Source organism: Peromyscus eremicus, chromosome 7 (genome assembly GCF_949786415.1).
Source record: "Peromyscus eremicus chromosome 7, PerEre_H2_v1, whole genome shotgun sequence".
Lineage (NCBI taxonomy): Eukaryota > Metazoa > Chordata > Mammalia > Rodentia > Cricetidae > Peromyscus > Peromyscus eremicus.
In genome coordinates this window covers 113,672,911-113,813,432 of record NC_081422.1, presented here as the reverse complement: position 1 = coordinate 113,813,432, position 140,522 = coordinate 113,672,911, and the positions used below count along the sequence as shown (strand labels likewise).

At 49.5% G+C, this 140,522-nt stretch overlaps 4 protein-coding genes across 13 annotated transcripts; 2 read left to right on the top strand and 2 right to left on the bottom strand.

Moving 5' to 3' along the window:
• The first annotated feature begins 20,182 nt into the window (after positions 1-20,182).
• Csrnp1 (cysteine and serine rich nuclear protein 1) lies at positions 20,183-31,362 on the top strand. Of its 3 annotated transcripts, XM_059268903.1 has the most exons (6): positions 20,183-20,498; positions 20,768-20,909; positions 26,030-26,283; positions 28,707-28,966; positions 29,459-29,773; positions 30,224-31,362. In XM_059268903.1, exons 3-6 carry the CDS (start codon positions 26,070-26,072, stop codon positions 31,199-31,201), a joined length of 1,767 nt encoding a protein of 588 aa, XP_059124886.1. In that variant the 5' UTR covers positions 20,183-20,498; positions 20,768-20,909; positions 26,030-26,069; the 3' UTR covers positions 31,202-31,362. The 3 variants fall into 3 exon arrangements, with proteins under 3 accessions (XP_059124886.1, XP_059124887.1, XP_059124885.1); XM_059268904.1 differs by lacking the exon at positions 20,768-20,909 and having other exon boundaries at positions 26,045-26,283; XM_059268902.1 differs by lacking the exon at positions 20,768-20,909.
• A 4,327-nt stretch (positions 31,363-35,689) lies between these two features.
• On the bottom strand, positions 35,690-70,535 carry Ttc21a (tetratricopeptide repeat domain 21A). The gene is made up of 29 exons (XM_059268900.1): positions 70,401-70,535; positions 68,682-68,811; positions 67,439-67,549; positions 66,714-66,880; positions 64,417-64,539; positions 63,234-63,391; positions 60,245-60,329; positions 58,616-58,714; positions 57,215-57,407; positions 52,485-52,582; positions 52,029-52,229; positions 51,179-51,308; positions 49,196-49,353; positions 48,797-49,012; positions 45,705-45,943; positions 44,667-44,739; positions 44,458-44,568; positions 43,992-44,130; positions 43,758-43,864; positions 40,847-41,035; positions 39,730-39,840; positions 39,130-39,211; positions 37,884-38,034; positions 37,261-37,422; positions 36,972-37,164; positions 36,656-36,880; positions 36,147-36,267; positions 35,956-36,023; positions 35,690-35,881 (listed from the first exon to the last, which is right to left on the bottom strand). Exons 1-29 carry the CDS (start codon positions 70,425-70,427, stop codon positions 35,804-35,806), a joined length of 3,945 nt encoding a protein of 1,314 aa, XP_059124883.1. The 5' UTR covers positions 70,428-70,535; the 3' UTR covers positions 35,690-35,803.
• Positions 70,536-70,554: 19 nt separating this feature from the next.
• Positions 70,555-82,886, top strand: Gorasp1 (golgi reassembly stacking protein 1). The gene is made up of 9 exons (XM_059268901.1): positions 70,555-70,680; positions 76,155-76,235; positions 76,658-76,861; positions 79,876-79,962; positions 80,092-80,222; positions 80,420-80,630; positions 81,183-81,333; positions 81,723-81,875; positions 82,014-82,886. Exons 1-9 carry the CDS (start codon positions 70,621-70,623, stop codon positions 82,253-82,255), a joined length of 1,320 nt encoding a protein of 439 aa, XP_059124884.1. The 5' UTR covers positions 70,555-70,620; the 3' UTR covers positions 82,256-82,886.
• Positions 82,887-84,823: 1,937 nt separating this feature from the next.
• On the bottom strand, positions 84,824-125,369 carry Wdr48 (WD repeat domain 48). 8 transcript variants are annotated; one of them, XM_059268895.1, is made up of 20 exons: positions 125,296-125,369; positions 123,602-123,647; positions 112,814-112,954; positions 110,828-110,906; positions 109,920-110,002; positions 109,689-109,818; positions 107,978-108,066; positions 107,367-107,468; positions 104,213-104,437; positions 102,669-102,743; positions 99,004-99,106; positions 97,642-97,739; positions 93,649-93,756; positions 93,272-93,368; positions 92,159-92,254; positions 90,539-90,644; positions 89,688-89,775; positions 87,563-87,639; positions 85,984-86,173; positions 84,824-85,447 (listed from the first exon to the last, which is right to left on the bottom strand). In XM_059268895.1, the coding sequence occupies exons 4-20, from the start codon at positions 110,883-110,885 to the stop codon at positions 85,352-85,354; spliced, it is 1,821 nt and encodes a 606-aa protein (XP_059124878.1). In that variant the 5' UTR covers positions 110,886-110,906; positions 112,814-112,954; positions 123,602-123,647; positions 125,296-125,369; the 3' UTR covers positions 84,824-85,351. The 8 variants fall into 8 exon arrangements, with proteins under 8 accessions (XP_059124878.1, XP_059124880.1, XP_059124876.1 ...); XM_059268897.1 differs by having other exon boundaries at positions 123,605-123,647; positions 125,296-125,358; XM_059268893.1 differs by lacking the exon at positions 125,296-125,369 and adding an exon at positions 124,937-125,051 and having other exon boundaries at positions 123,530-123,647.
• Between the last annotated feature and the right edge of the window lie 15,153 nt (positions 125,370-140,522).

The window sequence follows — 140,522 nt, the reverse complement described above, 5'->3', positions numbered from 1 at the left end:
CGTTCAGACTCTTCCGGGCAGCTGCTGTTTATCACCCAAGTCACCATCCTTCTAGGGCCTTTGTTATTCTGACCAGGCTGTGTCACACTCTTCTGGTTTGGGCCAGGGCCAACTTACCCTTTCAACCTCATCCTGTTTAAGGTCTGAAAGACTTTTAGAGATCTTTGAAAATATAGATTCTTTAAAAATCTGGAGATCAAGGTGTGCATGTGAACTTTTAGACAAAAGAAAATTTTTCTTATTTTTGTCCTTTATTTTGTTTTGTTTAGACATGGGACAAGGTCTTGTTACGTAGATCTGGCTAAAATAAGACTCATTTTATAGACCAAACTGGCTTTGAACGTGCAGTGGTCCTCCTGCCTCAGCCTCCTCAGGGCCGGAATTTAAGGTGTGAGCCACCATGCCCAGTAGAGAAAATGTTCATTTTTGAGACAGTCTCGTGTAACCCAGGCAGGCCTCAAACTTGCTATGTTGCTGAGGATGACTTTGATCTTCTGACCCTCCAGCCTCCAGATCCTGAGCATGGGGGTTACAGGCATGTGCCACCACACTGGTTTACAAGGTGCTGGGATCAAACCCAGGGCTTTGTGGACGCGAGGCAAAGCACGCTACCAACAGAGCACCATCCCTAATCGCTAAAGAAAATGTTTTAATCTATAGCACTAACATACTCATCTTTAATTTCCCAGTCATAAAGTACACAGAGAAAAAGAGACCCCCATGAAGACAGGCGTGCCTGGGGTCCTGGTTTTCCTTGGGTGGGACCCCACATCCCCTGTTTTCTAGCCACCTTTTTTGGAAAGCTTAGTCTGAAGACTCAGGTCTGAGGTCCCCTCTGAAGACTTCAAAGCCATCAGCAATGTCCATCTTTGGCCCCAGCCCCAAGCCCCTGAGGTCCTGCCCACTGTGCTGTGGATCCTTCCAGATCCACCTTGCTCTTTTTTTCCCTCTCAGTACCCTCTCCCACCGACGACCAAAGAGCAGGATGAGACACCCAGCTAAACTCAAAAGGTTTAGGCTTAGCTCGGGCTCGCAGGCAGCTAGGATCCGCTGCAGGGGCGGGCCCCCAGGCGCGCGCCGCGGGAGGGGCGGGTCCAGGGGCGGGCTGCCGAGGCCCCAAAGCTCCGCCTGGCCCAACCTCCTCCCCTGCAAGGTTTCTTACGAAAAAGCGCGGCCGAGAATTCCCAGAAGGTTCCGGATGTGAAGTCACGGGCGTGAGGTCACCGAGAGCGGTTCCAGGAATCTGAAACTTGTGGGCGAGAAAGGAAAGCTCAGAAGGAAAGAGGGAGTATTGGAGGGTGAGGGGGTGGTAGCCAGCTGTCTGAGCACAGGCTTGTCCCCTGCCGGATCTCGGCGCTTCTGACCCCAGAAAAGATGACTCCTCACTTTGCCATAATTTGGGAAAGGCGAGTTGAACGAAACAAAGTGATACTCATCCCTTTGAGCCAAGAACCAAAAACCTGAGATGACTCATGTTGGGGCAGATGAGGCAAAGGAGAGGTCTGCCCGCGGGTTCGAAGAACAAATTGAGAATATGACCAGATTTTAAATGAACGTGTCCGTTGACCTAACAACTGCACATGCAAGGGTTTGTCCTAAGGACACGACAGAAGGATAATTGCTAAGGTGGTTTGGGAGCAGCGATTATTTAAAATATCCAAGACCAATATCCAAGATTATTTAAGATAATCCATCTGTAATGAGCATGGTAAATTGGCACTCCACATGCTGTGTTAGGAAGACAACTGGCTGGCTGACTTGTTTGTTTTTAAGACAGGGGCTCATAGCCATGCCGACCTGGAACACTGTGTGTATATATATATATACACAGTGTTCCATATATATATATGTATATATCTCCCAGGCTGACTCTGAACTCTCCATCCTCCTGCCACTGCTTCCTGAGTGGATTACAGGCCAAATATCCAAGATGCCTTATAATAAAGCCCAAGAATGCCTGCCGACATGTTTGCCTACTGTTCTGGTCTAATTTTTTCCTTCAGTGTAAAGGATGGAGCCCAGGACCTTGTGCGTCTAGAGAACCACTGGTCTTCCAGGTTACAGCCCCACTGTGGGTTTTTTGGAGATAGGGTGACTATGAGCTCAGTCTTCCTGCTTCGGCCTTTAGTTCTGGCATCCAGGAGACAGAGGCAGTCGCCAGCCTGATCTGCATATCAAGCTTCAGGCCAGCCAAGACTATATCGTGAGACCCTGTCTCAAACAAGACAAAACAGACACACTGAGAACGTACAAGATTCAGGGCAGGACACACTGGTAGAGCTGTGACCAGAGCAAAGGTCTGAGTCCCAAAGCCTGTGGAGAAGGGTGATCACAATGCATTGGTGGTAACAAGGTGTGGAAAGAAGGGAACAGCCTTGTGCACAAATTGACTTTTGTGTGGAGACCAGAATGAAGTGTGAACATCTTGTGTCTGTCAAGATTGAAGAGGTGTGAAGAGTGCTGGGTAGGACCCAATGGGTTGGCTTTTATGTCAGAAGAGAAGCCCTTAGAGGGTATTTGTTTTGTTTTCTGAATCAGGGTCTTATGCAGTGTAGCCCAGGCTGGCCTTGAACTCTCTATGTAGCCAGCCAGGGGTGGCCTTGAATTTATAATCCTCCTGCCTCTACCTCTTGAGTCTGGGATTGCGTATTTGCACTACCACACATAGCTTTATTCTGAACTGAAGGGGCATGCTAGGCAAGCATGCTACCAACTGAACTTCATGCCCGGCCCCTTGGTGGGTCTTGAACAATGAAATGACAGGATGTGAGTGGAGCTCTACCCCAGAGGAGATGCAGTCTCAGTGAGAGACAGCAGAGAGGGAGGAGACAGGCATCCGAGGTAGGCTTCTGGGTGTGTTTTAACAACAGGGTTGATAGAATTTGCTGACCAGTAGCCCAGATGTAGGTGTGAGGGGAAGAAGCCCCAGGCCACTGTAACCAGAAGCACGAGCCTGTCCTTTATAGGATAGAGGTTGAGCGAAGACTAGGGAGTGAGAGCTGCTTCCAAGGGCCGGAGTTTCAGGACTGGTAGAGACAGGAGAGTGTTTGGAATTTGAACAGGAGCATGCCCCAGAGAGAAACAGCTAGCATGCTTGAATGAGAAATTTGAGGAGGGCTTCATTAAAAAAAGTCAGCGCCGGGCGGCGCACGCCTTTAATCCCAGCACTCGGGAGGCAGAGCCAGGCGGATCTCTGTGAGTTCGAGGCCAGCCTGGACTACCAAGTGAGTTCCAGTAAAGGCGCAAAGCTACACAGAGAAACCCTGTCTCGAAAAACCAAAAAAAAAAAAAAAAAAAAAAAAAAAGTCAGCTTTTGCAAGGAAAGAGAGTATACAAGGGCGGTGTTGGACCAGGCTCCTGAGAGGGGATTTAAGCACCCACAGATCCAAGGGGGAGGGACAGGAGACTGAGCTGGGCGTGGTGGTGCAGAGCTGTAACCTGAGCATTTGGAAGGTGGTGCAACCGAGGCTGGGAAAGTGAACGTTGGAGGCTAGCGACATAGCAAGACCTTGTCTCAAAAGAGGAGAGAGAGGAAGCTCAGTGGAGGGAATAGAAGAGAGACATCCAACTTTTGTAACTTCATCCAAGAAAGGGGATTAACTTTTTGCTATACAAGTGTGGATTCGGCCAACTGGCAGAAGCTGAGTTTTGTTGGAGCCTGTCCATGGCAACCCTACAAGGGGAACACACCTCTGACCTCACTCCACGCCTCTTCTCCAAAGCCCCTGGGAAGCCTGACTCCAAGGAGTCTCAGGGACAGCCTGCAGAGTCAGTCCCCAGTGCAGAGCAAAGACAGAGGTGATGGACGGTGCTGCAGGGAAGAGGGCCTGTGTACAAAGCCGTGATCTCAGAGACTGAACTCAGGTAGAAAAAGAGAGGAGGTCATCGCCCTCCAGCAACCAGAGATTAGAGAAATCAGAACTGGGATAGGGTCCTCCAGCAAGAATGCAGAACGGAGCCTGAGCCGTGTCTGTTGCCAAGGGAAGCAAGAGTATTGTCAGCACAGTGTTGCCAGAGGACGAGGAGGGAAGAAGGAATGGGAAGAGGGAGAGAAGCCTGGGATAAACACTCTAAACAGGCCAAGGAGGGAGGGAGAGAAAGGGAGGGAGGGAGAGAGAGGGAGGAAAGCAGACAGAAGGACAGACGAGACATACACACACACACACACACACACACACACACACACACACACACACAGATGGACAGACAGACAGACACACACACAGAGTAATGTCCACGCAGAAGTCAGGCCTTGGCAGCCTGTGTGTGTAACCCCAGTGCTGGGGAAGGACAAGGAAGGCAACAAGTCTAGCAGAGAGAAAGCTCTAGGTTCAGTGGGATACTCCATTTCAAAAACTGAGATGGAGGGACTGGACACAGGCTGGGGAGAGTGCACCCTTAATACATGCATACACCACACCCACCCACATAACAAATAATAAATAAAGTAAATAAACTTCTCAATTAAAGAAGAGGAAGAAGGCCAGGCCGTGGTGGCACATGCCTTTAATCCCAGCACTCGAGAGGCAGAGGCAGGAGGATCTCTGTGAGTTTGAGGCCAGCCCGCTCTACAGAGCGAGATCCAGGTCAGGCACCAAAGCTACACACAGAAACTCTGTCTCGAAAAAACCAAAAAAAAAATTAAAAAAAAAAAAAGCTATTTTCAGGCCAGTGTGGTGGTACATGCCTTTAATCCCAGCACTCAGGAGGCAGAGGCAGGTGGATCTCTGAGTTCCTGGTCAAAATTTGAGTTCCAGGACAGCCAGGCTACACAGAGAAATCCTGTCTCAAAAAGATAAAAAAGAGCCGGGCAGCAGTGGCACACGCCTTTAATCCTAGCCCTCGGGAGGCCGGTGGATCTCTGTGAGTTCCAGGCCAGCCTGGACTACAGAGCGAGATCCAGGAGAGGCACCAAAACTACACAGAGAAACCTTGTCTTGAAAAACCAAAATAAATAGATAGATAGATAGATAGATAGATAGATAGATAGATAGATAGACAGATAGATAGATAAATAAAAAATAATAATAATGAAGAAAGAAAAGAAAAGCTATCTTCATACTTTAGTATCTTATTTTTTACAAGTATCTGTTCTGTGTGCATGTGTGTGTGTGTGTGTGTGTGTGTGTGTGTGTGTGTGTGTGAATGTGGAAGTCAAAGGACAGTTCTGAGAGCTGGTTCTGTCCTCTACCCTGTGGATTACAGGGCTGGAACTCAGGTCTGCAGGCTAGACCCCAAGGCCCTTTTCCTGTTCATCCATCTCACTAGCCTGATATCTCATCATCTCCTAAGTATTTTATATGTCAGACTTTTAGTTATTTATATTTTAGTTTTTGTTTTGATGAGATCTCATATATATCAGGCTAGTCTCTAACTCACTATATAGTCTGTATAGCAGAGGCTAGCCTTTAGCAGAGGCTAGTCTTAGACTTCTGAACCAGTTATTTCTGTCCCCAAGTGCCAGGGTTACAGGTTTGTGGCTCCATGCTTAGTGTGCTTTAGTATTTTTTAAGTAATTGAACATTTTTAAGGATTTATTTTATGTATATGAGTATTTTTTCCTGCATGTATGTATGTACGTATGTGCACTGTGTGTGTAATGCCTGAGGAAGCCAGAAGAGGGTTTTGGACTACTTGGAACTAGAGTTATAGTTACTTGTGAGCTATCACGTGGGTGCTGGGAATTGAACTCAGGTCCTCTGCAAGAGGAACAAGTGCACTTAACTGCTGAGCCATCTCTCCATCCCTGCCTTTAGTATTTTTAATTCCATATCAAAAATATATCTCAAAGGCAGAATGGGTGGCATGTACCTGTAGTCCGAGCATTTGGGAGATGGAAGCAGAGGGATCAAGAGTGTGAGGTCATCCTCAGCTGCACAGTGAGTTTGAGGCTGGCCTAGGGTACTTGAGGTTCAGTCAAACATAAATATCTTACTTCGTAGCTGAGGCTGCCCTTGAAATCCTGATCCTCCTGCCTCCACCACCAATGCAGGGATTACGTGAATTGGCTCCATCATCTTTCTGATGAAGGTACACTGGGACAGGTATTTCTTCCTGAAGTGCACAAAAGTCTTTATTGTTTTTCATTTACTTATCAGTCTGTAATCCCAGTATTCAGGAGGCTGAAGCAAGAAGGTGATCAGTTCAAGGCAAGCCTGAGCAACTTAGTGAGATCCTGTCTCAAAATAAAAACAGGTAGGGCTGGAGGGATAGTTCAGTGGTCTGGAGCACCGTGTGCTGCTCTTGCAGAGGACTGGCTGGAGCTTGCTACTTCTCAGCATCACATTGGGTGACTCATAACCCCCTGCTTCAGCCCCAGCTCCAGGTGGAGTCAACTCCGCTAGCCTGCTTGGACACCCTTGTGTTCACACACACATATATACACTTAAAACAAATAAATATATCTTTAAAAACAGAAATAGAAAGAGACCAGATTATAAATTAGTGGTAGAGTACTTGGCTAGCACACACAGGCCCTAAGATCAATCTCAGCACTGGAGAATGCACCCTAATTTTTGTTTCTGTTGTGGATCCTGAGGATGAATACTCCAGGGAGTTCTCCACTGCAACCAGCCTGTCAGGAGCCACAGGCAGATGGGGGGTGGCGAGAAGGGGGGGTGTGGCGGCTAGGGGAAAGTAGCCCTCTCCCTAGGCTACCTCCTTGGGTTGGGAGGGGGATTTCCAATCTAACAGACTCTATGCTTTCCCTACAAAGGGGTTTCCCAAGAGAGAAGGGTCAGAAGAGGAAAGGGAGCCATTGGCCCACCTTCCTTCTTGGACTTGACATGCTAAGGTCAGTGTGGGCCCGACTTCCCTCTCCATCAATCACCCTGAGAATTCAAATGTCTCCACATGCCCTGTACCCAGAGTCTTCCTACTAAAGGAATACTTCAAGCCAGGCAATGGTGCACACCTTTAATCCCAGCACTGCACTTGGGAGGCAGAGTCAGGCAGATCTCTGTGAGTTCGAGGCCAGCCTGGTCTATACAGTGAGTTCCAGGATAGCCAGGGCTATACAGAGAAACCCTGTCTTGAAAAAATAACAACAGCCGGGCAGTGGTGGTGCACGCCTTTAATCCCAGCACTTGGGAGGCAGAGCCCGGCGGATCTCTGTGAGTTCGAGGCCAGCCTGGGCTACCAAGTGAGTTCCAGGAAAAGGCGCAAAGCTACACGGAGAAACCCTGTCTCGAAAAACAAAAAACAAAAAACAAAAAAGAAAAAATAACAACAACAACAACAAAAAAGAATACTTCAGGAGAGCAGGCAGCCTGGTAGTTAGGGACCACTGATGTATCAAATGAGTGTTAGCCTGGCCTAGTTCAGTAACAAGGATGGATGGATGACGTCCTGTGGAGGGAAGCATGTGTGCCTGGCAGGCTCTCTGCCTCTGAGCTACACCCTCATCCCTCTTCTTTTTTAATTAATTAATCAGTTTATTACTGCATTTTATTGAGTCAGGCAGGGTCTCATACCCTAGGATGTCCTTAAACTCACTAGTTAGTGACCATGACCTTGAACTCCTCATCTCCATCTCCCAAAAGCTAGGATTACAGGCGTCTGCCACCACACATCAAACTTACTGTTTTTTTTGTTTGTTTGTTGGTTGGTTGGTTTTTCAAGACAGGGTTTCTCTGTGTAGTTTTGGTACCTGTCCTGGATCTTACTCTGTAGACCAGGCTGGCCTGGAACTCACAGAGATCCACCTGGCTCTGCCTCCGAGTGCAGGGATTAAAGGCGTCTGCCACCACCGCCTGGTTTAAACTTACTGTTTATTTTGAGCCAAGGTCTCACTGAATTGACCAGGCAAGCCTTGAACTTTAATCCTCCAGTCTCAGCTAGGATTACAGTCCTGTGCAACAGTTTCCAACCATATTTCTTTTCTTTTTCAAGGATTTATTTTAAGTATCTGTGTGCTGTGAGTGTGTGTGTGTGTGTGTGTGTGTGTGTGTGTGTGTGTGTGTGTGTGTTTTCAGGTGCCCATGGGTATAAGAAGAAGGAGGGGGGAACAAAACCAATGAAGATGGTGGGTGCATATGACCGGAGAGGGTAACTGCAGCTTATGTCACTGAGATAGTATTTGGAACATTCCTCAGAGGGTTCCACCCTAGCCCACTGCAGGTTAAGGCCTACTACATTCAAGGCCACTTCCATCCTGCCCTCTGGGTAAATTGAACTGGGTTTGGACAGACAGAAAGCTTGCCCCAGGCCACGAGTCAGCTGTTCCCAGTAATAAACTAGGCACGTGTGAGGCCGGGATTGCAGTGGGGCTGGAGCAAGGACCACTCTGCAGGCAGGTGTTCAGTACGTCTCAGGAGTGTGGGATCAACGCTAATGTCCTTAGAAATCACCGTTTCTGGAGTAACTGTCCTGTTCTGCTGAGCCATCAGACTGGAGTTGGCCAGTTCAATCTAGCTCATACTCAGTAAAAGCAAGACTGCAACCCAGCTGGTTAAAATATGCCCGGGCCATTTGCACATTCCTGGTTAGTACTGTTATGTTTATTTCCATCTTATTGTTGTTGTAATGTGGCAGCCAGGCTTCAAACCTTAAAGATGTATCAAGGAAAAAAGATAATCCTTGCCTGGAATAGTGGTGCGCGTCTTCAATATCAGCACTCAGGAGATAAAGGCGGGCAGACCCCTGCGAGGTTGAAGTCATCCTGATCTACATAGTGAGACCCCGTGTCAGGAAGAGGAGGAGGAAGGAAGCGAGCACAGACTTGAGTATGTGAAAATGGTGTGTGTTGTTGTTGAGAGTCTCATGTAGCCTGGGTTGATCTTGAACTCACTTTATAGCTAAGGATGACCTTGAATTCCTGATCCTCCTGCCTTTACCTCCTCAGTGCTGGAATTAAAGGTATGTATCCCCAAGCATAGTTTTATGTGGTGCTTGAGGGTGGGACACAGGGATCTGTACATGTTGAGCAAGCACTGTACCAACTGAACTATATCCCCACCCCGGTATTATGAAATCTTGTGAAATGGTGGTATGAATCCCACAGGGGCCCTAGTAGCAGTTAGACAACCAAGTTTGTTTCCAGAATATGGGTAAAATCAAGTCTAGTGTGATGTTCACGAGTTTCCCTCAAAGGGAGAAAAATACAAAATGAAAATCCTTGAAGCATCGTTGAAATTGTCCAACCTGTACTGAAAACTGACACAATTCATTCTTCGGCTTATCAACTGAGCCACAGGCTACTGAGAGATACTATGATCAGGGAGAAGGCAGAGCGAGCTCTTGGTAAAATGAGTTGATCAAACAACCCACTTGGATGACACACAAAATCAATGTCACACACTGTGAAGGAGTGCCGCACCCCCAGCCAGTACCAGCAGACAAGAGCCCCATTGTCCAGTGAAAGCCCTGGAAGCCAGCCTCACACATATCAATGGTGAATTCAGCCCTTCCCCTCTTTCTTGATAACAGAACCTTAGTTTGGATCCATGGACACATTCTCCAGGCTCAGGCAAACAAAGTGGTCTCAATCAGTCGTGACCATCCCACTCTGCACTCTGCTAATCTCCCTTGCTGCTGTAGGAGAGGAATTCTGGCCAATGAAATAGAATGAGATGTCTCCTGGGGGGCCCTCCTGCAACAATTTTTATATAATTTTTCAACAGTGTCTCATGTAACCCAGGCTGGTCTTGAACTAACTGTGTATGTAAGGGTGACCTTGAAGTACTTACCCTTTTCCTCTGAAGGGGCGTGCTGGGATTACAGGCTTGTGCTAAGGATAAAACCTAGGCAAGCACTCTACCATATAGGTATGTAACCCCAACCTGAACCTTCATTTCTTCATAAGTTAGGTGTATAGATTCCTGCAAGTTGTCCTCCAACCTACACACACACACACACACACACACACACACACACATACACAGGAAGGAAATGTACTTTATGACATTTTGTTCTGTTTATTGCTGGATTCCCTTGCAGGGTTAGAGATCGGGAGATGGTACAGTGGGTTAGCGCTTGCCACTCAAGCAATGAGGATCAGATCTCAACACTCAAGGAAAACTGGACTTGGAGGGGTGTATCTGTAATTTCAGTCCTAGGTCAGTGTGTGGGTGGAGATGGATCTCCAGCCAGCAAGTCTAGGCAAAACTTTGAACTCCAGGTTCAGAGATCCCGTCTCAAAAAATAAGCTGACTAGCAATAGAGGAAGGTACCTGATGTGGGTCTGACACGCTTTGTGTACACAAGAGTGAGTGCACTTATACACACCCCACACACAGAGATTAGAGAGTCAAGCTGGGAGTCTTGGCACCTAGGAGGCAGAGTCAGGCCGACATTGAGTTCAAGGCTAGCCTGGTCGACATAGTGAGTTCCAGGGCTGCCAGGACTACGTTATGAAATCTTATCTAAACAGAACAAACCAAACAGAAAAGTATTAGAGTCACACTCTGTTTTCCAGGGGCTCCACCATGAGTACCCCAGCAGGGATAGGGATGGGGGCAGGGGAGAGATAGGGGAACCCTTTCTTGTAAGTCACTACAGCTCATGCAGCAACTCCTGCTATGGATTCTCTCCTTTCTGTAGATGCCCCCAGTCCCTCCTCCGCTTTCTTCCTGTCTTATCGGTGACAGCAGCTCTGTGGGGACTTGTCTTTTGGGGGTCACCCAAGCCCACTTTTGTAAATAAGCTTTCTTTATAACCATCCTATTTGAAGTGTTTCCTTATTTTTTGGTATGCTAACTGGTCCAACATTGATTCACATATTTGGAGCAAAACAAATCCTGCACCTGAATGTCAAGGCACATTACTCTCCTCACAAAGACCGCAGTCAGGTGACAATCTGGCTCCTCATCTCACAATGCACAGCCATAAAAGTCAGTGGTCTCCATTCATGGCCTCGGGGTGTTTTCAGAGCTCTGTGTGCGAAGTGGCTGCTGACAAAGAGACTCCTATGAAGGTATTGTCACCTGCTTTTGGTCATCCTGAGACCCTCATAGAACATAGGCAAGTGTTCTGTTCTTTTTTGTTTGTTTGTTTGTTTGTTTTTGTTTTTTGTTTGTTGTTTTTTTTTTTCAAGACAGGGTTTCTCTGTGTAGCTTTGGAACCTGTCCTGGATCTCGCTCTGTAGACCAGGCTGGCCTGGAACTCACAGAGATCCGCCTGGCTCTGCCTCTCAAGTGCTAGGATTAAAGGCGTGCACCACCACCGCCCGGCCAAGTGTTCTATTCTTGTGTTACACACCCCATCTTTTTTGTACTTTCTAACATTTTTTCACAGTATCCTGGTAGAAGCTCCATGTAGCCCTGACTGGCCTGGAAGACAGAATGCGGCTGCTTCTGCCTCCCCAATGCTGGGATTAAAGGTGTGCACCATCATGCCCAGCCTAGACTTTTGCACTTTTTCTCTCTTCAAGACAGGGTTTCTCTGTGTAGCCCTGCCTGCCCTGGAACTCACTCTATAGACCAGGCTGGCCTCAAACTCACGGAGATCCTCCTGCCTCTGCCTTCTGAGTGCTGGGATTAAAGGCGTGCACCACCACACCCAGCTCAGTTTACATTTTTTAACCAGAGTTAGTTTGGTAATGATGCAACCCTGGAATGCAGTATGGAGTAGGGCATTGCTTTTTTTCTCATCCAGTGTAAGAATCTTTTTGGTGTTGTTGTGGAGGGTGAGTTTAATCCATATTTACACTTGCTGGTGTAACTCACGTATTAACCTTAAGTGTTTATATTATCTTCTGTTCCACTTTTTATCTCAATGCTTCCATTTTTCTGTTTTTCCATGTCCAGTTTTTGTTTACTGTGATAGGCATGTATGTGCACGTTTATTTTTTTTTTTTCCGGAGCTGAGGACCGAACCCAGGGCCTTGTGCTTGCTGAGCAGAGCAAGCGCTCTACCTCTGAGCTAAATCCCCAACCCCACGTTTGTATTTTTGTTCAATGATTTGGAGGCTTAGATTCTGCCCTACCCCTAACCAGTGGTTGCTTTTATGTAGATATCTCTGCCAAGAGAAGTAAAATGAAAGACAGACCTCTCACTCTCCAAGGCTAAAGTTTGGCATCTTAGTTCTGTCTTCAAAAGCTCCCTGTCTTTTCCTCAACAGAAAAATGGTGATAATCTCTCCCTGAGGCCAAAGATCCAGAGTGACCCAGATACTGAATCTGAGGGATGAAAAGAGCCTCAGCAGTTACCAGCACTTGCTGCTCAACTATGAGTTTGGATCTCAGCACCCATGGAACAAGCCAGGCATCTCACATACCCCAGGAACTCGCCCCAAGGCGGGCAGTGGTGCCTACTGGCTTCCAGCCCAGCCTAGAAAGGGTAAGTTCTAGGAGACCCTGCCTCAGAGAAACAGATGGAGACCTGACAGAGGAGGCACCCGACACCTTGTCTTGGTGTGAACAGGTACATTCCCTCACATACATGTTTGCATGTACTCATGTAGACACATGCCTGCATATAAATAACAGATGAACACAGAAACAGACTCCAGTACACATAAGAATTCAGTTTGTTTAAAGTACATCACTAAGAAACAAATACCCTAAATGGGTCCACTATATCAATTCTCCTCCCTGATTGCCCCCAGATCTCAGGGAACATTGCAGAAGAGGGGGTGGAAAGGACAGAGAAGCCAGGGGATAAAGAAGACGATAAAGAAGACGGTTGTGAAATGCTATCTTTTGGACATGACAGAACCGTTGAACTCATAAACTCAAGTAGCTGTAGTTACTCGCACAAGATCAAGCCAGTTAAAAGTCCCGCATGGATGTGGGCGGGGCTTAGCAAGCTCCACCCCTATCTGAGGAGCCATTGGCTGCTAGGAGAGGAAGGTGTGGCCAGTGCTCAGGTGAGGGCTCATATTTATTATTTGCATACTGACAACACTAATTGGACTCAGTGGTCAGTGGGTTATTTATTTGTTTGTTTGTTTGTTTATTATTTATTTATTTATTGGTTTTTCGAGACAGGGTTTCTCTGTGTAGCTTTGCACCTTTCCTGGATCTCGAGTGCTGGGATTGAAGGTGTGCGCCACCACTGCCCGGCTTATTTATTTTTTAAAAACGGACCTCCTGAGGTTGGGAGGGGGAATTTGGGTATTCAGGAATGGGACTAGGGAGAATCGGAATGGGGAGTAGTGGATGGGTATAGTAGAAATAAATTGAATACGTGTATGAAATCTTCAAATAATAAATAAGAACTTATATATAACACATAAAAACAAAGGATGGTGACTACGTACTAAGAGATAGGCGAGAACTGACTTCCAAAAGTTGTCCTCTGACCTCCATGGTGTCCCGTCCCACATACACACAGATAATGAAAATAAATGAAAACAAAAATAAAGCTGCAGGGTGGTTGGCACACGCCTTTAATCCCAGTACCTGGGCAGCAGAGGCAGGCAGGTCTCTGAATTCCAGGCCAGAACTGGAATTCCCCAATTCTGAGGAGAGGCCCTGCTGGACCAGAGGTGACACCAGCCGCCAGAAATACAGACCACAAAGACCAGAAGACCACAGAGGAAACAGAAACCAAGGAACAAAACACCCATCAAACAAAAACAAACTCAGAAAAAAAAATTAACAGTCATGCGGTGGTGGGGTGGTGGCACATGCCTTTAATTAATCTTAGCACTTGGGAGGCAGAAGCAGGCGGATCAAGGCCAGCCTGGTCTACAGAACCAGTTCCAGGACAACTAGGACTTTGCCCGCCCTGCTCCCCCCGAAAAAAAATTACAAATAGGGAGAAAGAAAATAACATGGGAGCCGGCTGTGGTGGTACACGCCCAAGCCGGGCGTGGTGGCACACGCCTTTAATCCCAACACTCAGAGGGCAGAGTCAGGCGGATCTCTGTGAGTTCAAGGCCAGCCTGGTCTACAGAGTGAGATCCAGGACAGGCTCCAAAGCTACACAGAGAAACGCTGTCTTGAAAAACTAAAAAAAAAAAAAAGGAAGAAAATTGACAAAGTTGTTTTTCCAACCAGATTAGCAGGAATCAGGAAATATGATGACACCCAGATCTAGGGAGGATGTTGGGAAATTACCACCCCAAAGGTATTTGCTTGTGAGTGAAACTGGTGAAATTTTGGGGAAGGCAACTGGTAGTATCTGTCAAAAATCTTTGACACAGAAACCAACAGGCAGGGTTGTTGTTTTTGTTTTTTAATTTTTCTTTTTTCTTTTTTTTTTTTTTTTTTGGTTTTTCGAGACAGGGTTTCTCTGTGTAGCTTTGCGCCTTACCTGGAACTCACTTGGTAGCCCAGGCTGGCCTCGAACTCACATAGATCCTCCTGGCTCTGCCTCCCGAGTGCTGGGATTAAAGGCGTGCGCCACCACCGCCTGGCTTGTTTTTTAATTTTTCAAGACAAGGTTTCTCTGTGTAGCCCTGGCTGTCCTGGAACTCACTCTGTAGACCAGGCTGGCCTCAAATTCACAGAGTTCTATTTGCCTCTGCCTCCCAAGTGTTGGGATTAGAGGCATGTACCACCATGCCCAGCAAGTTTTTTTTTTTAACATAAAAAACAGGTTATAATTCAAAAGTCCAGTGTTATTTTAAACAGTAAAATATTCTCTCTGTAGAAAATAGTAAAAATGGCCAGGTGGTGGTGGTGCACGCCTTTAATCCCAGCACTCGGAAGGCAGAGCCAGGTGGATCTCTGAGTTTGAGGCCAGCCTGGTCTCCAAAGTGAGTTCCAGGAAAGGCACAAAGTTACACAGAGAAACCCTGTCTTGAAAATCCAAAAAAAAAAAAAAGAAAAAAAGAAAAAAAAAAAAAAAGAGAAAAAGAAAAAAAATAGTAAAAATGATAACATTTTCCTATAAGCCCTTTTAAGCCAAATGATAGCTGAATTATACATGTAAATATTGATTAGATTCTGGGTTACAGAAGAAACCTGTCTTCATCTGTTCAGAGAGTTATGTTTTACTTAAGCTGTGTAAGTGAGATTCCTACTCATCTTCCCCTTCACTGTTTGATTTACGGCAGACATTTTTCTATAGGCTAATCCATAATCTAAAAAGATTTTAGCCTCCTCTCCTGAAAGTAAGGCCAGCATTTTCTTTTATCAGCTTGATACAATACAAATTCTTATCCTAATAGTGAAATGTAGATAGTATAAGCTTGCCCAGTGATTGGGCAAAACCAAAACTTATTATAAGCCACAGTCATCCTAGGGTCCCCCTACTAGGTAGCCTCCCTGGATCTGTGGGTTGCAGTCTGATTGTCCTTTGCTTTATATCTAGTATCCACTTATGAGTACATACCATGTTTGTCCTTCTGAGTGCCCAGCAAGTTTTTAATTCACAAGATCTACACACAAAGTCTTCCCATTTAAAGCTGGGCTATAGCCAGGAAGGTGAGGCATGAGTACGCAGCATAGTGAGACCCTATCTTAAAATAAAAACCCTTTTTCTTTCTTTTCTGATCTCAAACTTGCTTTGTAGCTGAGGATGGCCCTAAACTCCTGACCCTCCTGATTCCACTTCCTGAGTGCAGGATCCCGGCCTGTGGTTGTGATAAGCCTTCTGCTTACACTGAAAGGCTACCTCTTAATCATTTCTCTTTCTCTGCCTTAGCTCAGGGGGTCTTGAGTCACTGGAACAGGGTCTCTGGTGCACTTGCTGTCACAAGCCGCTGGGGCCTGCCCAGGATTACTGACTCAACCCTTCTAGGAGAGTCTAGGAATGAGCATTAACCAAGTTTGTAGACAGTGTTTTGAAGCTGATTGTTCAGGCCCTGAATCTAGGCTGCTCTGCCTTAGGCTCCTGAGAGTCCTAGGAGGGATGGGGGTGGGGTGGGTCTAGCGGATTCCTTTAAGGAAAAGGAGACCCAGAGCCCTATGGAGAGGGTCAGAACTTGCTCCATCGACCCTGGCTTGAAGATCTCCAGAAGAGAATGTTTGAGGATCCTAAGGAGGTAGGACCGTGATCTGTGTTCCTAAGGCTAATTAAGAATCCCCGAGCTGGGCAGTGGTGGCACACGCCTTCAATCCCAGCACTTGGGAGGCAGAGGCGGGTGGATCTTTGTGAGTTCGAGGCCACCCTGGTCTACAAAGCGAGATCCAGGACAGGCTCCAAAGCTACACAGAGAAACCCTGTCTTGAAAAACCAAAAAAAAAAATAAAAAAATAAATAAATAAAAGACTCCCCCGAGTTCCTTCTACAACCGACTATGGCTCAGAGGCATAAGGTCCACAGACTTACAAGAGGGCGTCTTTGCCATGAAGAGAGCTGGGCAGTGACAGATCACAGATCCTGCCCCTGCAGAGACCATCAGCCATGTCCTACATCTCAGACTCTCACTCAGCCCTTGGACTCAGAGACCCCTTCCGTTTAACTCAGATTTCTCACTTGTGAAGTTAAGACAGTGACGATTGCAGTTGGATCTCCTGTCCCAGCCTCCCCAGCTTCCAGTGGCTGCTGTTCCTAAGGGCTCTTTTACCTTAAATCCTTCTTGGCGCAATCAAGAGAATATTACTTGCCGGGCGGTGGTGGCGCACGCCTTTAATCCCAGCACTCAGGAGGCAGAGCCAGGCGGATCTCTGTGAGTTCGAGGCCAGCCTGGGCTACCAAGTGAGTTCCAGGAAAGGCGCAAAGCTACACAGAGAAACCTTGTCTCGAAAAACCAAAAAAAAAAAAAAAAAAAAAAAAAAAGAATATTACTTAAAGTCAGGCAGTGGTGGCACATATCTTTAACTCCAGCACTCAGAGGTAGAAGCAGGCAGAAGTTTGAGTTCGAGGCCAGCCTGGTCTACAGAGTGAGATCCAGGACAGGCACCAAAACTACACAGAGAAAACCTGTCTCGAAAAATTGCAATAATTTTAATTTACTTAAACAAGTGCATGGGTGGGTGGTCCTTAGATGCTGAAGACAGTACTTGCAGGTCTCTTCCAAGTATTCAGAAACTCCCTGAGGATGTGTGGGTGTTTTTGCGCACGCGCGTGTACACACACACACACACACACACACACACACATTATACAGTATATGTGTGTGTATGCCATAGTTACAGACGAGTGCTCCACACCCCACTCTGCCTGCCTTGGAACAGACCCCTCATTCCCCACGAACAGGAAGAGTTCAGATGAGATCCCTGAGGGAGATGCTTCCCATCACCAGCAACATCTGGGCAACATCTGGTGAGCTATCCCAGGACAGGGAGATGCTTTTCTACAGAAAATACATCACTTATTTGATTATATATTTTTTTCCCTTTAATCTCTCTCTCCCCCTGCTCGCCAGACTCCCTCACCATCAGGTTCCCTGCTCTAAGCCCCCTCCCTCCGCAGCCCTTGCCAACTCCCTGCCCTGCTTTCAGCCTTGTCTGGTTTCCTGGATACAGAGCCCAGCAGGATGCAAACCTGGGTAGCTCCAGAGAACCTCATTAACTCTAGAGTCCAGCCTTGCCCAGCTCCCTCATCAGCATCTTAGGCAAGGAATGTGCAGCTGGCTCGGCTCTCTGGTCCAGTGCTCTCATTTTATGCATTGGAAATAGGAGCTGGCAATGTAGAACAGGACTTCTAGGCACCATCAAAGCCCTCTTTCTGGGCCGGGGAGGTAGCTCAGTTGGTAGAGTGCCTGCCTGGAATGCACAGAGCCTTGGGTTCTATCCCCAGCACTATATAAAATCTTAAATGGTAGTACCTGACTGTCATTCCAGCACTCAGGAGGTGGGCAAAGAATCAGAAAATTCAAAGTCATCCTCAACTGCACATCAAGCTTAGGCCAGCCTCGGGTACATGAGATGGGTCTCCAAGACTAAAAAACCCTTCTGCTGGTGACAGAGAAGGGATTTTAGTGAAGGCTGGTGGTGCAAAGGATCGCTTGGGCCATCAAGGGCTACAAATGTGCAGGACAGGGAGAGGTCAGCTGACTATCTGAGGGTGGGGATTTGCGTGGCCTGGAGGGATAGCTCTGTGACCGCTCAGTCACCTCTAGAGACTGGCATCAGTTCTGTAGTATTTTGTTTGTTTTTGTTTTGAGACAGGGTTTCCGCTATGTATGTAGCTCTGGCTGTCTTAGAACTCACTATGTAGACCAGGCTGGTCTCCAACTCACAGAGATCTGCCTGCCTCTGCCTCCTGAGCGCTGGGATTATAGACAGAAAGTACCACACCCTGGTTTATGTGTTTGCTTTTGAAACAAGGTTTCATATACCCTGGCTGGTCGCAAACTGGCTTTCAACATGGCAGGCAATTGCCCTCCATCCTCAGCTAGCTCTGTAGCCTATTTCCGGAGCAGCCTCAGTCAGCACAGCTTCACTGTACCAAAGCTGTGTGTCAGAGACCTCATCTGCCCCCCAGACCCCAGATTACCACAGACGAAGGGCAGACGTCACCCCGCCTGCTGTCTGTACATGTACACCCAGGACTGAAGAAGGGACCCTGCCATGATCTCCACCCTAGATGCCATTTAGGCAGGACACAAGGTCACCTCCCTGCTGCATCCGGGGGAGGGGAGAATGGAATCCTGAGGGTTGGACTAGCCACTGACAACATTCATCTAGGACAGACAGAAGAACCCAGAATGCAGTGGGAGCCGGGCTGAGGGGGAGGGTCCAGAGCTTCCAGAGAAGGCTTCCCGGAGGAGGCAGTCCACGCTGAGCCCTCCTAGGCGTAGTCGGATTCCCTCAGGTGAGAGCAGAGAAAGGGCGAAACATTCCAGGCGGTGCAGCCAGATGGAAGAATGCAAACGCTCTCGGTACTGGGTTGAGCTGGACGTGCCGTGGGCCGAGGAGGACTGGGGTGGGCTCCTGAGATAGAAGTTGACGGCTAGAGCATACTTTCTTCTGCCCAGTAGGACAGGCAGTTGGCTGCGAGCCTAGGGACGGTCTTGGCGGGAGCCGCTCTAAGTGGCTAGGGTCCGGCCGAGGAGAAACCAGATTCTTTTTTTGTTGTTGTTGTTGTTTTAAAGGAGGGATGGGGGTGGGGAAGCTGTTTCCAGCAATCTCTGCTTTAGGTATTGTTCAGGAGTGAGGGCTCTGGCCTGAGGGCAGAGGTGAAGGCCAGGCCCTGGGATGACCTTTTCCGCCTTCTCTTCTCATCCCTGGCTGGTCTCCAGTCTCGGTTAACTTTCTGCGGAATCTGGGCATGAGGAGTAGGATGAGGAGTAGGGGCCCGAGAAGGGTCGTCAGATTGGATCGATAATAAGCTGCCTAGGGCGGGCGGAGGCAGGGGGAGGAGCTCCCAGCGCTCGCAGCCTCAGTCTACCCAGTCTGCAGCTCGGGACTGCTCGGCGTAGAAAGGCGGGCATCTCTAGGACCCGGCTCTGCCCGGAGCTCGGCGATCGCTGGAGCCGAGCGCGGAGCAGCGGCGCCGGGGCCGGCGGGGTCAGAGTCCGCGGGGAGGCTCGAGGCGGGGGAGGGGGCGGCACCTCCGGGGCGGGGCCGCGGGCTGCGGGCTGCGGGGCGGCCTGGCGGGAGGCCCGGCGTGCGTCAGCGCCGTGAATCCCGGAGTTTTCCACTGACGAGGAGGGCGGAGCTGCGGGCGGGGCCGGGGCTCAGCCAGTCTCTCCCGCCGCCGCCGCCGCCGGACGCGCAGACCTGGGTCGGCTGCACCGACGGCCGCCCGGCCGAGCGCACTGCGGGTCGCTGCGCGCGCTGCGACCCTGGGGCCGGGACAAGGGTAGCCGCGGCGTCCTTGGCGGGCGAGCGTCGCCAGCGCAGGTGAGTGCCGGGGACCCCGAGCGCGGCCGGAAGGGAATCGGGGCAGGGGGCGTCCCGCCTGAGCGGCGCTGTCACTCCAGTCCCTTGGCTTATCTCTCTTGGGTCCTCCCGCGGGCCCGCCGGGATCCGGCTGCCTAGCCTGCCTGGAGATCGCGCGCCCCGGGTGGGAGCCCACGGCTGCTAGGTGGGGGAGACCAGGCTTCCCCTCCCCCGCCCCGCAGCTGCTACCCCGAGATGCCCAGGCGCCCCAAAGCCGGGTGCAGGTGGCAGAGTGGCGGGGTGCGCGTGCCGGCGGGTGAGTTTCCTTTTGACCTAGTTGCCTGAGAACTTTTCAGAAGTTACTCGCGTGGCCGGGGCAGGTGACATTGGTCGTCTTCCTCCTCCGGCTCCCTAGGGGGAGAGTGCCGGAGCTGCGGCGTGTGCCGGGCGCCCCCGGCAGGCGGGGGTCAGGGAGGGTGTGGAGGGATGAGTGAGGCTTGGTGAGTCACGGACCCCGGGAGGGAGGAAGGGAGGGAGGGGGGCGGAGGATTGTGTCGTATGTTCACCTGTCACCGTCACACGCAGAGGCCACTGCCGTGAGTCACGGGGCGCAGCTACACCGGCCACCCGCGGGCACACGTAGGCTCTCTCCCACGCACTTGTACTCCCTCTTCTGCAAGCACTTCATCTCCTTCCTCAGTTTCCCCTCCCCGGGGCCCTTTCGCCCTCACGCACTGTAGAAATGCCCACACCACAGCAACAGCCACACACTTAGTCACTCGGTTGCCGGTACAGTCACTCCCAGACGTAGCCCACATTCCTGACACCAGAGAATCCATCCCTGCGCTCTGGCTGCCCACCCAACACCTCCGGCCCGGAGTCTCAGCCCCTTTGCCGAGCGTAAGTCAACACTACCCCCAAATCTTTGACAGCCCCGCCCCCATCTCTCCGGCTGTCACTGAATCCGCCCCCTTTCTCCTCTGCCCTCTCCTGTCAGTTCACCTGGCCCTGCCCTGAGTGTCCTACGGGTCACACCCTCTCCCGCCGAGGTGCTGAGACATCTTTTAACCATGCAAATCTAGAATTGTCAGTCCCTGCTTACACCCTTGCGTGGCTTCCTGTGCCCTCGGGCTAACTAACACAGGCCCTCGTAACTGCACCTCCACCAGAAGGCGCGCTTGCTGCCCTTGCTGCAGCACCTGGACCATGCCGTGTCCCCTGTCCGGAACTCTGCCAACATCCCTTCTTCAGAGGGACCCCAGCTACCCTTCCTGCCCACCTCCTGTAACTCCAACTTGAGAGATGTTGGATGTAGGTCTTTCTTTTCCCTTGTGCCGGAAGTGTCCGCCCATAGTGCTTGGCATCTTTCGAAAGCTTAGCAAGAATTTGGTTGATGAATGAATGAATGAATGAATGTGAAGAACTGGCTTAGGGCAGAGGCAACAGTAACTGTCAGGTGCTGTATTCCTGAGTAGAACCAAGTATTTCATATAGCCAGCAAACATTTGGCACTTACCCAGTGCAGGGCCCTAGAGGCTGAATCGAAAGAACTGTCCCCTCCCCCCTGATCACTTTCTGAGGCACCGATGGGGGAGGGGCATGTCAGTGCTTCCTGTCTGCTGTGTCTTGAGCTGCCCTGCACTGTTTCCGTGAGGTCCAGAACGGCTTGGAGGTGATTTTCCCATATCCCAGGAAGTCCTTCACGAGGGTCTGGAGTCCTATGACCCAAGGTGTTGGGGGTGGGGGCATGACTGATGAAGACCTGGGGTTCTGAGGTCAAAGGACACATTCTTCAGATTCCTGGAAGGGGGATTGAGGCAGCTAGAGGTGCCCCCTCCCTAGTACCAGCCCTGGCTGGGGGCTGGGGCACACTGGTGGGCTGAGACTTCCCACAGCTGCCCCTCAGTTGCCCGGGTGGAATAGCCTTCCCGGATTCAGTACTAGATAGCTGTGGTCACTAGACGGGGGTGACATTCCGTTCTCTGGCCTGTCAGTGCCTGTGTGTGGTGGCAGGAAGGGGGAGGCCCCAGATTCTTAGGCTGCTACCGTCCCGGAAGGAGCCTGGTTCTCTTTGATTCCGGAGCCTGTCGGTGGTGCTTTCAGGGAGTGTGGTGTCTCTGTCTGAGCCAGCTCCTGGGAATGGCCTTTCGTTCCTCCAGGACCCTAGGACAGGACTCTGCGCCCCCTGGGAACAGGATCTTGATTCCCGAGGCTCTGCTGCGGCCCCTCCCCCACCCTGACTCACTGTCTGGCCCTTTTCTTGGACTCTTTATAGCTATCTTTCATTCCCTTTTCTGACTTGGTCTCTTCTCGTCTGCAGGGCAGTCTTCCTGTCCCTGACTTCTCTCAGCCTCTCGATCCCAGGTGGCACCCTTCCCTCCTCCTCAGACCCAGCCAGAGGTCCACACTCTGGAGCACAGCCTTTCCGGGATGTTAACAGCTTTGGATGTGGACACTCCTCCTCCTTAGTTCTTATCTGGATATACTTGACTATGGATCCCTGTCCAGTCCGCACCTCCCTCCCTGGCGTCTGTTTACTCTTGGGGAACAGGAGCCTCTGAGATACTCTCTCACACTTGCCAACAGCCTGAGTGAACTTCCCTCCCCTGTCTTTAAAGCCACCTTTGAACACTGAGCTCTGACCCTGGCTGGGGGATGGGCATGTGTCCCCTCCTTAAATTAGCTTTCAGGAGCAGGAGAAAGCCACACTGAGACCCCTGGGCCAAGGACTGTCTCTCTGTGGGGCTATCCTGAGCGCTTGTTTGGGTCAGGCTTACTATGACTAGGCAAAGGTAGCCTAGCCTGGTGTGAGAGGCCGTTAAACTGTGGTTAGATAAGGGGGTGCTGAGGGAAATCCAGGGTCTCCGAGAGCCATTACAGCCAGTCTGGGCCGCTTAAACAAAATACACTTTTCTGTTTCTGGAGGTTGGGGCAACCAAAATCAAGGCCCCAACCTGGTGACGGCCCTTTCCTGGTTTGTCGTGGACACTGTCCTGCTTTTTCCTTATGATAGAGAGACTGTCTATCAAAAGTGATTTATTTTTAATTTATGTGTATGCATGTTTTGCCTGCGTGTAGGTCTGTGTGTCATGTATATGCCTAGTGCCTTTGAAAGCCAGAAGGGGTGTCGGATCCCCTGAAACTGGAGTTACAGATGGTTGTGAGCCACCATGTGGGTCCTGGGCGTTGAACTCAGGACCTCTGGAAGAGCAGTCAGTGCTCTTAACTGCTCTCTAGCCACACATACCTCTCTAAGGACTTGAACCCAGGGTTTTGTGCATGCCAGACAACTGAGCCATGTCCGTGGCCCTCAGAGGCACAGATACATGGCAGCATGTGTTTGTCATCCCAGCACTTGGGAGGTAGACAGACATAGGGGGGTCAGGAATTGAGGCCATCTTGGGCTACAGGAGACCCTTTCTCATTCCAGCTGCCATTATTTCCTGAAGCTCCCGCTTCCAAGGTCATCACACCGTAGATTAATCTTCAATTTTGGAGTATTTTTGTTGGAAAGTGTTCTATCCATAGCAGTACCTCAAAAAGGCAGAAGTGGGGAGCTTTTGGGATCTGTTTGGAGATGGCTTTTCGGGTGGGAGCGGGTCTTACTTTGTAAATCAGTTTGGCCTGAAACTCCAGGCAATTCTCCTGCCTCAAACGGGACTTTATAGATTTTAGCTATGACTTCTGGAAGGATGTAAGACTGGGCTGTTCCCAGTTTGTGCAGAAGCCAGGGAGGGTGGCAGGGACATGGCTCTGTGGGGAACTACAAAGAGTATTGCTCAGCATGGGGTCTGCAAGGTGGCATTTCTGTTCTGTCATTCTGGCTGTGGTATAGGGCTGCACAGGAGAGAAATGGGTGGGAGCGGGTGGGAGCGGGTGGGGGTAGAGACATGGAACAGGTGATAAACTCCGCGTGTGTGCCGAGAAACCAGCTCAGGACATTTCACACTCCACCACGGAGCTATATCATCAGCCCAAATTTTGATTGATAGTGACCTACATAGAATCTATATATACAGTACAGGAATGTCACAAATACAGTAGAGGAATTTTTAAACATTTAATGCCCATGCAAACTACCCAAGCTAACTTGGAACCATCATCCTGTACATCCCCCAGGACTCCTCACAACTGTCCCCAGCACACACCCCTCCTCCCACTGGCTTCTCTAGCCTGACTGTGGAGAGGGCAGAGACAATTGGTGTCCCCACCGATTGGTCCTACCTTCTGTTAATCTTGGTCTGTATTTCCTGATGCTCTCACTGCTCTGCGTCTAGTCTCGTGAGTCCTAGAGCTTGTCACTCAGTGAGCGTGAATCACTGACGTGCAGTGACGTGCATTGATTCCTGTCAACCTCCTAGCCCTGGAGGTTCTCATTTCTCCCATAGCTGAGGCTGATCTTGAGCTCTTGATTCTCCTGCCTCTACCTCCCAAGTGCTGGGATGTCAGGTGTGCACCACCCTGCCTGGCCTCTGGGGGCTGAAGGCAATTGGAGACAGTGATGTTAAGGAATTTTGCCAGGATCACCCAGCCAGTATCCAAGCCAGGGTCCAAATGCAGTCAGGGAATTCTGGCCCTGGTTAGCCACTAGGATACCTCCAGAATCTGTGCCTAGCCTATCCGGTGAGCTTCCAGGACTGAGTGCTGCCTGGATGTGGGTGCAAGAAGGGGAGGGGAGGGAGGAGTTGGGGGGGTGACTGCAGGTTTCTGGCTTGAGCAACGGGGTGGGTGGCAGTGCTGTTACTAAGACAGGGAACACAGGAAGAGGAACAGATGGCATGGGGGGTGGGGAACAGACAGGGTTCAATTTGGGGCCTGTGGAATTATGTATTTCCAGGGGAAGTGGGCCCTTGGTCGTGGGGTCTCAGAGATGTGCCTTTTGTCTTATAGGCAGCAACTGGAATTAGAGAAAAGGATAGTGTGCCCGCCCCCCATGCCTTAGACTGGTGGTGGCCGTGACAGGATGTTTAGAGGCTGCCTGTCAACTCGTGTGTATGAGTGCGTCTGTGGTCAGGGTGCCTGGCTCATGACCAAACATCTCCTGGGAGAACCCACAGGTCAACTGGGCTGTTTGTGTTTGTGGTTTGCCTCTGGGAAAGGGGGGTAACCGAGCCTGAGAAACTGCCCCGGAAACACCTGTCATCCTCTTTCCCCCAGCCCCAGGGTGGGGGCTTGGCCTGGTTCTCCCATGTCTGCCTGGAGGAGAAGGAAGGCTTCCATGAGTACTTTTATCCAGTGAGTGGGCTGACAGCTGGTGCCTTCAGAGTCAGGGACTTGCCGGAAGGCTTGGGGTAGGAGGAGGACACCTCAGTGGAGAAGACCCAGAGAGCTTTCACTTCCTGTGATGGTGCTGGGGGGGGGGGTCCCCAGCTGTGGGCATTCAGCCCTGAAGGAGTGAGTTCCACAAGACAAACCCGTCAGTCAGACAGCAGGTAGCTGCATTCAGCTAACATCCTGAGTCCTCTGGTCCCCAAGTCCTGGAGGGACTGTTACTGGTCCATGCACTGGGGGTCAGGGAAGGAGTTTCACCCCTCCGGCCTGACTGGTGAGTGATTGCACCCTACCAGGGGTCCAGAGAAGCCACAAGCAGGGAGGGAGGCTTACACAGCAGCTCTCCAGGTCAGTTTCACTCACTGTTAGAGGTCTGGTTTTAAGGAAAATTAACCATGTTGGAGTAGAAGGCAAAGCACGGGTGAATTTTAAGATCAGAGTAAAGTGTCCTGCCTGCAGTCCAGCCTAGAGCAAGGGACTTTTCTCCTGTGGCATGGGGGTTTCTGAGGGAAACTCTGAGAAGCTCCATCCCAGGGAGGGGAAGGGCTTGGGGAAGTCCTGTCCGAAGTGGAGCCAATGTCAAAACCAGCGCCTGCTCCCAGAGCGCCCGGTCAGCCTGGCCCAGGAGTAGGACCCACGGCTGTCAGTGGGCAAGGTGGTGGACCTGTGTGTGGTGCAGGGGTGCTGCCCTTAGAGGCAGGCTCTGCAGACTGCAGCTGCAGAAGACCCTGCACGTGCAAGCACACAAAGCTCACAGACTCAAGTGTCTGTGAGTCAGCCACCAGGATTCCTGAAGGATGAGCCAGGACAGGCTGGGTTCTGTCGGTCCATCTGTTGGTCTGTCTGCCTTCTGGCGCTGCTGGTGTGTTGGTGTGTGGGTGTGTGTGGGGGTGTGTGTGTGTATATGTGTGATCAGGGGCGAGGTCTTGGGAGGTCAAAGGCCCTGGGATTTGGATATTAAGAGTCATTTGATGGAGGGGTACACTATGCTGTCTGGTTCTGAGGACTCTCGTAGAGATCCTACCATGAACCTGCAGCTTCTGGCAGGGCTGGAGGGCCCAGATGGAGTTTGGGGGATACCATGGAAGGTGAGCCAGGGATGGGGAAAACATGGTTAGGCTGGGAGTTTGCCACTTAGAGTTCTCTTATTCTAATTCCAGGCCATCTGTCCTCAGCTCCTAGAGTCCCCTGCAGACCACTATGGCTGGGCTACTGAAGAGGAAGTTTGACCAGCTGGAAGAGGACTTCTTCAGCTCCTCCTCTTCCTCCTCCTCCTCCTCCTCCTCAGGCAGTCTCTCTCTCTCCTCTTCCCCCGGTTCTTCTGTCTTCCCTGCCTGGAACTCAGATGAGGAGGGACCAAGTGGTCGGACACCTCAGCCTGATCAGGACTCCTGTGGCCTCCAGAGTTTCACTCGTAAGTCTTCTGTCCTGGTGATGCCCCCCCCCCGCCCCCCGCCCCCGCCCCCCCCCCTCCCCCCCCCAACACCCCTTCACTTCCTAAAGGTGAAATTAGCCTTTTCAGCCTTGGGAGTGGCCTTGGCGATGTGGCTTTCTGTGAAGCCTTACACTGCCCACTATCTGGAGACACCTGGGCCTGCCTTGACTTTCCTTTGACCTTGGGAGTCACGCTGTCAGGAATGTTGCTCCCTTAGGGCTCTGGGGCCTTTCTAAGGGGCTGCTCTTGCGGTTTTATTTCCGCAGCACGCCCTGGGCTCCCAGCAGGAGTTGGCCCCCACTACTCCCCATGCACATGGCCTGCCCAGCCGCTCCGCTCCTGTTTCACTGCTTTTTAGCTTTTTCTGAATGTTCCCAAAAGATTTTTTCCTGATTGTTTTCTTTTCTTCCTTTTTTTTAACCTTGAGGACAGAATCTCATACCCAGGTTGTCCTCCAACTCAGTGGCATCTGCCTCCCTAGTACAGGGATTATGGATGTGCTCCACCATGGCTGAGTTCTTGGTTATCTTTCAAACTTGAATAATTTTGATTGCAAACCGAAAAGATGGTCCTTTTTATTAATTTATTTTTTAATTTTATATATGTGTATTTATATTTGTTTTTTGAGACAGGGTTTCTCTGTAGCTTTGGAGCCTGTCCTGGAACTTGCTCTGTAGACCTTTGATACTCTAAGAACCTTTTTAGACATTTTTCCCTACAAAGAGATTGGTTGTTTTTTGTTTGTTTTTCAAGACAGTGTTTCTCTGTGTAGCCCTGGCTGTTCAGGAACTCTGTAGACCAGGCTGGCCTCGAACTCACAGAGATCCACCTGCCTGTCGAGTACTGGGATGAAAGATGTGTGCCACCACTGCCTGTCGAAAGGGAATGTTTTTACACAAGTTCGGTCTCCCTATGAAGTTTTGACATCATAGCTATTCTGTTTACTTTCATGTACATACCTGTGTGTTTCGCACGCACGCACGCACGCACGCACGCACACGCACAGAGAATATGATTTTTAATGCCTAGAATGTAACATTACAAACAGAAAGCCAGCCAGGCGGTGGTGGTGCACGCCTTTAACTCCAGCACTCGGGAGGCAGAGGCAGGCAGATCTCTGTGAGTTCGAGGCCAGCCTGGTCTACAGAGCGAGTTCCAGGAAAGGCGCAAAGCTACACAGAGAAACCCTGTCTCGAAAAACCAAAACAAACAAACAAACAAACAGAAAGCCTTTTAGAATTTAGAGTCTTCCTCAGGTAGTTGAATGCAAAATTAATATATTAACTTAAAGTCATTGAGCATAGTGGCAAACACTTGTAATCCCAGGACTGGGGAAGTAGAGGTAGGAAGTTTAGGAATTCAACATCTCCTGATATAGAAGCAGTCACAGGGCAGCTTGGGATACATGAGACCCCGTTTTCTTTTTAAGTCAGACATGATGGTGTATTCCAGTGCTCAGAGGCAGAGCCTCGTGGATCTCTGTGAGTCTAAGGCCACCCTGGTCAATGTATCAGGTACTAGGCCAATCAGTGCTACATAGTGAAACCCTGTCTCAAGAAAACATAAACAAGGGCTGGAAAGATGGCATACTAGTTAAGAGCATTGGTTGCTCTTCCAGAGGACCCACATCAGATGGCTCACAGCCACCTGTAACTTGCACTAGGGATCTGACACCTTCTGAACTTCAAGGGCACATGCTCGACAGGCCTATACTCACACACGCACTTGTTAAAAGTAAATAAGTTTAAAAAAAACATTAGTACCAGTGAGGTGGCTCAGCAGGTAAAGGGCTTGTCATCAAGCCTGTTGACTTGAGTTCAATCCCTGGACCACACATGGTGGGAAAACCAACTTCTACAACTTGTTCTCAATATGTAATCAATACCTTATAAAGACTTTCTAAGTCTGTTGCAGAACACTTAAACTGCAAAGGAGAACATCAATAAGTCGTTTTTAGAACGTATGTGTGTATTTTGCCTGTGTGTACCATGTGCATGCTATGCCTGAGGAGGCCAGAAGAGGGCGTTGGATCCCCTGGAACTAGTTATGTGGGTTGTGGGTGCCAGTGCTTTTAAGTGTTGAGCCATTTTCTCCAGTTGCTTGATATATTTAAACATAGAATTATTGTCTTTATTACATGTAAAGAATACTTAGCAAAAGAGCAAAAATTACAGACAACTGTTACTCCTTGGTAATAATGGCAAGGTGCTTCATCTACAAATGCAGCCCTTTGGACTGATAAATGACAATCGGCCAATGTTGACTTGGGTGTGGCGTTCAGTTTCACCAGCTCCAGATCCAGCCAGGCTGGTGGGTGGATAGAATGGATGGGTAGGCGTCTTCCTAGAAATCACACCGCACTTCAGAGACCTCATTCTCTGCCCCTTTCTTGTCCCTTTCAGCCCCGTCGATCCTGAAGCGGGCTCCGAGGGAACGTCCAGGTCGTGTAACCTTTGATGGCATCACTGTCTACTATTTCCCACGGTGCCAGGGGTTCACCAGTGTGCCCAGCCGAGGTGGCTGCACCTTGGGTATGGCTTCTCGCCACAGCACCTGCCGCCTTTTCTCCTTAGCTGAGTTTACAGAGGAGCGGGTCAAGGCACGGCGTGAGAAGCTCCGTCAGCGCTTGAAGGAGGAGAAACTGGAGATGCTGAGGTGGAAGGTACGGAGACCCATGCAGCTCCTGGAGTCAGCTTGCACATTACTTGTGCAGAGAAACAGGCCTGTGGTTGGTGTTGGGACGGGGGACAGGGGGCATACAGAGAGGGTTCAAGGGCTGGGGCTATATATAGCTCAGGCAGATAGAATGCTTGCCTAGTGTATAGGAGGTCCTGGCATCCATTACCAGCACCACATAAACCAGGCATCTTGGTGCACACCTGTCATCCCAGAACTTGGGAAGTGAGAGCAGAGGAATCAGAAGCTCGAGGTCGTCCTCGGCTACACAGGCCAAGGCTCTGTCTCAAGAGAACCGTAGGCAGTTTCAGACAAGGGTCAGGCCTGGGCCATAAGGCTTGACTCTTTCCAGACTTAGGAGGGTTGGAGACTGATCTGATATTGCCGGTATATGTATCTAGTTAGAGAAAGGTTTTGTGTCTAACGTAGGGTGACGCATAGGAGATCTGTTCAATATCTCACTCTCATCCCCATGTAGCTTTCAGTGGCTGGAGTTCCGGAGACAGGGGCAGGCCTACCCCTCACAGTAGACGCCATCGATGACGCCTCTGTAGAGAATGACTTGGCAGTGGCTGTCGCTGGTGGCCGCTTGGAGGAAGTGAATTTCCTACAGCCCCATCCACCTCGGCAGCGACGGGCCCTACTTCGTGCTTCGGGTGTTCGAAGGATCGACCGGGAGGAGAAGCGGGAGCTGCAGGCGCTGCGCCGATCACGGGAGGACTGTGGCTGTCACTGTGACGGCGTCTGTGACCCTGAGACCTGCAGTTGCAGCCTAGCCGGCATCAAGTGCCAGGTGTGTGGCTGGAGCGGGTGGCGTAAGAGGGTGTGGCTGTTAGGTTCAGGGTCTCTGTGTTAAATCCCTAGCCCACCACCAGAGCGAAACCATCACGCACCAAAAAAAAAAAATCCTCCAGATGTGGTGGCACACACGCTTTTAATCCCAGCACTCTGGGAGGCGGAGGCAGGCAGGTATCTATAAAGTCAAGGCCAGTCAAGGAAAGTAAACCAAGCCGGGCATTGATGGCACATGGGGAGGCAGAGGCAGGCATATCTCTGTGAGTTCAAGGCCAGCCTGGTCTACAGGGTGAGTTCCAGGACAGGCACCAAAACTACACAGAGAAACCCTTGTCTTGAAAACAAACAAAACAAAAAGCAAAACCTACCAGATTTGGTGGGGTGCGGAGCCGGGCCTGCAGGCTTCTTACACCCACAAAGTCCTTACTTGTGCACTGTTTCTCTTCAGATGGATCACACATCATTCCCCTGCGGCTGCTGCAGTGAGGGCTGTGAGAACCCCAATGGCCGTGTGGAATTCAATCAGGCAAGAGTTCAGACACACTTCATCCATACGCTCACCCGCCTGCAGATGGAGCAGGGTGCTGAGAGCCTGGGGGATCTGGAGTCTCCCGTCCAGGACAGTCCCAGTGAACAATCCCTGGTTTCCCCTTTTCCGCTGGCCACGCCCCCTGTGAGCCATGAGCTGGGAGACAACAGCTGCAGCAGCGACATGACCGATTCCTCCACATCCTCGTCCTCCGGCAATAGCGAGGCTCCGGACCACCTTGCCCAACCCAGCCTGCCAGGTCCCAGCTTCCAGTCTGGCATGGATGAAGATAGCCTGGTGCAGATTCTGAACTTCAGTGACTCTGACCTTGGTGTGGAGGAGGAAGAGGAGGAGGAGGAAAGGGGTGTGGGCAACTTGGATAACCTCAGCTGCTTCCATCTGGCTGACATCTTTGGTACCGGTGACCCCAGCAGCCTGGCCAGCTGCACTCACAGCCAGTCTGGCTCTAGCCTTGCATCAGGCATCCTAGATGAGAATGCCAACCTGGATGCCAGCTGCTTCCTAGACAGCAGACTTGAAGGGTCGAGAGAAGGCAGTCTCCCTGGCGGCAGTTCTGGATCCCCTGGGGTGGAGGCCATGCAGAGTGGCTCTGTGGACCTCAGCTTATCCTCCTGCGACTCCTTTGAGCTGCTCCAGGCTCTGCCAGATTATAGTCTGGGTCCTCACTACACTTCCCGCAGGGTGTCTGGCAGCCTGGACAGCCTTGAGGCCCTCCACCCTTTGCCCAGCTTCTCTCCACCAAGGGAGGCCGGCACTTGCTTCCTGGAGTCTCTCCTGGGCCTGTCAGAGCCGGTTACCGATGTCCTGACACCCCTTCTGGAGAGCCAGTTTGAGGACACTGCCTTGGTACCTCTGCTGGAGCCCCTGCCAGTGTGAGGACTGAGGTGCCGTCCCTGCCCCCCAGCCCCGTTGCTGCTTTTTGTGTGATTTTGGGGTTCCCCAAGGTCTGTGTATGTAACGGTCTCCCATGAGCTGGTCCTGGCCACGGGTGCTAAATGCACCCTCTTATTTTTACATTAACACTCTGAATTTATTTATTTTTTTATTTTTTTATTCTGTACTAAAGAGAAGGTGGGGAGGGGACCCCTCTCCCAGTGCCTGGTCTCTCAATATCCACGCAGAGGTCTTCCACCCCCAGTGTGTGCCAGGAGGAGGAAGAGCAGCAGGGCCCTCCTGCTGTCTCACGGATGCTCTTCTGCACTGGAATAGGTATGCTCCTTGGTCCAAAGGCAGTGACAAGGCTGAAGGCGGGGCTTGTGGCTTCCTGTGAACCATGGGAGCTAGATCTTCGGGACTGTGAAGATGTAATTTATTTCTGTAATTTATTGGGACTGTGGCATCAGTGGCCGAGCCTCTCTGGCAGGTGGGCAGTGTTGGGGCAGACTCCCTTCTGTGTACCCTGCCTGTCTGGGCCTTGGTGTGGACTGTGTGGGTTTGCGCCTGTGATCTACGTCAGCTGCCTGGCTCCTGAGCAAAACCCCTTTTGCCCCTGCCCGGCCACTCTGCGTGCCCTTTGCCCGGTTCCCTTTTCCTGAGGCCATGGGTATAGCACCCCTCCTGTAGGATGGGAAGCCAGAGGCCCCAAGAGGGGCAACAGGCCTGCCTCAGGACCTGAAGCACACCCCATAGTGCACCCCAGATCACTGTCTCAGGGCTTTCTGGGCACTGAACTCCATCCTGGCCCACCATATGCCCCTAGGCCAGTTGGCAAGGGGTGGCTCTTGAGGGCTTTTATGCCCTTCATTAGCTGATGTTGGATTTTGTATGCATTTTTATATTGTCTCTAAGTGTCAGAACTATAATTTATTCATTTCTTTGTGTGTGTGCGTGCCAAGAAACACAGGCTCTGGGCCTGCCTCCTTGCCCAGGAGGCCTTGCCAGCCTGTGTGCTTGTGGGAACACATTGTACCTGAGCTGTCCGGTACCAATAAAGACGCTCTATTTTTAAGTGTGGTCTCCTTGGTGGGGTGGGGAGCATGGTGCACCCCCAGGAAGCAGTGGGGTGGGGCCCTGCAGGGTAGCGTGGACAGCCGGTGGCTGTGCTGAGAGGCAGGAGGGACAGCCCGGTGGCCTTCCTTGCAGGCAGGCAGCCAGCCAGCTGAGAGGTTGACTGGGAAATGGAACAGTTCTCCCCCTGGATTAACCCATTCCTCGACAATGCCATCTGGGGTACAGTGGGGAGTGACAAGGAGGCCAGGCTGTCAGCTTGGGCTGGGCCAGGGCACCCTCCTTGGCATACATACACACTGGTCTGGGCCCTGGCCCAGAAGCTATAGTCACTTCTGGGTCCAGAAAGAGCAGGGCAATAAGATGTGGCTAGTGGAGGCCTGGCCTGGTGACAGGCCCCCACAGCTGTAGTCCCTGGGGACCTGAGCTCCGGAAGTGTCTACTAGCCAGACCTGTCAGACCTGTCCCCAGGCAGCCAGACTAGGCCTTAGGCCAGCAGTGCAGACCAGGCAACAGCCTGCTCTGGGGAACCCCAGCCTGAACGATAGGAAATGAGCACAGGCACCTCTACCCAGAAGGATGAATTCAATCTGAGCTCTCACTACCTAGTGAGGGGACTGCGGATTACTGGCCTAGAGCCAAGGGATTCTCCAACGGCCTGCATGATTCATACGTGTGCAGCACCTTGAATGCCTGGGTCATGTGTGTATAAGCATGTGAACACACTTGGATACCCATTCTGTTTCCATGTTTGTCTCTGACCTTTGCCTTTTAACAGCCATGCCACTGTTTAGGTAGCTTTCTTTTATTCATGGACATGACATGGCTACATCAATGACCACCAGAGGACTGAGGCTTGGATCACTGCCTGTAGGGGCCACATGTCCCGGTGACCGGCTTAGCTTACTTGACTTCTCAGAGTAGAATGCCCTGGTACATCCTATTGTTCTATCTCCTCGCCCCTTTCACCAGGGCCTGGAGACCCTTGTGCAGAGATCGCTCCAGCATGCAACATCCGTGTCTCTTTGAGGGTTCTGAGAGCCTTCTCTTGACAATCCAGGGTGCCTGGTGACAGCCCAGTGCCCCTACAGCCTCCTCCAAAGACTCAGTCCTTGTTCAGACTGAGGCCCTTCTAACTCCCATCTAGAGGCACAGGGTCACTTCAGCGGAGTTTTGTTGAGATAAATGGAGACAGATAAAGCATGATTACATCTGTCTCTTTACAGCACCACTTCCAAAACACAGACCTATTTCCTAATAAACCTGTCCCAACGAAACTGTTGTAAAACATCATAGAAAAGGGAACTTAAGCGTCCCTATAGGAGAGAGGGGGAACATTCTAGATCCATGCATGTGATCAGCAGTGTGTTATGGAAAGGACAGGGCTGGGGATGGATTATTAGCCGGGCATCCTCAAGGCCCTGGGTTCTAGCCCCAGCACCAGAAGATGGAAAACAAGACTTAGCAGTCATCTAGGCAACTAAAGTTCTTTCTAAAACTCTCTTGAGTAGCTGAGGGTAACCTTGAACTCCTGATCCTCCTTCCTCTATCTCCCAAATGCTGGGATTATAGAAGTCATCCCAACACACAGGTACGTACACGCACACGCACGCACGCACGCACGCACACACACACACACACGCACACACACACACACCCTCCTGCTTTGAGACAAGGTGTCATGTAGCCCAAGCTGTACCTCTTGGTTAAGCCCCACTTCCCAAGTGCTAGGATGGTAAGCCATCCATCGCCACCACACAGCTACATTCTTCCCACACTAAGGCCTTTATTTTGAGACTACTTTATTCATTATATTTTATTAGTCATATTTTTATTTTGTGTATAAACATGAGTTTACACACACTACAATTCTTGTGTGGAGGTCAGAGGACAACTTCTGGGAGTTGATTCTCTCCTTCCACAGGGTGGGACCCAGGGATTCAACTCAGATCATCAGAGTTGGGGACCTTTACCTGCTGAGCTATCTCAGCAGCCCCAGACTTTTGTCTTGAGACTGCAACTGGCTGTGTAGCCCAGGCTGTCCTAGAACTCTCTCTGTAGACCAGGCTTGGCCTGGAATTCAGAGCGCCACCTGCCTCTGCCTCCCAAGTGCTGGGATTAAAGGCGTGCACCACCTGCTGAGATCTATCCTTTTCAACAGCTCCCAAGAATTCCTAAATGTGTTGTGTTAGCTATTACGTAAACATGGATAAGCACATTGTCATTCAGTTTAAAGTAAAAGGTGTAGTTCAGGAGTACTGTGTACCTAGGGAACACGAGACCCTCACTTCCATCCCATTACCATAAATACTTTCTAGCTATTACTGCAAAGCATGACTCAAGATTTGGGAAATAGAATCTTTTTCTCTTTTGAGACAGGGGTCTTACATAGTTCAAGATAACCTCAGATGATGTTCGGATGACCCTGACCTTCTGATTTTCCTGCCAACACCTCCAAAGTGCTAGGGTTCCAGGTGTGAACACCATGCTGGTTTATGTGGTGCTGGGGGGGGGGGGTCAAACTCAGGACTTCATGCAGGCTGAGCAAGAGCTCCACCAACTAAGTCACACCCCTACCCAGATCTAAGAGTGGAGCACTGACACCCAGAGAGAGTGAGCACTTGGGAGGGGCAACACGTTGCGACCTTAGGCCTCCAGGTACCCAGTTCAGAGTTCCTTCCCCTGAGGCTGGACTGGCCCTTAATTTCATCCTGAGAAACAGGGAGAGTTGTACTGGGAGCCCAGCAATGGTGAGTTCTCTCACCAGGTACAATGACCGTTAGCTACCTGAACAGGCGTCCCTGCACCTGCCCCTTTAGGCATTAAATGGGATCCTGGAAGGTGAGGCGGCTGGCCAATATCTTTTACAAAATCCCAAGCATGGTGATTGTAGGGACAGGATGGGGCTCAGTGGTACTGTGCTTGTCTCAACCTGGTGAGGTCCAGCTTGGGGGAGGTGGGTGGGGACACAATGTCCTCAGAGAGGACAATGGGCCTTGAAAATCTGTTGACCCTCTTACACAGGGCCTTAACTTGGGGTCCTTCTGCAGGTGATCCCCCTGGTCTGAGCCTACTACCAGGGAAGACTCAGTGGACATCATGGGGTGTGGGGAGGGGCAATTGCTTCTCTAGTTCCAAGATACTGGGGACAAGATTGGGGCAGGGGACACTTGAAATGGCTCTAGGGTGCTTTTTCCTAGCCATCATTCCACTGGGAGATCTCTTTGTTCTGTTTCTTCAGGAGTCTGGAACAAAAGTGGGGTCCATGAGGAAGGTCCCAGCAAGCCCTGGCACAAGCTAAACTGCTGTCTTCCTTCCCCAGGAAAAACTGCTTCTTAGGCCTTAAAAACATAAAGCTTCCAGACACCCTCAGGTCGGATGAAGCATGAATCCAAATAAGCCACAGACAACACAGAATGGCGAGAATATGTCATTTTCCCAATTCTTTCTCCACTGATCCACTTCCTACTCTCCCCATGGAGCGTCTGCAGATGGATGGCTTCCACCGGTTCAAGCCCTTTCCAGCCACGGCTAGAGCCTCAGGGACCCTTGGGCTTTCTCCAGAATTTCCTCTCTGATCTTGGGGTAGTTGGGGTGCTCCGTCAGGACCTGGTACAGAGACAGATGAGATGTGCAGAACCAGGCAGGGGCCCTGCACCATCCCACTCCTGACAGTGACTTACACTGTGACAGACTTCGATGGCATCTACAAATTTCTTGTCTTTCAGGTAGTTGAAAGCCAGTTTGAAACCTGTCCAGAGGTAGGGGGACACCCTGGTAACTGGGGAGCCCTCTGGCCCCTCAGCTGCCAGGACACAGGATTGGGCACTAGGATGAGGGCACTAGCCTCTGGGTACCTTGGCCGGCTGCTTACCGATGGCAGGGCTGGTCTGATGACTGTACTTCCAGGCCAGCTCATAGTTGGTGGCCGCGTCCTTGTAGGACTGCTCCTTCTCCATGATGAAGCCCATGTACTCATAGGCCTTGCAGCAAGACTGCAGGGGAAGCCGGTCAGCACAGCTGCCCCAAAGCAGCCACCGTGGTCCTCAGGGTGGGACCAGGAGGGGCAACTGGATGGCAGTATTAACCCCAAAGAACACAGGGACCCCCAAGAGCACCCTCAACATTTTGACAGGTTAACTGTGTACCCACTCCATACAAAAGCTGGCACAACCCCCTCTACCGACATCCCATCTGTCGGAAGCTAATCCTTGTACGTCCCTCAAGCCCACCGACGCCTCTCAAGCCTCTCAGGCATTCTGTTCCCTTCTCTTCCTGGCTACGCCTCACCCCTATAAGCTTGCCTTCTTCCTTGGCCTGTGACTCCGCCTCCTCCCACCGTGCTCACACCTCCTTTATTCTTCCTAGCCCAACGATCCTTGCCTTGTTGTACTGGAGGCAGCGGCGGAGCAGCTCCAAGGCCAGGTCAAACTTGCCGCCTTGGCAGTAGATGTCTGCTAGCAGAAGCCAACTCTTTTCCAGGTCTTCGGCCTCATCCAGTGTCCATGGGACCTTGGCCAGACGCTTCAGCTGTGTACGGGCCTTGGGGACTTGCTTCAGTAGCATGTAGGCCTGTGCCATGGCCAGCAACGCAGGGATACTGTCCTTCTGCACACCCATGGAAGCAGGCATTGGGGCACTCTGGCTGTCACCCCTATCTTAACCCCTGCCCGCCAAAACCCATCCCTAGCTCTCGCACCTCAGCCTGGGCCATCTCGATAAAGGCACCCAGAGCCACCTCCACATTCGCCTTCTCCCTGGTGGCCAGCAGGCAGAGGCCCTGCAGCAGCCGCAGCCGGGTCTGCCCGGAGTCAGAGTGTGGGTAAAATTCCCGCAGGAGCTTCTCTGCAGTGCGCACCCCGTGCTGCTGGGACTCTTTCCGACTGGCAGAGCTGTGGGCGTGGGACTTACGCTGACAGCCTGCTTGTGTGGCCCTCACCTGGCCTCCACCCGGAAGCTGAAGTCTCTTCCCACCCCAGCCCTCTTACTTGCTGTCAGCCACCAGGCTCTCAAAAACCTCTCCACCGACAACCTCGTTATCAGGGTTCAGACAGATCTGTACCATGTAGCAGGTGGCAATCTGGCCCCACGTGCTGTCCTTTCGGGCTTTGTTCAGAAACCTCAGAGCTTCATTGGGCTGTCCAATGTGCCTTCAAAGAATGAAGGAAATGCCAGGAGCTGGTAAGAGGAACTGTATAAGGCCAGGGCATATGGACACCAGGGTATGTGGACACCAGGGCGCATGGACACCAGGGTAAATGGACACCAGGGCACACGGACACCAGGGCACACGGACACCAGGGCACACGGACACCAGGGCACACGGACACCAGGGCACACGGACACCAGGGCACACGGACACCAGGGCACACGGACACCAGGGCACACGGACACCAGGGCACACGGACACCAGGGCACACGGACACTAGGGCACATGGACACCAGCGCATAGGGAGCACTTGCTCAAAGCTGCTCTGCTGGATATCTGGTCTGAAGGTTTCCTGGAGGCTGCTTGCTCTCTGCTTTCCCTCCACAGAGCAAGACCCTAGCTATCTGCTAGGAAGGCCTCTTATCTCACCACTGACCCTTAGTATACGCAAGCCTAACTCACCAGTAGTAAATGCCTTGGCAGTAGTTAAACCCTGGCTCCAAAGGCACCCGACTAGACACCTTCTTGGCCAGTTCTAAGAAAGCAGGAGCCTCTTCAAGCTTGCCACTCCGTCGTAGCAGATCGATCAATTTATTCAATACCAAAAAATTGTCTGAAAAAAGAGAGCAGAAGTCTGCAGCATGCAGTGGACAGTTACTGCACCAGGCTGGTGTTCTAAGGTCTGATGGGGGAGGAGGGAGTGCTGGACCTTGAAGAGGTCCCAGGAGACACTACTTGTTTAGGCTGAGCAGAGTCATTCTATACTAAAGAGTGAGTAAATTATACGGTGCTTAAAATACTGATGGCAGGGGCAGGACATGCTTTGGTCAGTGGAGCACCTGGTGTACCAACACAAGGACTTGGGTTCAAATCCCCAGCACCATCTAAAAGGCAAGGTGTGGCCACACGTCTCTGTAACCTCAGACTTTGGGGGATTTCTGGGGTTTGCTGTTTATCAGACAAGTTCAAGATCAGTGAGAGAGAGATCTTGTCTCAAGGGAACAAGACGAGGGTGACAGAGCAGAGCAGGGCACCCATGTTGCCCCCTGACCGCTAGGCACCCTCCCCATCCCACCCCCACAGTGACAGCAGCAGTTAACTATCTAGCGCTCACCCTGTACCCGGCTCTGTGTGGTAACCTGTGATCTAACTACCGGACTGAGTACTCTTTCTGTCCCCATTTGACAGATGAGGACACTGACCATGGAGGAGTGCTGACCGCTATTGAGTGATACCAGGACTCCGACCCAGGCAGTCTGACTCTGAGACTGCTCCTATCCACAACTGCTGGGCCTGTGGTGACCACAGTGGGCTTGCTGGGCCTCTGGCTTGAGCTCCAGGTCTGACCCTTGAAGCAGCTGTTTCATTCAGTAGCAACTAGGGGTGTGGTTACCAATCTAGAGAGAACACCTAGCGACTTCCAAGTGGGCGTGGCCATAGAGGGGACAGTGTTGAGTCCCAGTAGCTGCAATATGGGGACAGACAGGCTGTCCTGGTCCCAGTGCCAAGCGACCGGGTCCAGGAACTGGCCCCTTGGACTCAGGAAGGGCTGCCACGTTCTGGGTCTTTATCAGTTTCCTGCCTCTCTGGGAACAATTGGGAAGGAAGGGGCTTCCTCTGCCCAGTCAGGAAGGAGGGGAGAAGGCCCACCCTTCTCTGGGATAGCCGCCCTGGCTGGGTGGGGAAGCAGCCTTCTGGTCCCAGTTACCTGGAGCTTTCTCCAGCACTTGGCGGTAGAGATTGATGGCCTTTTCGTAGTTCTGTTTTCTGAACATCAGGTCAGCCAGCATCTATCAGAAGACACACGAGCTGTGTACTCCTGACAGCGGCTTCGCGGGGTCTGGCATGGAAAGAAAGCACAAGACTCCCCAGGCAGCCTCCCTGGTCGGGAGAGCCTGTGAGCTCCAGAGACCCTACCAGAAGGTGAAGACTGCGGGTAACTCTCCGACCCTGCAAGGTGTGGGTCTGGGGTGACCCTAGAGACGTGTGGGCGACAGACAAGCCTGAAGGCTGACCAGGGAGGGTTATTTCACTGGCCTCCAGTCACCTGACCTTCACCTTCACCTAACAGTGGGTGTGTTTTCCCCTGAAGTTGGTCCAACCATACCCCGCCCCAGCCTGGCCTAGAGGTTGCTGCTGCCCCCTGCTGGTCTTCCCATCCATCCCCAAGAAGGGCAGAGCAAGTGGCTGGGACAGGGCTTAGGGTGGGCCAGTGAGGCATGGCCTCTGAGGTTAAATAATTAGGAAGCAGCCCAAATCTGTCACAGGACCCCGGGGTGGGTGGGTGTGGGAACATGGCACCTCCTACCATGGCCGCTCTCTCATGGGTCTGCTCTATCTGTAAGAGGGGGCCACAGCGCTGTTCACATAAGTCCAGCTGCCCCTGAAGTAGGTGGAGTTGTGCCAGCTCCAGCGCCACCTGTGACAGACAGACAGACAGACAGACAGATGATAGCTCCTGCCCGCTCTCACCCAGGTTCCCTGCCACTCCGCTGGTTTCACCCACTGGCTGACCCACTAATCTCATCCTTTGGCCTCTGCTCCTTCCTCTGGGGACTTCTCTGCGTCCTGGATTCCGGGACAGATGGCAACGTGTTAGAATCTCCCACAGGCTGCTCTTTTCCTCTTCCCTGAGGGCAATCTTAAGCAAGGGTCATGCCCTGACCCACTGTCTCCAAGGCCTGTCACTAGGTGAACAGTTACCAAGATAATTTTTGTATTACTTTTTTCATACAACATATTTAACTATATTTTTGAGACATGTCTCATGTATCGTAGGCTAGCCTCCAACTCATCACATGTAGTCAAGGATGACCTCCTGCCTCCACCCCGAAGTGCTGAGAGGACAGATTTTATGTGGTGCGGGGACTGAGCAATCACTCTTCCAACTGCTGGACTCTTTATTGAGTGTGAATTTAGTGTGAACTGTTTCCTCATCTGGCACCACACCCCTCCCACAACTCTCAACTGGCTTGGAACAGCCTGGGCCCCATCCCCACGCAGCCGGGCATCCACGAATCACCCCACCCCCACCACGGGACCCTGCGAAGGCCAGGCCAGCGTGACTCTCACAGCTATCTTTCCCATTCCAACCTTCGTAAGTGGTCCAAAGCTGGCCCTCTCGGCCTTGCTTTAAGAATGACAGCAGGCGAGGGCCCAGGGTCAGCTAGAGCCGCTTGTTGCCCCAGAGGCCTCAGCGAGCTAGCCTTTTTGCCTTTCCTCCTGCTTCACACCTGCAGCTTCTCAGAGAAGAAAGGCCTCTGCAGCAGCAAGGACACCTCCAAACTCCTGATCCTTCCAAGGGCTGAGATTACAGTTGTGTACAACCTTACTTGGTTTGCAGCTGTTTGTGAATGCTAGGCAAGTACTGTACCCCCTGAGCCACGCCCCTCCAGCCCCAGGGTGCTATTTCGAGGGCCACACACCTTATTGTCCGTAGGTGAGTAGGAGAGGGCATCCTTATAGGACTTCACAGCGCTGTCGAAGTCCTTCTCTGCCAGATAGTGCTCCCCAATCTGGATGCAGATGGAGGCCGCCAGCTGCTTCTGGAAGGGGATCAGTTCTGGCTGTTCCAGAGGGGCTCTCTTCAGTATCCGGGACTGGACGTCCAAGGCCTTGGGGGAACCAGCAAGGCCAGGGTCATGCGCCAGGCCACAGGACTTCCCAGTGTGTGCCATAGCTGGGAAAGGGTGCCTGGAGGAAATCTGGGCCACTCCCTCAGCACACAGGAGGTCGGCCTGCACGCCCCCAGGGAGGAGCAGGAGGGAAGGATTGCAAACTCCTGTGTTCACTTGCTGCCTCCATCGCACCGTGAGGTTGTGCGTCTGATGTGCTTTAGCTGTCTTGAAGGCTACAGCAACACACAGTATTTGCCCAGAGCAGGCTGGGGAGTTGTTACTAGTCGTGTTTTGAGACAGGGCCTCACTATGTAGCCCTGGCTGATAGATGGAACTTGCTGTGTAGACCTGTCCTGCTTCTGGGTTTTTGTTGTTGCTGTTTGAGACAGGGTCTTACATACTCCGGGCTGGCCTGGAACTCATTATATAACCAAGGATGACTTTGAACCTCTGATCCTGTGCTACCATGCCTGGTTTGCGTAGTGTTGAAGATAGAACCAAGACCTCTGTGTATGTTAGCAACTAAACTACGTCCCAGGACTGTGCTTGGATGGGTACACTTACTTTGCATCTATCTCCCTTCTGGAATTTGAGGGAGTTCTCAGATATCCAAGATGTGAACAGAGGAGGTGTGGAACAGGAAAGACAGCCAAGTTGCAGGAAGTGGGTACAAACTAGTGCTGGGCTCCTCCAGAACAAAGAGAAAAGTGTGGATTGGGTGGTAATTAAGAGAAGTCACTTTAGCTGGGCATGGTGGCGCACACCTTTAATCCCAGCACTCAGGAGGCAGAGGCAGGCGGATCTCTGTGAGTTCAAAGCCGGTCTGGTCTACAGAGCGAGATCCAGGACAGCCAGGGCTGTTACGCAGAGAAACACTGTCTCCAAAAACAACAACAACAATAACAACAAAAAAGAGAAGGCACCTCAGCGGTCCGTGTGAGGGGCTCTTCCGCTACAACTACACAGCTATCCTGGGAACAAGTGGGAGGCTGCACTTGTGGGTGGAGAGTGAGAAGGCGGGACAGGGATGGCCAGGGCCCTCGGACGGGGCAGCCCAGTATGGAAAGGTACAGGCCAGACTCAATCTTAGCTACATCTCCTTTCCTTATAATAGACCCATTAGAAGGCGAACACATTGCAAGTAAAAATGCACTCCTTTAATCCTAGGACTTGGGAGGCGGAGACGGGGATCTTTGAGCTCAAGGCTGGCTTATTCTACATCAGTGGTTCTCAATCTTCCTAATGCTGCGACCCTTTAATTCAGTTCCTCATGTTGTGGTGACCTCCAACCATAAAATTATTTTTGTTCCTAATTCATAACTGTAATTCGGCTACTGTTATGAATTGCAATGTAAGTATCTGTGTTTTCTGATAGGCGGCATCTGTGAAAGTAGCTCGTCCCCCCCCCCCCCCCCCCCGGGGTTGCGACCCACAGCTTGAGAACATTGGTCTTCATAGCCGTACTAGGCCAGCTAGGACTATAGAGTGAGACACCGTTTCAAAAAAAAAAAATAATAATAATAATAAAAATTCAAAATTCTTGGGCTGGAGAGACTGCTCAGCAGTTTAGAGCACATACTGCTCTTGTACAGGATCCGAGTTTAGTTCTCAGCACCCACATCAGGCAGCTCACAACCACCTAGACCTCCGGTTCTACGGAATCTAATGCCCTGCTCCGGTGTCCACAGGCACAAGGCATGCATGTGTTGCACATGCATATGTGTAGGTAAACACTCATATGGATAAAATACAAATAAATCTTTTAAAAATTGTGTTGACTAGAGGTGGGCAGTGGTGGCACACTCCTTTAACTCCAGCACTTGGGAAGCAGGCAGGGGAATCTCAGAGTTCAAGGCCAGCCTGGTCTACAAAGAGAGTTCCAGGACAGCCAGGACTACACTGAGAAACCCTGTCTTGAAAAAAAAAAATTGCATTGACTGTACCTAACTTACTGAGCATCAAAGCTGAGCAACAAGAACACTGTGGAGCGCTGGGTGAGCCTGAGAGAGAGAGTGGCCAATTGGAAGCTGTCGCTCGCTGCCACTGCTAGCATCTCCAAGGAGGAACAGCATCACGTATCTCCAGCCCAGGAAAAGTGAAAATCCAGGACTTGAAGTTCAGTTCCTAGTGAATGCATACCGCTTTCACACACTGAAAAAAGTTCTGGAACAAATCACCTTAAGTTGTAAACATCTCTACTTAGCTTTGGGTTTACGTCTTCATGTCTTTGGGCTTTATCTATTAGATAGAAATGTCACAATGTTTAGCTCAAAGCACCACCGTGAAAACTTAAAAGGAGAGCAGAGAAGCCAGACAGTAACACTTACCTGGATACTAGCACCCAGCAGGCTGAGGCAGGAGGACTACCATAAGGCCAGCCTGGGCTACATAGTGAGTTCTAGGCTAGCCTGGTTAAACATAGTAAGACCCTGATTCAAAAAGAAGGGAGGGAGGGCAGGAGGAAGGAACAGGGGGGGGGGGGGCAAGCAAGCCTGGCCCAGAGCTCTCAGTGCAGGGAACTGCTGCCGTTGTCAGCTGCCACCACACCGTCTTTAAGGACAGTCACTCTCTCCGGCCCTTCCCAGCCTAGCCCAGCCTTGTCAGGTGTGCTGTCACTGAGGAGCAGCGATGTGGAGTGAGTGAGCAGGGCAGACCCGTGGGCCGAGCCTTCCTTCCTCCCGACATCAGGAGCTACAGACAAAGAACTTGGGTCAATTACCTGGTTCAGCGTTTCAACCACATCCTCTTTTTTATGGCTCTTGTAAACCTTTGCCAGCAAAAGCAAGCACTTAACTTCATTCATCATGGATGGAATATCCTTGACCCCTAGAGAGAAATTCCAGTCAGAGTAGTCTGGCCCTTGGGTTGATGGGGAGGGCTGGGTCCACGTCCCCAGCTAATGTGGGAAGGCCAAGGAGGACAGAGGCAGGAGTGAGTTCGAACACCACCTCACCCGAATCTCGTTCCAAGGCCTGCTTCAGCACCTTCTCTGCCTTGTGGTATTTCTTCAGCTTCAGGAGCAGTTCGGCCAGTTCGCAGCACAGGAAGTCCTGCCCGCTGATCTTCTGGGCAGCCTCATAGTAATTAATGGCCTTAGTGCAAACAGGAAATATTGGCTTCAGTTTGGCTCTGCATGGGAGTGGCTGACACCATGTCCCTTCAGCAGCCACTACATCAGATTGCAGATTGCCCCTCAGCATACAGAAGGCCAAGATGAATGCCCCAGCCCCACCTCCCAACAGGGTTCAGGCCTCAGGCGAAGCAGGCAGGGCCACAGTGCAGACTGCAGAGCTCACCACTGGTCACACTCTCAGTGGGAAGCTGTAGTGAAATACTGGGTCCCTTCCCATCTAAACCCTCAGCTCCTGGGCTTTCTCCTTCTGTCCCTGCATGGCTGGCCATCCCCAGGGCAGCCTCACCTTGGTGTACTGGTGGGTCTTCATGTAGGCTTGTCCAATCCTACTGACCAAGGAGGCATCATGTGGGTTCTTTCTATAGGCTTCATCATACACCTCCAGGGCCTTCTCAGGCTGGTGGGGCAAAGTATGGAAGGGGGTGTCTTTCTCTTCTCTCACTGGAGAAGTGATCGGGGAGCTAGTTAGCAAGGCCCAGAAGCTCCCTCACTTACCTCCTGAATGTTCATGAAAGCATCACCCAGTAGCAGGCTGCTATGGGGACCGGGCAGATGTTCACAGAGCTCCCTACAGGAGAAATCAACTGCTAGTGTCCATCCATTTATCATTCTTGAGTCCCGAGATCCTGGGGAGCACTGACAGCCATCTGAGCCATCTGAGCCATCCGGGCCACCCCAACCCTCCGATCTTCCCCATGAGCAGTCATAGTATTGGACATTTTTCTTAGTTTGGGTTTGGTTGTTTTTGAGCCAGGGTCCACGTCCTCAAGCTGATTATCAACTCCTGATCCTCTAGTTTCTACCTCCCAAGTACTGGGATTCCAGTTGTGGCGACCCAGCTGGTTTTATGTCACACTGAAGACTGAACATGGGGCTAATGGAATGCTAAGCAAGCAGTCTATAACCGGGCTACATCTCCAGCTATACCTCCTTTTCCTGAGATGCTGGGTTGGCACATGGCCACTGAGCCCCACCCCAGCCCTACACTGCCCCCCTGAAACTCCAATCTGGACATGCTACCCTGTTGATCAGTTTCTACCCTGCCAGCTCCCCAACCCCAACACTGCCTGTCTTTTCACAGAGAAAGGGGCTGGGAAGGGCCTCTTGAGTTTCCAGCACCAAATCCTAGGAGACAGAGGGATGGGGCTTCCGACTTCCACTCTCTTTCCTCACCCACCCCACACGGATCAACCCTGAGGCCCTGCACCGTGGTTCTTCAAGGAAAGTGAAAAAGGAGGGCCAGGGTGTGAATGTGTTCTCATGATTCCTTTGACATCAGTGCAGGGATCCAGGCCTCTGTGCTCCCACCATAATGTAAAACATGCAGGGCAGAGGTCAGGGGAAGGGCAGGCAGCAGGGCTGAGGGTCCTCAGAACTCACCCACGGGCAGGGAGACCTACGAGGTGTTCATACCATGGTATAATGCACCCTGGGCATACACTCTGGAGATCAAACTGAAGACATACAACACAAGGAAACCCTCCCCGCAGCCAGCGGCAAAGGCGTTGTCTGCTGCAGCCGTGGGGCCCTTACATGTAGCATCCGATGTAGAGGCGCACGTCCTTGCGAGTGTTCAGGTAGATGCTGGCCATCTTCTCCTTGGCTTCTGTGTAGCAGGGCTGCTTGGGTGTGATGCCTCTCAGCATGCTCAGTGCCAAGTCCACGTTGCCTTTGCTCAGAGCCAAGTCCACATTGGCAACTGTGATCCGCATCTCCTCTGGTGTGCCGCTGAACTCGTTGATGGCATCCTGCATGATCTTGGTGGCCTCATGCTATAACGTGGAGATGAAACAGACCCTCTCTTTGGAATTATCTACTACAGGTGACCCAAGGACATTTATACCACCTTTTCCACCCCAGCCCAGGGGTGCTCCTGTGCCAAGAAGGTACTCAGCTGCCTGTAGAGCAGCTGTGGAGGCAAGGGCCAGCCATTAGAACACACAGTGCTGCTGTCACCATTGTGCCTCTCCTAATGGGGACAGCTCATCCAACCACACCCTTCCCACTGGGAGAGCAGCGAGAGCAGTTATGATGATGGGCACCGGCAATCCATCACTTGGGAGGCGGAGGTAGGAGGATCATGAGTTTCATGCCAATCTGGACTACATAGACAATTTAAAAAAAAACAAAACTAATGAAGGGGTGAGGAGGTGCCTCAGCAGGTAAAGGTGCTTGCTGCTAAGTTCAATCCCCAGGATGCATATGGTGGAAGGAGGGAGCCAACTCCCATAGTTTGCCCTCTAACCTCCAGCATGCAGTGCCTACACACCTCCATACATGGTCATGTACGCACACACACAAAAATAAGTAAGCATCATTTTAAAAGTTAAAACAAGCAAAAGCAAACACACAAATCAAACAACCAAATACCTGAGATTCCCAAACCCAAACCCTCAAAGTGCTAGGTTGGAGTGAGCATACTCTCCGGAGTGTAACCTGTCCTGGGCTGCCGGCAGCTCCTCGTCTGGGAGAGCCTTAGCAGGAAGTTGGCTGGAGCCCTGGCTCACAGCGCTCGGCCCCCATCTTTGTCTGGCTGTAGAAACGACTTTCAATTTATCCCCTGTTTATTCTCCTGAGCCCGGGATGGGCAGAAGCAGAGAGGCGCTGCATTGAGAACCTCCATCAGCAGTCCTGGCCTTCTATGGTTTAGAGCTGGCCACCCTAGGGATGTCCCTGTGCTCCTGGGGGTGGGAGGCTGTCTCACTCCATTCACAGCCCCATCCTCTATCCTCTGTCCCCAGTGGGAACATCTGGGCTTGTCCTTCACCCAGTTCCCTTCCTGGTGCCTGACACACCAACCCTTAGCTTTGGCAATGACTGCGCTATCAGCTGACTTTGGATGGGGCGGTTCCTGGTTCTGCACAGATAGACGGAGCATCCATCTCTATCTGTTGCTTCCACGTTCACATATTTACCCAGAGAACCCCCCTTTCTCTCTCTCTCTCTCTCTCTCTCTCTCTCTCTCTCTCTCTCTCTCTCTCTCTGTCTCTGTCTCTCTCTCTCTCTCTCTCTCTCTCTCTCTCTCTTTCTGTGTGTGTGTATGTGTGCGCACGTGCGTGCATGTGCGCGCTGCAGCTGCATGCTAGAGCATGAGCAGGTGGTATACCAGCACATGTGTGCACATGCCAGAGGTCAGTCTCTGGTGTCATTCCCTAGGAACCATTCATCTTACTTTTGAAATGGAGTCTCTCAGTGCCCTGGAACTCGTTCATTTGAGTGGGCTGACTGGCTATCGAGCCCCAGAGAGCCTCCTGGCTCCACCTCCCCTGCTCTGGAATTACAGTCATGTGTCCCCAAACATGGCTTTTTTTGTTTTTGTTTTTGTTTTTGTTTTTGAACACAAAGTTTCTCTGTGTAACAGCTCTGGTTGTCCCGGAACTTGCTTCGTAACCAGTCTAGCTTTGAACTCAGAGAGATCTGCCTGCCTCAGCCTCTCCAGTATTGGTGTCTTAGGGTTTCTGTTGCTGTGAAGAGACCCCATGACCACAGTAACTCTTACAAAGAAAAACATTTAATTTTGAAGGCTTGCTTACATTCAGTCCATTATCGTCATGGAGGGAAGCAAGGCATCCTGCAGGCAGACATGGTGCTAGAGAGGTAGCCAAGAGTTCTTACATCTGATACAAAGGCCACAGGAAGTGAACTGTCTCACTGGATGTGGCTTGAGCATATATGAGACCTCAAAGCCCTCCTCCACAGTGACACACTTCCTCCAACAAGACCACGCCCACTCCAAGAAGGCCACACCTCCCATTAGTGCCACTCCCTCTGGAGTCCATTTTCTTTAGCTGGGATTAAAGGCATATGCCACCATGCTGCCTCCCCTTTCCTCAAGGACTGAACTTGAGTTCAGGTCCTCACACTCGCATGGCAAGCACTTTACCAACTGAGCCATCTTCATGATCCCTGTATCTTGAAAGAGAAAAAACCTTTCAGGCTAGTTTCCTGTCTCTATCAGGCTCATCACAGGGGAAGGCTATGGACCTTGCTCACAGAGATGGTCCAGGACAGACTGCATCCTGTAAGCTGGCAAGACTAGTGAGACCTAGGTATCATACAGACATCAGCTGCTTCAGGTCTTGCTCTTGTCTCTTGCAGAGAGAGGCAGGGAGATCTCTGTGAGTTCAAGGCTAGCCTGGTCTATATAGTGAGTTCTAGGACAGCCAGAGCTACATAAGAGACCCTGTCTCAACCAAGCTAAACTAACAAACAAATAGGGCTCAAATCATAGCCCAAGTGAACATCAGGCAAAATCAGAGCTTGGCTCCCGGGCTGATCTCCTGGGGCCTCCAAATGTGCCCCAGCCTAGGGGATGGGAGCAGAGCATTTCTTTCTTTGTTGTGTGTCTATATGTTTGGTATGCATCCATGTGTGTACACATGTTCCCATTGTGGGGGTGGAGGCATGTGTGTGCAGGTGCACACTCATGTGTTTGTACGAGGGAAGAGGCTGACATCAGGTGTCTTCCTCAGTTGCTCTCCACTTTGGGCAAGCCTCTCTCACTGAACCTAAAACTCTCAGACATATTGTGGGTCCTGGCAACTAGAACTCTGGTCCTAAAGCTTTCAACACAAGCTCTTTAGTCACTGAGCCTAATCCTCAGCCCCAAACAAGGCATTTCTCACCAGCTCCCCGTTCAGTCGGAGGGCCTCTACCAGCTCCAGCAGGATGGATGCCCGCTCGCTGGGCTCAACGGAGGGGCCTCGGAGCTTCTTGTTCTCTTCCGCCTTTGTGGTGGGCAACTTGATGATCATTTTCAAGGTCTTTATGGCCTCAGCATAGTCACCAGTCTTGTTGAGGGCCCTGGCTTTGATGAAGTGGTAGAGGGGGTGGTCTCGGACCTAGAGAGGAAGAGCGGAAATGGGTCTAGCTCACCTCTGCTCTCAGGTGGCAGCCTGAGGAACTTCTCCAGGGGAGCCAATGAGGCTGCCGTGCCTGTGGGTGAGCAGAGGGTCTGGGGGGTTTATGTCTTTACACGCTCCCCCTGCCCCAGCAATGGGCCACAGAGTGTAGAGAGCTCCCACCTGGAAGTTGTGGCTGACACCCAGCTCTAAACAATGGGAACACATGGCAAAGTTGCCCTGAGCCAGGTAGATCTGGGACATGAGGAGGTGGGCATCCACTAAGGTGGGATCCAGCTCCAGGCAGCGCTGCAGGGTGCTCTGGGCATTCTCCAGCTCTCCTAGGAACACAAAACCAAAGTCTGCATCCAGGGATCTTCAGGAGCCCCTGAGACCCAACAAGCAGAGGGAGAATGGATTTCACACATGCAGTCATTCAGAAATCTGGCATTCAGCTGGGCAGTGGTGGTGCACGCTTTTAATCCTGGCACTCAGGAGGCAGAGGCAGGTTGATTTCTGTGAGTTCAAGGCCAGCCTGGTCTACAGAAATCTGGCATTTACAGAAATCTCTATAAAATGTTGGTATTTTACCCACTTTTAAAGTGTGTGTGTGCATGCGTGCGTGCGTGCGTGCGTGTGTGTGTGTGTGTGCGCGCGCACGACAAAGGACGACCTCCAGTGTCATTCCTTAGGAGCCATTCACCTTGTGTTGAGACAGGGTTGGTCTCCGGCCTGGAGCTCACCACGTAGGCTAGGCTGGCCAGCCAGCCCTGGGGTTCCACCTGCTCATCTCTGCCTCTCTGGCACTAGTATTCCAAGCATGGGGTCAAACTCAGGTCCTTGTGCTTGCAAGGAAGTCGCTTTAATGACTGAGCTCTTTGCTCTGACCTGAAAGGCCTGTTAGAAAGTCTCAGTAAACTTAGTATCTGCATGACTCTGTAAGGCTGGTTTTCTTTGGTTTGTTTGTTTTGTTTGTTTGTTTGTTTGTTTTTGAGACAGGGTTTCTCTGTGTAGCTTTGCGCCTTTCCTGGAGCTCACTCAGTAGCCCAGGCTGGCCTCGAACTCACGGAGATCCACCTGGCTCTGCCTCCCGAGTGCTGGGATTAAAGGCGTGTGCCACCAACGCCTGGCTGTAAGGCTTCTTTCTAATCCTTGTATTTTTGGTGGTGCTGGGAATTGAACCATGGACCTCAGGCATGTTAAGCAGGCACTATATCGGCTTGGGCCTTGACATACTATCTTTTGGATGTGGGACACAGGATGCAGTCCTGTAAGCCATTCAGCCCAAGGGACAAAGTCTTCATTTAAACTCAAGCCCATGGGAGTCTGAACTCCTGACACTAGGAGACTCAGGGGCCTCTCTGAAGCCAGGCAGGCAGTCCTGGTTTGAGAGTGCCCCCTTAATGCTAGGGTGCAGAGGGCCAAGAGGGGTACTTCCTCCTTCCATAGCCAGACCTCTCCACAGCTTCCGCCTGTAGTCCATCATCTGAAGGGGTGGGGGAAACACCTCTTTTGGGTCCCAAACTCCCTCATCTTTCCCTGTGTGCTGTGGAAAGGAAGAAGTCACCATGGCAACCTAATCACCTGGAGACCTAGCTTTGGTCCCAAACCTTCTGGTAGCTGCCAATGCCTCTGGGACAGTCTTTTTTCCCTGGCCTTGAACCCAAGAGACCTTAAAGCTATGAGTGAACCTGGCACAGAAAGCCTTGGGGATGAAGACTTAGGAGCCCTCAGATGAGTGAAACCCCTCAGTGTAGAGCCCACTGGAGAATGGAAATCATCTGTTTGCAGGTAAGAAGATGGGTGGGGCCATGCGTGCTTCAGGGGAGGACCGTGTGTCAGAGAGAACAACTGGGCATCCATGAGATGTTCTTCCCTTTCCTCTCTCTGGTGCCTCAACTCCCGCAACCCAGGAGAAGCTGGCAGACATGGCTGTAGCCTCAGGGAAAGCCTTACAATCCAGGGCCTTGTGGGAATACTCTTCCTATCCCACACGTCCTTCCTAGTTCCGCCACAGCAGCGTTCTGTGTATGCGTGTATGTACATATGTATGCGGGTGTGTATGTGTGTCACACACAGAGACAGGAAAAGAATCCCAGGCAAGGAGCCTGTGGATACACCTAGGGCAGAAGCTCCACCAGGTGTCTGCGAGGACTCGCTGCTCACCTGAGAGAAACTTGACCTGAGCCATCACATACAATGGCTCCATCATGGCCGGGGCTACCTTCACCACAGGACTCAAGATCATAGCGACTTGTTTAAGAAGTGGAGACACGAGCTGGCCAGGTGACCGAGGCTGTGGGAACAGCAGGGGCTAAATGTGTGGTTTGTCTTATTTCTTCTCCTACCACCTTCTCTTTCCAAACCCCCTGCCCCCCAGGGTCTCATGTAGCCCATGACAGCCTCGAATTCCCTATGCGCCAAGGATGATCTTGAACTTCTAACCCTCCTTCTTCTACCTCCTGAGTGCTGGGATTATAGCTCATGTCAGGATATGGACAGGTGCATGGCCAGTGTGCTGCCCCACCCAAATACGGTGCCTGTACCACGGCTTCAGAAAGGCCTGGGAGCTTGTGAGAGATGTGACGCTTTGGGCCTCACCTGGGACATCCAACTCTGCACCAGAACAGCCTCTGAGGTGATCTGGCTTCAGCGTGTTCCAGTTTGAAAAGACCTGGGGCTGGGGCTGTCACTCAGGGGATGGAGCACTTGCTCTGCTGCAGTATGAGTGCCATCCACAGCACCCCATAAACTGGGTGTGGTGGCACACACCTGCAATCCCAGCTCTCAGGATGTGAAGGCCGGAGGATCAGGAATTCAAAGATCATCTTTGGCTGCATAGCAAGTTAGAGGCTAACCTGGGCTACAGGAGACCCTGTCTCAAAACAAGTCAAGACAACAACAGCTCCGTCTGGCTTGGTGGCTGGCCAGGTAAAGCCCTGGCTTCTGTCCTTGTGTGGCCACCAACCACACCTGTACTTTAGGCCCCTGCCATGAAGATGGGTCTTCCCCTAACCTGCTTGGGGCAGAAATGCAGATACTCCTTGGCAATGCAGACCAGAAAGAGGGGGTCCAGCTTTTCAAAGTACTCGGGGCTCAGGGCCAGGCCCTGCATGCTGGAGAAATGCAGCTCCACTGCCTCCTTCAGCAGCGCTGTGGCCTCTTGCTCCAGCTTTTGCTTCTTCGACGCCACAAGGGCTTGCAGGAAAACCAGCACCTGTGCAAGAGAGGCTGGGCTCAGGCTGGGGCTCAGGCTGGGGCTCAGCTTGGGGCTCAGGCTGGGGCTCAGCTTGGGGCTCAGCCTGGGGTTCAGCTTGGGGCTCAGCTTGGGGCTCAGCCTGGGGCTCAGCCTGGGGCTCCCAGGCTGGCTGGGGAGACCGGCCGAGTGAGCGCACGAGCCGTAAGGTGGGCCATTTTGATGGCCCTCTGCTGGAGACTCCACCCAGGAGCCATCTTGCCCATTAGCTCTGACCTCAGACTTCCCAAGGGACTGCTGCACCTCCTTGAGGAACTCCAGCTGGTTCGCGGCCTCCTCCAGCTGGCCCTGTAAGATCTGGCACCAGATGCTCCCTGTGGATGGGACAAGAATGAAGCTGAGCAGGCAGCAGAGCCAGCAGCCTGGCAGCTCCGGGGTGGACTGAGACTGGGAGAGGAGGGGCACAGGCAGGCTGTCTGCTCACATCTGCACAAACAAGGAGTGAGGCTTGCGTGTGTGGCAGAGAGCTGAAGCGGAAAGGCAACAAAGACCATTATCCCTATGTGTTGACTTTAACAATGGCTCCATTGATAACCACCGTTAACAACTTGGGGTTTAACCCTTCAGACATTTTTTAAAGTATTTGTTATTAATGTACACACAGCAATACGCAACTCAAAGATCTACTTTTAGGGGTTCAGGGTATAGCATGCATGAAGCCCTGGGTTCAACTCCTAGCATGGTGACAAATAAAATTGTGTATATGTGTGCACATGCATGAACGTGTGTGCCACGTTGCACATGTGGAGGACAGAAGACAAGTGTCAAGTGACAAGTCAGCGCTCTCCTTTGTGGGGCCATCAGGCTTGCAGGAGGCCACTTTACATACTCAGCCATCCCTGTTTCAGTCTTTACCAATCTAAAATGTAAGGAGGGCTGGAGAGAGGCTGCGCTGGTGGAGCACTGCTCCTCAGAGGACCCAGTTAGGTTCCCAGCCCTCACAACGGGGGCTCACAACAGGGGCTCACAACAGGGGCTCACAACAGGGGCTCACAACAGGGGCTCACAACAGAGGGCTCACAACAGGGGCTCACAACAGGGGCTCACAACAGAGGGCTCACAACAGGGGCTCACAACAGGGGCTCACAACGGGGGGCTCACAACGGGGGGGGGGCTCACAACAGGGGCTCACAACAGAGGGCTCACAACAGGGGCTCACAACAGGGGCCTCACAACTGCCTGCAACTCCAGCTCCAGGGCATCCAACACCCTCTTCTGACCTCTGTGGACACACACACACACACACACACACACATACACACACACGCACACACGCACACACACACACACACGCACGTACGCACGCACACATATGCACATGCACGCACCCCACACCTGTATACACACAATGTCAAAGGAACAAAGGAATGAGTTTTAATTCATATGCTCTTGATTATTAGGGGAAATTCGAGACACGGTTTCTCTGTGTAGTTTTGGTGCCTGTCCTGGAACTCGCTCTGTAGCCCAGGCTGGCCTCAAACTCACAGAGATCTGCCTGGTTCTGCCTCCTGAGTGCTGGGATTAAAGGTGTGTGCCACCATCACCCAGTGTTTTTTTTTTTTTTTTCTTTTATGGTGGTAGTGGTAGTAGGGATTGAAAGCCTTAAATATGCCAGGCTATGGCATGACTAAACTATGTCTGCCTATTTCTTTTTATATACTATGGTTATTAACTTGTTTTTATTTTATTTATTTATTTATTTATTTTTTGGTTTTTCGAGACAGGGTTTCTCCGTGTAGCTTGTGCCTTTCCTGGAACTCACTTGGTAGCCCAGGCCGGCCTCGAACTCACAGAGATCCGCCTGGCTCTGCCTCCCGAGTGCTGGGATTAAAGGCGTGTGCCACCACCGCCCGGCCTATTAACTTGTTTTTAATCATTAGTATTTTTGATACAGTGTCTCATGTAGCCTAGGCTGGCCTCCAATATCTATGTAGCTGGGGATGACCTTGAACTCTTGCTCCTCCGGCTTCTGCCTCCCACTGCTGGGATGACAGGTACACATCTACATCCCAGCTGATGGTGCCCTTTATTCATGGGACATAGCAGATTATTCAAACACAGAAGAAGTCCCAGGCTCTCTGGGACCTTACGTTTGTTCCTCAGAGGTCCGCTGATTTGCATGACCCACTGGACGCCCTCCCCACACACGCTGCTTGCAGGCCTAGAAGCCCAGACTGACTGTAACTGTGGCAGGTCTTCTAAGCCAAGGCCAGCACGTGCCCCTGCCTCCCGCTTCAGCTAAGATGGGGAATCCAGCTCGATTGAAGGGCTGGGCTTGGTGAGCGGTAAGGTCTGTGTGAGACAGACTTGTGACTAGTTTGCATCCCGCTGGCTGCCTGCTGGGGCTTTCCCTAAATGAGGAAGTTAGGAAGGAAAGGCTCAACATGGTGAGGGAGTCTTCTTTCTGTGTTCTACAGCCCTAGTGGTGGTGCTGGGTCCCCTGGGGCAACACTCTCCTCTCTCCATTTTGGCTTCTGGACAAGAAATGTTCTAGCACTCCACTTCCTGGATGACTGCCCCACTGTGAGCTTTTGCTCTCTCCTTCTCGACCTTGGGCTTGTGTTTCTAGGGTCCCTGGAGCTCTTGGGAGAAAGCTGGTCTACTCATTTCGTCTCTGAGACAGGGCCTCTGTGTGGGGAGGATAGCCATGGAATCCTTCTGCCTCAGTCTTCTGAGAGCTGGGGTAATGGGCATGGGCTGCCACGTCCAGCTTTGGTCTTTAGTTGGCTCCTTTCTGCCTATGTTGGCTCACACGTTTCTAGACCTGCTTGGAATTTCCATGCATTCGTAGTGTTCGCCTCTGAGGTTCTTGACACTTCTGGTCTGCTAAAGGCACCTTTCCGAACTTTTCCCACGGCTGCAGTGGAGACATCTCTTCTTTCTATCTATCGTAGCCAGAGCTCTCCATGTAGACCAGGCTGGCCTTAAACTCACATAGATCCACCTGTCTCTGCCTCCTGAGTGCTGGGATTAAAGTCATGGGCCACCACACATGGGCTTGGACTCATCTTTTAAGAATGTCTTCAGGGCTGGCAAGATTGCTCAGCAGGTAAAAATGCTTGCTGCGTAAGCCTGGTGATCTGAGTTTGATTCCCTGGGCCTTACATAAAGGTGGAAGAGGAGACCCCAAGCTGTCCTCGGATCTCCATAAGTGTGCCGTGATTTGCACACAGGCACACCACACCCTAACAAATAAAATAAAAGCCTTCATGGTATATGCCTATAATCCCAACACTTGGAGGCAGAGGCAGGAGAGTCAGTTCAAAGCCGTTTTTGGATGGATCAAGTTCGAGGCCAGCCTGTACTACATAAGATCTTCTTTCCTTAAAAAAAGAAATTAATTTTCATGGGATTTGAGCTGGAGGAGAGGTAGATGGTGTGAGGGCCGGCCAAATGTGCTGAACAGGAAGTTACAATTACTCTGATAATTACACTGTCTCCAAGAGGCCAGAGCTTAGAACAAGGGACCACAAACACTCATTCCCCCAGAGCTAGCCAAGAACAGTTGTCCTAAGCACTGCGCCAGCTTCCTCAACCCAAGCAGACTCCGTACTTCAGAACGCATGCAGATTACAGTGTTGGGTTGTTTAAAAAATGTATAAAGTAGGCAGGGATGCCGGTTGGGAATAAAGAGAAAAGGGGCTGGGGGTGCTGCTTAGTCTATAGAGTGCTTGTTTACTACGTATAAAACCCTGGGTTCAAAATCTAGCGCTGGTCAGCCATGTGGTGCACGCCTTTAATCCCAGCATTGGAGAGGCAGAGGCAGGCAGATCACTGGGTTCTGAGCTAGTCTGGTCTACAGAGTGAGTTCCAGGACAGTCAGGGCTACACAGAGAGACCCTGTCTCAAAAACCAAACCAAACCAAACAAACAAAAGACATAATACCACAGCACCGTGTACACAGGGCATGGTGGCCACATTTGTACCCCAGCACTTGGGAAGTAGAGAGAGGCAGGGGGGTCAGAGGCTCATCCTTGACTGCACAGTGAACTCGAGAACAGCCTGGGCTACAGGAGACCCTGTCTTAAAAACCAAAATAAACAATTAAATGCAAGAACCTGGGGCACATTGGTACATGCCTGTAATCCCAGCAATTAGAAGGCTGAAGGACTGCAAGTTCAAAACTAGCCTGGGTAACATAGTGAGACCTTGTCTCAAAAACAAACAAACAAAGCTGGGTGGTGGTGGCACACGCCTTTAATCCCAGCACTCGGAGGCAGAGCCAGGCGGATCTCTGTGAGTTCGAGGCCAGCCTGGTCTACAGAGCGAGATCCAGGAAAGGCGCAAAGCTACACAGAGAAACCCTGTCTCGAAAAACCAAAAAAAACAAAAAACAAAAAACAAACAAAAAAAAAACAAACAAACAAATGAAAGAAAAACAAAAACCATCAACTAAAAAAAAATGGGGCCTCTGCTGTGAAGGGTCATAGTAAGACTCCCTGTTAGGAATGGTTAATATGAGCTAAGGTAGAAAGAAAAAGCAGGGCTTCTGGAAAGGTCATTCGACACTTACACATAGGAAGATATCAGGACAGACAGGAAAGTAACACCTCAGAGAGCCCTCCCTGGTGGCTTGTCAGCTCCAGATCTGCACAGGGAGTCAGGATGTGCATCCAGAGGCTGTGTGTGTGTGTGTGTGTGTGTGTGTGTGTGTGTGTGTGTGTGTGTCTCGGGGTGGTCGTGGTAAGGACATCTCTACTTCCGGCCTGTGGGGGCTGAGAAGGGGCGGGGTCACCAGAATATGCACTGACCTACCCGTTTTCGTTGATGTAGGACGTGGGTGCTGCAGCCACGACATGGATCAGTCCTGGGCCTTCCATCTAAATTGGTGGCTTCACTGGAAGACCCCAATAGTACAGTACCCCCTAAACTCACACAAGTCTGGAGAGAATGTTCCCAGGCCCAGGGAGGATACACCACCCTGCCCTGCCCGGCCTGCAGAGACCTGCCAAGGCATCCAGCCTGTTCTCCTCCAGCTTCATGGCCTCCTTGTACCACAGACATGCTTCCTTCACTTGCTGCTGTAGGATGAAGAGGTAGCCCAGCTCTGTGGCCACAAGGGCACAGGAGGGTGTGGCCATGAAGATTCGCTCCAGGAAGCCGCTCACAAGCCGCTGGACCTCCTGGTGCTTCCCACACTGCCAAGAGTGGACATGTGGAAACAGAGTCTAGTCAGCCCAAGCTGGCTGGGTGCAGATACACGAGAAGTGGGGCATTTCAGCAGAGCTGGGGAGGCCCCAAGAGCCCAAGAGGTACCTGGGAGCTCCATCTAGGAAGAAGCTGGGTGTATGTAGCTAGCTATCCATCTCCTGAGGAACCTGCCTCCAGCCACAGGGTCCTCCAGACACATCCTTGGCTGGCCACAGTAACTGATTTTTTTTTTTTTTTCTTCAAGACAGGGTTTCTCTGTATCCTGGCTGTTCTAGAACTCTCTCTGTTGACAAGACTGGCCTTGAACTCACAAAGACCAACTTGCCTCTGCTTCCCGAGTGCCGGGATTAAAGGTGTGCACCACCACTGCTCAGCAGTAACTGATCTTCGTAGTTACCAACAGGTTGTTTTGTTTTTGTGACAAAGTCTCATGTAGCCCAGGTGGCCTTGAACTCCTGATCCTCTTGCCTCTACCCTGAGTGCTGGGATCACAGGTGTGCATCACCACTCCCAACTTCTTACCAGAAGGTGGGATTTGGTTCTGTGTTTGTTTGTTTGATTGCTTGTTTGTTTTTATCTAAAGCTTGTTGAAAAGCTATTTGAGTTTGGTGACGGGAGGTGGCTGTGATGAGCCATGTCCCATGCCATATGAGGACAAAGCTGAGAAATGCAGACATACACATGAAGAGGGACAGTCACCCAGTCTGTCACCAGCACTTAGCAACTGCTTCTGGTCTCTGCAGCCCAGGGTTGGTCTCATTCTTAGTTTTTCCTGTAAACTTTTCTTGGAGAGAAAAATTATTTGGCAACTTGGTCTGTTTGGACATTCGATGCCAGAGGCCCAGCTGGACTGTCTGTCAGGTCACTATACGAGGAGAATATGGGTGCTGGATCAGGGCTGGTGTGGTTCTGCATAGCGAGGCAGTGGTACCTCCTCTCCCTGGTAGGGCCACTCTCAAAGCCCTTCAGACCCCATCTCCCTGGTCACTGTAGCACCTCCATGGGGCACCTTGGAGGAGGACATGTGGCCACATCCATGTCACTGTTATCAGCCAGAGAAGGGCAGAAGCCACAGGGATGGGCTACCCAGGCAGAAGGTCCAGGTCTAGGAGAGGGGTTGGGTGCTCAGAGCATAGAGAGAAGCCAAGGTCTTCTCATGGGGGGTGTGGTCAGAAACTGGGTGCCGCCTACTTACCAGTCTGCTGACCACAAGAATCTTCTTAAGGTGGAGGCTGGGATTCTGGGGTTCTCGAGTCTCTAGCGCCTTGATTAGACTTCTAACACGATCTGTAGCCTGCAGGGGCAAAAGAGACAATGTGGGAGTTTGCGGACATAGCTTGGGTGGTTGAGTGCTTGCCTAGCATGCATGAAGCCCTGAGGCCCACAGCAGAAAGCCAAGCATGGTGGCATGCCTGTAACCCCAGCACTCAGGAGGTAGAGGCAGGGGGTCAACACAGGAAGGATGTTCCAGACCCTGTCTATAAATGGAACAAAGCAAAACCGAACCCCAAAACACAAAACCAGAGTTGGTGGGACTTTTCAGTCCCGCTGCACATTAGTTGGGAGATTTTGGGCACTCCATGCTCAGCTTTGAGGCCACCCTCTGAGATTCGGCTTTGCTTGTCCCAGATGACCTAGCCATCAAAACTGTTTCAAAATCCCACAAATGGAGCCTGAAGGAACATTATTCCCTCCAGGGATGACCCTGGCCCCTCTCTGAGTGTGTGAGGAAGCTGCCCTGCTGGGCTTACCAAGGCAGAGGCCATTGCTATAAGTAGCCTCATGTGACCACACCATTACCCTAAGTCCCTGCCTGTGGCTTGCAGCAGCCAAGTCCTCAGCTCTATTCTGACACATGTGTCACATGGGCACCTCTGTCCCCAGTGGACCTCCTACAATGCTCTAAGTGAATGTTGCCGTCCAGACTCCCCAGCACAGCAGAGGGAGGGTTAAAAGGTCTGGGGTCACCTAGGCACCCAGGCAACTGATTCCCTTATGTGCTTGACTCTCCTGCCCACACCCCAGCTAGGGGCAGGGAAGCTGGGGTTCTCAGCTGCAAAGCTTTGTCAAAAGAGAAGCCTAGGGGCCAGAGAGAAGGCTCAACAGGGAAGCCTGACATCCTGAGTTCTATCCCTGGGACCCACATGGTGGAGGAGAAGGTTGAACATCCTGCAGGCTGTCCTCTGACCCCTATACATTTGATCCGCCATCCCCAACATGGATCCAGAGAGGGAGGAAATGGAGTGGGAGAATCCCAGCTGGGTCTGCTCTCATTGGGAGGCCCCAGAGCTTGAGGTGGGGGTGAAGACAGGGCACGAGATGCTGACCCTGCCTGTATGGTGGCCCTGCTGATGTCAGGCCTGACGAAGGCCTGTTCTGGAGTAGTAGCAAATCTGTGTTCCTTCCCCCAGAGACAGTGCCAGCGCCCTTTTCAAGGGCTTTCCCCTGGTACGGACTGTTCCTCTATGTTACCCCAACCCAGAAACCCACCATCTCGGGAGCTCTGCTGATGGGAGGAACCAGAACTTCCTTCCTCCTGCTGTGACCCCCTTAGATTCTGCTTTGCTGGGCTCATCAAAGGATGGTAAAGCCAGGGCTGAGGCTGGGGCTTGGCCTACGGTGGGTCCCTCTTCATACCTATCTGTTCAATGCCCAACTTCTAAGTCAGTGTGCCCCTCCCTCTGGCTCTGGCTCTCCTCCCCCCACTCTCTGTCTTTTGTGGGGACGGGGTCTTGACCTGAACTCGTATCTGATCAATCCTGCCTCAGCCTCCTAGTGCTGAGATGTGTCCCTGGCTCAGCTTCTGAGTCTTGAGGTGACTTACCGTGGCCGTGCTTCCTTCCCTCACAAGCTCATGCAGAGTTAGAATTTGCCAGGCATCAATATTGCTTTCATCTTTTTCAAGGATTCTGGAATAGGAGGAGGAGTGACGTGAACGGACAGTGTTCGCAGCTCAGCTAGGATGGGCTATCAGGAACATCTGACTACCTTCTAACAGCCATTCCTCTTTAATTATTTTGTAATTTTATGAATTTGTGCGCGCCTGTTTGGTCCTCTGAAGGTGGACTTGCAGTTGTGAACCACCAGGTGTAGGTGCTGGGAACTGAACTTGGGTCCTCTGGGAGAGCAGCAAGAGATTTTAACTGCTGAGCCATCTCTCCAGGTTCTCTGTCGCATGAGTTCTTGCTGCTGCCTCCTCCTCCTCTCCCCCTCCCCCTCCTCCTCCTCCTGCCCCCTCCTCCTGCCCCCTCCCCCTCCTCCTCCTCCCCCTCCTCCTCCTCTCCCCCTCCTCCTCCTCCTCCCCTCCCCCTCCTCCTGCCCCCTCCCCCTCCTCCTCCCCCCTCCTCCTCCTCCTCTCCCCCCTCCTCCTCCTCCTCCCCTCCCCCTCCTCCTGCCCCCTCCCCCTCCTCCTCCTCCCCCTCCTCCTCCTCCTCTCCCCCCTCCTCCTCCTCCTCTCCCCCCTCCTCCTCCTCCTCTCCCCCCTCCTCCTCCTCCTCCTCTCCCCCTCCTCCTCCTCCTCCTTCTTTTTTTGAGACCAGGTTTCATGTTCTCCAGGCTGGCCTTGAACTTGTTATGTAACTCAGGCTGGCTTCAAAATCCTTCTGCTTCTACCCTCAGAGAGCTGGCATTACAGGTATGTGCCACCACACTTAGTTCAGGGTTACTCAAATTAACAAACAGGATTGCAGTGTGAATGGGGGCAGCCAATACTGAAAGAGGTCTAGCCAGGGCTAATGATTCAGAAAGCACTGGGGACCCCAAGGCAGGAGCTCTTGCTGTTTTTCTATTTGGAAGACGAAACCACAAAGCAAAACAAAACAACTTTTAGATGGCTCAGGGGGTAAAGGCAGTTGCCACACAAGAGGGTTATCCTTCGTTCCCAGGACCCACGTAGAGGGTGGGAGGAGAGAACCAGCTTCATATTACTGTCCTCTGACCTCCACACCTGCCATGGAGCATGTGAGTACACACACACACACACACACACACACACACACACACACACACACACACGAGAGAGAGAGAGAGAGAGAGAGAGAGAGAGAGAGAGAGAGAGAGAGAGAGAGACTGAGATTACTTCAAGAGCAACAGTGTTCTTAAACTCCAAGTCATTTCTCCAGCCCCTCATCTCATAGTTTTTAAAAAATGAATGAAATTGAAGGGCTGGAGAGATGGCTGGGTGGTTTGGGGCAGTGACTGCTTTTGCAGAGGATCTAAATTTGATTCCCAGCACCCACATGGTGGCTCACAACCATCTGTAACTCTAGTTCCAGGGGATCTGATGCGTGCCTTTGACCTCATGCACCAGGCATGAGGGAGTACACAGACAAAACACCTGGACACATAAAATAAAATGATCAGGACACAAGAACAGCCACCCTGGTGGCACCCCCCTGCTGCTCCTCACAGCAGCTGCTCCTCACGCTGTCCCTTGTCTCATTTTGATGGCTCTGTCTGCATATGGCCTACAGCTCCATCCCTTCCTCACTCCTGTACCAGGCTTTCTTTTGGGGCCACCAACCAGCTCCCCAGTCAGACATGCAGACTAATAGTTATGGATGCTCGGCCTTGTCTTAGCTCTTATTTTAACCCGTTTCTCTTTATCTGTGTTTTGCCTGGGGCTTTTCACCTTTCTTTCTTTCTTTCTTTCTTTCTTTCTTTCTTTCTTTCTTTCTTTCTTTCTTTCTTTCTTTCTGTATATCTTACATTTCATGTCTGGCTGGCAGCTGCCTGGCTCAGGTGTGTCCCTCTCTTTTCTCCCTGATCTTTTCTCTCCTTCTTCTCACGTTCCTAAATTTCTCCTCCCACCTCTCCTCTTGTCCCGCCAGCCCTGCCTAGCTATTGGCCATTCAACTTTTTATTAGAGCAATCAGGTGCCTTAGGTAGCAACACATCTTTTCATAATTAAACAAATTCAACACACACAAATATAACACACCTTTGTACAGTTAAAGTAATATTCTGCAGCATAAACAAATGTAACATTTCTTTGTCTAGTTAAAATATTCCACAGCACACTCTAGAGAGGACCCAGGAAGATGCAATGAGTTGCTGCCCTCATCCCTCTGTCCCCCAAGCCGACCCTGTCACTACACGGCTCCTCTGTCTCTTCCTTGCCCCCTCCAGGGAAATGGGACCTACTTTCGAGGGAGAGGCAGGACGACATTGAGTTCAAGTACAGTCTGAGCTTCATTGTGATACTTGTCTCAAAAACAGAAAACCTGAATTTAGAGAGAAGGCTCAGCAGGTAACGGCCGAGAGCAAGCCTGGGGACTTGAGTTCGATCCCCGGCCCCATATGGTGGGAGGGGAGAACCAGCTCCTGGAAGTTCTCATCTGACCTCTACACACACATTTGTGATGATGATGATAATAAATAAACAAATAAAAATTAAAAGAAAAACCAAGCCAAGTGTGAAGGCTCACCAGTGTAATTCCAGCACTTGGGAGGCTGAGGCAGGAGGATTGCCATAGGTTTGAGGCCAGCCTGTGCTACATGGTGAGTTTCAGAACAACCTAGACCACAGAGTGAGATTCTTTCTCAGACCCAAACCAAACCAAACCTCCCTGAAAAACAGGTCAGTCACGGTGGCTTAAGCTTATAATTATAGCTTGGGAGGCTGAGGCAGGAGGATCACAGATCACAGGAGAATCAGCCTAGGCTTCAGAATGAGATCAAATAAGATTTTGCAAGAGCTGAGGCTGTAGTTCTGTGGTGGAGTGTTTTTGTAGCTTCAGCGAGGCCCTGGTTCCATTCCCAGCACCCCAGAATACCCGAAAGGGAGGCAGCCTGGCAGGCGGCCCTTCCCTCACCTGAGTGCGGTCTCTATTGTCTGGTCCCAATCTTGCCGGGCCAGGAACAGTCTCATCTTCAGGACTAAGGCGGGAAGGAAGTTCCCTGAGGCCGTAGTGACCTGGTTCGCCACCTCCAGGGCCCTGGAGAAGTTCTGCTGGGTCATGAAGTATGTTGCCTGTGGGGAGCCAGAGAGAAGAGCCCCTACCAGTGACGAAGGGGCAGGTTCAACATCAGGGGCTAGGGGTCAGGATGGGCAGCCTAGATCCTTCTGGCCGGGCCTATAGGCCAAAGGCCCAGAGTTTAACTGTGGGGTCTACCTGCCAGGTAGCCAGCTGGGGAGCTGTTTACTCTATGTGACTGGGGATCATGGTCTCTGCAGCCCTGTGTTGGTCACTGTTCCCCTGGGGTGTCCCGCTAGCAGCTTTGAGGGCCAGAGCAGGACTTCCAAAAAGGCTTGGGGGCTGGGGTGTAGCTCAATTGGTAGAACAATTGCTTAGCATGCATGAGCCCCGGGGTTCTATGCAGGCATGGTGGTGTGTCCCATCATGCCCCCCTTTCCTTCTGTGATTTAAGGATTATGTAGTCATTTTGTAAGGACAGACAGACACACAGAAAGATAGTAAGAGAGCAGTTTTCTTCTCTCAAAGATGGAATCAATGAGGATCACAAAAAAAAAAAAGAAAAAGAAAAAGAATTTCATTCAAATTAAGACCAGGAAATGCAAAACATGCAAAGTGTATGCCTCCCTTTTCCTGTGGCCATTAAGTAACTTTAACAAGTGGGAGGAGATTGGGGCAAATGGGGGGAGTAAAAGTCAGAGGTAGAAGAGGCAAAGAGGGAGGTGACCCAACCCAGCCCCAGCCGACCGAGGAAGTGCTGCCCAGCCACTCCCACGGCTCCTCAGATCAGGAACTCAGGGCTAGCCTCAGCTACGTCGTGAGTCCAAGGCCAGCCTTGGATACACGAGAGCCTATATCAAAACACCAAATAGGGACCAAGGATGCAGCTCAGTGGCAGAGTGCTTGCCTAGCGTGCAAAGCCCTGGGCCCAACTCTCTAGCATTCAAAACAATACAAAACAGAGTGAGAAGGACGTTCACACAAAGCAGGGAGGAGTGGGCTCTGGACTGGTGGACCTGAGTTCCCCGGCAGAACCCTGGCTCCAGGGAAGCAGCCAAACTTGCCCACTTCCCCTGCCCACCTTGCCCATCAGCCCCAGCACATCTTTGGTGTCCTGAGTTCCTTGTTCCAGGTACTTGATGGATTTCTTCACAACATGGGGCTTATTGGAAGTGAGGTCCACCCAGCCTCTGAGCACGTAGCCCTGGGATGAGAACGAGAAGAAAGGTCCTGGGTCAGGCTCATCCCAGGCTAGCTCATGACCTGCTCTCTGCCATCTGCACATCGCAGGTGGCATCACCAGATCCCAGCGGGCTATCTCCTCTACCAGGTGGTCTCTCCTGCCTTCATTGCCTGTGACACCCTGCCACCCCTCACCTTCCAAATCAGGCCTCATACATCTCACAAGGACTTGGTTACAGCTTAGCCTGGCAGCTCCCCCACAGGGGCCTCCCTTTCTTGCTCCCCACATCCCACAGCTCTTCATCACTCCTCTCAGGCCTCTTCCCTGTATCACCAGGGGACTAGTCATTGCAGTCAGGTTAACAGTCCTGGGGCTCGGGCAGGGCTGCTCTCGGCCTCTTCCAGTTACAGTGAGGGCCAGGCCTGGGGAGCAGCTCTGGAGGAGAGGGGTGCTGCCTTGAGCACCCCTTCATAGTCCAGCCCAGTGTTTCTCTTTTCTTCCCTGACCGCTCCCCCAAGGAGACAATGCCTCCCTCTAGATATGTGTACAGTACATATCTGTTTTAGACACGTCAATTTTCACCCCTTCCCATGGACAAATGTTTACACTCTTGAACACTGCCATGAGGCTTTCCGAGAACTCACAGTCCAAATGGGCTTCCAGTCCGAGCATCAGCACCAACATGAGGTACTGACCACTCAGATCCATCAGGACGGTGCAGGAGAGCAGGGCTCAGTGTGACTGACAGCTCACTCGGGTTTTCCAAAGAACCAGGGGACCCGAACTTTCAGGTAGACCCTTCTGACTTCTTTCCTTCTGAGACAGTCTTGCCCTATATCCCAGACTGGCTTCTTGCTCCTGATCCTCCTGCCTCATCCTCCCAGGTGCTAGAATGACAGGCATGTGCTACCATCACACCACGCCTGCTTGCTTAGTTAAATCTTATGATTTCTCTAAAATGCTCTATCACATTTATGTATGTATATCTGTATGTACGTAGTGTGTGTATGTGTGTGCGCATGTGTGCACACATGTGCCACCATATGGGTTCCAGAGGTCATCAGGCTTGACAGTGAATGCCTTTACCTACTGAGCCATCTTGCCTGCCAAATCGTCTGATTTTTTTTACATGTCAGCAACAAATTCAAGATGTTTAGAGAATACCATGGCAGAAGATGCTCAAGAGATGGCTTGGCGGTTAAAAGCATTGCCTGCTCTTCTAGAGGACCCTGGTTTGAGTCCCAGCACCCACACAGCAGCTCACAGCCATCTGTAACTCTAGTTCCAGGTGTCTATCATGCATGTGGTATACAGACATAAATGTGGGCAAAACACACATACACATAAAAAAATAAGTTCAACAAAGAATCTAAAAACAGTTATAATGGGATGGGTATGTACGGTAGAGTGCCTGCCCTGGGTTCCACCTCCAGCATTGAGTAAGTGCTTGCCTGTGATTTTAGCACTCTGGAGGCGGAGGCAGGAGGAACAGAAGAAGTTCAAGGCCATCCTTGGCTACAGGGTGAACTACATGCAACCTTGTGGAGCTGCAGAACCCAGGTTTGAGTACAACAGCTGTTATCACCATCATCAGAAGCAGCTGTGGGCACCCACAAGCCCTCTCAAGAGCAGGCTGCTGTTGTTCCCTTGCAGGAGGAGCTGGCAGGATCACGTTAGCCCAGCCTGCACCTCACTGCTAGGTATATGTAATTTTGCCCTGATGGCAGGTTGCCTCCGAGGTGCTAAGGTACATGTGGGGGAGGGGTGGTCCTTCCGGGAGAGACTCCGTCTGTGTAGCTATGGGGAAGTGGTCATTCAGGCTGAAGTGAGGTTGTTTCGGTTTATGGCTGCTTTGGGGTCAAGCCCAATAGACTCATTGGACTTTAGAGTAATTGTACTTCGGTCTGTCTTTGATGCCCTCTTTGGGGTAAGCATGTGCTTGTTTGTGTCTCTCAGGAAAAGTTTATGCAATAGACCCTGTCCAAAAAAAAAAAAAAAAAAAGAGGTAGGCCATACAAAAGCAGTCTAGAGGACTGTGGACACTCTGCACAAATGTACTGTGGTTTTAGACAAGGTATAAATGAGAGACCCCATGCCTGGATGTGGCCCTAGTCCCAGGGCTCTCTGGGAGTGACCCCACTATGATGCATTTGGTGGCTGCTTTGCTTGGCTGTGGCCCTGAGATGCTCCTGTACCTCTTTGGAGCCACTGCAGACCTTCAGCATGTGGTCAACGTATTCTCTGGCCTTGTCATGGCGGTCTACGAGCCAGAGGAAGAGGCCGGCATAGTACAGGGCAGTATCACTGGCCGTCTTGCGGATCTCCTTCAAGCTGCTCTCCAACTCTTGAACTGCTTCTCCATCTAAATCCACAAGAAGAAGAGGCTGAGTGAGGACCAGGTGGTTCTTGTCTGATGCAGTGTATCATTCTTTGCACCAGCAACGCCTGCCCCTCGGGAGCTGTGTACACATGGGCTCAGTTTACTGTCTGGGAGGCACTCCCCCATCCCATGTTCATCAGTGTGCTCAGCAGATGGACTGAACCTGAATCCCTAACTGAGGCCCACGGCCCATCCTGAGTGAGAGATGGGAGTCTACATTGGCACCTCTCTCTGACTCCCTAGAGACTGATATTAGGAGCACAGTTATTTAGAATGGTTGAGTTTATGCTTTCAAACGCTTGGTCTGGAGGGTGACCCCTTTGGTCATGCTTTTTGCCTGCTTCCTTGCAGGTGGTTTCAGGCATCGGGTCTTCTCTGAGGCCTGTGGGGTGAGGATGAGGGATAGCCTGTCTTGGCTGGCTAACAGCAGACTCAAGTTGCCCGTGCATACCCCTTCTTCAATAGCTCTCGAGGGGCTATATCTCGGCAGTGGCTTTTTGTCCCCTAGGGGCCCAGTCCACTAAGCATAGCTGCACTCACCAATGATGTCACAGCATTTGTGAGCATAAAGCAGAGCGATGACAGAGCATAGGGCCATATCTGGGTGGCTTTGGATGCTCTCCAGCTCACTGATGGCATCATGGATATGGTCTGTAGAAAGAATGTACACAGTTCTGCTCTGGGGTTCCAGACAGACAACATGGGACCCCTGTTAGGCATCACCAGCTTTCACACACAGAATCTAGGGACAAACTGATTAGAAAGGTCCCCAAAAGCCTGTACTTCCTGGAGGGTGAAGTTCTCTGAAGCTGTTGGCTCTGTGTCTAGGCTGGCAAGGGGAGGTCTGTATGTGCGCCTGTGTACGGAGGTCAGAGGATGGCCTTAGGTGGTTTTCTGTTGTTTGTTTGCTTGTTTTGTTTTTCGAGACAAGGTTTCTCTGTGTAGCCCTGGCTGTCCCAGAACTCTCTCTGTAGACCAAGTTGGCCTCCAACTCACAGAGTTCTGCTGCCTCTGCCTCCTGAGTGCTGGGATCAAAGGCGTGCGCCACCACCGCCCGGCCTCGTCAGTGCTCTTAACCGGTGGGCCATCTCTCCAGCCCTCAGTTTTGTATTTTGTTTTGAGAAAGGCTCTCAAGTTTGGGACTTGATAGGTAATGTAGTCTAAAATAACAGACCGTGAACTTCCGACCCTCCTGCTTGCACCTCAGAAGTGCTAGGACAACAAAGGTGCACCACTGCACCCAGCCCACGGGCTAAGAATTTTAGAGGTGTGCCCCAGAATGAGCCTGGGAACTCTGGAGGGGCTGGAGTCAGTTCTGAGGAGGGACAGGGCATTCTCAGCCAGTTGCTCAAGACCCACCAATGACATTTATCCTGAATGTCCCCAACACTGGCCACAGGCTGCTCAGACAGTTCTCAGCACCTGGCTCTCTAAGTCCCACCCTCTTACATCTACGCCCCACTTTCCTGTGCTCATACTTCTCACGTCTCCTTTCCCAAAGATCCAGCTCCCTGCTTCCAAGCCTGAGGAGAGTTCAACAGTCATGTAGCCCTCTCTCTCACAACTCATTTTGCAGACAGGGAAACTGAGGCTCATGGCTGGTATAGTGAGCCAAGATCTCAAAATTCAACCTGATTATAGACTTCACAGGTTTCTGTTTATCAACGGGACTCCGCAGTCAGTATGAGGCCATTTCCATAGGAACGTAGCTAGACGTAGGCATCCGGATGCTGCCAGAGGGTAAGGACTAAGGGTGGTACCTGGCATCAGAATAACGCCTTACCTTCCCCAAGGGCTCCATAAGCTTTGAAGAACTGCAGCACAGGGTCATTGCTGTACCTCTCTAAGCCCACACCCGCAGCCTGCTGCACGTGGTGGAAGTACTTTTCCTGGCTGTAGTAAATGATCGAAGCCTGTGTGAGGAAGACATGGTTGTAATGCCCCCGTCCCTCCGTCTCTGTTCTGACCCAGACAGAGTGAGACGTGCTCCCTGTGGAGGTGCCATGTCCCCTCTCAGTTCTACACTCAGGAAGGGAAAGGCAACATTCAGACCTTGCCTTCTTTTCAGCAGCCTGGGAATAGCTCCAGGCAGTTTTCCTGGGACAGAGTTTTTAGGTGATTGGGGGATGGCAATAGATTCTGGTAAAGATGTGATGTAAACTTCAACTCAGGCTTGTCATGGGAGGAGAAGGAAGAGGAGCAATGTTTGGAACAATTAGAGCAACAGTTGTGTGACAAGCTAGGGATCGTTATCATGGGCTCTACGTCCATCATCAGACACGTGTTCCTCTTTGTGTCTTTCACAGTCAAAGAGGCTGAAGCCCAGGGAGATTTAGCTCCAGAGAGATCACACAATAATTGGGGCTAAGATTTCAAAGCCAAGTCTCACTTCCTCTAAGGTTTGTGGGTGTTGAATTGGGGATAGATGTGGTTGGGTCGTAAAAGCCTCATGGGCCATTTGAAAAAGCCTAGACATCATCTCAGGGTAACAAACAGGAAGCAGTTGGGATGGTTAAAATGTGACTATTTTGACAGAGTCTCATTTTGACAGACTGGCGTCACACTCAGCTACATAGCTATGGATGATCTTGAACTCCTGATTCCCCTTCCTCTCCTCTCAGGTGCTGGGTTTACAAGCAAGTACCATCAGATCTGTTTTATACGGCACTAGGGATCAAATCCAGGCTTGGTGCATACTCTAGGAACTGGACTACATCCCCAGTCACCTCAAATGTATGTGTTCTAAAGAAACGTCGTGTGCGGTTGCAGGTGGTATGTGGTGGTGGCCGTGCTGGTGAAAAGAGCCAACATAGGGAAACCCTGGGGAGGCATGGTGGCTCTGGCTTAGGAAATAAACCAAGTAGGTGAACCTTGGAGACATTTGGAAGCTTGTTGAGTTAGGGCTAGGGTTGGGAGGTGGGCATAGCATCTACTGAGATGGGGACGCAGAAGAGGCTTGGGTGGGAGGCTAAGAGGAAGATAAGGCACAGTGATGGATATGGGTTTAGTCTGAGGGAGCACAGGGGGATAGGGTCAGGTCAGGGAGCTAATCTGAGGTTGGGGTGCAGAGGACACAGGAAGCGATGCATTGGCTGAGGAGTCGGGGAAGATGGAAGGACTTCTTGATGCTGCTGGAGTAGTGGACAGAGGGGTAGAGGTGGTTAGGGGTGAAAGTGTCCCAAGAGTAGAGATGGCCTGAAGGTAGCAGGGTGGGTAGTCAGGCAGAGGTGGCCCCAGAGCAGAAATGGCCAGAGGGTACAGAGGTGGCCCCAGAGCAGAAATGGCCAGAGGGTACAGAGGTGGCCCCAGAGCAGAAATGGCCAGAGGGTACAGAGGTGGCCCCAGAGCAGAAATGGCCAGAGGGTACAGAGGTGGCCCCAGAGCAGAAATGGCCAGAGAGCAGAGAGCCCAGGGCAGAAATGGCCAGAGAGCAGAGAGCCCAGGGCAGAGCTGTCCTGGCAACAGAAGTAGCCCGGGCACAGGCGGCCCCGCGCTCACGCACCATGAGGGAGGAGTCATCGCTGCTCATCGCTGCAGCCCGGCCTAGGTGATGCCCGGCTGGCTCTGGCTGCCCAACTCGCCGCCCGGCTCACTGCCGGAAGTCCGAGGCACTCGCGTCCTTGGCAACCTGGCAGCCGGCCTGTTGCTAAGAGCTGTGACATCCGGGAGGGCGTGGCCTGGCCCCACGTGACCAAGCCACGCAGCGGAGGGAGAGGACGGCCATGGGGCTGGGGGCAAGCACCCAGCAGCCGGCGGGCGGCGAGGGCTTCCACCTGCACGGGGTGAGCCGCTGAACCGGGGCGGCGGGCGGGCATCGGGGAGGGTTGCACGGCTCTGGGGGCCCGCGGTGACCTCCTTGCCAGCTTGAGTAGGCTCAGCGCGCCCAAGACCCGAAGTCCCTTGTGTGAGGCGCAGTGCCAGGGGCTGGAGGAGCTCGAGGGCTTTGGGAAGGCTGCAGCGGGGTGAGGTGGCCGTAATGAGTGGAGCCAGGGTGGGCACTGGGACCCCAGAGGGAAACACCCCGAGACTTGGGTGAGGCCTTACGTGTCACTTGCAGGGAGGTATGAGCGAGCGAACAGGCTTCTGGGAAGTGGAGACAAAGTCGTTCATAGCCTGGTTGATAAAGAGGTGGGGGAATATGGGATTGGGGATAGGAAGGGCTTCGAACACAGCTCCCTGGCTATTCCTCCTTGAAAAGTGGGTAGATGCAGAGCTGTGTGGAGGCAGGCAGGTTTATCGTGTTGGTGCCTGGTGTTTACAGGTCAGCCTGCCTGCCTTCCTGCCGTCAGACAGGATCTTAGCATGTAGTCAAGCTGGTCTCAAACTCTCAGTTGCCCTCCTTTCTCAGCCTCTTTTAAACTTTATTTTTTTTTGAGATGGTCTCACTATGTAGCCCTGACTGGCCTGGAACTTGCTACATAGACCATGCTTCTCTGGTCTATGTCAAAGGAAGGCTGGCATTGGGCTAAGAAATGGTTCCTAGCAGGAAAGCCACGTTGGCTTTGCAGACCAGAGGTGACGAGATTTGAGCCTGGGGGTTGGCAGACATTGGAATGCATCCACCCGAGAGTGTTTTAAAGCGTATTTGCACAAGGGGTGTGGGAGGTGAGGTCGTGGTATGAGTGGAGGCAAGAAGGGCGACAGGTCAGAGGATGAGAGTCCTTCACAGAGATGTAGTTTTACTCTGTGTGTGTGTGTGTGTGTGTGCGCGCGCGCGCGCGCGTGCCTCACCCACAAGTGAGGGTGCCTGCAGAAGTCAAAGGCTTCAGATCCCTTCAAGTTGGAGTTACAGGCATTTGGGAGCTGCCCCATATGCATGCTGGGAACTGAACCCAGGTCCTCTGAAAGAGCAGTATGCTCTTTTAACTCCTGACCTGTCTCTCCAGTCCCTGTTTTGTTTTTTGATACAGGATCTCTTGTAGCCAAGGATGGCCTTACTCCGTACCCTCCTGCCTCCAGCTCCCGAGCACTAGTGTTCCTGGCTGTAGACGTGTTTTTGAACATATACTGTATGGCAGGCGGAGCTTCAGGCACCGAGAAAACATGGGAAACAGTACAGTATGGAGAGAAGGAAGGCCAGAAAGAGCTGTGTGTAATGGGTGTGATGGCTCACGTCTGCTGGTGTGCAGAGGTAAAGGCAGGAAGACTCCAAGTTCGAGGACAGTCTGTGTTATACATCAAGACTCAGAAACAGACCCGGTGGGCTGAAGAGATGACTCAGCGGCTAAGAACACTTGCCTTCCGGACAGCCTAGGTTCAGTTCCTGGCGTTGTGTGTCTGTGTGTGTATGCATAAGCAAAAGTAACTACAGTGAGTTGTTCACATCCGCCTATAACTCCAGCTCTAGGGCATCCAAAGTCTTCTGGCTTCCACAAGCACACACACCTGGCATCTGCATACACTGGTGTACAGGCACGTGCTTGTGCACACACACACACACACACACACACACACACAATTCTTAAACATACAAATAAATATGTGCTACATGGTAATTGCTAGCAAGAAAAGTAACATAGGTTAAGGGGATGAAGAGTGATACCCGGATGGGTCTGGTCAAGAAGGATGTCTGCTCAGTGTCTGAGCAGAAAGATGTCTGCCCAATGTCTGAGCAGAAAGATGTCTGCCCAGTGTCTGAGCAGAAGGATGTCTGCCCAGTGTCTGAGCAGAAGGATGTCTGCTCAGTGTTTGAGCAGACTTCTGGAAGCAGAGTGGAGGGAGGAGCAGCAGGAGGTGGGTGGTGGGTTCTACCATCCTGTCAGAGAAATCGCCACGAAGCCAGGCTGGTGTGCAGGGTGGTGTGGCCGCCATCAGGAGAGTGTGGAGGATGAGGCTGGGCATGCAGGACCTTCCACGTTGTCCCGAAGACTTGGAGAGCTTTTGGTTTTGCGGTGCTGGTGATCCAACCTGGGCCTCCTGGATGCTGGGGATCCAACCTGGGCCTCCTGGATGCTGGGGATCCAACCTGGGCCTCCTGGATGCTGGGGATCCAACCTGGGCCTCCTGGATGCTGGGGATCCAACCTGGGCCTCCTGGATGCTGGGGATCCAACCTGGGCCTCCTGGATGCTGGGGATCCAACCTGGGCCTCCTGGGTGCTGGGGATCAACCTGGGCCTCTTGTATGCAGGGGATCCTTCCCCAGGTCCTGAGACTTGATATTTTATTTGGAGATACTGTCTGTAGCATTTGTTGTTGTTTTGTTTTGTTTTTTTGTTTTTCAAGACAGGGTTTCTCTGTGTAGTTTTGGTGCCTGTCCTGGATCTCGCTCTGTAGACCAGGCTGGCCTTGAACTCACAGAGATCTGCCTGCCTCTGCCTCCTAAGTGCTGGGATTTAAGGCATGTGCCACCACCGCCTGGTCTGTCTGTAGCATTTTTGTTATTGTTTAAGATTTTATTTATTTATTAGATTTATTATTTATGTGTAAGAATGTTTTGTGTACAGGTATGTTTGTGCCTAGTACCCACAGAGGCCTTGGAATTGGAGTCATGGATGGTTGAGAACCACCCTGTGGGTGCTGGGAACTGAACCCAGGTCCTCTACAAGAGCAACAAGTGCTCTTGACCACTGAGCCATCTCTCCAGCCCCTATCAGAAGATTTTAAGTGGAAGGATGACATTATACACACACACACACACACACACACACACACACACACACAATTTTAAAGGGCTTTTTACACTTACATTTGAGTGTGTACATATGCATGTATGAAATGGCATGTATATGTGGAGGTCAGTGGAATTGGTTCTCTCTGTCCACCATTTGGGTTCCAGGTTTGGCATCAAGTGTCTTCACCTGCTGAGCCATCTCACCAGTCCCCTATTGCCGTGTGTGTGTGTGTGTGTGTGTGTGTGTGTGTGTGTGTGTGTGTACATATGTATTTGTTTGTTTGTGTGTTTTGGTTTTTTGAGACAAGGTTTTTCTGTGTATCCCTGACTGTCCTGAAACTTGCTCTGTAGACCAGGTTGTCCTTGAACTCACAGAGATCCACCTGCCTCTGCCTTGTGAGTTTTGGGATTAAGGACGTGTGCCACCGCTGCTTGGCTGCCATTTACTTATATTTTTAAGAGCCAAAGAACAAGGGAGCTAAATCGTCTGAATTTTGTCATTCCCAATCTTCCCAGGCACATTGGTGATGCCCTTGCCCTCGGCACTCAGGGAATGTGCAGTAGTGGAGGAGTTACACACCCAGAACATGCTGTTGTAACCAGGTTGCATTTTCTCAGATCAGATGGCTAAGTTACAGAGCTTCTTTTCTCATGTAGAAATTGGGACAGTGAAACGGCCTACAGATTGCTTAAAGTATAGGAGGCGTTAGCATCTGGGTGCTTGGCACCCAGCCCCTGTCTCGAGTCTGTCCCAGTTTATTCCATAGGGTCCTTGGCTGGAGGGAAGGTGTGGGGTTAGGAAAAGCTGAGCGTGCTCTAGGCTTCGGGGGTGGGGTGCATCGGGAGGTGTCGGGGAGAGCAGGGTGGAAGGGCAGTGGGTTTTGCAGGAACAAGGTACAATGGGCAACAGCCTAGATCATTTCAGCTGTTGGAGCTCTAATGGGCAGTGTAGACAGTGTAGAGGACAGATCCACAGGCCTGAGTGGGTGGAGGTCGTAGATGGCCAGGGGGACCAGAGCTTCCAGACCTCATTAACGATGGTGGGTTGCTGACACCAGGCGAAGGAGGTGACACTTGCCTATTAGGAGCAAAGTGGCCTTGGTAACAAGGGAGTTGGGGTGGTTTGGAAGAGGTCCTGCTTTGGAGGACCCCCCACCCTCTGACATATCCTAGTCCTGTGGTCTTCAAAAGCCTCTAGAGCAGTGGTTCACAACCTGTGGGTCGTGTCCCCTCCAGGGGTGGAATGACCCTTCACAGGGGTCACTAAGACCATCAGAAAACAGGTATTTACATTATGATTCATAACAGTAACAAAGTTACAGTTACGAAATAGCAATGAAAGTAATTTTATGGCTGGGTGTCACCACAACATGAGGAACTGTATTAAAGAGTCACAGTGTTAGGAAGGTTGAGAACCATGGTCTAACAGGGACAGAGGGCAGGTCTCAGAGTCCCTGAAGTAGGGCCCCCAGAGGGATGGAACAGGACTTGAAGTCCCCAGACAGGCCAGGAACAGCTTGCCCTTGGGGATGGGCCAGCAACCAACATGGGCCTACTCCCATTGGTGGCTGTGGCAGCTCCAGGAGGTGGCACTCAGGGACTCAGTTGGTGCTACTGTTAGGAGGGAGTTGTCCTATCAGGGCCAAACTGGCCTTGAACTAAAGACACCTCAGCACTTTGTTCTCATCAGGCTCCTGAAAAGTTCTCCTTCATCTTGGGGAATCCAATGGAGGCACCAAGGATCTGAAGTCACATGAGTCCTGTGTTCTGTAACCTGAATTGTTACCTTGGGGCCTGGCTGATGCCTGGCCCAAGAAGTAATCAAGTGTTCCTAGTAAAAGGCTCGAGCCAAAGGCCTAGGTGCATCTTTAGGGTTCAGGACTTGGGGACAAAGGCTGCATTGTTTGAGCAAGACACTGTAGATGGAGCTTGCCGTGTGTCCTGGGTACAGCGTGTGATGTGTCCCGGGAACAGCTTGTGATGGGGAGCTTGAGATGTGTCCTGGGTACAGCGTGTGATGTGTCCCGGCAACAGCTTGTGATGGGGAGCTTGAGATGTGTCCCGGGTACAGCTTGAGATGGGGAGCTGGCTGTACTTTGGAGACAGCAGTGAGCTGGTAGTTGAGAGGGGCAGGGAGCACCCAAAGGGGAGGGGAGCAGTGGGAGCAGAACTGTGTGGCATGGTGTAGCTGAACTCGTGCAGAGGTCAGTCCTGAGCCTGGGATCTGCTTTCCTTCGCCATCAGGCTATCGTTGCCCGCTCGAGTGGGGCTAGGCCAGCTACTCAGGCTCTAGGCTCTTTAGGATCTGGCCACTCTGCAAGGCCTGGCTGCACTTCTCCTGCATGGCTGGGCTTTCCTGGCCAATCCCTCTGTCCTCCCAGCCAGCTGCAGCCCAGTTTTGGGGTTGGGGACAGTATTCCCTGTCTTTCTCCCAGGACTGTGTGAGTCCTTTTCTGGAAGCATCTGTGTGTCAGGGAAAGTCATTTTCCCCAGAGGAAACTTGTGTCTGAGAAGGGAGTGAGTGGGACATGGGATGACCCTTGGTAGCGGCCAGAGCAGTTGTGCAGGTGGGAGTCCTTCCCAGTGGTGCAGGGCTTCTCGGGACTGTGTGAGTCAGGCCATGACTTGCCTCCGCCCTGTGACAGGTGCAGGAGAACTCGCCGGCCCAGCAGGCAGGCCTGGAACCCTACTTTGACTTCATCATCACCATCGGGCACTCGAGGCTGGTGAGGTTCCCCACTTCCCCCGTCCCCACAGGGTGCCCCGCCTGCTTCTGCCCCCCTTTTCTCCCTGGGTGGACCAGGGCTAGAGGGACTCTTGGAGGTGGCCACCAGGCCTAAGACGGCTGCCTTTCAAGGCATATGAGGCCTTTGGACATGGGCCTAAGAGGCCTCTTTCTGGCTTCTTTATGTTTTCTGGCCAGCTTAGGGACCAAGGCTTGGTAGGACTTGGGGTGCCTGGAGCTGGGTAGTGGCGGTCGGGCTATAGTGGCTGCAGGCCCAAACCTAGCCCATGAAGCTGGGCCCAGTTACTGTCCCAGCTTGTCCTCATACCAGGCCCTTGATGCCTCTCAGGCCCTGACGGGTCCGAGGGTTCTGGCCCAGGGGTGAGAGGCCTCAGTCTGAGCCGGCCTCTCCTGCCCGTGCAGAACAAGGAGAATGACACACTGAAGGCCCTGCTGAAGGCCAACGTGGAGAAGCCGGTGAAGCTGGAAGTATTCAACATGAAGACCATGAAGGTTCGAGAGGTGGAGGTGGTGCCCAGCAACATGTGGGGTGGCCAGGGCCTGCTGGGAGCCAGCGTGCGCTTCTGCAGCTTCCGAAGGGCCAGTGAGCACGTGTGGCATGTACTGGTGAGTACCGGCAGGGTGTGTGGACCGGGCAGGTCCGGGGCACTCGGGAGCAGGATGGCCAGGTGGGTGGGGCTGGGAGCAGAGGGCAGTGCTGTGGGATCTGGCTTTGTCCCAGTGTCTTCAGAGGGCAGCTGATGATGGCTTTTTTTTTTGTTGTTTTGTTTTGTTTTTTTCGAGACAGGGTTTCTCTTGTGTAGCTTTGCGCTTTTCCTGGATCTCGCTCTGTAGACCAGGCTGGCCTCGAACTCACAAAGATCCACCTGCCTCTTCCTCCCAAGTGCTGGGATTAAAGGCGTGCGCCACCACCACCCGGCTGATGATTGCTTTTGCTGGCCGTGTGACTTTGGGCATTCTTGTTCTGTTTTGTTGTTTTAGGACAGGGTCTCACTATCTCACTGGCCTAGGATGTGTAGACCAGGTTGGCCACAAACCTGCAGAGATCCAGCAGCCTCTGTCTCCGGAGTGCTGCGATTAGGTGTACACCACCACACCTCTGTCTCCCGAGTGCTGGGATTAAGTGTACACCACCACATCTGGCCTCTCTAGGCATTCTTAACTGCCCACCTTAGTTTCTTTCTTTCTTTTAAATTTTGTTTTATTGTGGCCGGATGGTGGTGGTGCCCGCCCCCCCAAAAATAAAGAGAGTTGTTGCTTTTAGAGGACCTCGGTTCGATTCGCAGCACCCCCATGGCAGCTCACAACCATCTGTGACTCCTGTTCCAGGGGACCCAACACCCTCTTTAGGCCTCCATGAGTATCACACATGTATATGGTGCACAGACATACATGTAGGCAAAACACCCATACACATAAAATAAAAATAAATAAATCTTAGCCGGGCAGTGGTGGCGCACAGCTTTAATCCCAGCACTCGGGAGGCAGAAGCAGGTGGATCTCTGTGAGTTTGAGGCCAGCCTGGTCTACAGGAGTTCCAGGATAGCCAAGACTACACAAAGAAACTCTGTCTCGAAAAACCCAAAAGAAAAAATTGTTTTATTATTTTGTGTATATAGGCGATTTGTCTGCATGTATTGTATGTACACCGTGTGTGTGTGTGTGTGTGTGTGTGTGTGTGTGTGTGTGTGTGTGTGCCCCTAGAGGTCAGAAGAGGACCTTGGGTCCCCTGGGACTGGACTTACAGAGGGTTGTGAGCTGCCATGTGGGTGCTGGGACTCAAACTTGGGTCCCGTGCCAGAGCAGCCAGTGCTCTTACATTCCGGGCTGTCTGCGCGGCTCCATGTCTTGGTCTCTCTTGAAGGGTGCGCCAGCATGAGCCGCCAGCGGTCCACTTCAGGGGTAGTGTTGCTCCAGGTGGATAGTTTCTGTGACCTGTCGCCGTGCAGCAGCTACATGAGCGAATTTCCTAACAGCTGCCCCAGATGTTAGCGTTAGGTGACAGACACACATGCACACCTGGCACCTGTGAGCATCGGTGGTACCCGAGTTCTCCGATGCTCCTGGTCTGGCGGAGGGAGAGTCCCCTGCTGGAAGGTTTGCTGGTTGGGGTTCTCTGGGGAATCTTTGCGGTGTTCCTCTGCATGAAATGGGCAGATGAGGCAGACTCCAGAGCACTCCTCAGGAGCACTCCTCAGGAGCAGTGGGGATGCCCCAGGGCTGTCATACTTTTGGCTGGATGGCTGCTTGTTTTGGGTCACATGTCCCAGGGGTGCCCAGCTCTTGACCTGTGGGTTTTGAGAGCATGTCTCTTTATTTTGTGTGGTGTTATAGTGAGCATGCTGTTGTCATCTGGGAAGCTCACACTACAGAACCACACAGCTCATAATTAATATAATTAACGCTTTGTTTTTATTTTCAAATGATTACATTTATTTTGTGTGGGTGCATGTGTGCCCTGGCACACGTGGAGGTCAGAAGGTCAGAGTACAACATTCTTTCCACCATGTGGGCTCCTGGGGGCTGAACTCAGGTCCAGCCTGGCATTCTTTGCACTAAAGTGGCTCGATCCTTAAAAAAAAAAAAAAAAAAAAAGGATGTATGTGTATGTGGATACGTGCTCATTTGTGTGTGCATGTGGAAGCAAAAAGACAATCTTGGGCATCATCAAGATTTCCTTGGAAATCTTGTTCATCTACACTCTGGCCAGTGAGTCTCAGGGATGTGCCTGCCTCCACCTCCTTAGCCAGTTAGAGGTGCACACCACCTGGACTGTGGGGCTTGAACTCAGGTAAAGGCGAGCACTTCACTGATTGAGCCAACCCCAGCCCCCTCTCCCCCCATAATGGTTTCCTAGTTTCTGATTTGGGGTGGACCATAGGCCATGGTTGGCCATAGGCCATGGCTGGATACTGTGCTTTCGTAAAACTCTCCCAGGAAAGAAGGAAGGAGGGTCTTCTTAGTTTTCCTCCTCGTTTCCAGCCTCTGTCTGTGACACAGGCAGCCAGCTCAGGTTGCCAGGCTTTGGGGCAAATATCCTTCCCTGCTGTGTGTGTGCAAGTGTGGCAGCATGTGTTGACATGTTAGCATAACCAGGTGTTGACACCACATCCCCTCTCTCTCTACACCTTTGGAGACAGGGTTCCTACCTAACCTGCTGTTGACTGCTGCGGCCCTGGCTGTGCTCATGGCTGCTGGGGATCCAAACCCCGGATCTCATGCTTACACCCCACCCACAAACCATCTCCCCTGCCCCTGGTTTTCTTTAAGTTTTTTGAAACGGGGCCTCACTATGTAGCTGTGGCTGGCCTGGAACTCATCATGTGGGTTACGCTAACCTTGAACTCAGAGAGGAGTGCTGGGAGTGTGGAGCCTAGAGGTTCAGTAAACGAGTTTCCCCAGGCACACTGTCCAGGGTCCGATGCTGGACTGCGTGCAGGTGCTGCCCTCTGCTGGTTAGGCTGTAAACCCTGGGGAGGAGAAAACTGGGCCCTGTGAAGAAGGCACTCTGGCTTGAAGCCTTGCATGGCAACGGAGGACAAGTGTCCTCCCTAGAGAGACAACACCCTGCCTCTTGTCTCGGCTCAGCAGTGAGTCTTAGTTTACCATTCTTACCTCAGGACGTGGAGCCCTCTTCTCCTGCTGCCTTGGCTGGCCTGTGCCCCTACACAGACTATGTAGTTGGCTCTGACCAGATTCTCCAGGAGGTAAGGAACCCATGGTGTCTGTTTCCAGGCCTCCTGAAGGGGTGTGGACAGATGTGTTGTGTATAGGTGTCTCATTGAGGCTTCCAGGCCAACGCTGGGAGCTGCCCTCAGACGCTGTCTCTCCCCTAGTCTGAAGACTTCTTTACACTCATTGAGTCCCATGAGGGGAAGCCTCTGAAGCTGATGGTGTATAATTCTGAGTCCGACTCCTGCCGGGAGGTGACTGTGACTCCCAATGCAGCCTGGGGTGGAGAGGGCAGGTACTTCCTGGGGTCAGAGCTAGATGGGTGGGCTGGCCCGGTGGGCTTGGGTTTCTGGCATCCCTTGGAGGAGACAGAGCTGTCCCCCAGAATCCTGAGGTTCATCCCTGCTCAGTCACGGTTGTGGGTGGGGGTGGTGTAGGTAGGGAGGGCTATGTCGTGGACAACCCTGATTGAACGTTTCTGGCCTTCCACAGTCTGGGGTGTGGTATTGGTTATGGGTATCTACATCGGATCCCAACGCAGCCTTCCAGCCACTACAAGAAGCCAGTTGGGGCCTCACCAGCTGGCACTCCACCAGCTAACACTCCACAACTTAATGCCTTGCCTCTTGGGGCCCCACCACCTTGGCCCATCCTTCAGGACTCTTCTGGCCCAGAGTTGGGTGACAGGCACAGTGTCATGGAGGTATGTGGGGAGGGAGGAGAGGAGTGTCTGGGGCAGTGGGTCTGCCAGCTGGAGGCGGGCCTGAGTTTTTTGTGCCTGTAGAAGGCCCATCGGCTTCTGGTAGTCAGTAGCAGCAGAGCCCCGCTTGGGTACAGTAAAGCACACTTTTGGCTCTGTTGCCCTTGGGAGTGGAGGCAAGGCGCTGGGAGTCATTTGGTGAGTGGAAAACTGAGACCCAGAAATGGGCAGAACATTGAGCTACAGTGAGGTAGGGACAGCTGGCCAGTGTTGGACATGTTAGGATGCATGGTCCCCATATGCCCCTGGGTTCAAGGGAGGCTCAACGACTAGGGGTAGTATTTGTGGATACCTGGAAACGCAGTGTCAACCCCCCCCCCCCCCCCCCCCAGTGTGTCTGTTGCAGGGAGGATCTGGCCTGACCCATCGCTCAGGGAAAGGAAGGGTGACGCAGTGCCAGGGTGGGCTGCAGTTAGGTTGGACTGAACACGTTTCTGTACTGGATCTTTACGGGCACTGTCCTGACCCCCAGTTCTTCTTTCCTGACATCTCTAGGACCTGCCACAGGTCTCTGGTGGCTTCATGGAAGGACAGCTCCTTGGGCCTGGGCGTCCTAGCCATGGAGCTGCCGACTGTGAGGGATGCCCACATTCCATAGAGATCCCTCTTCAGCCTCCACCTCCAGTGCAGCGGGTCATGGATCCAGGTATGGGACAGGCCCCGGAGGAGACAGAGGTACCTAGAGCCCTGGTGCTGAAGTGGGTGCAGGCTCAGGGTTAGACTTGTACAGTAAGTGCCCCAGCATTCCTCCTGCCAGTCTGTCAGTCCAATCAAGAGTGGACAGAGGTGGCCTATTTTATTTAGGTCACTTGACAGAGGCAGAGCAGGGTCAGGGCCTACTGCCATGGTGCTACCCCATGGTGTTCAACTCCGGGACAGGCAGTGGCAGCCTCCATGGGGCTAGGTGGAGGGCACTTGTGGGGCCAAGGGCAAGGTTAGGTGCTCCCGGAACATGGCAGGGGAGCCAGGCTCCCAGATTTCCAGTAGTTGGAGTTTTCTGTGAGCAAAGAACTGGGCTCCTCCTCTCCTCCTCAGGCTTCCTGGATGTGTCAGGTATGTCTCTCCTGGACAGCAGCAACACCAGTGTGTGCCCTAGCCTGTCACCTTCCACAGTGCTCACCTCCACAGCAGTCTCCGCCTCAGGACCAGAGGACGTGGGTTCCAGCAGCAGTTCTCATGAGCGGGGTGGTGAGTGACCTTCAGTGATGCCCCCCAAGAACCCTGGGATCCTAAGGTGGGTTAGGGTTGACCTCTAAGCCTCCACCAGAGCCTGGCTGCGGGGGGTAATCGCTGAGCTTGGGCCTCCTCAGCCTCACTTTGTTTCAGGTGAAGCCACGTGGTCCGGGTCAGAGTTTGAGGTCTCCTTCCCGGACAGCCCGGGTGCCCAGGCCCAGGCGGACCACCTGCCCCAGCTGACTCTCCCTGATGGCCTCACCTCTGCATCCTCACCAGAAGATGGACTGTCTGCAGAGCTGCTGGAAGCACAGACTGAGGATCCAGCAGACACAGAGACTGAGGGGCCAGGAAGCCAAACTCAGGTCACCCCGGAGCCACAGCCTGGGCTGTGAGGAGGCTCCTGGTGACCTTTGGTGTTGCTTAGCTTATGTCTGTGTGGCTCTTTAGGCTGCAGCTCCTAGTGAGGGTTAGGGTCATGGGCTTTGCTAGTCTCCTCCTAGGGGCCAGCCTTCACCCCAGTTCTGGACTGGGGCAGGGAAGCTGGGAACAACAGCCCAGCTTCTGAGTTGAGGCAGAGGATGGACTCTAGGCTGCCTCACTGAGGCACTGAAGCCTCCTGGGTAGGGAGAGGCAGCAGGGCCTGATCACCCTGATCACGATGGAGTGTGAAGATTAGGTGAGGGATAAGAGAGGCTGTCTCTGTCTGGCAGCAGCCCTACCTGTACTGAGGAGGACCCCAAGTCCCAATGCCTCCCCCATTCTAATGCTTATGCTGGAGGAGAGAGGTAGTGTACTTGGCCACTTTGTTCTCAAGTTGGAAAATGCTAGGCCCTTCACAGGGATCTACCTGTGCTAGTCTCACACACACACACACACACACACACACACACCCACACCCGCCCCGGGTGTGGAGGGGGCACACATTCCCGTTGTAGTGTCTGTGACCCCTCCTCCCAGGCCCCACAGACAGACAACAGACTCTGAGTACACAAGGAATTCAGCCAGGTCTGATGGTGAACAGGCACAAACCATCAAAATCCCTCTACCGTACCTCTTCGCTCCAGCTCCACCCTAGGAGACTGGATGGCAGTGGGCCTGTCTGTCCTTAGTATGAGGGAAACTGTCCCTACAACTCTAGGTGCCTTTAGTTTAGAGGCCAAGGCTAGGAGAGGCTGTCTGCTCTGCTGTCTTTCTACAGATGGCACCGGGCATGTCTTCTGCAGCTCCACTCTCCTGTGTCCTCGCTAATCACTGTAAGTTGCCTCTGGTCTTGTTCTCCAGTCTCATATGTCCGCAGACCGCATGTAACTATGTGTACAGGGCACTTAGGCTGTTAAGCCAAGGACCCTGTTCTAGGAAGCACAGGCCATACAACACAGTGGGCCAGGTCTCAGCTGGGCAAACACTAAGCCCCAAGCACTAGGAATACATTTCTGTCCAGGCCTATGAGGCATCCCAGGGCCTCTGGTGAGTGCCAGGAATGTGCGAATACAGTGTCACCACCACAGGGCGGCTCTGGGGCCAGCTCACCTTAGCTCTGTAGCTAGGCACTCTGACCCCTGGTTTCCCTAACTGGAAGGTTCTGCTCCCTGAGACCTAAGTGGGTAAGATGGATGTTGATGACGTTTCAAATATGAAGCCCAGACATTTCTTTCCCTGTAATCTGCTGTGAAGGCAAATGACAAGTGAAAAAATAAATGTGTAAGACACACTGAAATAGTTTAACTAAAGCTTTATTCTATACAACTTGAAATACAGACTCTGACCCTTTTGGCATTGCAGACTGTCCAATTTTCTGGAAACTTATTACTGATTTTGTCTAGAGGGGAAAAAGTACAACCATGCTGGGGGTAAAATCCACCACAGGGACTCAGCGAACTGCCTGCGGCTCAGCACTGGCCATGGCCGTGAAGCCCACTGCGTGCAGAGCCCCTCCTGCAAACACCGCTGAGGGCTGGGCACCCCCGCCCCGCCCCTGCTTTTAGTTCACACGTCACTAAAAATACGCACCAAAAGTGCGCTGTTGTGGCTACAGATAAAAAGGACCTGTGTAAAAAAGCCGCCAGTTGCTCTGAGGAAGGGAGAGCATCTTAACGCCTGGGAAATGTCTTTGCTCACTTGAGGGTGTGGACGCCATGGCATGTCTGTGCTCCACAGTCAGCTGTGAGGGGACCCTGTTCTGCAGTTGTGCGGATCAATGCCTCAATTTGTAAGGGACAGGGACGGACCTGGACCCATCAGCTGCCCCCAGCAGAACCTGTGAAGATGTAGAAAAGAAAAAGCCCTCCGCAGCTCCTGCTCCTGGGGGCAGGCCACACTCAGCAGGGAGGTGACTGGACTGGAACAAACTGCCCCTGAAGGCACTTGTGCTTCTGGCTTTGTTCAAGGCTCCTCTTCTGGAGTGTCGGGGGACCACTCATCTATCTGATTGAGAATGACTTTGGGAAGAGTCCAAAGTGTTTTCTGCCAAAGTTGAAGTGTTTATCCCCAATAAGTTAATATTCTGTACAAGATCCAAGTGAGTCTATGAAAGCTTTTGATTGTTAGAAAGACAAGGAAAGATCTGGACGCAGGTACAACAAAAGCCCGCGTATAAAACTGGAAAAACAAACATGGACCACGATATAAATATCAAATCAACTCACTGTGAGATCTTTTTACTCTAAATAACATACACTGTAGGTAGCATTTGAATGAAATGGAAACTTCAGCATGGTCTTACGTTTTGACAGTATCATGCTGCTCGCCCAGGGCAAGAGCTGTGGTTCCCGCTGGCTCTGCCTGTGAGGAAGACAGGGTGGGCACTCGAGGAAGGACCGTGCACAGCGGCTGGGGCTCCTGTGCAGCCAGGTTACTGAGGGGCAGTACTTGGCACTGCGCCCTGGCCCTGGAGTTGTAGAAGGTCTTCCTACAGAGCATAGCTGAGATTCGGTATTTCAAAAGGAGCCCAAGATGGTCATTTCTTATGAAACGGGCTGGCTCTTGAATTGTGCAACAGTGATGATTCCCATTAAAAAGAACTTTTACATGATGATGAAAACAACCTTTTTTTTTTTTTTTTTTTTTTTTTGTAATTTGGAAAAAGCCTTCACAGGTGCTGCATGAGTGGAATGCACTTAGAAAAGCTGCAGAACTCGTGGGTTTGAAACTCAAACACGGTGACAGACGTGGCCCCACTGATGTTCCCTACCAAGTGCTAAGAGACAGAGGTGGGCCCTTCAAAAGGAGTCAGTGAAGTCTGCACTGGCCTGCTGAGGCTCTCTGTACATCTCCAAGGACAGTGACTGGGGCTCTTCTGTCCCTGCCCTGAATCCCTGGGGACACCTTAATCTATGCACGGAGCCTGGTTCTATATTACATCTCCATTAGTCACTTCACCCAATCGGCCGGTGGAGGTCCTGCTCCCGGTAGGGCTTGGTGGGCTTCCTAGGACTACTCGGGGCCACAGAGGAAGGCTGATGAATAACCCAGGAGCATGGGCCCACCCTTCACGTGGACTTCTGACGGTAATGGAGTGTGAGGTCTCCACCACTCTTCCATATGAAGTGCTTTACTGTTCGAAGGTCCATATTTGGGTCCAAAACCTGAATAGTCAAAGTGCAATGAAAACATCAAGGTCACTAACAGCTAAAGGCATCCTTACCCAGGGCTCCTCCAGGTGGCCCGGCTTGCTCCCCACTGTGCTGAGGAGCCTGGTTTTGCCTCCACACATGGAATCTGGAATGTGTGCCTCTGCTGCTCCACCAGCAGTGCTGGCTCAGCCCTGCCTGAGGACACGCTGTGACCTCAGTCGTAATTCCATCTCTTCTCCACCCACCTCCACTCCAAATTCTTAACATGAAAGAGAACATCCTGCAAATCAAGATGACCTTGCCCCTGTTAAGCAGGCACAGCCCGACTGTGGGCATCTGTAAATCTGTGTCCTCTTCCTGAGCATCTCCCTCAGGTGGAGAGTAACTTCGGGTGTGCTGAAGAACCTTTCCAAAAGACACTGGGCTCTTCAGAGCCTCTGAAAGCTGATGCCCCTGGAGGCCAACAGCTTGAGAATCTGAGCACACATTACGTGACTTTCTGAGTACCTCTGCAGGGAGACAAAGCTATGCTCTTCAGGCCCACTCACCTGGTCCTGGCACAGAAGTTCAATTTTCTCCTCTGCCAACACGGCAATATCCTCCTCCTTTTCCTGCTCTGGCTTTTCATTATTAGAAGAACTAGTGGTTTGAGACTCATTATCCAGGTTGATGATCTTCTCATAGACATGTTCCATCACCTTCCGGACCTGCAGCATGTCACTGGCAGAGAGTCTGTCTCTAGAAAAGACAAAGACATGTTTTTACATCACGAAAAATCTCTTACTATTTTTCACTGTGTCAACATCTAAAGATAAATGTCACAAAGACATTGAAAATCAATACATGTTTTTAGTCACTGCCTTGATCCATTTGAGAGCTGTCAGAGTTCCTAGGGTGCCCTTCTAGCACTCATGGACACGCAATAGCTACCTGCATTTTATTCCTTCAAGTCCTTGCCTGAAGGGAGGGCAGCAGACCCATCAATTAACTACCCAGGGCTCAGTGTTACTTCCCACTGCTGTGCCTTCAACCAGATGCAGACAACGGACACCCCAGGCTAGACATTAATCCACAGCCTGCTCCAGACCACAAACCCAGCAGCTGGCTTGTCCTAAATTACACAACTAAGGTCCCTTTCTTCTAAGTCCTCATCTCTGCTATGAGTCAACCACCATCAAACCTCACAGCTAAGGGTTAACTCTTCACGGACCCTGAGGTTGTCACTGAATCTACTTGAAGTGATGTCTACAGCTTGCTATAAAGTGACCCAGTGTGTGCATGTGGAGGGGAGTGCTGGAGCAGGCGGAGGCACAGATGGAACAGAACACGTAGCCTCACGGTGGTCACTCCTCAAGTGCCTGGCTGGCCACTGGTCCCTCTGTGTGAGCTTGGGATCCCCTGACAGTTTAACAGCCCTGCTGGCTTCACTTGCTAGCTTATACCTACCAGTAACGGTTCAGACTTCCTGCTAGACCTCACCTTCTCTGCCGTAAGCCTCTCTTGGAGCCACGTCTACCTATGTCATGGCATGGCTCTGCGACCTGGCATTCGAATTCAGTCATGAAGCTTCGACCTTGTCTTCTTACTCCACCCTGTGTGTGGGAACATGCACCCCCATGCCCATCTCTGGTATCTTGAGCCTACTCCTGCTTGGGAACTGTGTCTTTGGGCAGTCCACCCGTCCGTCTGTGTTCAGGTGATTCCTTCTAGAAACCTCCTGGAAGCTCTTCTCAGAAGCGGGTTATTTTCCCACTCTCACTGTCCCTAAGTATAAGCATAAAAGCAGCTACTGTACACAGGTGTTGTCCCTAATGGAATTGTGTGGTTTAGAGACAGGTCTCACATGGCCTTGAACTGATTCTCCTCTGTCCACCTCCTAAGAACTGGGACTACAGGTGTGTGCCATCACACACAGCTTACTAGGTCTTGCTATGGAATCTCGGCTAGCCTGGAACTCACTAGGCACTACCTGGAACTACCAAGGCACGAGTCGGCAATTATGGGCTAGGCTAAACTGTGATCAATAAGCAGCCTCTCTGACCTAGCACCCGTCCCCTTATTACAGAGGGGCCAGAAGGACAGAGGTGGCTGCAGTGACTGGAATAAGGAAGCGCAACAGTTACTTACTTTTTTAAAGTTTTTGCTCCTGAAGATGCATGAGGTTGGAGGTAGAAAGGAATTTTGTTGAATTTGGGCATATTTTTCTGAAATATTAAAAGTTTAAGAGGTATAATAGTTTCTATTAGCTGATAAAACTAAAATGCTGTCAATAGAAAACATGATTTGCAAATAACTATTTTTACAATCAAATGACTTTTAATGTAATTTATAGTAAGTTATCAACTGAAGTGTGCCTTGAGAAAATTTATCAGCAAATATGATGTTTAGTTTATAATAAGAATAGATGAAGACAAATTATATGTAATATCAGTGCCAAAAATAGTCTTTGTGGCATGGCTTTTCTGAAATTGTTGTACAAGGCATTACAAGAGAACAAACCTAACATTTGAAAGCTGTATAAACCAGAACACTGGTGCTGATGACTAAGGGCCTAACCAGAAAGAAGCCTGAGTGTCTGGAGAGCCCTGGAGCCTGGGTGGACCATCCCCCAGCGGAGAGGCATTAGGCTCTCCTCCTACCTCCCTCTAGCAGAGGGAGGTCTACCATGAAGAAAATCCCTGTTCTCAAACACAACTGAAATCATCTGGTCAGCTTTCTCAGTAATGCATCTGGGAGAGTTCTACACTCAAAAGGAAGCAGTGGTTTATGGGAAGCTTGGACAAGGAAGGCCACGGAATACCCACCAGGTGTCACATTGGCTCTAAGTTCTTGGGGTGGTGTATCTGGGGTAGGGAACAAATTTTCTAAAGCTTTAAGAGATTAAATCCCTTTTCATATGGCTTTAGGAATACACAAACTAGTCAAGAGGACATAAGAAAGTGTCTACAGGAATTTGGTGCACAGTAAAGACAGCATTTCAGATTAGTAGAGACAGGTCAGACTCCAGAGGCTACACGAGCACACTGCTTAGTTCTCTGGAGAAAGTTAGAGTCTCACCTCACACCAAACACAAGAAGAAATAACAGATTAAAGGGGCAGGCAAGAAAATGACAAAGTAGGAAAAGCTCAGTCAGCCAAGGAGGCTTGGCCCACCCCCATTCTGGGTTAGGAGCCCTAACAAAACATGGACTCAGACCATGAAAGAGCAATTGATTATACCTGGGAAAGAACCTCGAACAAAGTAAACGTTTAATGAAGGCACAGAGGAGGAGTCAGGTTAATAGGAACAGAAGGCCACCTACAAGTCAGTGAGACGAACGAGCCATAGAGGATCGGCAAGCACACCAGCAGGCAGGTGATAGAGACCAAGGCCAGTATGAAAAGACGCTTAACCTCACCATGAGTAAAGAAAATTCCACATCAAAGTCATCAGACAGTGTCTGCCTATCATGCAGCAAAGGCGAAGTGTCCAGTGTGGGTGTGGCTGTGGGAACTGGGCATTCATACACTGTTGGTTCAGAAGTAAATTGCCTTTGTGAAGGGCAATTTGGCATTATCAAAATTTAAAATGTGCATACCCTTTGATCCAGCAATTCCACTTCTAGGAATTTATCCTAAAAAGTACACAAAGATACATGTACAAGGACGTTCACTGCAGCACTGTTTGCAATAGAAAACATTGGAAACAACCCGAGTCCATTAATAAGGGGCTGATCAAATAAAAAATGCTACATAAACACAGCAGAATAGGGTGCAGTCATTTAAAGGAATAGTCCATAAGCACAGGCACGAACACATGTCCAAGACATATTTAAATAAAAAAGTTGCAGAACGCTGTAGAGATCTTGTGCAGAATAAGGTGAGCTATACACTTACACATGCACACAGATAACATACGCTCAAAGTGTAGGTGAACAGAGTAGCAAAGACAGCGTCAACCTAGTGGTGCTCCCTCTGCGAGAAGGGTGGGGTGCAAGGGGGGGAGGGTGGATGGTAAGAGGTGGGCACTCCACTCTAAACACCAATTATCTTATAGAGTAAGCATATATTATCGTTACAACTGAAACCCGACAAATACTGATCTGTAAACTATTATCAAATGCGTCTGCAACTTGGGACCTTCAGGAAAGCAGAGGGGCTTCCACCTGGCAGGCGACTTTTGTTACAGTTTAAGACTGTGCTGTCTAGGGCAGTCCTTAATGTCACGATCTGGGAAAAGTAAAAGGGCAAAGCGGGACTGGAGGACACTTACATCCACAGTGATGTCAATTACCCATTGTGGTACCGTCTCATTGAGAAGCATCGCCTCAGTCTCACCCCCGGAATCCCGGCAGAGCAGCCTAGACACAATCCATCAGGTAGTCAGTGTCATGACAAGTGAGGGGACAGCAGAGGAGGAGCCCTCACAGCGCTCACTGAGGACGGCAGAGGTGACAGCAGGGCAGGGAGACTTGGGCCCTGATGAAGTTGCTTCCGAGTCCTGGGTCACCATAGGGAGCACTCGGCAGAGGGCCTAGCCAGTGCCATGGTTCACGGCAGGACTTTGCCTGCAGTGAGGTTCTAGTTGGGTTCCTACACTCAGGGACCATCACAAAAGAACAAAGTCTATACTCGGGGGCAGGGCAAACCTCCTGCTCACTTCTGACAACTATGTGATCCTGGTAACACTTGCCCAGCTCCACTACAGCTGTGCTGGAAGCTGGGGGTGAGCTACACCAGCTTTTCCTCTCTTGGAGGGTTCAGAGAGGATTTCTCGGCAGCCCAGGTGGAGCCACAACTGTTCCCAGGAACAGCCCAGCCTATCTTGCCTGGTCTGGTCCCCTGTGGGCGGGGACTGCTGTAATGCTATCTGATCTCTGCCCCTGGCAGTACCAGCAGAGATGCTGCCTGGAGGCAGGCATGTGAGGGAAAGGGAGGGACCATGAATCTTGCCTTGGCCCTTCTGGATCTGAGCTCACTGCACCAGGCATTGAACTATCTCAAGGACATTTTTAGAAGGTAGTGACACACTGTTCATGTCTGAGCCAGCACTTCCTAGCAAGAGGGTTGGTCTGTTAGGCAAGGCCTTTCTCAGGCAGGGCCTCTGTTTCTTCTCATTCGTACCTGAACAATGTGCGACCTCCAGCTTCACCAAAGATCACAGGGGTGTGGGGGGGCACTTGGAAATACCCATTTCCCTTCTGGACTCTGCTCTCTTGCTCCCCACTCACTAGGAAAGACAGGCAGGCCATTAGTGCTGAGACCACAGCTTGTAAACACTGATCACAACAGGCTGTAAACATTCCAACCTTCTAAAAATAAAACATCCTGGGGCTGGAGAGAGAGCTCAGTGGTTAAGAACACTGACTACTCTTCCAGAGGACCTGGGTTTAGTCACCAGCAACCACATAGTGGTTCACAACTATCTGTAACTCCAGTTCCAGGGGACCCAACACTCCTCTGGTCTCCATGGGCACTGGGTATACAAGTGTCGCACATACATACAAGCTGGAAAACACAGATACACATCAAATTAAAAATAAATCTAAGAGCCAGGCAGATCTCTGTGAGTTCAAGGCCAGCCTGGTCTACAGAGATCCAGGACAGGCACCAAAACTACACAGAGAAACCTTGTCTTGAAAAAAAAAAATCAAAAGAAAAAAATAAATCTAAAAAAAATTTAAAGTAAAAATGCTGTTACTCAGCCAGAGTTAGAAAAACAGGTGGAAAGACGCTCACAGGTAAGAGCGGGCTGTTCTTCCAGAGGACCCGAGTTCAGTTCCCAGCACACACGCTGCCTGTACAGCTCCAGGGGATCTGATGCCCTTGTCTGGCTTTCACATGCATCCCCGCAGGTGGCATACACATATAATTTTTTTTAAATATTAAAAAAAGTAATAAAAGGTAAAAACCAAATTCCTAAAAATAAGAATTCTTACTTTATATTGGCTGTATTTCAGAGGTTCTTACCAGAAGTCCAGCATGCTACCCACTGTGAAATAGAGCCCCCTTTTAATACAAGATAAATGTAGCTGACCCAGGGCCTGCCCTGCATGCACGTACCCTGCTGGTCTCCAGCGCCCTGTAAACTGGAGCACAGTGGCATCCTCTGTCATCCTAGCACTTGGGACAGAGGAAGGAAGGAGCTATGGCAACTGTGGGCCAGCTTGGACTACAATACACCTGTCTCAAAAAAGACAAAGGGAGAGGAACAGGATTCATAAACAGGTGTCTTGCCAGGCGGCGGTGGTGGCGCACACCTTTAATCCCAGGATTTGGGAGGCAGAAGCAGATGTATCTCTGTGTGTTCGAGGCCAGCCTGGTCTACAGAGTGAGTTCCAGATAGCCAAAGCTACACAGAGAAACCCTGTCTTGAAAAACCAAACCAAACAACAAAAAAACTCCCCAAACAACAGGTATCTTAACCACCCCTGTACAGAGGTAGCTGGTTATGTTTCTGTTTTGTCTTTTCTGGGGGGTTGGGTTTTGGTTAAATTTTGCAGGGATTAAAGGTGTGCACCACCACCACATGGCAAGTTTCTATTTTGACTATCAAACACGGGGTTTCTTTCACCTGTGAGAGCCACACCCCACAGTGGTCTCATCTCCTGCAAGCTGTCTCAATTCACTGGACATTCTCACTTAGGTGCAGAAAGGAGAAAATGAACTGGGCATACCACAGATACATGTCACACTTCAGCACACTGTGTCAACTCTTGCTTTTCTGAACATACACACACTAACCATGGTTCACTTCATTCTCTTCTTCATCCATGGGAGTCACATGTGTTCTCGGCCAGTATTCCAGAAGTGCCTGTAGTAGAAGTCCTCCTAAGTTCACTGCAAGGCAACAGGAGAAACGGGGAGAGTTGGCGATCTAAGACAGAGGAAGATCAATGTTTGGATGTTACATCTGATGCTGGAGAAGCACAACCATAGGGCAGGGGCAGGCTATGAAGACGGCAGCTAGACACCCAAAGGCAGAGGCAGGTTCTTAGGGGAAGGACCTGCATGTGAGTGCTTAGGGCTATACACAAGCCCGGTGGCTTTGAAGTGGCACTGTCTGAGCAGACATTAAATTCTTTTTTCTTTTCTTTGTTGAGTTCAGCCTGGCTTTTGACTCTTCATCTTTCTTCCTACTCCCAAGTACAGGGATGACAGGGCATGTGCCATCATGCTGGGGTGCACATGCTTAAGCTAACCCAGGACCAGAGACAGGCAAGTCTCAGCATCTGATCTCAAATCTGAAATGATGATGCAGAAGAAACTCTACATTGATCTTCAGCAGGCAGTCACTTTTCTCTTTCCTTTTTGTAAAGACAGGGTTTACACTCTAGCTAAACTAAGGCTGCCCTGGAACCCATGCAATTCTCCTGCCTCAGCATCCTGAGTGCTGGGATTACAAGCATGAGCCATTATGCCTAGCTTAGCTATTCTTCAAAAACAAAATAACATGACGCTATGTGCAGAGAAACTCCCCTGAAGCCAGCAATACTTCATTTGTACACATGTGTTGACTTCTACACACCAAATTCTTAGAAGAATGCCGAGTGAAGATACCGTAAGTGTCATGATGAGCCAGGCAGTGGTGGCGCACACTTTTAATCCCAGCACTCGGGAGGCAGAGGCAGGCTAATCTCTGTGAGTTCGAGGCCAGCCTGGTCTACAGAGTGAGTTCTAGGACAGCCAGGATTACACAGTGAAACTCTGTCTCAAAAACAAAACAAAACAAAACAAAACAAAACAAAACACAAACAAACAAAAAAACCCAAACCAAACCACAACAAAAAAAGGGGGACACTTAGCCAGCAATCCCTGCCCAGATCCACCTTCTTCAAGGGAAGACACTGAACTCACATTTTGGGTCTGACCCGTCGGGACTGCTGAAGCCAGCATCCTTCGCAGACACCCAGGCAGCAAAGCAGTCACTTTCATCCAGAGTAATCGTCAGCATCTGTCAGAGGCAGCAATGTCAGTGGTCCTCACTCCTTTCTACAGCAGCTGAACGTGCATGCATCCACACACTAGACTAAGGTGTTAAGCCACGCTTCCTGGGAATCAACGCAGCTATGGCTTACTTTACGCAAGTGCCAAAGGCTTAAATGATAGTTTACTAAGGTGAGGGGAAAAAGCAATTGCACATACTTAAAAACATCAATCTCTGTAAGGACAGTTAGGGCATGCTAGGGATTTTCAATTATCCAAAATCACACAGATATTGATTGATAACTCACCCCTGTTTTTAGATCTACTGAGAACCAATTTGGAACATACACCATTTTAAATCTTTTCTTAATTTCGTCTTCAAAGTCCACTTTGCCCAAATCTTCCACTTTGCACGCCTGCACAAGGAAGCACAATTGTCAGCATGAAGTGACAGACTCAATGACTGACACTTCACTCTTCCACATTTCACACTGGTTTAAATCATTCTCAAGTTTTATCCTAAGGCCTTTAAATAGCTACTTGTTAGTACATTTAAATTAATGAGCTGGAGAGATGGCTCAGTGAAGAGCACTTGTTGCTCTTGAAGAGAACCTGGGTTCAGTTGCCAGCACCCACCTGGCTCACAACCATCCCTGACTCTAGGTCCAGGGATCTAGTGCCTTCTTCTGATCTCCCTGGGCACCAGGCACACAGGTGATACACAGACATACATGCAAGCAAATGCTCACACATAAAAAAAATTCTTAATTTTTTTTTTTTAAATTGAAAACAAACTTTTCTAGGGGGTGGGGCTGTAGTTTAATTCTGCTAATACTAAACTGCCTTCACATTCACCTAGAAGCACTATCAGGTAAAATTCAAAGCAAAGGGAAGAAAAGTCACCAAACAACATGTTAGGAGTGCTTGCTTAGAGTGTGAAGTTGGGGTTGGGGATTTAGCTCAGTGGGAGAGCGCTTGCCTAGCAAGCGCAAGGCCCTGGGTTCGGTCCTCAGCTCTGAAAAAAAAAAAAAAAAAAAAAGTGTGAAGTTTCTTTCAGACAACAGCTGACCCAGGAAGGAACTGAGAGCTTTGCTTCCCTGACCATCTTAAGACTTCTAGGGCTGGAGATATGGCTCAGTGGTTAAGAGCACTTGTTCTTGCAGAAGACCCAAGTTCAATTCCCAGCACACACATGGATGCTCAGAAAGATCCATAACTCCCGGTTCCAGGATATCTGATTACCTCTTCTGACCTCTGTGGGCACCAGGCACACACATGGTACATTCATAAAGGCAAAACACTCATATATATAAAATTTAAAAAATCTTAAAAAAAAGACTTCTGAACACTTCTCATTCTAAAAATTTATGTACTTCCTCAATTATGCCTTGAACATCCTCTGATGTTAGCGTGGCTTCCAGCTGTCGCACCCTTCAGTGCTGAACCCCAATACAAAGTGTCTCTCCTAAATGCTCAGCTCAACATCAACATGGCCATCTCCTCACAGGGAGGCAGACATAGACTCTCCCACATCCCACTGCTCCCAATGTCCCAAGGAGAGCTTACACCACCATAACGTACTCAAGCCACAGGGAACTCCTATTTCCCAGAGGCCTATGCCATTTACTGCACTGCACACACATTCCTCGATGCTGGCCAGCACCCTGCCCCCAGACCATTCTCTTTTGCTCTCTGGAAACCCAAGCCCTGGCTCCATTCCAATACAGTTATCTCAAGTTCTTACCCTCATCTGAGCTACATCAATATCCACATGGAGGACATAAATGACCTGCTGCCCCTCATAAGCAAGCCTGGACAGAAACCCCTTCTGTCTTTCTCCCAGTGCAAGAAAAAGGTGCCTTCTGCTCATGTTCTGATCCTCCCTTCCTGGAAAAGTGTGTAGCTTGTTTGTTGTGACCTGTCGTCCCCCCCCCCCGCTGTGGGATGGTCTGTATGTCAAGTGTGTTGCTGATTGGTCAATAAATAAATCACTGATTGGCCAGTGGCCAGGCAGGAAGTATAGGTGGGACTAACAGAGAGGAGAATTGAGAGAATTCTGGGAAGTGGAAGGCTGAGTCAGAGAGACACTGCCAGCTGCCACGATGAGAAACAGCTTGTGAAGACGCCGGTAAGCCACGAGCCACGTGGCAAGGTATAGATTAATGGAAATGGATTAATTTAAGCTGTAAGAACAGTTAGCAAGAAGCCTGCCACGGCCATACAGTTTGTAACCAATATAAGTCTCTGTGTTTACTTGGTCGGGTCTGAGCGGCTGTGGGACTGGCGGGTCAGAGAGATTTGCTCTCACCATGGGCCAGGCAGGAAAACTCTAGCTACACCCCCTCCCCCCAAACACACACACACACACACACACACACACACACACACACACACACACACACACACACAAGGTTTCTGTGTAGTCCTGGAACTCACTCTGTAGACCAAGCTGGCCTCAAAAACAGATTTGCCTGTCTCTGCCTCCTAAGTGCTAGGATTAAAGGTGTGCGCCACCACTGCCTGGCTGGAAACTTGTGTATCTTTGACCATTTCCTTATGTCCATTGGATTCTCTTCAGGAGTAGTTAAAACAGGCTAAAATTCTCCCACCCTAAACACACCTGAACACAAAAAACACAGCCAAAGTAAAACCAGCCTTCCCTGGGCTGCCTTGCCCCTACGCTTTCTCAACTACCCCTCCTCTCCCTGCCCCACCCCTGCAGTCCAGGGACTTGAAGAAGATGGTCCTTTCTTCACTGCAGGTACATTGAACCCACTGGCTGCTGCCTAAGGGCTGGCCCCAGAGACTACCCTCATGACTCAAGCATCTTGTATGAATTCAGTTCCTTTCTGAAGCCCCCATTTGTCCTTGAGCTGTCACTGGCTCCTGGTTTTCTTACTCATCTCTGTCATACACTGGTGGCTTTCTTCTAAGGTCCCTCCTGATAAGAATGATGGCCCAGTTTATTCTTTTCTTGGAAATCTCGACATATTCCATGGCATCACCTATAATCCCCATGCTGAGGGCTGCTATGCTTTGTTTGTTTGTTTGTTTTTTCCTGTTTTTTTGAGACAGGGTTTCCCTGTGTAACACAGGCTGTCCTGGAACTGGCTCTGTAGACTAGGCTGGCCTAGAACTCAGAGATCCACCTGCCCGCCTCCCAAGTGCTGGGATTAAAGGCGTGCGCCACCACCGCCTGGCTTGCTGTGTTGTTTTATCTAGCCTGGTGCTTCAGCCTACCTAGTGGACTGCACAGCTATCTGCCCACCAAGATAAACTCACATCCACCAATTTATCCCGATGGCTGGGCTGTTATCTTCTACCTCTACCACTTCCATCCACAACAGAAACCCAGGACTCATCCTCCTATTTTCCTTTCCTTCATATTCTCCACTTTCTTTCTTTCCATCCTGTTTCCCACCCATTTTGCTGTAGCAGATCCCTATGTTGCATGGCTCTGAAATATGCCCTTGACATCACCAGGAAATGGGTGAAAGCCATTTCGGGGATGAAGGCACAGGTTCGGATAAGTCTAGCAGGTCACTGGCTACAAACTAGAACACAGCTCTGCTGATTCCTCCATGTCCCCAGGCTTCCTTGACTTCTTTACCCTCTTAGGTTTAGTATACCAGATCATGTGACTTCAAAACTCTCAAGGTTCACTATCTGGATATGGGAAGCTGTTTACAGAGATAACAATCGTGCACACTAGCTCAGAGCTCCACCCAAGCAGAACTATGTCCCATTCAGACAGTAGGGTTCCAAGAGCAGCTAACCAGACCAAGAGTGCATGACAGAACGACACGCAGAAGACTACCAGCTCTGCCTTAGAGATGCTAGTTTGACAGGACTCCTGGGACTGTGGAGAGTCATGCAGGGCAGCACGACCTAGGTCCACACTGGTTGAGAACAGGGTAGCCAGGGAAGAATCGAGCAGTTTTGCTAGTGAGCAATTGAGGTTTCTCTGGATCCGCCCAGTTACCATGGACCCTTTTGTGAAAGAAAGGACAGGATAGAAAGCTCTCTTTGCACTCAATGAATTATCTAGCCTAAAATGCCAGTATCATAAAGGGGTGAGAACTCTGGTGGATCCTTTCCAAGAAAGGCAGCCTTTGATACAACTTATAACAGAGTAATCAGGGAAATGGTTTAGGTGCTTAAAAAGGTAAACTACCACATCATCCTTTAAAGTATCCACCCCCAAATAAAGTATTACTGCAAATAAATCTTGATTATCACGTACAAAGAAGGAAAAGTAAGGGGAATGCGTGATCCCACGACCTTTAATTCCAGACACTTACCTTCAACACGTCCCAATATGCCACATTGTTATTTGTATCTTTGGTTAATATATGTCTCTTATCATTAAGGATGTGGCACTGAATGATACTAGCGCCCCCTGAAGGAGGAAAAAAGAACAATTGGCAAGAGACAAACGGTGCCTTTCTACTAATCATCTGAAGTGGCGTGCGTGCGTGCGTGCGTGCGTGCGTGTAGGCGTAAGCACCTCGCTGCCCAGGTGCTCAGGTGACAACTCGAGTTGGTTCTCCCCTTCCACCTTTACAAGGGCGCTGAGGCTAGAACCCACGCTGTGCCGAGTCAGCCTGCCAGCCCGGCACTCACGCTTGCTTCCACCTCCTCACAAGCACTCCACTCTGAGGGAAGAGCTACAGGAGGCTGACTCCAAGTGCTAACATGAAATACACATTTGTTTTCTCAGCCAGCCAAAGCACAGAATGTGAGGCTCACATCTCACGTCTCTGGTTTGTGCCAAAGAGAAGATTAGAGACATCCTCCACTGGCTATTGTGTTATAGGGTGAAAATGAACTTTAGAATAACGTCAAAATACACACAGTGTGAAGGCAGCTCTTTGGTATATATACTGAAAGCAAAACATGTCAGGCCCTGTTCGCAGCCGACGGACCTGGAAGACCCTGCGGCAAATATAAGGCAGACCGAGAGAAAACAGTTCTCTCTCACACAGATCTAAACGCACAAAGCATCATGAAGTCGGGAAAGGTAGTAGAGGAGGCTGGACCTCCTCAGTGCATATGCATGTACTGAAGCACCACACAAACCCATGAGCTGTAATCGTGATAGACATTACTTTAAAAAAAAAAAAAAAAAGTCAAACCCACATCCCTGTGCATATGGGCAGCACTGATAGGATCATGCATGAAGGTGTGTGTGTGGGGTTGCTGAGGCGGTATCCAGGGAGCAGGAAAGACGAGTAGGAGTGGACAGGATGAAGATGCATGGTACACATGTATAAAACTGTCAAAGAGTAAATAAGAAATACAGCTGGCCGGTGGTGGCGCACACCTTTAATCCCAGCACTCAGGAGGCAGAGGCAGGCGGATCTCTGTGAGTTTGAGGCCAGCCTGGTCTACAGAGTGAGATCCGGGAAAGATGCCACAGCTACACAGAGAAACCCCGTCTCAGAAAACCAAAAACAGAAGGAAAAAAAAAAAAAAAGTCAAAACTGTCCTTAGCCGCCCCAGTTCTTACCCTAGCCTTCTCGTGTTACGACAAGCCCGTGCCTGTGACTGGCCTTCTGTCTGCAGCACCCTGCGTTAAGGACAGCCCGTCACTTTCACCCTCACCCCTCTCCTAACTATAACCTCGTTAGAAGTGTGTGCTTACCTGTGCACAGCCTTCTTACCTTTAATAACCTGGTCGGGCTGTGTGCAGAGGGGTGTTATGGGATTCGTACAGTCATTGTCATAATCACCAGAGGCTCGGAAATTATGAATTCCTTTCAGTGTCTAAAGGAACAAAATCATCACTTTATCATTTTATGCTCTCCAGGCCTGTCAATCTGAATCAAGTGGTGAGAACGATAATTCCAGAACAAGCAAATGCTCAGGTATCACAGCTATATCAAAATACACCCAGTCACAGCAGGGAACCACAGGGTCAAACAGCAAGAAATCCCCAACAAATGCTAACGAGGGAATGCTTTTTTTTAATGGAGAAAAAACAAAACAAAAAACCAAGGCCCCTGTGGTGGTTTGAATGAGAATGGCCCCCACAGGCTCATACATTGGAATGCTTGGTCCCCAGTTAGTGGACCTGTTTAAGGATTAGAAGTGTGGCCTTGTTGGAGTGTCACTCTAGGTGGACCCTGAAGTTTCCAAAGTTCATGTAGGCCACTCTCTCTCTGCCTGCAACTTTTATGCGAGCTCTCAGCTACACGTGCCACACCGGCCTGCCACTACGTTCCCCACCATGATGGGTGTGGTGGTCTGAATGTAACTGGCCCCAAAGACTCACAGGGAACGGCACTATTAGGAGGTGTGGCTCTGTTGGAGTAGGTACGGCCTTGTTGGATGAAGTGTGTCACTGTGGAGGCGGGGCTTGAGGGTTCATATATGTTCAAGCCACATCCAGTGAAACAGTCCATGTCCTGTTGACTTCTGATCAAGATGTAGCCAGCACCATGTCTGCCTGCACACCACCACGCTCCCCTCCATATGATAATGGACTGAACCTCTCAAACTGTTAAGTGAGCCTCCCCAATTAAATATTTTCCTTATAAGAGTTGCCGGTGGTCATGGTGCCTCTTCACAGCAATAGAAACCCTAACTAAGACAGAAGTTGGTACCAGGAACTGGGCTATTACTGTGAAAGGTCAGACCATATTTTTGATTGCAGGAATTTGGACTTTGTTACTTTGGACTGAGAAAGCAGTGGGATGTTTTAAGCACTGCTTAATGGGCTATACTAGTAGCCCATGGAAGACAGTGGTGTTAAGTTATTTGAACTCTTAGGGGCTGGTCAAGAGGTTTCAGTTTCAGAGAAGAATTTTAGTATGCTGCCTAGAAATCGTTCTTGTGATATTTTGGCGAAGAATGTAGTTGTTTTTTGTCCTTGTCCAAAGAGTCTGCCTTAGGCTAACTTTTGGATTAATTCTGTTGGCCGAAGAAATCTCAAAACAGCCCAGTATAGACTCTGCTGTGTGGTAATTAGTGGCAACTCTAATGAAGAGTTATACTGAAAAGGAACAAGATGAACAAAAATACAAAATGTAAGCTTGAGAAAAAGAGCACCAGCAAGTGGAATGGAGCTAAATCCTGTGTTCAAGGAGATAACCGGATCAAGAAACAGAATAAAGGGAGTGGTGACATCAGGGCAAGATCCTACCCAGTTAAGTTTCCAACTTGTGAAAAAGAATAAGAAAAGCTTAGAGCGAGGTGTGATGGTACACACTTTTAATTCCACCATTCCAGAAACAGAGGCTGATGGATCTCTGAGTTTGAGGCCAGCCTGGTCTAGAGATCCAGTTTTAGGACAGCCAAGCTTAGACAGTGAAAGACAGAAAGCTGGTGAACATGTAATTGAACAAGGGGATCATGTTTTAACCCTAGCAAGCAGCAGAACTCAGTAGCTTTGGCCACATGGTTCTGGAGTTAAGGATAGAAGAAAGGGGCTATAGAATTTGCCCCTGAGACTAAGGAAAGCCACTAAGGCCAGGCATGTGTCAGGTGTGTCCCCGAATGGAGGCCTAGAGAGGCCATTGTGTGAAGTTGTGAAGTTGGATGCCTGGATTGCCTTGAAGACTCAAGATGTCAGATACCACAGTTGTAGTACCTGCCGAGTAAAGCTGCTAACAGGAAGCGGAACTAGTCGAAGAGAAAGAAATGTGTTGCAGTCAACAAGGCTGAACAGAGTTGGAGATCTGAAGAGCATTTTGACATCAGACATGGAGATGCAGAGTTTAGAGTTTGCCTAGCTGGTTTTTTGGTCTTACTTTAGTTCAGTATTTCCTTACTATGCTCCTTTCCCTACGTTTTGGAACAGTAATGTATACTCTGTGCCATTATATGTTGGAAGTATGTGATCTGTTTTTTGATTTTTTTTTTTAAAGATTTTTTTTATTTATATATACAGTGTTCTGTCTGCATGTATGGCTGCAGGCCAGAAGAGGGCACCAGATCTCATTATAGATGGTTGTGAGCCATCATGTGGTTGCTGGGAATTGAACTCAGGTCCTCTGGAAGAGCAGCCAGTGCTCTTAACCACTGAGTCATCTCTCTAACCTCTGTTTTTTTTATTTTATAGGGGATTATAATTAAGAGATTGCATGAATCTCGGAAGAGACTTTGAACTTTGGACTTTTAAACATTGTTGAGACTGTGATACTTTTGAAGTTGGACTAAATGCATTTTCTATTATGATATTGTTAAAGCTTATGGGGACCAGGGAGTGGAATGTGGCAGTTTGAATGTAACTGGCCCCCATAAGCTCATAGGGAGTGGTACTCTAGGAGGTGTGGCTTTGTTATGGCCTGGTTGAAGGAAGTGTGTTGCTGTGGAGGTGGGTTTTGAAGGTTCATATATGCTCAAGCCACTCCCAGTCAGACAGTCCACATCCTACAGCCTTCTGATCAAGATACAGCCAGAACCATGTCTGCCTGCATGCCAAAATGCTCCTCGTCATCATGATAATGGACTGAACCTCTGAAACTGTAAGTGAGCCTCCCCAATTAAATATTTCCCTTAGAAGAGCTGTCGTGGTCATGGTGTCTCTTCATAGCAACAGGAACCCTAACTAAGACAATGGTCATGGACTAACCTCTTGAAACCAAGTGAGCCCCCAATTAAATGCTTTCTGTTGTACGTTGCCCTGGTGTTCATCACAGCAATAGCACAATAACTAAGCCCCAAAGCAGGGCACTATTCCAGTGAAGATTATCACTGATGGGCACGAAAGCAGGCACACAAGTCCCGTAGCTGACCTGCACACAAACCCTTTCCCCTAGCTCCCAGAGTCAGTTAAGCAAGAAAGCTCAACTCCTTAAGGAGCTGGTGCTATGGAGGACCTAGCTGCCCGATCTACTGCTACCCTTGCTCTCCATGCCAGAGAGTGAGTCAACTTCCTGCTCTATTACCTTTAGAAAAACAGGTATATGTATGGTCAGTCTACGTCATTCCTTTTGTGTGTTTAACTGCAACGGTGTCTTGCTATGTAGCCCAGGCTGACCTTAAATGTGCATCTGTCAGTCTCCCAAGTGCTGGGTTATAGCTGTGTACACCACACATGCCTATTCTCAGGTGCAGCTTTACAAGGCTAGACGCTAACACTGACAGCTTTAACCAGGCAACAGCGTGTTCTAAGTACATCAAACACATATCTTAGCTACTGAGAGAAGCAGCAGCTTCATTTCACCCACGAATCTCCGAGTTCCTTTCACTCAGGGATCACATCTGGTTTCACAGGGGCATGTGGGCAAGGCCACACTGAGTCTCTGCTGCTGGTAACTGGTGTATCTAGGATAGCAAACCAACCACATGTCTATAGACTTGTCATGAGCGGTCACATACTTACCCACTTATTTACTGTGGACTTTGTTGTTGCAACCCAGATTGCAGGAGGGGGATCTGCTGATCTGTCAAGCTCCATCTGAAAACCAAATACAAAGTCATCTTTGACAAGGGCTGACGCCTCTGAGCTGTTAGCGCAGAGACGAGCTATCAGCCTGGTGATACACCAGGGAGTATCAACTCCTCTGTCAACAACTACACACTGCTTGCAAGTATTGTAGCAGTGAGCTTCAGAGGCACAGGGAGTCTTGTAACATGGTAGGCAAGTGTCCCTCACACCAGTGAGCTACTTTACAGCTGCTCACTTGTGCATGTGTACATGTATGTAGTTATATTTTTAGAATCTCACTAAGTCAGCCAGGCTGGCTTTGAACCCATGATTCTCCTGCAACAGCTAGATTACAGATAGGCACCACTGTAGAAAGGCTCAAGATTTTAATTTAGTTTAACTGTTGGGACTTATATGGACTCAGTCAAAAGAATGAGGCCTTTCTGGATCAAAAGCAACACTGTTTCTTCTATTCCAGTTTTTAAATCCTCTGTGTGTGTATGTGTGCGCGTGCGCTCTTTTCTGGGATAGGTTCTTGCTATGCTCTCAAAGCTAGCCTTTGATGGCCACCATGCTTGGCTTACATTCTTCCTTAAAGGGCAAATAACTTTCTTTTTTTGGGGGGAGAACATTTATAGGGAAAAAAAAAAAAATCCTAACACCATAACAAATGAGAGATTAGCCCTCACCCAGGGACAGGCTCACCAGGATCACATCCCCACATGCCCTCTGGTCCTTTCAGAATGTGGAACACGTAAGATGTGTATTTATCCTCAAGTGGAACCACTTTTTGTCCTCCACCAGGAGACTGCAGCTGCAGTGGTAGGAGACACTTCTTTATTCTTAGCTACCAGGAATTCCCAGGGAGCCTCTCCATGTGTGGGTACCCTGTGCCACTTTCTTCAGCCTGCTGTCCACAGCCAAGAGCTCCTAGCCCCCATAGTGCTCACAGGGCAGTTTCTTCCATGCTTGCCACCCCCACAGCCTTAAGGCTTTGCTTCCCTAGAAGAGGGTTTGCTGGTGCATCCAGGTCAACATCGTGTCTCCTGCTCCAACTGTGGAGCTTCGTCAGCAAGGCTGCTTGGAGGGGGCAGTGTGCGCAGTCTGAAGCAGGGGGCTTTCCTCCTGTAGCGTGCTCTTCCACTCCTCACTGCAGAGGCTGGGGCTTTATCCCCCAGACCTCTTTTCTGTCTGCTCACACCCCTAACTGCTCATGTTATTCCCCTTAAGGACAGGCAGGAGAGCCAGGCAAGCTCAGCAGCAGGCCTGATTCAGTCTCCCTAGGATTTACCAGAGGGAAAGCTATCTATGCTGATGGTCCCCAGAAGTCACAACCTGCCTTCTCCCTGTCCCAAGGGTCTACAGTGAGACTCTTTCTACTCTATCGAGGATGGAGGGTCTTCCCAACACCACATCTGGTTAATGTTTAGGGTAGATTCTGCAGCACATGCCAAACCAAGCTCATAACCTCAGTTGGAAAACTCAAAAACTCAACACACCTTGAGAACTGGTGCTTTTTCTTCACAAATCAGCACCCGAATGTCAGGGTTTCTTAGGTCTGTGCAATAAATCTTCCTGTCTCTTCCTCCAGAATATACATGTGTGAAGGCATCGTTGACTTGTAGGGCCCAAACGCCTTCATCGTGGACTCGGTATGTTGCTATACATCTCTGCTGGCCAAGGGACCACAGGCGAATTGTCCCATCAGAACTCCCAGAGAGGCACTGTGAACAGAGGAGACAAGGGGAGGGTGCGCCCAGGAGCATGCCCATCTGAAATGACCACAGACGGCGTGCATGCTCCAGCAGGGATGCCTGCTCCAGCAGGGACATCCAAGCAAAACTGCCCTGGTCCTCTCTACCCAGCCTCCTGCTGGCTCTATAAACCCTAGCAGTGAGTTGTGTCTGGATGCTCAATTAGTGAGGTAGACGGAGTCTGAAAGCAGCTGAAGATGAGGTGATAGTGATCTCAGTACAACCACCATCCCTGGGAACTTATTAAAAATGTGAACTCTTGGGTCCCATCCAGACCCAAGGAGGCAGGACCACAGCAGATCACCAACAAATTCAGCAGGTTTCCTCATGTTCTACAGCTGAAGGCACTGCTCCAAGACCAGGAGCCTCTGGGATCCTGGTCACAGCTCTGTCTCAGCCTCTTGCTCACGGCTCTGCATTTCTCATAGTTTAGGTCTTTGGTTCTGACAGAAATCAGAAGCAAGGTCTAGCCAAGGACTATACTCACTCACGGTGATCCTGAACAATTCTCACATGAGCTGAGTTAACACTAGCAGTTCTGATCAGTTCTCAAGGTTCAGGACAATCAACTACAAACAAGTTGGAGGCACACAAATTAGGGCTGAGCGCACCCAGTTAGACAGAAACAGACTGAATGAGTCATCCTACATTCATACTAGGCATGGCTCAGTATTCCTGATTAGTTGCTGTGACAACTTGTAGAAAGGATCAAAACGTCATTTCCTTGGGAAAAAGAATGGTCCCAAGGACAAAGCAATTGCTGGTGCTGGAGTATGAGACTGAGCAGCGGCTCAGAGGAAAGCAGCTGTGGGCCCAGACTTGGATGGTTCCTAAATGGGCTGTTAAGACTGTTCACCATTTACTGCTCTGCCTCCTCATTTTCAGGAGCCTGTGAAACTGTGACTGAGTTTAATGTAATGAGCAGAGTAGAAGACTTCCTCACAAACTGCCAGGAGCACCACAGATTTCATCACCTCTTTCAACTAGTTCACAAGGGAATGACTGATCCAACCTGGGTGTGGAGAACTCAGACATTCGTTGGAACAGGGCCAAGGAGGGGCTCCCTATGCCAGAAGATGCTACTCTGAGGTGGCAATTCTCTCAGGAAAGCTCCAATGCCTCAGATCCTAGCATATATGCCCACAGACAGCAAGGTCTGACAAAGACGGTGCTCTGGAAGTCCACACAGCTGAAGATGTGCAACAGTTAAGGGACCAGACGCAGATGCACAGGTGGAGCCGTATCCAGTGAGCCGTATCCAGTGAATATGGAACAGAATAGTCTCAACAGCAGCCAGCATTCTCCAGTTGCAAGGAGAGCAAGCCCCAGAAAGAAGCACCACCACCCAGCCCGAGGCAGTGCTCACAAATGCCCTGTACTGTTTGCATCCTCCCTACTCAAGGTCCCAGGTCACACTCGCTGTCCTATAGAGTCAGGAGAACTAACGGAGCAGTTCCCACCCTCCGGGTTCACTTCTCTCCTTCCATTGGCTAGAAATGTGAGATGCCCCGCAGTTATTTCAGACAAACGTAGTGCTAAATCAGCCTTGCTCAGACAGACCCTGAACCCCAGGCAGACACTCCTGGTCTCCCAGTGACAGCAGTAGGAGGTGCCTGTGTGTAGGGACCTGGCTACCATTGGAAAAGTTGCCTGATGCTGTGATCCCAGACTCCTAAGTTAGGTTTGGGACTTGAATTACCAGAAAAACCCTGTGGGTGACACAACTACACATCCTAAGATCTAACAGGTCGCTTTTAGAACCGAGCCCCACTGATGTTACTGCTTACAGCAAACAGAGCTGACTAAAGGGATCTATCTCCATCCGACAGTTAAATCACCTCGTATAGAAGCACATTATAAATTACAAAGAGGAAACAGGACCCAGACTGCAGTGGCTAGGAAGAGGTTTAGGCCCTGCTAGAGACTTAAACCTATAGATAACACAGCCAACAACACAACTGCCCAAGCCAGACAACTGTGAGAATCTCCACCCCACAGGCAGGCAAGGGTGTGACAGCAAAGCTTCCTTCTGCTTCACAGTCAGCCCTTCAGCTGTGTGGGCCTCTGCAGGGAACTGCACACACCTGCATCAGGACCACACGGGTAGCTTTCTTGTTCTGCCTTCAGTTAAAATAACAAAGTCCTTTATGTGGAGTGCTGTAAGTGCAAATAGTGTTTTTATTTTGGGTTTTTGTTTGTTTGTTTGTTTTGAAATAAGAGTCTTACCTTAGACCCTTATATTCACTATCTAACACAGGCTGGTCTTAAACTCATTGTAATTTTCCTGCCTTAGTTTCCTGAGTAATTGGATTATAGGTGTTAAGATACCACACCCAGCTGGCAATTTAGTTTTTTATTTTTTAATTTATCTATCTATTTGTTTATTTATTTATTTTTGGTTTTTCAAGGCAGGGTTTCCCTGTGTAGCTTTGTGCCTTTCCTGGAACTTACTTGGTAGCCCAGGCTGGCCTCGAACTCACAGAGATCCGCCTGGCTCTGCCTCCTGAGTGCTGGGATTAAAGATGTGCGCCACCACCACCCAGCTAGTTTTTTATTTTTTAAAGATTACTTTATTTTTAGATGTATGTATATCTGTGTGAGTGTCTGTCAACTGTATGTAGTGCCCACAGAGGCCAGAAGAAGGAACCAGATCCCCTTGGAGCTGGAATTACAGAAGGCTGTGACCGGCCGGACCTGTGTGTTAGAAATGGAACTTCAGTTCTCTGCAAGAACGACTAATACTCTAACTACTGAGCTACAACTGAGTAGTCTACAGACTGAAACTCAGAAAGATAGAAATTACACATGGAGCTTATGGTTCAGCCCAACCTCTCCAGTCATGCATAAAGCAGGGAAACTTCTGCTAAGGCCATCAGCTGAGTCTGCAAACAGCTCCTACCTGTGTGCCATCCCTGTTCAGCAGCAGAGCCTTCACGTTGTCCGTGTGCCCTTTCAGCTTCATGAGTTTTGCACAGGTTCTTGGATCCCACACTCTTAGAACCTGCCGATTTTTACAGAATATTATACAGACCAAATACAGACACAACCAGCTTTGAAAGCACCTGACTTTCATATCAAATGCCAGCTATTAAATTCTGAGGAGGAAATGCTTCTACAGCCCATATATGCTGTCCATGGCTGCTAAGCTTAAGAATACCTTTTAAATACACAAATCACACAGTCTCCCCATCACTACCTCCACATCTCCTACATCACTACCTGTAGCTGTATAGTTACACCCTTATGTATACAAATAACACTTCTTTTATCATCCACTAGACAAAATTACTGGTCTTTATTATTTTTATTTAGCTTCTTTTGAGGCAGGAATTTGGCTGTGTTGTCTAGACTGGTCAAGAACCTCTAGACTCAAGCAATCCTCCTGCCTCAGCCTCCCAAGTGCTGGGAATACAGCATGCTACCTCAAGTTCTGTGCATGTATTTAAGGACTAGACAGATGCAATGATCCCAATCTCTTAGGTTCAGAGATACCAGCCAGGTTACCCTTACCTTCTCAGTGGACCCTGATACAATGATTGTTCCCAGTTGGTTCATGGCCAGGCTATAAATAGAATCTTTGTTCCCACTTAAAGAAGAAGCTATTGAGGATAAAGGGAGTTCAATGTTAACAAAATGACCAGGTGTTCAGCAAAAATCACAAGCTTACACATTTGACTTAAAAAACCTTATCTTTACAAATATTTTAAGGATATGAAATCTATCTACAAGAGAAATAATTCCGAATAACAGTACCATCATCAAAATGTATGTTATTTCTGGATTTGAGTATATATAAGGCTTCAACAGTTCCAAAGTCACTATTATTCAAAGAAATAAAAAATGAAAATACCATTTCATACACAAATAAGATTAAAAAAAACAAAACAAACAAAAAACCAACCCATACCCCCAAAATCCAAGGCAACACTTTTAGTCAGAATCATGTCCATGCCCTTTGACCTGGAAGCCAAAGTGAAAGTGTTTCCATGGTGACTGGTTCACAAATACACACCCCAGTGGCCTGAAGAATGAGCACATGTGAGGTGTTTAGAAATGTCTGCTTGTAAGCATTCCACAAATGGTAACTATTATTAGCATGGTTTCTACACTTATGACCCTGGGTGTCAGCCTCCCTTATAATCTAAGCAAGCCCAGCTAGGGCAGGGTCTATGTTCACTAAGGCCAAGTCTCTACTCCTGCGTATCTTAGAGACAGGCCTTACAAAGAGAGGTCTAGGCTATACCAGGCAGGGCCTACCTGCTGGATCCCTGAAAAACAAAACAAACAAAACCAACCAAACAAAAAAACCCAAGGGGAACAAGGGGAAGACCCTCTTTAGATATACACATACTTTTGGGCAAAATAACACTGAACAAGTTATAAAACCAGTCTCCACTTGCCCTTCCTGAAACAAACTAAGTCACATCACAACTATTTTAGCCATGCCAGGGGAGTCCCTGGAGTGACAGCAAAGTGGAGACATATAGTGTAGAAATCTCGCTGTCCGAGCCTATGTCTTGAATACCTCCTCTGGTCTAGGCCAAACTCTGCTCCCACAAGAAATCCTCATTCAGCCTGGAGGCTCCTGGAGGCCGGGCTAATGCAGTATTGAACTTCAAGTCTAGATCTGTCAAGTCTGACCCGGAAGTTTATCAAACAGTCACACTAAACACCTCTACATTCCCTCTAGAAGCACCCTAGACTCCTGGACTTATCCAAAACTGCTGGATTCTCTCAGGCTGTTCTGAAAAGTTCTTCTCATCTGGTCCTGGAAACATTCTTTCCCTGGTATTTCTTATCTCGGCCATTAAGGCAAAAGCTCATAAATACATTAAGACTTTGAGGTCAGAAAAGAGCCTGCATTGCCAACTATCAGCTTCTTCAAGAACACTGGCTATGTGTGTCTGGGGCAGCAATGCTGTGGGAGGTACACAGTATGATAAGATTCTTCTACCTGCAGGGACTCACACCATAGCTAGGTAGCTAAGACATGCACATGCACATGGAATAGCCAGGTTCCATCTGGAGAAGCTACTAAGTCTACAGCACAGTGATGAGTGAGCTCCTAGTTCAGTCACACTCTTGGGGGCTAGAAACTGTATGCAGAAGTACTCTCAAAATATGAGCCACTGTCTCGATGCAAATGTATCAAAGATGTTGTATAAACCATTCTTTATGTCAACTTAGATTGCTTTCAAAAAATTTTTTTCAAACACCTTACTTGTGACAGTGTTATTTGAGGCAGTCAATGCTGTTAGAGTATTCACATCCCAAAGGAATATTTGTCTGTCCAACCCAGCCGATGCTACCAGCTCTTTATCCTTGGCATATGCTAAGGCCTTTACATAATCCTATAACAGAACAGACACACTATGATCTACGCTGTAAGAACATGAGTCACATAAAGAACTGAGCTCCCAACATGATAGGAAGACTGAACTGTGGACATTACCTTATGTGTCCTGAGTGTGGACATGCAGAACCCTTTGTGTGCGTTCCATACTTTGACTGTTGTGTCAGAGGAAGCAGATATTACTAGAAGAGACAGAGTCGACCAAAGCCTTACTAGAGTGACTTGCAACTTCGTTCTCTTACAGCAAAGTGATGAACTACAAACAAGTGCTCACACACGCATGCTTAAAAGCTTTTTCCAGAACTTACCGAACAATGCCTCAAAGACATGTGTAAATGTAAATATACATTATTGGCTTTAATTACACAGGAACAACTGTTCGATTCACCCAGGTGAAAGTCCTTATTTTAATTGAGAATAATTACTCAGATTGCAAAACCAAGAAATGGAACTTACCAAAATGAGAAAAATGTCATGCTAAGGCCAAAAACATTATATGCAGTATAGGGTTCTACTTATCTACAGTTCAAATCTGTGTAACACTAAGTGCAGTGATCACGCTGAATGAGTAAAAGGAGGGTGAAACGGCACAAGGAGGCGTGGGTAACCCCACTGTATTCTCCTTTGGTTTCAGTGTGCGTGCACTTTCTGCATGTCTGCTGTGCTCAGTGAAAAAGTCTCACAGGGCCTGGGGCCTGCCTCACCAAGTAAGTGCCTCCTGTGTAGGCAGCGTTAGGTATCTCCAGCACCCACCTAAAAAGCTGGGTGAGGCACACACCTGGAGCCCTTCTGTAACGTCAGTGCTGGAGAGGGGTAGCAGATCCTGGGGGCTCAGGAGTTAGCCAACAGCAATCAGGGAACTCTCTAGATCAGCTGGAGACTGTCTCAAACACTATGATGAGCATCATGGAAGAAGGGCATTCAGACATGCACACACACAGACTCACATAGAAAGTGAACAATTATCAGACAGACTTGAAAACTGAAGAAGCCTGAGAAGTACTTACACGTTTTCCCATTGCAGCAGAGCACGACATCATTCACCCAGTCTGTGTGGTGCTCCATAGATGCTATGTATGGGTCTTGCTGAAGTGTGAAACCACGGAGTTTACAAGAGAGAGCAAAATCATGATAAAGGACAGTCATGCTCAGATTCTTCAGTTAATATGACACATTACCATAAATTAAACCTAGAGTGGCATTTCCCCAAACAGGTGATGCTTCCAGAGAGCTGATATAAACAAGTTTGTTTCAGGACAGTTACCATAATGAAAGCCTCGGTTTCCAAGGTTAACACCTTGTGGTGGCAAAACTGATAAGCTCTGGGCTAGGCATGGTGTGGGGCAGGACTTAGGGAACCTGAGGTAGGGAGATCTGACACAGCATGCCTGTGGTTCTGGAGTCTGGCCTAAGGGCAAAAGAAGACAAGCACGGGCTGTTAGCTTCCTGTTGCTGTTTGTAATCCCATTCAGTGAGTCCCTACACTGCCTGTCCTTCAGAGAAATAGTCAAGGGGCAGGCAGGGGCACCCCAATCCAGTTGCTAGACTCCTACCCACTGGCTCAACTAACTTCCAGAGCCTTTTTCAGACAGTGTCTAGGTATGTCCCACACCAAGACAGGCAAGTTTACACATTTCATGGGCAAGAGAATAGCTCTTTGCATGTCTAAAAACTGAAGCTATGCAGTCTTGTCATAAAGACCAGGGAAAAGATGCTTGAGGGTGGGACAGACAGACTGCCAGATCTAGGTAAGCTCTTTTGCATTTCCCCTTAATTTGTTCAAAATACTGTGGACCCTTCCAAAGTCAATGCTCTAACTCAGACATGGGTTCCGATGGCAGTGCAAAGGTAAACACAAGCTCACTTTTCTTATTTCCCTGCCTTTGACACTGTCTCCATCTGCTTAGGAACTCAAAGCCTGCTGGACTGAATCCCCTGGAAGAAACCTTATCTGGACGCTATGACAACTATTCTCTGTCTGTAGGGAACACCAGTTTGTAGAACTGGCTAAGAAGACACAAACTTAAAAAAAAAAAAAAAAAGGTGCTGGCACCAGGGGTCTGAGGTTAGGCTGAGCCCCAGTTGACTGCCAAAGTAGTCACTTAGGCATCAGGGTTCTCACATGCTAACAGCTGCCTTGACAGGGATTTTGGGGGCTAAAGATTTTGGTAAATACGATGGGCCAAGACACATAGTTAAGAGTTCAGTAAATGCTCCTTTTCCTCCCCAGTACCATGTCTATATCATTCACAAAGCAACATTCAAACAAACCCCAGAGCTCCCTCCCATTTGATCGCAGATCCTCCTTATTTGGCTGGTGGGAAATGAGCACTTTCCACAGGATTCTGGTTTAATTATGAACAGTCTCTGGATAAACATGCATTTAAGTGCTCCTCACTGCTTAAGAAAGAGGCTTTTGAAGCTGGGTTGTAACTCAGAGGTGGTGGGGTGCTTGTCCAGCATGCACAAGGCCCACGACTTGATGCTCAACACTGCAAAAGAAACAATGAAGCCTCTGGCAGCCCTAAGGAGTGGAAGGAGAGAGCGGCCTTCACAGTTTCACACCCACCATGGGAGCCAGGAAGACCCTAGCATGTTGTAGGACCTTACTCACTTTTTATAAAGAAATTAAATACTTGTAAAAGTACATAATCCAACATTTTGTTGTTCTACTTTCAGTATCATTATCAAGAGACTTCTCAGGCTCACAATTAAACCAAAATTCCGTGGAAAGTGCTCATTCCCCAACAGCCAAATCTTTTTGCTCCTTTGTGGCTGAGGACTCTTCAGGCAAAGTAACTTATGAAGCCCCTGTATTAACAGAGGCATTTTCTCACAGGCTCACAGAACTCTGGGGATAACATCTTTACAGACTATGTTATGGAGCTCAGTGCTCAGAGATTAAAGTCAGAACTGAAGAAAGGAGCCCATCAGACAAAAAGCCACTAGTCCAAGATCTGAGCTAACCCAAACACGACGACTTCCCGCCTCACCTTGTGCTGACTGACACTCCATATTCTTATGATGGAGTCTCGGCCCGCTGTGAAGAGTCTGTTGAGCGCTGGGTCCAGCTGCAGGGCATTGACTCCATTCCGATTGTACTTCTCCACTTCATCTCGAATCACATAGGAAACCTGGTGGACGCCAACAAAGCCAGGCCACGGTGAGCTGGAGCCTACCAGTGGCTAATTCCAATGCCAAACTAACTTCAAGCCAACAGTTTCTGTTTTCATCTTCTCCATAGAGACTAAAGGGCATCACTGACAACCTAGCTCAGAATAAGCAGGTCTGCTGCTAACAACAACCTGGACCTCCTCGGCCTCCTATCTGCCTCTATTTGTCTAATCCATTTCCACCAACCTTTCAACCATGTATACTGGAATATAGCCAGTACCCCTGAGGCAGGACAGTCCATCAGGAAATGGAGGAAACATGGGAACAGGAAGCTACCTCCACCCCTTCCGGTTTGCTTCTTGCTGGCTGACAGACACCAGGAGAAGACCTGCAGTCCCATTCTGAGAAGACTGTGAAGGGGCTGGTGCAATGAATGCTCTCTCAGCAAGTCATTCTCCAATGGCGTATGCAGTGCACATAAATCCCAGGGGTGAGAACACCAGAGCAGCTTTCCCCAAAGCCTACAGAGCAGATGGAACAGCTTCCGCCTCTGGTGCCTCCCTTTCCTGCTTTTCTGGGCCAGAGCTCTCACTGCTTTGAGCCCCATGGCACCGCCCTGCCTCCCTCATTCTTTAGTTCTGCTGAAGAGTGAATACATACACCAGGTGACAAGGCCCTTGCATGACTGGAAAGGTCTCTTCTCTGCCCTCACACCTGAAGTAGGTGAAGAAGTTTAGATACGAGGGCTGAGAATCGCCTGGCATGTGCAAGGCGCTGGGTTCTGCCTCAAGCACGATAAAGATAAACAAAGGTGGATGTCTGTATACAAAGCCTCCAGCACCCACCATTACCACCAACTCCACTCCGTCTGTCTCTTTCAAAGATGCCTCATTTGTGTTCTCTCCTGGACACCTTACCTTTCCCCAGGCCATCCCCTAAGCTTTTAGGACCTTCTCGTATTGTGACATTTCTAGATTCTGTCCTTTGACCACTCACTGGCTTTGCTGTATATTTAGAAAGTCCTTTCAATCTAGAAAGTGTGGTGCCCCCTGCCTGCAGACACCTTGTATGGATACTGCTGTCTGCTTTCTCTGTTCCTTCTTGACTGTCCATCGTGGACAATGGAACTTTCTAATTGATCCCTATCTTTTATGCAATCTGTATCATCTTTCTGTTTACTTTTGAAAGGACCTCTTTTACTACTTTATAATACTATTATTTATTTTGTTTTGTCCAGATAGAGTTTCATAGCCCAGGCTTGCCTGGAACTTTCTACATAGCTCAGGATGGCCTTGAACTCCCAACCCTCTTGCCTCAGCTTCTCAAGTGCTAGTACTGTAAGTATGTGCTGCCACACCCTGCTTCTACCTTTGTATTTTTTCAATAAATTATAGTATGATGAAAAATAAAAACAGTATCTTTAATAATGAATTGTTACATTACCATACACTGGGCTGCAAAATGGCTCATGAGGTAAAGGTGCTGGTCACAAACCTGGCAACCTGAATCTGATCCTTGAGATCTATGTCAAGGCGGAAGGAGAGAATCGACTCCACAAAGTTGTCCTCTGACCTCTACATGTGCCAAGGCATGCCATCTCCTCCAGCACAGTATTAATAACAAGTATTTAAAAAATTTACTCTACAGACATTCTATGTAGTCATTAAGGGGAGAAGGAGAATTCTCTGTGTATGCCTGGTTGTCCTGGAACTTGGACCAGGCTCGCCTCAAACTCAAGAGATTTCTGTCTGCCTCTGCCTCCCAAGTGCTGAGATTAAAGGCAGGCACCACCACCTGGCCCAGTTACAGGTTCTTAAGACATTTCACATGAAAATTTTAAAATTTTAAGTCCAGCAGTGACAACCTGCCTTCAAAAATGTGCCCTCATCCCTCTCCGGAAGAGAAGAGTAAATACAAGCCTGGAGCAGAGCCCTAATTCCTACTGTGAGACGTCCAGGACAATAGAAAACCCCTATAGTCTTTAGCCATGCACACATGCTAGTCTTATGTGTTGGCCTCCATTACTGACTGCCAGGGAAGCAAGGCCTCAGCAGGGCATCCTCAGGAGGAGAAGCAAGGCCTCAGGAGGGCATCCTCAGGAGGAGAAGCATGGCCTCAGGAGGGCATCCTCAGGAGGAGAAGCATGGCCTCAGGAGGGCATCCTCAGGAGGAGAAGCATGGCCTCAGGAGGGCATCCTCGGGAGGAGAAGCAAGGCCTCAGGAAGAAGCAGCAACAAAAACACCCAAATCAAGACAAGTGGGAACCATCCCAATAAATTCACTGTGGTTGTTAAGAAAAAGACCACACACACACACAAGATGCAGAAAGACAGAAAAAAACAGAACTTAATTCATGACTTTTATTTTAACTATGGGCATATGTATGCATTTGTGCATGTGTGAGTGTACTGCCCATGGAGGTCAGAAGAGGGTGCTGGAAGCTGGAGTTCCAGGTGGTTATGAACTGCCTGACATTGGTGCTAGGAACCAAAGTGGAGTCTTCTGCAAGAACAGTATGTGCTTAACCACTGAACCACCTCTCCAGGCCTGAGATCTAATACTCTAAACAACTATTAAGTAATTAGCACCAGCTGCCAGTACAATTTAAACATGGAGGATTCTGGGGAGAGCACAGAAGTCCTCTTGGTATGGTAGTTCTAGGGGAAGAGCTTAACTGGAAGGAACAGGCGGCCAAGAGAGACACGGCCCGGGCAAACCTTAGCAGGTAAGAGGTTAGTGATCATGCTGCAGCAGAAGACTCCCTCCAAGTGAACAGTTCCTTCACTATAATGTCACTGTGACACTGAAGGCAGAGACGAGAAGTCACACCTGACTATTCTCATCTGTCCGAAAAATGAGGCAGGGCACAATGGGAGCTTTGTAAGGCAACAGGAAGCCAGACCTTTAGTAAGAAATATGTATTTTGCAAGGGCCAATTAAAGGGACTAGGACAGGGGAAAAATAACAGGGCAGCCCCCAGCACCATGCCACACAGTGAGCACTGTCTGACTCATCTCTCCAGTAGTTATGTGGGAAACCTTCCATCATCTGCCTCAGCACCTAAAACCTAACTATCCTTGAGGTCACTGACAGTTCCTGCAGAATCCACCAGAGAAGCCGCTTTTCTGACCACTTAAAATGACTTTTCTGGTTCCCACATGAAATAACGGCTTTCCTTAGCCAGTTTCCTCTCATTATCACCATCTCTGACTTCAAGGAAACAGATAGGGTTTCCGTTACGACTCTTACAAATGTAATGGCTTAAAACATGCCACTCTTCCCTAGCTAAAGGTCAAAGTCCAGGCTGGGCTTAAAAGTGCCCCTGCGAAGGGTCTTACAGGTTTGCACTCTTTTTTTTTTTTTTTTTTGTTTTGTTTTGTTTTTCGAGACAGGGCTTCTCTGTGTAGCTTTGATCTGTCCTGGAACTCGCTTTGTAGACCAGGCTGGCCTCGAACTCAGAGATCCACCTGCCTCTGCCTCCCGAGTGCTGGGATTAAAGGCGTGTGCCACCACCGCCTGGCTACCCTTTAGTAGAGACTAGGAGAGAGCATGTTTCCAAACTCATTGATGTTGCTTTCTGTCTTAGAGTTTCTATTGCTGTGAAGAGACATCATGACCACGGAGAGGAAAACATTTAATTGGGGTGGCTCACTTACAGTTTAGAGGTTCAGTCTATTATCATCACAGTGGGGAGCATGGCAGCTTGCAGACAGACATGGAGCTAGAGCTGAGAGTGCTACTACATCTTGCAGGCAACAGGAAGTCAAGTGACCCACTGAGTGGTATCCTGAGCAAAGGAATCCTCAAAGCCCATCCCCACAGTGACATGCTTCCTCCAACAAAGCCATCCCTCCTAAGAGCATCACTCCCTATGAGATTATGGGGCCAATTACATTCAAGCTATCACAATGGCCAACTCACTCCCGTGTGACTGTAGCCTGTGGTTCTTGTTTCATTAGGTGCCAGTCGGTCAGGTCGGTCCCCTGGCTGCTAACAGATGCCTGTCCTCCTCTCACGCTTTCCCCAGGGTCTGTGCCTGCAACAGAGCCTGGAGTCAAAAGTCTCACAGCTCCTTCTGCCTTCTATTAATAGGTGGAGAAATCCCTCTGCTTTTGAGGGTTCGCTGGGTAATGCCCCCATTTTAAGACATGTAACCTGATCATATCCACAAAGTCCCTTATGATACATCAGGACAGATGTACCAGTCCCAGGGAAAAGAGCACCAGTATTTCTGGGGGCAGCTCGTTCTGCCTACCACAGCAACAGAACAATTTTCTTATTTAAAAGGGCTATGGGCATCTTACAGAAAACAAACAAACAAACAAAAAACAAAAACAAAACAAAAAACAAAAGAGGATTGGGCGAGGTGGCCCAGCACTTGGGAGGCAGAAGCAAGAGGATCTCTGTGAGTTCTTAGCCAGCCTAGTCTACAGAGTGAATGCCAAGACAGCCAGGGTATATATAGAGACCTTTTCCAAAAAGGAAAACAAAAACAACCCAAACGAAAGAGGAGGGGTAGGGAGGGCTAGTGAGAGGGCTAAGTGGGTGGAGGCACTCAGTCCAAACCTCATGACCCGAGCTCCATCCCCTGACCTACGTGGTGGAAGCAAAGAACCAACTCCTACAAGCTGCCCACCCCAAAGCATTCTAACCTCACAAAGGGAACTCCCTGGGCAACTCCCTCGAGTCTCCAGGGCTGAGCACTGCTCCATTTCTATGTGGGTATCTGAAAGACACCAGAATGACAGTACGCCCAAACACAACAAGCTCTGCCTTTCCTGGACTCCTCACATCTGAGCTGATGGCCGCTCTACTCCTCAACAATTCACAGTCTGTGATTACTCATCCCTGAAACTCCTACTTACTACTCTTTTCCAACTGTGGCTGACTCAAGGCACAGTGGGACACCAATGAGGATGAAGGGGCTGCTGTGTGTGTGCATGTCATGCTGTTCCTTTGTTCAGAACCCACCACTTTCTGCTCCTCACCTCACTCACGGTTATTGAAGGGCCTCTCTAGCTGGATAGCTGCAGCCACTTCTCTGACTCCGGCTTCCACGCCTCTGTCCCTAACCCCAGGCCTCTTTACTGACCCACCAACAGGCCTTCATCCTCCCTCAGGACACTCCCACTGGATATTCTCCTTGGAATGTTCTTGGTCCAGACAGCTAAGTGACTGTGTCACTTCCTTCCTCCAAAGCCTTTCAAGTCACCTTCTCAAACAGAGCTTCTCTGACTAGCACAAAGATTCCACTTCTGCTTAGCACGGCGGCACAGGCCTTAATCCCAGCACATGGAGGCAGAGGCAGGCAGGTCTCTGCAAGTCAGGCCAGCCAGGCCTACATAGGGAGACTTAAAAATGATAAGTGGCGCTGGTTACCGTGCGGAGGTCATGAGGCATGTGCCACGACAAAACCCAGTATCAGAGCTTTATTGGGGTGTGCAGGGAGGATGACAAAAGAACCAGGCCTGGGGAAAAGCACAAGCAGAGAGAGAGGGAAAGACAGTGGCAGAAGAGAGAACAGAGGAGGGAGGGGGAGGAGTCTGTGTTCAGCTTTTTAAGGACGCCTGTGAACATGCGTAGGCGGGCTTACAGAGCTACACCACGCATGCGCTGACTGACCACGCTGAGCACACGTAATCACAAGCGTGCACTGATGATGTAAAACGCAAGACCCCCTTGCTTAGCTCCTGAACTGCGCATGTGCGGTCATGCAGCTGGAGTGGGGGCAGAATCTTAACAGAGACCCGTTTCAAACCACCATCACAACTTCTGTTTCTTCTACTGATTACCATGATCAGGTTTTTTTGTTTGTTTGTTTGTTTGAGTTAGGGTTTCTCCGTGTAGTTTTGATGCCTGTCCTGGAACTCACAGAGATCCGCTTGCCTCTGCCCCCCCCCCCCCCCCCCCCCCCCGTTTAAAGGCATGCACCACCACCGCCTAGCTATTCCACGATCAGTTTTTAATCTTTAGAGCCTATTTACCATTTGAAAGAATTCTACAATTAAACAATACATACTCACTACACATACACTTCAGTTAACACTGTTTGCTTTATTGAGTCCATCCATCTATCTGATTCATCTTATCCTCCCCCATCTTTCAGAACAGGCAGCACATCAATGATACTTTTCTTGAAATATTTAGGCCTGTGTGTCACTGTTTAGTTGTTTATATTTTTACTATTTATGTATAATTTATTAAGATAAAATTTACAGTGAACCATGCCATAGATATTTGACAAATCAATACACCTGTGCAATACAAACCCTTACAAAGACAGAGAACATTATCACACCCTACAAAGTTCCTGATTTACATACTCCATCCTTAGACAATCCAACTCTTATTTTATCATCACAATAACCTGTTAATAGGAGCACACAGATCCCGAGTAAGGCTATTTTCAGAATGCAGGTTACTTTAGTTCAGTCCAGGAAAAACTGGCCAAGTATAACCACTATCCCACAATTGTTCCTCTGTCTAGCCCCATAAATTATGACTTTCTGTTTGTAACTCTAATTAGACTTTTTTTGTTTGTTTGTTTGTTTGTTTTTTGTTTTTTTCCAGACAGGGTTTCTCTGTGTAGCTTTGCAGGCGCCTTTCCTGGAACTCACTCTGTAGCCCAGGCTGGCCTGGAACTCACAGAGATCCACCTGCCTCTGCCTCCCAAGTGCTGGGATTAAAGGCATGCGCCACCACTGACCGGCTTCGGCTGACTTTTATTTATTTATTTATTTATTTATTTATTTATTTATTTATTTTTATTTTTTTTTTTTTTCGAGACAGGGTTTCTCTGTGTAGCTTTGCGCCTTTCCTGGAACTCACTTGGTAGCCCAGGCTGGCCTTGAACTCACAGAGATCCTCCTGGCTCTGCCTCCCGAGTGCTGGGATTAAAGGCGTGCACCACCACCGCCCGGCTCGGCTGACTTTTAAAAAGTATTTTAGGGTTGGAAAAATGGCTCAGTGAGTAAGTGGCTTTGCTTGCCATGCAAGCATAAGAATGAGGTGGAATATCCAGAAACCATGCAACATCAGGCTGAGTAGCACACATCTAGAATTCCAGTGCTTATATAGTACCACGGAAGGTGGAGACAGGAGAGGACCAGGACGCTCATGGGCAGCTAGACGGCACATGCACTGGTGAACAACTGTCTCAAACAAGGTGGACAGTGAGTAAGGATACCAGAGGTTATTCTGATCTTACACATGTGCTATGACACACCTGTGTCTACATTCACATACATGGAGACATTTTTATTCTCCCCTCCCACCCCAGGACACATTCTAGTCTGCCTTCTTTTATATTTTTGGTTGTGAGCCTAGCCTTTAATAGCTGAACCATCTCTCCAGCCCTCTGCCTTCTTTTAAACCAAGGACAAATCCAGCCTAAACCTAGTTTCTGTGAACTAGGCTGGTTCGAGTACAGTCATCCCTGTTCATGTACAGACTCTCCATGGCTGGCTTTGAGATGTAAGGGCAGAGCCAATGCTTATGGAGGAGAGCTAAATGGTTACAACACAGCAAAGCCCAAGATCCAAAAACACTTCCCACTTGGACTCACATAACATCTGAACTTGTTGAGCACTGTAGTGGGCCCTTCTCCACTGGCTATTTAACAATATTATAATCCCAAGGCCTGTCTGTAATTTGACTTTGGAATTCTAGGTTACTGTCTTCTCATCCAAGACACAGTCAAAAAGCAAAATATATTCATTTTCCCCAAAATGGAAGGTTTTATTTTTTATAATTTATAAGCATAAACATAAAAATGCATGTAAAGTGACTGAAAACAGTCAAGTGGTGATGCCTGTAATCTTAGCACTCAGGAGGCTGAGACAGGAAGATCACCAGCTGGAGGCTAGTCAGGACTACACGGTTGGGGCCTTGCCACAACAAACAAACAAACAAACAAAAAAAAACAACCGACCAACCAAAAAACTCCCTGAAAACACAGTAGCAACAACAAAAATACCGAAGTATATACAGGGCATATTAAAAAAAAATTTATATTACTTTATGTGTATGTGCCCGAGTGTACATATGTGCACCATGTGTGCTGAAGAGGCCAGAACAGGGGATCAGATCCCTGGAGCTGGAGCTACAGATGGTTGTGAGCCACCATGTGGATGTTGGGAATTAAATCCAGGTCATCTACAAGAATGCCAGTGCTCTTAACTGGTGAACCATCTGTCCAGCCCCAGAGGTGCCTATCTTCACAGTAAATGTACCCCATGTCCTATTTTACCCAGACCACATAATATCACCTCAGGGAGCAGCATCCATACCTTCAAGGTTGTTTGTTTGTTTGAGACAGGGATTCTCTGTGTAGCCCTGGCTGTCCTGGAACTCACTCTGTGGCCCAGGCTGGAGATCTGCCTGCTTCTGTCTTCTGTGCCACCATGTACACACACCTTCCAGCAAAGCCACTATCTTCCTTTATGGAAATGGGAACATACTGTATTGACTTGCTGCTCTTATTTCTGGATACCTTCTGTTTTGATTATATGGACCTAGCATATCAAGTGTGAGTGTGTGCATGTGTGTGTGTGTGTGTGTGTGTGTGTGAATGTGCATGGAGGACTGAGAGAGGTCAAGTGTTAGTGCTTTCTGTTTTGTTAACTCTCCATTTTATTTTTATCTGAGGCATGCTGTGGGATGTCTTTCTGTATGCTGTGAATATGTGCGGCTCCCATTGGATAACAAATAAAGCTGTTTCGGCCTATGGCAAGAAAGCTTACAGCTAGATGGGAAATCCAAGCAGAGATACAGAGAAGGGTGGAATCGGGAGAGATGCCAGCCTTGGCCAAAGGAAGAACAAGATGCCAGCAGACCAGTAATGCCACAACTACATGGCAACACACAGATGAATAGGAATAGGTTAATTTAAGATGCAAGAGCTAGCTAGCCAGAAGCTGAAGCCATAGGCCATACAGTTTGAAATTAATATAAGCCTCTGAGTGATTATTTTAAAAATGGCTATGGGACCTTGGGGCCAGGTGGGACCGAGAAACATCCAGCTACAGAGGCATGGTCTCTCACAGAATCTGGAGTTTATCAATTCCTTAAGACTACATGGCCAGCAAACTCCAGTGCTCTTCCTGTTCCTGCCTTCTCCATACTAAGATTTTGGCACATGCCACCACACCTGGCTTTTTATGTGGGTGGGTACTGATGATCTGCACACAGATCCTCATGCGGCATGCATTTTACCAACTACACAATCTTCCCAGCCTCTACTTTACTTTTTGATAATTGCAAAGTAACCCACTACATGAATATATCATACTGTTTCACAACTACACACATTGAGATTTCCAAAGATGGATATTGTTTCCCACAATAACAATATTACTAAAACAAATACTCAGATAAGTAGAGACAGATTACAGACATATATGTCTCACAACGTAGCCCTAGGTGACCTAGAATGCGGTATGTAGATCAGGCCTGCCTCTGCTTCCTTGGGGATCAAGGGAGTGTGCCACCACCAGGGAAGGGCAGAACACATTTTTTAAAGTAAGGCACTGTGGACTAAAGGAGCTGCTTTTAGGTTTTGGCAAAGCCAGACACACAGCAGTAAATGCCATGGTGTCACATGCAGGCAACAAACCGGGAAAGCACAGGCATGGCTTTCAACCAGTGTCAGTTATGCCCTTAAAGGAAACTGAAGAGTCTCCAGTGTGACAACTGGAGAGGTACAATTATATCTAGTGGGTGGAAGTCAGGGGAGCCTGAACAACTAAAGAACAGGATCCTTATCTCCTTCAAGGAAGACTGCGCTACCCTAAAGTGTGAAGAGTGAGCAGGCTGAGAAGCCCTAGTACAGGGTGACACAGGACAACTCATACAGTTGCTGTCTTGAGATAATGGAGGACAACCAGAAAAAAAAAATTAGTTTTGTACTACTTGTGGGTTCTTCTTGCAACGAGCATGCATGCACCCACTTCTCTGCACAATGAGGTGAAATCAGTTTCTGTCGCTTCTAGCACTGCTTCTGTACCTACCAGACAACACTAACTTTCTCTTCAGCAGGCTAGTGTCAGTCTTGATAGGAAACAGTGTCTAGGTACACTGCTTGTTGCTGAACACCCACTCTAGCTTTACTCTCTGACCTGTTAAGAGTGGAATTACCTCCTCCCTATGTGCACTGGCCTCCATCCAGCCCATTTAAACTGTTTTTGCACCTGCCGTGGTTCCTTCTCACCTTCACTCCCCTCCATCACTGTCACCTTATATTGTCTTAACTTTGTTTTTTTAAGATGCTAGGGACTGAACTCAAGGGCCTTGTGCGAGGTAGGTGAGAGTGCTCTACACTGAGGAATATTCACAGCTTTGTCTTGTAAATGTTTTACAGCATACACACACACACACACACACACACACACACACATATGTAGGATGGTGGTGCCACAAAGCACCTTTGGAGGTCAGAGGATAACATGGAGTTAGTTCTCACATTCTACCATTTGGGTCCCAGGAATCAAATTCAAGTCTTCAGGCCTGGCAGCAAGCACCTTTACCCTCCAAGCCATCTCGACAGCCCTTGTGTTTTAAACCTTTGTCCCCAAACTGAAAGAACTGCTAATCCTTACTCTATTAAGAACCACCATCCTAGTGTGTAGAACATGACTAAGTTACAACTTAGCTGGAAATGGCATTCTCACCACCTGGCCTGGAAGCTGAGGTTACTTCAATCCCATCACGAATGCCCTTTAAAAGAAAAACAACACCTATTCAGGGAAAGCTAAGGGACTTTAGATTCTTGTAATCTCACTTATTCTTTAAATTTTTTATTGTGTGTGTGTGCACCTGTGTGTTGGGTGTGTACAACACATGCAGACACATGTATGTATATGAGTGTGGAGGTTGGAGCTTGACTTGGATGTCTTCCTTGATTGCTCGCTCTTCACCTCTCTCTTCACTGGACCTGGAGCTTTCTGATCAGGAAGACTAGCTAGCCATCAAGCTTCAGGGATCCTCCAGTTTCTGCCTCCCTAGAGTTGAGATTACAAGTGCCAACCAACAGGCCAGGCTTCTTTTTAAGTGAAGGAATAGAAATTTTTAAGTGGGGACGGAATTTAGATCATGTTTGTGCTCCAGGCCCTTTACCAGACTGAGCCATCTCCCCAGTACAATTTTAATCATTTTAACAACTATCTAGAGAGTACACAGGAACACTGATCAGTGAGATCAGTAAATATAAAGAGGACACTTATTCAGATAATTTCACACTTTGTAACCTTATGCTGGGGTTACTGTCCTCTGGTCTTCACTTCTGAACACAAAGGTCAATCTGTGGAGTGTTAGTAACTGCTAAACCCTTTCAATGTCTTCCCCTCTTTGGGGCCAATCTATGCACTCAGTCCATGTCTAATGACTCAATGCACCTTTCCAAGCTGAATACAATATACCTGCAGGCAAATACCTGTAACAGGGCTTTAAAAGAAATCCTTCCATCCTTTAAGATAAAAAGTAGCAGATAACATTTTTCTTGAGCCAGGGTCTCCTGTAGCTCAGATTGACCTTAAACTTGTTAGGTACTGGAGAATGACCTTGCATTTCAGATCCTCTTGCCTTCAACTTCCCCCGCCCTCGCCCATCCCCGTGCTAGGTACTAGGAGTACAGGCAGGTACCACCAGGCCTGGTTCTATGCGGTGCAGGGGGGCTGACATTGCTCAGGACAGGAAGCACTGCCAAATGAGCTCCATCCCCAACCCAAGAGGCAGCAAGCAGAACTCAAACGGACACCCAACCAAAGTGATTTAGGGCAACCCAAAGGACCCACGGTGTGGGTTAACTAACTCATCACCCGCTATTCCGCCGCTACAGAGACAAGGACTAAGGAGTAAGACTGGAAGACGCTCAGTTGGGGATGGTGGAGGGGAAGGCAAAGCCTACTGCAAAGGAGGGGAAACTCATTTCCTCCAGCGCAGGGTTCCCACGTGCGGCCCGGCCCCACCACGCCCCCGCAAGGCCCCTCGCTCCCGGGCTCACCCACCCGCGGGCGCCGCGTGGCCTCCGCCGCCGGGTCGCGGCCGCTCCGGAGGAAGGCGGCCGAGAGCAGAGGCAGGTGAGCGGGCAGTAGGCCCATGACGCCGCCGCAGGCCCGGTGCCCCGGGACGGCGGTTCCCCCGGACGGCGGTTCCCCGCGACCGCTCGAGAGGCCCGCGCGCCTAGTCCGCCTGCCACCGCCTCAGGCCGTTGGCGCCGCGGCCCCACCCCTCGCGCTGCTGCGCCCCGCCCCGCCATCCTCCGGCCGTCGAACCCCGCCGGTCAAGGCCCGAGGCATCCGCCCGCCCGCGGGGGAACCAGACCCGACGGCAGCGTCACCAGGGCGGCAGAGCCGGGCCCCCATACCTGCACTTTCCTCCGCCCGGCTGTGTTCTGCCGGTGATGGGCCGCCATCTTGCATGTTGACACTCCGACGTCACTTCCGGGAGAGGCTCGGCGCCGGCGGATGTCCCGCCCTGTTGCCTTGGTTGGGCAGAAGGCGGGTAGGGCGTAGGCTTTCCCTGCCGGTTGCGAGGGAAAGCGCCAAGGGAGAAAAAGCCAAGTGCGGAAGGTAACGCTGATGGAGGCAGAGCCGCCCCAGACGCCAGCATGCAGAAGAGAGGCCTACCCCAGCTTTATTATGTATAGATTTTTAAATTTAAATTTGATTGTGTATTTGTGTTTTGCCTGAATGTGTGTACACCATGTGTGTGCAGTACCCACGGAGGTCAGAAGAGGGCGTCGGATCCCGGGGACCCGGAGTTACAGTTGTTTGTAAGCCATCTTGTGGGTTCTGGGAGTTGAACTCAAGTCCTCTTCAAGAGCAGCCAGTGCTCTTAACCTTTGAGACATGTCTCCAACTCCATATTTGTGACTTTTAAATTAAAAAAAAAAAAACTTTTCTGTTGTTGTTGCTGTTTTTTATTTTTTGAGGCATGGTCTTGCTGTGTAATCCTGGCTGGCCTAGAATGTGCTATGTGGACCAGGCTGACCTCAAACTCATTCAGAGGTCAGAAGACAATTTGGGGGAGTCAGTTCTCTCCTTACATTATGTGGATCTTGCGGGTCTAACTCAGGCTTGGCAGCAGGCACCTTTACCCAGGGAACTATCGTACCAGCCCCCTCAGGATTTTGCTCCAGACTCTCAAGTGCTAGAATTACAGACTTGGGCCACTGTGGCTGGTAATATGGATCTTAGGAAGTTAAGCAAGAAAATGTTAGCATTGACCCTCGTATGTTGATTGATTGAAGACAATCATTTTAAATGATCACCTTTCCTAGGAAACATGACCAAAGTATTATAACCCCTATGGAAACCCACTACCTTTGTAAGCTAATTTAAAAAATACAAAGAGTCTGGAGAGATGGCTGAGAAATTAAGAGCACCTGCTGTTTTTGCAGAAGACCTGGGTTTGATTCAAAGCATCCACATAGGAGCTCATGAATGGCTGTAACTCCAATTCCAAAGGCCCTCTTCTGGCCCTCACAGGTACTGCATCCAAATAGCATACCCACACATGCAGGCAAAAAACACTCATACACATAAAATAGAAGTAAATCTTAAAAAGAAAATACATATATAAAAATAGAATTTTGAATATATGTACCGTGCATGGATGGACAATTATTCTCCCAGAAGACATGGGTTGTTAAATGCAAATCTCAATACCAGGCATGGGATAGCTTCCTATGACTTATTGTCGGGGAAGCCCTAGAGACCCCCAAAACAATACAGGCTATTGCTGTTTGTGGAATATTCTTTTACACTGTGTGAATATATGTTGCTGTGATTGGTTTAATAAAGAAACTGGCCAATAGATGGACAGGATAAGGTTAGGGGGAGAGCTAAACAGAGAATGCTGGGAAGAAGAAGGGTGGAGTCAGAGAGATGTCAGCAGATACTGTAGTGGGTAGCCATTCCAGCTTTGATCTGGAAGTTCCAACCCCCATTGAGTCTTCGGCAACTGTCACACCTACAAGGCGGGGCCAAGGGAGGCGCCTGGAGACCCGAGATCTGGATGGGCCAGCGCTCTCTCTGTTCTGGGACCCTGAACGGTGGAGGTGGACCAAGCAGAGCTCCAGAGAACACCGCTGGACTGTGATACACCTTCCCCAGACCCCGCAACCTACCTATCCCTTAATTTGTAAGTTACGCCATTAAATAAATCTCCTTTTAACTACGTGGAGTGGCCTTAATAATTTCACCAATATCTGGCGCCCAATGTGGGGCACGAACCCACGACCCTGGGATTAAGAGTCCCATGCTCTACAGAGCGCTGGCCCATCCAGATCTTGGGTCTCCAGGCGCCTCCCTTGGCCCCACCTTGTAGGCGTGACAGTTGCCGAAGTCTCAGTGGGGGTTGGAACTTCCAGATCAAAGCTGGAATGGCTACCCACTACAAGATACAGAGGAAGCAGGATGTGCAGAAAATGAGATAACAAGCCATGAGCTATGTGGCAAAGCATAGATAAGAAATATGGGTTAACTGGTCTATATATTGACTTCCAGACAAGCCAGGGATACCCTATCTCAAAAAGCAGAAAAACAACAACAAATATTTTACTGTTTAAAATAACCTTGGGGGGCTGGAGAGATGGCTCAGAGGTTAAGAGCACTGGCTGCTCTTCCAGAGGTCCTGAGTTCAATTCCCAGCAACCACATGGTGGCTCACAACCATCTGTAATGAGATCTGGTGCCCTCTTCTGGTTTGCAGTCATACATGCTGGATACATAATAATAATAAATAAATCTTTAAAAAAATAAAATAAAATAACCTTGGACTTTTAAATTATAACCTGTTTTTATGTTCAGGCTATCTGTGTATTATTTCTCCTGCAGTTGTACATAAAATGTTTTTACATTCAAAAAAAGGACAAACACTATAGAACTGTATTACATGAAATATATAGAATATACAAATTCATAGAGATAGAAAGATTAGATGTTATCTCAAGATAGAGAAGAAAGGAATAAAGAGCAATGATTTCCTAAGTTCAGAATCTCTGTTTTGTGTGATGAAAAACCCCCACAAATGGACAGTAGTATCAGGACATAATATCATGAATGTAATAAATCAATACAATTAATGTAATTAACAAATATCATAAATATAATTATTGAATGAATACTGTGAATGTAATCAATGAATACCACAAATGTAATTAAAATTATGAGTATAATTAATGAATATCATGGTGTAATTAAAAAATAAATTTTTTTAAAAAGCAAAAAAAAGAAAAAGAAATATGGGTTAATTTAAATGTAAGCGTTAGATAGTAACAAGCCTGAGCTATTGGCTGAGCATTTGTAATTAGTATTAAACCTCTGTGTGGTTACTTGGGAGTGGCTTGCAGGGCAGAAACTTCTACCTACAGCTGTTGTTCTTGGTTGCCCACCAAAAGTGAGCAGTAAGACACTATTGCTGAAGACGCTGTACACTTTGGTAGCTGGACATAGAGACACCAAGGGGGAACTGACCTGAAAACCTCCTCCTGATGACCACCGTTCATAGTGGCGGAAGGTGCTATGCGGGCTGCTAGGGAAGAAAAAGCATCCATGATATATATCCCTGCAGACAACCCTACCAGGCAAGATGTGTCTACTGGTGTAGTCGTGGCATGACAGGTATGAGGGTAACCAACTACTTTGGGATTCAGGCCTCGTTCTGTAAATCCCATGGCTCAGGAGGTCATGGCCCTAGAGAGGAACCTGCTATTGTTGTTTTGCTAAACTACATGTCAGACTTCTTTCTAGATATTTATGTTTATGGCCATAAATTAGTACTGTCCTCAGCCATGGCCAGAGGCGCCTCTTTTTGTAGTGAACAGCAGTTAATGCATAGACTCAAAGTGCTGAGCATAAGTGATTGTTAAGTGCTCAGCCCTAAAGAGACATCCACGTCACCCCTACTACCACCTCACCCCTACCACCACCACACACCCCCCGAGGCTCAGGGAACAGCTCTGAAAACGGGTGGAAAGAACGGAAGAGTTGGAGAACAGTGTGGAGACTTTGAAATGCTGTCTTTTGGATACGACATGGCCACTGTACCATGAACTCACTGCAGCTACAGTTATCTGCACAAGATCGGTCAACATCCCAACAGGCAGCACTAAGTGAACTCGGCCAGCTACTAACACACAAAAGGAGAGGACATGGAGGTGAGAAGAGGTACTGAGGGTACCTAGAGGAATTGGGGAAAGACATCGGGGTTCCTGGGGGGAGTGGGAGGGAGGACATGGGGTTCCTTGGGGGAATGGAAGAGGTGAGGTGGTGGTGCATATGATCAAGGTGTATTGTTTACACATATGAAATTGTCTAAGGGTAAATAAAAGATACTCTATTAAAATGGTCATATAGTGTTTAGCATAAGCTTGACATGTAGTAAGTGTGCAATAAAAATTACCACCTCTCAAAATGAAATTGGGCTGGTGATGTAGCTCAGTGGTAAAATGGTTGAGTATGCGTGAGGCCTGGGTTCCAACCCTAGTATCATAATAAATAAACACATAACAAGATAAAAAACCAAAACCATGCAGAACCTTGGTTTACAGCAAGTACTTTCTATTAGTGGTTTATATATTATTTGGGTATTTAAAAATGGTATGGTGTGGAGCTGGAGAGATGGCTCAGAGGTTAAGAGCCCTGGCTGCTCTTCCAGAGGACCTGGGTTTAGTTCCTAGCACCCACATGGCAACTCACAACTGTCTATAACTTCAGTCATAGGGGATCCAACACCCTCTTCTGGCCTCTCAGCCACTGCACATATGTGGTTCACAGACAAAGCATACAGGCAGGCAAAATACCTATACACATAAAAAAGGAAAAACAAATTAAAAAATGCTGTGGTGGGTTGAATGAGAAATGTCCCCCATAGCCTCAGGTATTTGAGTTGGTAGTAGTATTAGGGGAGGTGATGTGGCCTTGCCAAAGGCTGTACATCACTGAGGGTGGCTTTCACAGTTCATAGTCTCACCCCATTTCTAGTCACTCTCTGCTCCCTGATGTGATTGCTCTTTCCTCCAGGCCTGCCACTTGTTACCATGCCTTCCCTGCCATGATGCCATCTTATTCCCCTGGAACCATAAACCAAAGTAAATTCTTCCCTAAGTTGCTTTTGGTCATATTGTTTCATCGCAACAGAAAAGTGACTAATACTGAGGGATTTTTAAAAAAGAAGGACTCATTTAATCAAATTGTTTACTAGAGGCCCACCCCGGCTATCTATCAGATCCATAGAGAAACCAAAAAACTGTATGAGTTCCTTATAACATGATCTTCCAGTAAGAAGTAAGGTACAATGATGTATGATAGGCTGTAAGATTTCCACTAAAGAGCAACATACAGGCCAAGAAAGATGGTATAAGCAATTTCAGTAGTGTAGTACCAACCCAAACTCAAGACGTCAGTTTGTCTGATTCACACCCACTACAATTTTTTTTTTGACTTGCATTTTTGGAAGCTTCAGCAGTTCAATTTCTGTTCAAAAACTTACACAACATAAAAAACACATTTGTGATACTGTCTTAATTTAACTTATTTAGTGAATGCACATGTGTATATGGGTGTCCAAGAATGCCAGTAGAGGACACCTGTCTTACTCAAGTGTTTTTATCAGTGTGAAGAGGCACCATGACCAAGGCAATTCTTATAAGAAGAAGTATTTTATTGGGGCTTGCTTAAAGTTTCAGAGGTTTAGTCCCTGGTGGGGAACAGAGGCACACAGGCAGACATGATGCCGGAGAAGGAGCTGAGAGTTCTATATCCAGATCTGCAGGCAGCAGGAAGAGAGAGCCACTGGACCTGGCTTGAGCATTTGAAACTCCAAAGCCCACCCCCAGTGATACACTTCCTCTGACAAGGTCACACCTACTAATTCTTCCCAAATAGTGTCATTCATAACTAACTAAGTATTCAAATATATGAGTCTATGGGGGCCATTCTTATTTAAACCACCACAACGCCTGGTCTCCTGGAGGTGGAGTTACAGGCAGTTGTGAGCTTCCTGGCATGGTGCTGGGAATTGAACTCTGGTTCTCTGCAAGAACAGCAAAAGCTATTAATCACTGACCCATCTCTCTATCCTTATGATACATCTTTTAGATTGCTTTTATTTTGCACACTTGGTAAATACAGTGCCCCATCCCCTGCAATCTCTGTGTTCTCCCACAGAAAGTCTAAGGAGGTTCTGGAGATGTTTACAGCAAAAATTGTATGATATTTTCATCTTGTCAGAGAGACCTGCTTTAAATGCTGTCTTGAAATTTTCCTTCCAACTGAAAAGGAGCCACAGTGTTCAGTAGCTAATTTATTTCCGAACACGCCGAGAAGAACGCAGCCTCCTCTACCTTGGGATTGGTGTCGCTCTTTATGTGGCCGTATTAATAGAACAAACCATTTCCCAGTCTAGAACCGCTCAGTCCAGTTCTCCCACTGGAGGGCAGTAGAGAGCCGTCCATGCTGCCCCTGATTTGGAAGTCACTGGCTATGACAGACTTTGGAATGACTGATATTTATTCCCCCTAGATGAAAAGTCACAATCAAAGTACTTCTGCAAGAAATGGATTTTCTTCCATAAAAATGCCGTAATTTGTTATGAAGACAGGCTAAATGAAAATAAAGCACAATTTGGGTGTTTGTAAGGTCAGTGGGTCCCATATCTGTGGATTTAATTCCCTCAGATGAACAGTGTTTGAAAAAGTTGACACCTTTCCCAAATACAGTTCCTTTTTACCATTATTCTTTCAATCAAACAGTTTTACATAGCATTTACATTTGACTCCTAGAGATCGTTTAGAGTGTACGGGAGCTTGTGCAGGTATTCCATGGAGATTCCACACTGAAAATTTTATATAAGAACCTTGAGCATCCTAGAATTTTGGTACCCAAGGGAGCCTTGAAACTAGTCACCATGCCTATGAGGGGTATCTTGATAATTTACCAAGTGGACAAAATAAAAACAATGTAATAACTGTGCCACAAATGTCTTTATGGCGTGTGGTTTTTATGAAGGACTTGAATGGGCTGAGGCTCTCGAACATGTAGTGGGTGCAAATTCTACACACAGACTTGAATGTGTCCAAGTAGATGCCATATCAGGTTAATTCTGGGCCGTCAAGATGGCTTAGCAGGTAAAGGTGCTTGTTGTCAAGGCCGATGGCCTGAGCTCAATCTCTGGAACCCACATAGTGGAAGGAGAGAAGTAATTCCTACAAGTTGTCCTCTGACCTTCACACATGTGCTGTGTCTGCCCCAAACATCCAGATACATTTAAAAAATCAGACTAAGTATACTTTCAGGCTCCTACCTGATCAAAATGATGGGGAATTTCTCCTTAGTCAATACACCTGTAGCTATGGCAATTATCATAAGGTCACATGCCAATCTCAGGATCATACTGGGGAGGGGGCACCAAAAATCCTGAAATCACAGTGTTTAGAACCCAGTGTCTCAGAAATATGGTCCCTTGGAAGTGACAGACCAGTGGCTTTTTCTTGCATCTGGAGTGGGCCATGATCGGCACTGGGAATCTAGGGCCCCTGAGCTAGCCCTAAGAGCATCAGCAGCAGCCTGGATGCTTTCTGTGATGCTCATGGTTTTCATTTCCTGTAGAACCTCTCTGCACTCACTAACTTCTCCCCTGGCCTCTAAAGGGAGTTGAGCTGTTTTCTGATTCCCTACCCCAGCTAACATCCTAATGTAATGTCTTCAGTGGCCTTGCCTTTCACTAAAGTCCAGACGAGAAATGATCCTTGGGATAGCCAACGTAAACTGTCCCTGAGACCAGCAAGCTCTGTGGATTGACAGCCATCAGTGGAAGCTGAGGAAGGAAGGAAAATTACAAGCAGAGCTGAGACATTCTAATTTCTCAGCAAATCATCCTTCCACTGAAGCCGGAGTCGAACACTGTTCTGTTCCTTGTAATCTCCCAGCACAAACCACAGGCATTCTTTATGCCTCTAAGCACCTTCAAACTGCATTCAAAATCAGGCCCACAAGTCTGGAAATCTCTCTTCACTAATTTGTTGTACATGAATGCCCGGAGAAGCCTTTGAATGGTAAATGCAGTGGGAGGGGCAGTTTCCATGGCAACAGTCCAATGCATCCTTTTTTCTCCTGCTAGCCAATTAGGTCTTCATTGCTAAACTGCTGTGAATGAGAAGGTGAGGTCTGGGTCCTTGTGCAAGGAGGCAGGGTTGTAAGAGGTCAAGTTCTAAGCCCCTGGAGCTACGTCCTGAACCCACTGAGCCATGCTTTGGCCTCTTTGGTTGCCCTGGACCACTCGGGTAAAATACATTTGCAACACTCACAACAAAGAACCAGTTTCTTTAATAATACAAAGAATGATTATGAACTAACACAGGATATACCAAAACACAATAGGGGAAAAAATGAGCAAAGGGCACGAATAGGAACCTTACAGGAAAAGAAAAGAAATGGTTGAATTTGTATGGCAATGTCCTTAATCTCATTTATAATGAAGAAAATATGTGTTTAAGGGAACACCACTTTCCTCCTACAGCTCAGAAGAGATCTGAAAGTTTAATGAGATGCTGTGTTCAGGTGATGTGGGAAAACCATCGTTTATACACTCAGAGTGTGAGGGTAAATCGATATAATCACCCAGGGAAGTGACTTAGCAATTTTTCTAGCAATTCATCCACCTGCTGTATTTACAGTTAAGACAGGGAAAGCATTGTTGGAGAAAATGATGGGGACAGATTAAAGGGATGATTGATAGGACCATAAAGATGCAGATAGCTAGTGCTCCTGTCACACATGTCGTTAGTGCAGCTGAGGAGTGGGATGGGATGGACTGTCTTCTATCTCACTTTAACCTGAGGCAGAAGTAGGATTAGCTGCTTTTCTCTTAGTTAAATACCTGACCGGACCTGGGGGTGATGGTATTTGCCTTTAATCTCAGCAGTTGGGAGTTTGAGGTCAGCATTGTCTACATACAGAGCTCTGGAGCAGCCAGGGCTACGCGGAGAGACCCTGTCTCAAAACCAAAGCCCCCGAATCTGAGAAAAGCAACTGAGGATGGAAGGGTTTGTTTGGCTCTCGGTCTGAGGGAGACAGTCCATCCTGGCATATGTCGGTGCAGGACCTAAGCACAGGCCATCACACTGGCTCTATAGTCAGAACACAGCTGGCTTTCTCCTCTCTGTTGTTCAGGACCCGAGCCCACATTTGGGGGGCTTTCCACCCAAGTTAACCAAGTTGGACCGTCCTTCACAGACATGCCTAGACATCCATCTTTTAATGATTCTAGACCCTGTCAGATTGACAGTGTCACACTCAGATTGAGATGCAATCTCCAGTCAGTATAAAACAGATCCCATGTGCAGATTAAGGAAGAAAATTCTCCTGAGAACTGATTCTAGATCATTCAGTAGGCTCAATAGTGTCAGGGTATGGGGAGAAAGATGAAGGATTTCTTAAAAAATAATCTGTGCTCTTCTCTTATCTCTTCTCCCCCAGGAATCCATGACCTCTGACTTCAAACATAAGGTAGTTCTTTGGCAAGACCATCTTGAGCTTGGTAAGTGAACAGTTGCGTGGATTTCAATTCACAGAGTTAAACAAACGCAAACAAAGAGGGTGAGAGGTGAGCCTGCCAACACAGCAACCGCTTTGGTGAAACGATGGGAGATGCTGGGAACAGACCGTGTGCCACAGTTTTGGAGTAAGGATTTGGTGTACTGTCTGGTTTTATGTCAACTTGACGCAAGCTAGAGTCATCAGAGAAGAGGGAGACTCAGTTGAGAAAATGCCTCCATAAGATCTGGCTGTAGGGCATTTTCTTAATTAGTGATAAACAGGGAAGGGCCCAGCCCATTGTGGGTGGGGCCATCCTGAGCTGGTGGTCCTGGGTTCTCTAAGGAAGCAGGCTGAGCAAGCCATGTGGAACAAGTCAGTAAGCAGAACCCCTCCACGGCCTCTGCATCATCTCCTGCCTCCAGGTTCCAGCTCTGTTTGAGTTCCTGTCCTGATTCCCTTCAGTGATGGATTATGATGTGGAAGTGTAAGCCCAATAAACCCTTTCCTCCCTAACTTGCTTTTGGTCATGGTGTTTCATCATAGCAACAGAAACCATAACTAAGACATTTGGTGAGGTTTTTCTGTTATAGAATATTATTTTAAGGTGTGTTACTTTGTTTTTGTTGCGTTTGTTTAACTCTGTGAAGCTGTGTTACTGTGCCTGTCTAAAATGCCTGATGGTCTAATGAAGAGCTGAATGGCCAATAGCGAGGCAGGAGAAAGGATAGGTGGGGCTGGCAGGCAGAGAGAATAAATAGGAGGAGAAATCTGGGAGGAGAAGAAGAAATAGCGAGAGAACAAGGAGTGAGAAAAGAGGGCCAGCCACCCAGCCACACAGCCAGCCATGGAGTAAGAGTGAAAATAAGATTACAGAAGGAAGAAAAGGAAAAGCCCAGAGGCAAAAGGTTGATGGGATAATTTAAGAAAAGCTGGCTAGAAACCAGCCAAGCTAAGACCAGACATTTATAATTAAGAATAAGCCTCCATGTGTGATTTATTTGAGAGCTGGGTGGCAGGCCCCTCAAAAGAGCAAAGAGCAAAACCCAACAACACCACTTTCCCATAGACTAAATGTGTGGAGAGTACCTTGGGAGAGAGGCAGCCTGCATCTGTGCCGAGTCTCACTCCAGAAGGAATATCTGGGGAGATGGTTCAGTTGCTAGAATGCTTGCCTTGCAAGCATGAGAATCTGAATTTGATCCCCAGAACCCACATTTAAAAAGATCACATGTGGGGGCCACAGATGGCTCTGCAGATTGGAACACTTGACACCGTGCCTCATAAACTGAGGTTGATTCCCAGGACCCACAAGGTAAAAAGAAAGAACCAACTTCTACAGGTTGTCCTCTTATCTTTCTCAGATCCCACCATACGTGTGTGTTTGATCCATGGAACATACATGGTGGAAAGAACTGACTTCCCACAAGTTGTCTTCCATACACATTCTATGCAATGTATGTGCAATGTATATGCATCTGCACGCGAGCGCGCGCGCGCACACACACACACATACACACACACACACACACACAGATAGCTAGGTCGATAGGTAGATAGTCAGGCAGATAGAACCAGGCTTGGTGTTCCATGCCTACAATTTTAACACTTGGCAGGTAGAGGCAGGGGGATGAGGAGTTTAAGGTCATCCTTGACTACAGTGTGAATTCAAGGGCAGCCTGGTGTGGCAGGGTCCTGTGCTGTTGTTCCCTTTGCAGGAGGGGGCCAAGTAAGCGCAGAGTCAAATCACACAGACTCCAGAAGAATGTCTCAGTTTATTCAGGAAGAGGCAAGCCTTATATACCCTCGACCCCACCCTAGGGGAAGGTCTGATGAATATGCATCTGCTGGTGTGACATGGCTGCCTCTCATTGGTTCAGGTCATCTCCAGATCATGTTGCTAAGTCCATTAGACAGACCCAGGTTGGCTCTCAGAAAGTATCTTTTTTACTTGCTTGGGCTGGCTGGCCCTCAAGCCTGTTAGGGATGAGTCATCCCCCAGCCTGGGACCTGGTGACCCTTTTTCAAAAGAAAGGCAAATGAACACACTGAAAAGCTAGACCCAAAAGGAATGAATGCTTTCCAAGTAACTTATTGGTATTCCAGAGCAAAGCCCAGGAATTCGGGAACACAGAAATATCCACTAATGCGCACCAAAGTAAATTCCGCAGTTTCTGCCTACCTGTACGAAGTTGCCAGGCAAAATAGGAGGCAAGAAAATATGACCCATATTTTCAATGGTATAAATTATTCAGTTGAAACCACCCAGACTGGACACAGATATTATAATTAAACAGAGATCCTAAAATAGTTATTGAAACTGAACACATATGTCGGGAAAACTGAGTACAGATGAGGAATATGCAAAAAGGATCAAACAGAACTACAGCGTGAACAAACTGGAGGAGAAACCTCGGGCGATAGACACCAGGCTTTCCTTTTGGGCACCAACCAGCTCCCAAATCAGGACATGAGACTTATTATTAGTCATAAATGCTCGGCCTGGCTTAGGCTCATTTGTAGCATGAATCTTAAAAGTTCTTACTAATAAAATCAAACCCGAGGCCAGTTATTGGGGTCAATGCTGGTAGATCAGAGAGACAGAACAAGCCACAGCTATCTCACCTTGCCAATTCCTCAGCTGGTCCTGTTTCCTCAGACTGGAAGCTTCTGTGTCCTCATCCCAATGGCTCTCAGCTGAACTGCTGCTCGAAATCCTGAATGCTTAACCAGCCAAATGCTGCTAGTTTCTGGTCCTCACGCTTTATAAACCTTTCTGCTTTCTACCACCACTCCCTGGGATTAAAGGCTGCTTTCTGAGATTAAAGGCGTGAGTCACCATGCCTGGCTGTTTCCAGTGCGGCCTTGAACTCACAGAGATCCAGAGGGATTTCTGTCTCTGGAATGCTAGGATTAAAGGCGTGTGCTACCACTGCCTAACCTCTATGTTTAATATTGTGGCTTTTCTGTTCTCTGACCCCAGATAAGTTTATTAGGATACACAATATTTTGGGGAACACAATACTACCACACTCATTTCTGGCTAGCTCTTGTAATTGAAACTAACCCGTTTCTCTACCGTTTGCCTCAGGGCATTTTACCTTTCTTACTTCTGTCTGTCTTACTTTCACCACCTCTCTATGTCTGCTGGCTGGCGGCTGCCTGGCTTTGTCCCGGGCATGTCCCTCTCTTTCTCCCTCGTTCTCTCCTCCTCCCGAGCCTAACTTTCTCCTATTTATTCTCTCTGCCCACCAGCCTCACTTATCTCTCTCCTGCCTAGCCATTGGCTGTTTAGCTCTTTATTAGACCAATCAGGTGCCTTAGGCAGGCAAGGTGAAACAGATGTAACACATCTTTACATAGTTAAACATTCATTCTTACATCGTTAAACAAGTGCAGCATAAACAAATGTAACACATCTTTGCCTGGCTAAACAAATATTCCACAACAGGACAGCACAGCAGGAGCTCCCAAGGGAAGGGAAGAGTGGACGAGACATAAGAAAACATTTGAAGGGCCTGGAGAGATGGCCCAGCAGCTAGAACACTTGGCTGCTCTTGCAAAGGACCCAAATTCAGTTCCCAGTACCCACTTAGGGTGGTTCACAACCACCTGTAACTCCAGAGGATCCAAGACCCTTTTCCAGCCTCCACAGACACTACACTCACAGGGACATACCCACACTTCCCCTGAACATATACATGATTAAAAATAAATAAATCTTTAAAAAAAAGTTGAAGATGCGATGCCGAGGCAGGAGGATGGCAAGTTCCAGGCCAGCCTGGGGTATGCAGTAAGACCCTATGTGAAAAAGCTAAAGAAATAATGAGTGAACATTTCACAAATTTGGCACAAATTTGGTGGAAACTAGTACTTTGCACATTCAAGATCCTCCAGAAATAGCCGAGTGTGTGCGCTCCCCCCCCAAAAAAAAAAAACCATATGGAGGCATACCGTAATTTCTTAAAAGGAGTGATAAAGCCGGGCAGTGGTGGCACACACCTTTGACCCCAACACACGGGAGGCAGAGGCAGGAGGATCTCTGTGAGTTCGAGGCCAGCCTGGTCTACAAACTGAGTTCCAGGACAGCCAGGGCTACACAGAGAAACTTTGTCTCAAAAAACAAAACAAAACAAAACAAAACAAAACTTAAAAAAAAAAAGCAATAAAGAGAAAAACCTTAACAGCAGCTTTGAATTTCAGGTATTTTATTTTTAAAAATGATTTTCTGTGCATGGGTAGTGTGTGTGTGTGTGTGTGTGTGTGTGTGTGTGTGTGTGTGTGTGTGTGTAGGTGTACACTTGCCATAGCGTGGATGTGGAGGTCAGAGAACACCCTTGGATGTTGTTCCTCACCTTCCACCTTGTTTGTGACAGGGTCCCCTGTTCACTGTTGTCTACCCTTACACTATGCTAGCTTCCAGGAATTCTACCTCAGTCCCCTATCTTACTGTAGGAGTACAGGTGCCTGCTGTGGCCCCCAGCTTTCAAATACCTTGTTTGAAATAATTCAAATGACAAGATAGTTGTCTTGGGATGGCATACAAGTATTGTACATGGGATGACTCAGAATTTATTAGAGTTCTGGAGGCTGCCAAGATCAAAATCAAGGTTGACCTCCTGAGCAGAGGGGCAAGGCTAAACTTGGGAATGACCAGCTGCCTTTGTTTCTGCTCCCCGTGTGATCTGCTGCCTGGAGATGAGACAGATGGCAGACATCTAGGATGGGAATTTGTGCTGTGAGCATTAGTACTGATTGTTCCTGTGATGGGATCTGGACTCACCCAGGAGACACATCTTGGTGTATGTCTTCAAGGAAGTTTCTAGACTGGGTTTACTGAGGTAGAAAGAGCCACCCTAAATGTGTGCAGAATGAACAAGAATGAGAGGTTGAGCAAGCACCAGTGTTCACCTCTCTGCTTCCTGACTGCATTTGCGTGGTGACCAGCCACCTACTGTGCCTTCCCAGCCTCAGTGGACTGTACCCCCAAACCGTGAGCCCAAATAATAAACGCCTTTTCTGTACCCCCAAATCATGAGCCCAAATAAACCCCTTTTCTTAGGTCGCTTTAGGCAGGAGAAAAGCAGCTGGCACAATTCCTTCTCAGATGGTGGCCTTCTGAATAAAGCAAGACTCAAACCTAGAATTCCTCCTCAGATCCTGGAGTCTGAGGAGTCCCTGTTTCCAAGTTTGCAGATCTCACTGTGTCATCACTCAAGGAAGATGGCAGGGAGAGAAGAAACAAGCTCTCGTGTGCTTCTATTTAATTAATTTAACACATGCATAGGTTGTAGTTGCCTTCCAAAGATCCCCTGGAGTTGGAGTTACAGGTGGTTGTGATCCATTGATGTGGGTTCTGGGACCTGAACTCAGGTTCCCTAAGAGAACAGTACCCATTCTTAACAGCTGAATCCTCTCTCCAGCCCCTCCAATTCCATTCATAATGACTTCTCCCTCATTTCCTAATTGTGCCTCCAAAGCCTTCATATTGATGTATGAATGCAATATTTAAATGGGGGGAGACAAAAACTTCAGCCCAGTGGCTGTGGCTCAGGGGTAGAGCTCTTGCTTTGCATTCAGAAACATGTTTCAGACATAACAAAGGCTGGAATGAGTTAGCTCCATTACCCGACACAGTGGGCAGAATATGGATGGATCCTGCAGCAGAAGGCAGATCTGGATTTGGATTTACACAAGGAGCAAAGAGCACAGGGGCCAGGTACTTTCTAATGCTTCTGTGTCCAGACCCTGAGCTAAGGCAGGTGCTCCAGGCTGAAGCAGGTGCTCCAGGCCACACCCCATACTTCATCTTGCTCTGGGGATGGCCCTTGAACAGCTGAAGACGCACTGGCTACTAAGACCTGGAAAGTATTCTGTTTTCCTTCCTGACCTTGGCAGCCCATGACCAATGACTGGCTGAAATAGAGGAAAAGCCCTTTCCTTGTCTCAAGGTAGGTTATATGTTACAAGCTACCCATTGGAGTTCCTGTGAGATCAAATGAAGATTTACTTCATCCGAATCACATTATGAGTGTGTGTGTGTGTGTGTGTGTGT

Excerpts from the sequence above, each read along its gene's own strand:
- Csrnp1 (XM_059268904.1), top strand. The coding sequence starts at position 26,070 with ATGGCTGGGCTACTGAAGAGGAAGTTTGACCAGCTGGAAGAGGACTTC. Across the intron at positions 26,284-28,706 it reads TGGCCTCCAGAGTTTCACTC|CCCCGTCGATCCTGAAGCGG; the intron begins GTAAGTCTTCTG and ends TGTCCCTTTCAG. Across the intron at positions 28,967-29,458 it reads TGGAGATGCTGAGGTGGAAG|CTTTCAGTGGCTGGAGTTCC; the intron begins GTACGGAGACCC and ends ATCCCCATGTAG.
- Ttc21a (XM_059268900.1), bottom strand. The coding sequence starts at position 70,427 with ATGAGCAGCGATGACTCCTCCCTCATG. Across the intron at positions 51,309-52,028 it reads TGCATTTCTGCCCCAAGCAG|CCTCGGTCACCTGGCCAGCT; the intron begins GTTAGGGGAAGA and ends CTGTTCCCACAG. Across the intron at positions 44,569-44,666 it reads CTTTCATGAACATTCAGGAG|CCTGAGAAGGCCCTGGAGGT; the intron begins GTAAGTGAGGGA and ends TTGCCCCACCAG.
- Gorasp1 (XM_059268901.1), top strand. The coding sequence starts at position 70,621 with ATGGGGCTGGGGGCAAGCACCCAGCAGCCGGCGGGCGGCGAGGGCTTC. Across the intron at positions 76,862-79,875 it reads AGCACGTGTGGCATGTACTG|GACGTGGAGCCCTCTTCTCC; the intron begins GTGAGTACCGGC and ends TTCTTACCTCAG. Across the intron at positions 81,876-82,013 it reads CAGTTCTCATGAGCGGGGTG|GTGAAGCCACGTGGTCCGGG; the intron begins GTGAGTGACCTT and ends ACTTTGTTTCAG.
- Wdr48 (XM_059268891.1), bottom strand. The coding sequence starts at position 125,029 with ATGGGCCTACTGCCCGCTCACCTGCCTCTGCTCTCGGCCGCCTTCCTC. Across the intron at positions 102,744-104,212 it reads AAAAAGCACCAGTTCTCAAG|ATGGAGCTTGACAGATCAGC; the intron begins GTGTGTTGAGTT and ends TTTGGTTTTCAG. Across the intron at positions 87,640-89,687 it reads TAATTGACATCACTGTGGAT|AAAAATATGCCCAAATTCAA; the intron begins GTAAGTGTCCTC and ends TTAATATTTCAG.